The 144179-nt window shown below is 34.1% G+C and overlaps 1 protein-coding gene across 1 annotated transcript; it reads right to left on the minus strand.

The window, feature by feature from the left end:
• Window positions 1–812: 812 nt before the first annotated feature.
• Window positions 813–105384, minus strand: LIN28B (lin-28 RNA binding posttranscriptional regulator B). Its single transcript, XM_012753267.2, has 4 exons — window positions 105036–105384; window positions 104022–104209; window positions 44315–44499; window positions 813–1441 (listed from the first exon to the last, which is right to left on the minus strand). The coding sequence occupies exons 1-4, from the start codon at window positions 105043–105045 to the stop codon at window positions 1072–1074; spliced, it is 753 nt and encodes a 250-aa protein (XP_012608721.1). The 5' UTR covers window positions 105046–105384; the 3' UTR covers window positions 813–1071.
• Window positions 105385–144179: the final 38795 nt, after the last annotated feature.

Raw genomic sequence — 144179 nt, forward strand, 5'->3', positions numbered from 1 at the left:
TTCCCAGGGGGAATAAAAACAGCCACCAAAAATATATGCCAAACGATTGGAGTTTTCCCCTAAGGTCTTCAGTAGTAAATAAGGAGGGCTCCCTGCTCTAAGCGATGGTTACAGGATTGACTTAGTTGAGGGAAGCTGCCGTTGCCACAATCCCTCAAAAACCTCACAGCAAGAAAAAGATTACAATGAGCTGGTATCAAAATACCATGGAAAACAATCAAGTCACTACCTTTATACATTACCCCTCCCCTTCATTTCTCTTAATAGGCATCTAATTTACAATCAAAACATAGAATTAAAAACATTGAAATTTCGGCACAGATATTACACATTCATTGTCTTTTCTGGAGTTATGAATCCCAGAATCAAAAAAGCTTATGGCAGTCAGAGGCATATAGAGTTAAGGTACTGCCTTCAAACAGGAAGAAGAATAAGAAGAAGAATAAGAAGAAGAAGAAAATACCACTCCATAGATATCAAGAAAAAGAGGCAATCCCAAACTTGGGAGAACTAGATGTTTTAAAAACCTTTAGTACCATATGATTGGCAGCTCTGAGATCTGAAGTATCCTTTGGTTCACACAAAAAATAACAGTCATGTTTTTATTTTTATGTAATATAAAAGAAGTGGTATTTCAAGAAAACTGCAGGGGTTATATTTGAAAACACCTAAAATACTTCCCATGGGCTTTCAATTCTTGGAAATGTCCAATTATGTGAGGGAGGGTGTGTGCTCGTTATCTATATACACACATATATAAAGACAAACCCTCTTTATATATATGTCTACATTCCTATATAAAAATCCTCATATACACACACAGGGTTTCAGGCTCTCTCCCTCTCACATAAGCACATATTGATATACATAGTATCTCATTCTCTGAATAACATAAAACATGACACCCTGATCAAATGTAATTTGCTTAGTGATTTGTCTGTTTAAAAAATTCACAGTTCCTCAACAGTAGTTAAAATCCCAGGTCAGCTGCTGTTTATGAAATACTGTTCCCCTGTACTTGCATGAGGTAGACTTCCCAATCGGGTAAAGACAGCGATACATTAAGAAGGGTTATGTCTTTTTCCTTTTTTGGACTGAAGGCCCCTTTTTGCTTTGCTCTTCTGGTGCTGCAGAAGACTTCGAGGAGGAAGCTTCTTGAGGTGACCTGCCTGACCGTTCCGAGATCTCTACCCTAGCCTCCTGAGGAAACAGTGGTGATGTACAGCCGTGCCCGCCTCCCACCTCCCGAGGGAACGTCGAAGTGCATGGCTGGGACTCTGCTTCCTGTCTTCCCTGAGAAATGGTGGGCGGCTGTGCAACAGTTTTATGCGGGCAGTTTGCCACCATGTGCGTGATGCTCTGACAGTAATGGCACTTCTTTGGCTGAGGAGGTAGACTACATTCCTTAGCATGATGATCAAGGCCACCACAATTGTAGCATCTGCAAGAAAGAATGATGAAAACAACTTAGAATTAGGTAGTGTGTTTTATAAAATACATTATAAATTTTAAAAAATACTGAAACATACAACTGTCAATGAGATCAGCTTATTTTAATGTACTTTTTTTTTTTTTGGAGACAAGGTCTAGCTCTGTCGCTTGGGCTAGAGTGCAGTGGTGTCATCATAGCTCACTGCAACCTCAAACTCCCGGGATCAAGCGATCCTCTTGCCTCAGCCTTCCAAGTAGCTGGGACTATAGATGCATGCCATACTCCCAGCTAATTTTTCTATTTTTGGAGAGACAGGGTTCTCAGGGTCTCATTCTTGTTCAGGCTAGTCTCCAACTCTTGGCCTTAAAACAATCCTCCCGCCTCAGTCTCCCAAAGTGCTAGGATTATAGGCATGAACCACTTTGACCGGCCTAATATGCCTTCTTAAAAGTATTTATTGTTATTTATATTGCTTATATGAGTTGCTTCAAAGCCTATCATCCCAAAGTGCTCTAGAAAAGCTATAAAATTAGTTGTACTAATTTTACTAGTAGTTCACAGCCAGTGAAAAACAAGAGTACTAAGACATGAAAGAATATTTAACCACTTCCATATAAAAACAACTCATTTAAATTTGACATGGCTCGGTTATTTTACAAGAACAGTTTAGCCCACTAGAGGGCAGCGAATATTCAACAAAAACCGAGCTAGTTTTTTTAAAAGCGCTTAAAAATACAGCTGTTGACATGATGTGAAATAGCAGTTTACTCAGCAATTGGGAAAATTACAGACTAAATTAAATTTTATGAGGTTAAGATTTTTTTGAGCATTAATTATTTTGATTATGGAAACCAGCTGAACTGAAAGAATTTTTTCATTTGTACAAAATTGAGTAGTGTATTGAAATTTTATATATAAGAAACACATAGGCCGGGCGCTGTGGCTCACGCCTGTAATCCTAGCTCTTGGGAGGCCGAGGCGGGCGGATTGCTCAAGGTCAGGAGTTCAAAACCAGCCTGAGCAAGAGCGAGACCCCGTCTCTACTATAAACAGAAAGAAATTAATTGGCCAACTGATATATATATATAAAAAATTAGCCGGGCATAGTGGCACATGCCTGTAGTCCCAGCTACTCGGGAGGCTGAGGCAGAAGGATCACTCGAGCCCAGGAGTTTGAGGTTGCTGTGAGCTAGGCTGACGCCACGGCACTCACTCTAGCCTGGACAACAAAGTGAGACTCTGTCTCAAAAAAAAAAAAAAAAAAAAAACACAGATGTTTAGTCAGAATGATATCTGACAGATTACCAAGTAATTTTAGAGCAATACAGTAAGTATCTGACTCAGTGCTTCAGAAAAAACAAGCTTCTAAATATTTAGATCGGATTGATAAAGATCAGTAATAGAAAAAATTTACTTTTTTTTCTTTTGGTAAGAATTAGTTTTCCTTTAGGGTGACTTCTCCTAAATGAAAATAAATATAAATCCACCCTTAATTAATATTTGAATGCACTCTGGGAACATGGCTTTGTATTAGATGTCTGAAAATTCAACTTATCAAGGAAAAGGTGAGCAAGGAAATTATTTGGAAGATATATTTGCTCAATTTCAATCAAATATTCTTTCTTTTAAAATTTTATATTAAAAACAACAACTGGAAGTGGAAGAAACTAAAAAAATTTATATTTACAAAGGTTTTTTATCTGATTGTCAAATATAGAACTTATTGATTTGTCTCCAAATCAAATACTTTAAGAGCTTTCCATTTTAAATTTATTTTCCAAATACATTTATGACTCCACAATTCTCATTATGAAGCACAAATAACAATAGATCACATTGTTTTTAAAAAACAACAGCAAAACAGGTGGTAACTGTGAGAAAATTAAGACCGTAATGACAACAAAATTATAATGAATTATATTTGTGTGTATATGATAGAACACCAAGGTTAATAACTTATGCTACCTTATATTTCAAAGACAAAGTATTAATCTACTCCTTACCTGCTAAACAGTATATATGGGATACTTACTATTTTATCTTCTGGGATAATTTATAAAGGGCAAATTTTTTAATTGGCAAAAACTCAGTGTAATTATTGCCTGCTTGTCAATATTGCCTAATAGGTCTTATAATAATGAATTAATAAGATGGGCTTTTAATTCTTTACAATTAATAAGTATTTATCTTGGGATAGACCAGATTATATTTTCAAAATTTAAATGGAAAAACTAAGAAATCATGTGTTCTAATTGAATTATTTATTGTATAATTAAATATCTTAATATAACAAATAAAACATTACAATGCAGATTCAATATTGTTTCACTCATATGTTCTAAGAGATAGTGCAAAATTAAATAAGAGAAATTACTAACGCTTGAAATTCATGTCCTCAAAATAACACACTCTAAAATGGCATCTTTGAAAAATATGACCACATTACTTATATTTTCCTACATAGTTTTCCTCTATAATGGACAAATGAATTCTTAAATTAAATTTGCCCATCTATAAAACATCTTCTTTTGAATTAAATTCACTTCCTTGAGGATAACATCCACTCAGGAGCTCATTTTCAGAGGGAGAGAAAATAGGTTAAAGCCTTCAGTAATAGAGCCGGCTCTCTCTCCGACACATCAATTTCATCAGTCACTGTGGTCTGCACTGCGTTATCCAATTCAGGGAACCATTTTGCCCACTCATTGACCAAAGACCTAATGTCAGGATTCTACTTTCACAAAAGGGATCTTTGATCACATTCTATACGTGCATTTACCATCACATGTGGGTTTATAAAAGCCATTTTTAAGTATGCTATATAATTTTGGTTTGGTTTTCTTGCATTTTGATCTACATAATTTACCTCTCCCCTATGCTGCTTTTCCGAGATGTGTTATCACTAGGCCAGACTACCTTCCACACTGAAAAGATTTGCATTCAGTGTATATGTGCTTAGCCTTAAAAGGAGGAGGAGTGGTATTTATTCTCTTCTTCTATTTAATCATTCAATGTCAATCACTCTTACGAAGAGTGCGGATCACATCCCATTATGAATCCCCTTCATTCCCAAGGGACTGACAGCAAAATGGAAATGCTTAGCTACCTTTCAGCTCGCAAATGATACCACAACCACAAACTCCATACAAGCCACACATGGCTCTAGTGTCCTTTGTTCACCCTCCACACTTCTTTAAATCAGTTTGCTTTTGTTAATTTGGATGAATTTATGTTCACATTATGATGTGAGCATAAAAATGGCATGTGTGCCCATGTGTAGCAGCTACATGCTTAAGAAATACGACAGTCTCACAAGCAAGACTATATAAAGAAATTATAATCATACTTTGTTGAGTATTCCCATAGCCCAATATGAAAATAAAATCCTTCCCTTTAAGTATTTTATAAAATACTGAACTAATGGCACAAAGGATATTTTTTCACATATTAAACATAAAGATAAGATAAATAAAAATGTTCAGCTTAATCTTAGAATGTTATTGAGTTCTTCATAAAATTACTTTATACTTTAATTCTAATGAGCTAGCACATTCTACAAGTATCACTTCTTATTTAAGAAGTTTTTGAAGATGGAAGGTAGATAATCAAATTGGAGTCAATTTTTTAATACTATCTAAATAAGATTAAAATTTTTAAATGAAAGGAAATTATCAACAATAGATAGAAGAGAGGTACCCAAGACAGCCAAATAAATAAAAACAAATATTTTAGGCTTTTAGAACTATTTAACTCTATTCTGAAATAATTGTGTGAGTTTTCATAAATCAAAGCCAAACACCTATATTACTTAATAAGTTAATCAAAATATATCCAAATTTCTGAGAATTCCATAAAAAAATCTGATTCAGAAATCAGAATTTAGATCTGCTATGACCATTAGAAAATTTCTCATTTTTCAGTCCAAACAACTAAATAAGCAAATTTTCAAATATTTTCAAATGATACCAACAATAATGGTTAGAACTGAACTCAGCTGAGGATAACTAGGTTAAAAAATAGATGTTAATTTTAAAATAATACTCTAACAGCTTAAATTAAAAATTTATCAATTATATATGCCCCCTCGATCCCTAGAGTAATTTTAAAAAAATTAGGAAGAGGGGTGATACTATAGATACAGAGCCAGATTTGCCTGTCTGAAAGTGTAAAGGAAAAAAAATATAATTTAGAGTGTTTCTCAGTATTTAAAAGTTTTAACTTAATAAGAATTTATATGGAAACTTAAGTCCATATTCTGAAGGTCTGATGGGGGCATTAAGGATAATGATACAGTGATTCAGAAGTTTATCAAGAAGAAGAAAATGTTGTTAGACTAGCAAATAAAGCAGTATCAGAAAAAATAGAGCAGAAAAAGAAGGCAAGCTTTGGGCAGGAAGAAGGTACTCCTTTTCTATAGAAGGAGTATATAAAAGTCCCTAGAAAAGAAAGATGAGAAAAGGATTAATAAAGTTTCTAAATGAGGTCAGAGTAGCTAAAGAAAAGTCACAGATTGCAAAAAATTTCAGCAACTAAACTGGAGAAAAGGTAATTGACTCTCTGAAGAAATTATTTATCATTTTCTCCGTACAGTTTAACTAAAACCCAGAAATGATACTAATAACATTCCACAACTCTATCACTTTTGATTCTAATATGTCTGAACACTTGTTATCTAATTAGATTGTGTGTCAATCAACCAAATACATGGGGGTGTTGGATCCCAGCCAGGTGGTGGTGGGGAGATGGCAGGGCAGAGATATTATGAGAGAACCCAGAGAGCTGAAACCAAAGGATCCAGAGTGCTTTGGATGGGAGCAATCTGCCTACCTTATACCTCCTGAGGGTAAGAGAGACAGATTCTAAGACCAATCTTGCAGAAGAAGGCCCATTTTGTACTGATTTATTCTAAACAACCTAAATATACACCTGGATATAGTTTATTCACTCTACAGGATCTGCTTCAAAATAACAAGAGGAGAATTAGGAACTTTGAATAATCACAGAACTAGAAAGTCACATTAACAGTGCACATGTCTTCTGACCTCTATCAAAGCAACCTATATACTTCAATGAATCTCTCTTTCTGTATTTCATTCTCCTTATATCCAAATTCCTAAGACTGTAAGCCAATTAAACAATTAAAACATTTTAATAAAGTTAATGTTTATATATTCTAAGTACAGTGGTAAACATCTGAATTTTCAAAGATAATGGTTGATGGTAATTTATGTTCTTTTAAAATGTTTATCTGCATTGTATTGATGAAATTAAGACTCAGAGAGTTTACCTAGAAGGAAATTTTAATTGAAAACAGTAAGTTTCACTTCCATTTTTATTATATAAAAATGTTACACCCAATAAGATTGATGTAATTTTATTACATATAAGCCTAAAAAATATAAGGATCTTGAATTTAAAACATCAACACATGCACACAGATATTTCTTGAGATCTGGGTTACTGGGGAGGTCAGCTTCTTTATTTGAGCTATCCCCAGTCTAAAAAACTTAAAGTTGACACTAGTCCAGTCTAGATTTTTTTTTCACTGCCAAGTCCAGGTTTTCTTTCTATCCCTTCTGTACTTGGTATGTTGAAATTTTCAAAAATTTGTGAATAGTTTTTCTATTCTCTTTAATCAGATCTTTAAGACCATAATTGGAACTTTAGGTTGACATGCTATACAATCACAGTGCTATCAAACCCACTCAATAAAATTCTAGCCAAAAGAAAGAAGACTGACATTTGAGCCCATGAAATCAAACTGTGATATAAATGATTTATTTAGGTCTTGAAATATTACAATCAGATTCTATTGGTTAGAGTGAATAAAAATGGAAACTGCCTCTACTGGAGGACAATTGACAGCATATTTCAAAATATTAATATGTATATCCTCTGACCCAGCAACTCTAACTCTAGGAATCTGTCTGCCATATAGGAATATTACTGATAAGCATATGATTTGGGCACTGTATTGACTACAGCATTGTTCATATTGGGAAAAAGCTAGAAAAATTTCATAATAATAATAATAACAATCACAATAAATACTTATAACCAAACCCAGGTACTCTAGCTACAGAGTCCATGTTCCTTTATCACTAAGCTATAAATGTCAAAATGAAAAACAAAGCCCACATATACCAAGAAATACTTTGCAGATATTAAAAGGAATTAAGTAAAAGAATTTTTTAAAAGCTAAAGTAGATCTTGACTAGTCTAGCTGAGGTAGATCTCTATGTATTGACGTGGAAAGATCTCTAAGACAAATTGTTAAGTAAAAAAAGCAAACCACAGCATGATACATACATATAGTATGATCACATTTATGTTTCAAAGATGCTATCCATGACTGTAGGTAATTGCATGCGTTTTTAAATGCACAGAAAAACCAGTGGAAGGATAAACAGTAAATTAACAAATAAAGACTAGTTACATCTGGGGAGGAGAATAGAGTTAGTAAGGAGAACAGGCATTTCATTTTTACTCCATACATTTTTGTATAGCATTTTTACTCCATACATTTTAAATAGCAAGAAATAATTGATATATTAGTTGTGTAATTATAAAAGAAAAAGAGCAATTATAATGATAAAACTCCATTTTCATTTTGTAATTTGACCTTCGTTATTACTGTTTGTCATGTGACAGAGAGCCTATATATCAGTGGTTATGGAATCATTTTGGAAGTCTATTTTTCCCACAGATCTGTTTCAATAATTCTATGTTTCATTTGGAACCAGAAAAGAGCCTGAATAGCCAAAGCAATCTTAAGCAAAAGGAACAAATCTGGACGCACTACTTTACCAGACTTTAAGCTGCACTACAAGGCTATAGTAACCAAAACAGCATAGTACTGTACAAAAATAGAAACACAGACCAATGGAACAGAACAGAGAAATAAGATATAAAACCGTACACCTATTGCCATCTAATCTTTGACAAAGTAGACAGCAATATACACTTGAGAAAAGAATCCCTATTCAATAAAAGGTGCTGGGAAAATTAGACAATCACATGTAGATGATTGAAATAGAATCCATATCTCTCACCACTTATAAAAATTAATTCAAGATGGATAACAGACTTAAATTTAAGACATGAAACCATAAGAATTCTAGAAGAAAATAAAGGAAAAACTCTTCTAGGTGTTGGCCTAGGCAAAGAATTTATGAAGAAGACCCCAAGGGCAATCACAGCAACAACAAAAATAAATAAATAGGACTTGATTAAATTATTAATAAAAAGATATGCACAGCCAAGAAAACAATCAACAGAGCAAACAGACAACTCACAGAATGAGAGAAAATACTTCGCATGCTGTACATCTGAAAAAGGGCTAATAACCAGGATCTACAAAGAGCTCAAGGAAATCAACATGAAAAAAAAATCAAACAACCCCATTAAAAAGTGGGCAAAATACATGAATAGAAGCTTTTCAAAAACAAGATAGACTAATGGCCAATAAACATGAAAAAATGCTCAACATCACTAATCATTACAGAAATGCAAATCAAAAACCACAATGTGTATTGCCTAACTCCAGTGAGAAAGTCACTCCAGTGACTTTATCAAAAAGTTCCAAAATGACAGATGCTAGTATGGATGTGGAGAGAAAGGAACACTTATATGCTGTTGGTGGAACTGCAAACTAGTGCAACCTTTATGGAAAATAGTATGGAGATTCCTCAAAGAACTAAAAGTAGACCTACCATTTGACCCAGCAATCCCACTAATAGGTATTTACTCAAAAGAAAAATAAAATCATTTTATCAAAAAGACACTTGCACTAGAATGCTTACTGCAGCACAATTCACAATTGCAAAGAAGTGGAATCAACCCAAGTGCCCATCAATACATGAGTGGATTAATAAAATGTGGTATATGTCCACTATGGAGTACTACTCAGCCATAAAAAATGAATTAATACCTTTTATAACAATCGGGTGGAAGTGGGGACCTTCCTCCTAAGTGAAGCATCGCAAGAATGGAAAAACAAACACCACATGTACTCACTATTAAATTGGAACTAACTGATCAGCACTCGTGTGCACAGATGGAAGTAAAACTCAACGGAAATCATGCAGGATGGAGGGGGGTAAAGGGGGTGAATGAAATCATACCTAACAGGTACAATGTACAGTGGGTGATGGACACTCACAACTTTGACTCAAGCAGTACAAAAGCAATCCATGTAACCAAAGCATTTGTACCCCTGTAATAGTCTAAAATAAAAAAAAGAAAAAAGAAAAATAAAGAAGATTCAATTGGTTAAACTTGTGAATTAATTAATTAAATAAGTGAAAGTAATTATTCTTATTTTGTGAAAAATGACCAGATTTACAAGGAAAATAAATTTCATAAATTGACTTTTAGGATTTCATATTAACCAATTATTTACTAAAACACAAGTGAACGTGGGAATTTCTTTCTATACATAAAAATCTTCCTTAAGCATGAAAAACTCGGCTAATACAGCAGAAAGAAGGCAGCCAAGAATTCCTAGGTCTCTAGTGGGGGTGCAAAGGTACTGAGAAACATTACCAACTAACTGGAGGCCTCCTATGAGAATGAGGAAGCCACAGATGGGTCACTTGAGCCTGGAGGCTACAGTGTGGACACAAGGACTTGCAGTGTAGATACCAGCATGATGCTGGACAGGACCACCAAGAGCGGTCACACTTGTGCCTGCTGCCACCTAGGGCTCATAGGGATCAAACAGGACAAGGACATCTCCACAGAGACCAGAGAGAACACCCAGCACAGCACAGATACCGGAGGCACAATAGCACCCTTACCCTATGGCCAGGGTGAGCCTCTGGGGACATCAATCACCCCAGGGAGAAGGGTGAGTAAAGGTGTACTGGAGAATCCTTAGCTGTCAGGACTGAAACCCTGAAAGGGCTACCTGTGTACCTGAAGAGACTGTTTCCTTGAAATAGGCACATTTAAGGGGTTTGGTTGTTGTTAGTTTTTGTTTTGCTACAGTGTGCCTGGAAACAGGATGCAACAGGATGTGAAAAATAAAACTAGCTTTGATTAAAAAAAAACAAAAAACTAATGCCTGGGTCCTACTCCAGACTAATTAAATCAGAATCTTTGAGAGAAGTTCCAGGCACCAGTACTTTTCAAAGAAATTTTTAATTATTATGGGTACATAATAGTTGTATATATATATAGGGTACCTGTGATATTTTGATACACGCATACAACATGTAATAATCAAATATGAGTAACTGGAGTATCCATCTCCTCAAGCATTTAGCATTTCTCTGTTAGGAATGTTCGGAACATTCCAATTCTACTCTTTTAGTTATTGTAAAGTATACCATAAGTTACTGTTGACTATAGTCACTTTGTTTGTGCTATTAAATATTGTTCATTCATTTTTTAAAATTTTTATTTATTTATTTATTTTATTCCTTCATATTATGGGAGTACAAATATTGTTAGGGTTACATATCTTGCCCCTTTTGCCCCCCCCCACCCCACTATGCCAGAGCTTCTAGCGTGTCCAGACTCCAGGTGGTGCGCACTGCACGCCCCGTGTAAGTACATACCCTTCCCCTCCCTCCACCCTTCCACCTGCCCACTTCCCGATTACAGATTTTTTTTCCAGACATTTTGGTTAAAATGTATATCTTTATCTCTCCCTAAAAAGGGATAGAGGTAATCCCTTAATATTGTTCATTCTAACGATATTTTTACACGAATTAACCATCCCCACTTTCTTTTCCCCTCACTGCTACCCTTCCCAGCCTGTTGGAACCATCACTCTACTCTTCTGTCTCCATGAGATCAACTGTTTTAATATTTAGCTCCCACATATGAGTGAGAACATGTGAGATTTGTCTTTCTGTGCTTCGCTTATTTCACTTAACAAAATGTTTTCCATCCAGACATCAGTACTTTTCAAAAGCTTCCCAGGAGACAGTAGTGTGCAACTACTTGAGAACCACAGCAGTACATGAGCCCAAGTGTTACACCGACAATCTTACCAAAGGATCACTCTATAATCCCAACTATAAGGAATGTGGTTTGAAACAGAATAAATCTCTCAAAACACTGTTCTCATCAGGCCACTGAAACCTCAGAAACGAAAAGAGACAGGGATGGAAGGAGGAAAAAGAGGGAGGGAAGAATGAAAGGAAAAGGGAAGGTGAGAAGGAAGAAAAAAATAGTGTATGTATATCTCTTATTTCCTTACTGGGAACTAAAAATTGATCCTTGAAACAATGACCCCTGCTTATTTGTGAAGGTATACATTGTAAAAGCCTACTGAGTTTAACTTCAGAAGTGGTTTCTGTGTACAATTTTTAGTTCATCAATCAAGAACATGTGTAGGTACTCGTGTTGTCACATTGGACAATCATTTACAGCTCTTTACTCAATTGCTACTTTCTCTAAACTTCACCATCATTACCAATTAACATTTACTTATTTCCCATAAAACTCTTCTAATTCTCCATCTTCTGTTGTCTTCATCTAAAATAATTTTGAAAAGCATATAAATTTGTTTAGTGTGGATATGCTCTTGTAAACATTTCTCCTAATGGCCAAATTGTTGTCTTTCAAACAGAAAACTACCTTCTCATGGGTATAAATATAGTAAGATCTCTGCTTTTCACAAAAATGACTAGTCATGTAATTTTTATGTTGTTGACTGAATTACCTTTTTCTTTTTTTGGTATCATTTTTTCTTTATTCAAATAGATTTAAGGGGTACAAGTGTTCTTTTTGTTACAGGGCTAAATTGCATAGTGGAGAAGTCTAGGTTTTTAATATACTCATCACCTGAATAGCGTACACTGTAACCAATAGGTAATTTTTCATCCCACATCCTCCTCCCACCCTCCCCCTTCTGAGTCTCCAGTGTCCATTCAGTCACTCTGTTTGACCATGCATACTCATTGCTTAGCTCCCACTCATAACAGCCATGTAATTTTTTAAAAATCCTAACTAATATTTAAACTAATGTTGCCTAAAAGAGTACCATTGATAAGGTAACTAGTGTTTACTCAGTTTTCCACACTTAAAGAAAAAGAAGTCAATAACTGATAATTTTAAAGGCTGTTTAATTAGCCTACCCTATGGGTAGGTTCTCAATATTATTAAATAAAAAGCAAAATTTAGTCAGAACAATTGCTATTCAGTTCTTTCTGGTGCATAATAAATGGTAGATGTTTGAATGTTCTGTGTTGCCTGGTTCAAGTCAGTCATAAGCAAGGATGAGTCTGTGGTAGTATAGAATTCAAAACTCTAAAACTGCTGGCAGTGGAAATCAATACTCTATGGCTCCCCTAAATCTCAGCTTTCAAACCCACTAAATTGATTTGGAGTTTATATTGAGTTCAAAGGGTATTTTTAAATTACCAACTACTATTCTAATCTCTTTTATCATCTGATTATATATAATGAGAAATTATCTAGATACCGTGTCTGTTAGTGGATTCAACTGCTTGTAATACCCATGTAATCACTTTCATAAATGAAAAACAAACAGAAAAAACAGGCACTTAAGAATATTTACTGTATGCACAACTTTGTACTAGATGCCAATGAAAGGTATCTTAATAATTAGCTGGATGGTATGATTTATTTATTTTATCTCATTGATGTTTTCTTCCGACTGCTTTTTGGATTGTCTTAGGTTTATTAGCTTTTGGACACTTTCTCTGATTAATGCCAGGAACTATCTCATAACACCAGGTAAAATGTACCAAAGTATCTTGAAAGCCAGCTAAATTACAGTAATAGCTCTGTTCACAAACCTTTCATCATCTTATAAAAACAAGATAAGATGAAAAATGTAGGGGAACAGTATGTAATGAATGATGATGCAGGTCACTTGGAAGTGGGGATGGAATTTGTAGCAGTTTTAAAAGAGAAGAGGACACAGAATGGGAGATAAATCATTGGAGCCATGGGGACAAAGGGAATATATTTCATGCAAGGGCACTTTAATCAGGGATGCTTACAAATCAGACATTTTGTATTTTATTCCACTATGTTTAAAAGTACTTAAGATGTTCTGTAGCAAATCCATGGAAAAATAATCATTTGTTGAAAGTTTTCTACTTGTACTGTGACTTGAGAAGGAACAAAATGATCAATTCTAAATTATAAGTTAAAATTTGAATAGAAATGTTATCCCTCTTTTAGGTGACAAACATCCCAGACAGAAAATCTGTTCTGGCTAATGGAAAAGTTGGAAAAACAAAGAGAAATATGTACTCAAACAGAGATAACCTAATGCTTTCAATTTCTTGGGAGTTAAGAGCAGTTTGTTATGAAATAGGATCCAATCCCACATGCAGTGGGCACTCTGCCAGTGCAGCTTTCAGAACCCAAGACAACTAAGGAGGAGTGCCTGGGTCAGGAGCAACACACACACACACACACACACACACACACAAAACCACGTGCATTTTTTTCAGTAGCAGTGTTGTAACTATCCAAATCACAGATTTATATTCAGGCTGGGCACGGGGGCTTATGCCTATAATCCTAGCACTCTGGGAGTCTGAGGTGGGAGAACTGCTTGAGCTCAGGAGTTCAAGAGTAGCCTGGGCAAGAGCAAAACCTGTCTTTACTAAAAAAAATTAGAAAAAATTAGTGAGGCGTGGTGGTACATGCCTGTAATCCCAGCTATTTAGGAGACTGAAGCAAGAGGATTGCTTGAGCCTAGGAGTTTGAGGTTGCAGGGAGCTATGATGATGCCACTGCACCCTAGCCTAGATGACAGAGAGAGACCCTGTCTCAAAAAACAAAACAACAACAAAAAAATTCATCCTTGTTGAAAGCAAGGTCAGCTTATCTACCATATTTGGTCATACTGACCTTCAGGTATAAAGTATTTTAGATAGTACTATCATGAATTATGAAAGAAACAAAAGGTATTTAATATTTCACTTATCTTGAAATGGTTAAAATTAGATGTTCGTTTAGAAAGAAGAATCAGATCATAATACACAGTGTGAAAATGTTTGTTATTTAACTATTACAGCAGCCTTGCTGAAAATCCAAAATTACCAGGGCTGCTTGCTTTTTACAGACCATTTCAAAGTTACCAATGTCAGAGGTATGATAGCTGCTATAAGTTAAGCATTGGCTTGGCCTGAAGAAAGGCAATTTGTGTCAAAGGCTTTGTGTCAACTTTTATAAATGTTTTTGCCTTGCTCATCACATAACTTCTTTTAGGCTTTGGTTCTGCAAACGACCATCATTTTTATCTATAACATTATTTCACAAGTCATTCTAAAGTCACATATTTCTCTAATATATACATTGAAAAATTTTTTACTATTAAACATTTGACCAACATACAAGAAATTTTAAAAGAGGAATTTTATCATGATTACTTGATAAGTAAAGCAATAATTTATTATCTAGAGAAGTAGATACAAACATCCAAACAATGTATAAAAGAATTTAAATACCATATTAAAAGTACCTTGCAAAATACCTTAGGTATACAAAAACAAGAACTGCACAACAGTGACTAGCTCATATTTTATCACATACACTTCCCATTAAAACATAGAAAGAAGACAGAGCATGAGAAATTCCAAAGGAAAGAAAGATGCACAGAGGTCATGAATCAATTCTGGTGGCATGACTGATGAACTAGACAGAAGGTTAGAAAACAGTTCCAGATTTATACTGGTTGTCTGCAAGCCAGAGCCAAAAAGGGGGCTGGATTAAAAGATGTTATTCTAGTTTTAGCCAAGTGAATATCTGCTGGGTTATTCAAAGCTTTGAAGTTACCATGACTGAGTTACACCTTTGATATAAGTAATAATGTTGGTAGTATCTGAATTTTTATGAAGATAAACTGTTAAAACACTTCCCTATTGCTAGTATTACTAAATTACTAGCACTGAATTATTACTATATTACTCAGCTCATAAGAAATATTCATAAACTTTCCATTTTGACAACATTTATATGAATATTTAGAGGACCAGCTATCTTAGAGCATGTTACCTGGTGTAATCAGGACTAATTCATGTGCAAGGGACAAAAGAAGATTGTGTCAAACCATCTCCTGTCTTGATAGCTACAAAGGAATCAGAAGGAGTTAAAACTACTTTGCTGAAGTCACCAAGGAAAGGCTTATAATGATCAATAAGTTTGATCTCCCATTCCAGCACCAGCTACTGCTGAGGAAAATGATGAAGTATAAATGAGAAGTAAATGACCTCTGTCCATTTCTCCCTCTAGTCCAATCAGTCTTCTTGTGACTGACCCTTTGCCAAGAATCAGCAGTTCTTAAATTATTCACCATGTAGGTAGATAGGTGGATGAAAATTAAACAAGGAAAATTGCTACAATGTTCAGGTAGCCTCCATGTACTGTGATATTACCTCCTTTGTGTAGGTTTTATCTTGAAAATTAGAACTTAAGATAAAGTCATGTAAGGTATTCTTGGCTTCATGGCCAATTCCTTTCTTCCTTCTGACTGGGTGCCTTTCATATCATAAATCTTTTTATGTGATTAAAGTTTGATAGTCAAGCTGCTAAAACATCCTGCAGATCTTTTTCCTGATCACTGATTCCTTAAGGAATCTTGTCTCTCTATTTGAACATTTTAAGGCTGTGACCTTGTGAACATATGGCCACTGATATAAAAAAAAGACAGCTGTCAAGCTGAGATAGAGGTAGGGTTAGGGTTAGATTCTATATGTTAACAGATTTATTTGTACATATTCTATAAGCCAAAAAAATGGTTTTGTTATAAGGACAATTCCTTAAGTATCTGAATGATGAATTCTTATATTCTTCGATCACCTTCTGGGTTTGGCTAGAGGAGGTTTACATGAAGAACTGTACTTATTCTTTTGGTTGGAGAAAAGAAATAAAGCCACTGAATATTTTTTCTATTTTATTCTTTTAAAAAATCTTGAAAAATATCCTGAAAAGTGGGGTACAATGAGATAAACCTATTTGGATAATACTTGACCATTTTATTCAAAAATGAACAAAAATTTTATCAGTTTTCAGAAAACTAATAAAATCTAAAAACATGATAGCTGCAAATGCAAATGGCAAGGTACTATTTATCACACTGAATGTAAAGTTCTCTTTATATATTAGACTTTAAAAACCTGATTTAATACAGCATACATGCAGGGGGACAGTCGTGCTTCAGTGGAAAACCATGCTTTGTCTAGATCATTGGTCCCCAACCTTTTTGGCACCAGGAACCATGCATTACATTTGTGCAAACCAACCTCTCTGATAACAACAAACTGTATCTGCAGCCGCTCCTCAGCGCTAGCATCACTGTGTCAGCTCCACCTCAGACCATAAGGCATTAGATTCTCCTAAGGAGCAAAACCTAGATCCCTGGCATGCGCAGTTTACAGTAGGGCTTGCACTCCTATGATTCTCTCCTATGAGAATGTAATGCTGCGGCTGATCTCACAGGAGGTGGAGCTTATGCGGTGATGAGGAGCAATGCGGAGCAGCTGTAAATACATGCGGAGCTTCTCTGCCTGGCCCACTGCTCACCTCCTGTTGTGCAGCCCGGTTCCTAAGAGGCCACAGACAGGTACCCATTCGCAACCTGGGCTGGGAACCTCAGGTCTAGATCTAGAGAACAGTTTCCAGATTATCTATTTCTGATTCTAGGAGGGCTATTTTATAGCTCTCTTCATGGCTGATAACTGATAGCAGTGCAAAATTATTTTTCTCTGCAGAGAGGCAAATCCTATCCTGGCAGGTAGAGGTTCAACCGACTTTCCTTTCCCTCTGTGGAAGAAGCTAGTTTTGCCTCCATTTTCATTCACATTCATGTCAAAATTCCTAATCTATAACATGTCTGTTCTTTGGATTCTCCTTTGAACCAGTTATACCATCTGCCTGGCTCTCTCATGCAAATGAGTTAAATAAAATCTTTAACACTTGTTCAACTTTATATCTGCATAAGAATCATGATATTACCATCTCTGAAAATTATCCTTTAACAAATAGTAAATGTGCACCATAGAAACCACTGCACGAGCTGCAAAAATCATTACAGAGGTCTTACTCTTTTAAGCACACTGACTCTAGAAAGGAGTTAAGATAAATGAACAACTAACTTTAACCCTCAGGGTTATTGGGCTCAATTTTACTTTTTAAAATTTCTTTTCAGTGATTTTATTTTTCTTAAATACTGAAATATTTTGCTCTTTCATAATCCTGAGAATTATTTCCAACTACGCTAAAAGGAGATTAAAATAATAAGAATATAATTATCTTTATAATTATTATATTTAATATTAAAATATATTACAAACAAAATTCTTATATAATAGGAATATGACTAAAATAATAAGAAAATGATGTAATAATAAATAAGAAAAGGAGATTAGAATAATAAGAAAAATGATATAATCACCTAGAGAGAGGTAATCACTATTTCATCACCCTTCAGTCTTCTTACTGAATTGCTCAAAGAATTGCCCGATTTTCTAAGAACATACCAAAGATATTCAGAGATAGCAATTTTTATGGCCTTTTTTTCTTTTTAGCCTTTCATTGAATAGTTAAGAATTAAGAATTTTTCATTTCTGTTCATAATGGCAAGAAGAAAATTGACAGATGTTTTCTAATTGTTAGATAAATAAGAGCACAAATAAAAAAATACAGACAACAGCACTCTAGATTCTAATGAGAATAAAATTATATAAGCTAAATATCAAAGTATGAGTCTTTATATAAGACAATACCCTTGATAAATACTCTCAAACTCAAGAATCAATGAGTGAACAATCTATTTCTAAGAACAAAAAGGGGATTTGTTATCCAGTTATTCTACAGGGAGAATGTCACCATGCAATATTTTTGGACAAAAACTTTTTGCTTAAAGAACATATGACAGTATTTCACATTTTATGAGGTTTGTACTAGGAAATTTACATGATATTGTTCATAAGTAGACAAATTTTGAAGGCACTGACTGACTGAAAGGATAGCATATAAATGAAAAATACACTGAAATGATAATCTAATCAATGTCTAAAAATGAAAATGTTTTGTAACTATAGGCTAGAGAAAATGACCACCTCTCTTTGATGAAATCATAAGCCATGAATTAGGTGGCTGTCTTGGAAAAGACAATGGAAACCAAGATTTACTGAGCAGAATATTAAATATATTTCACAATTTAATATTTTTTAAACTTTCATCTTATAGAAAAAAAATTGGCAGAAGTTTCAACTCCTGGGCAAAACTATCCCACAGTTTAATTTCCCTTTACCTAGTCATCTTTTGTTAAGTCTTACTAAGCTTCAGTTAGCACTATAAAGATTTTTCAAGGAAATCATAATGAAAGAATTATAAGTTAACCCTATGTTGATGTGCATCTTTGGAGATGCTACTAGTCTGAAACTTGAAGAGATGCTAAGGTTAAAGTCACAGACTTGGGAGAGATCATGGTAAGAACAGATAGTAGTTAAAGCTCAGAGGTCACCCAGCAAAATGTGAAGAATGAGAGGATTGCAGACAAAGCTTTCAGAAATACTACTATTTAATAACTTTTGGGGTGGAGGAACCAGTAAGAGTCTAAGAAGGAAGAGTTAGAAGTAATAGGAAGGCAAGAAATTCCTTATTAAAACAGAAAATACAGGCCGGGCGGGTGGCTCACACCTGTAATCCTAGCTCTCTGGGAGGCCGAGGCGGGCAGATTGCTTGAGGTCAGGAGTTCGAAACCAGCCTGAGGAAGATCGAGACCTCATCTCTACTATAAATAGAAAGAAATTAATTGGCTAACTAATACATACAGAAAAAATTAGCCGGGCATGGTGGTGCATGCCTGTAGTCTCAGCTACTCGGGAGGCTGAGACAGTAGGATCGCTTGAGCCCAGGAGTTTGAGGTTGCTGTGGGCTAGGCTGACGCCATTGCACTCGCTCTAGCCTGGGCAACAAAGCGAGACTCTGTCTCAAAAACAAAAACAAAAACAAACAAACAGAAAATACAGTTTCATGTTCGGGAAAGTAGCTAATGGAGAGATCAAACAAGATAAGGCATTAAAATAGGTTGGTGGATTTAGCAATTAGGGGTAGTAAAAGGCTTAAGATAGAACAACATAAAATGAATACAAAACAATTAAGCAACTAAAATTGAATCACAGTACCAGTATCAAAGTCAGACAAGCATATCTTAGGAAACAGATCTTCCTAGGGCATTCATTTACTCAGAGAGCAGAGAAGCAGCCCTTTCCAAAGCTGTATACCATATATCCTATTGAAAATCACCAGAGTCCAATAGAAGAACAGACAATGGACATAAACAGGCAATTCACAAAAAGAAAAAGAAAAACAGCACAAGTATTTTCAAAATACTTGCCCACAGTAGCAGAAATACAAAGTTTTAAAAAGCAAAAATCATACCCCTCCCCCCAAAAAATCAACAAATTACATTTCCTCCAAAGTAGCATATAAAATATTCTGAATGAACATATCACTGAAAACAACTAAAAATGCTGGATAAAATATATTAAAACAATTTTTGAAATGTTCTTCTGATCAGGCAGGAAAGTTAGTAATGCATAGAGGCCAAAAATGAAGTGAAAGCAGGAAACTAGGAAGGTAAGTGGAGCATTGAAACAGACTCTTATTCTGGAGACATCTACAGAATACCAGCAACAGCCTTAAGCTTTCCCCTTATAAGGTGGGCAATGCAGCAGAGAGGTCAGGAAACAAAACCTAGGACCTGTCCAAAATTAGGAGTCTAATAGGAGTCCCTGCCCCACAAAGAGCTGGAACCCCTTCCCCAAATTATACCGACAATGTAAAGATAAATGAAAAGTAAAGTTGCTTCAAAGAAGGTGACAGAGAGACAACTTTTCTAATCCCAACTTGGTGCTGGGAGGAAGAGAAAATAAATCTCCCTCTTGAGAAGTGATAACCACAAGCCAGATGCCATATGGTGTTGCCTCACTTAGGGGCTAAAACTCAAGCTGAGAATTTATTTTAAAATGGTTCTCAGTTGGTACAAGTACCTCCAGGCACATGTTAGAGAGTAAACACAAATCCTACCAGAGAAAAAGCACTTTCTAGACAAGAGTCAAAAAATTTCTATAGATAAAAGTTTAAGAAATATGACTTTCTGGTTAAAAAAAAAAAAAGAAAATAGGGTACTGTGAAGCCAGTACAATCAGACTCAAATACTTCAGATATAGAGTTGGTCAGACTCAGACTATTAAAATTAATATATTTTGCTATATTTAACACATTGACTGCCACACTAGAAAAAAATTCCACCCCTCCCCATCACAATGTGTTATTAAAACAACAATCCTTTCATATTTGTTATTGTTTTTATTGTTTTCCATGCATGAGTTACATGCAATGCAATACATGGTTGTAGATTTAAATTTTCAATATTAATCGTAACAATAAGAACACCAACAAGTAAGATTTTCATGAATCAACTGGAGGGTTTTGTTTCATGCAGCCCTGGGCTCAAAACTAGCCCAAGTTAAATACAACTCACATAGTAGTCAATGTGTTAAAGCAATACTTCTTAACATTATCAGACCAATATTCTTATACTGAAAGAAATTTAAAATAATATAATCTACATATACATATAATCTAAACTATATCTCTATATTCCTTAACTGTGACATATACAAAATAGTAATTTATAGTAAGTTAATACACATTTTCAATTAAAAAACTACACAAGATGACACATATAAAATGTCAATGCTTTTACTTATTTATAATAAATACATGTAGATTTAAGAGAAGCCATTCCATACAAGTACAGGAAAAGGAAAGATAAGCAATACATGGAGATACTAAAATAAAAATTATTATGTGTATAAGGAAAGAAAAATCACCTTGATTAAAGTAGCATAACATGTCAAGACAAATTAAATAATCAACATAGCAACAATTAGAAATACAACACTCTTTAAATGAGCTAAATCTTGTATATAAGTATAGGAGCCAAATAATGTCCTATGTTGTCAGATGGCAGATGACAGTGATGAAGTATAGCAGACAACATACTACATGTATTTTAATTCTACCACATGGTGAGACATAAATTCAGTGGCAAGTATTTAAAAAAAACCTTGGAGACAAGATCCTTTAATAGGTGACACAGAATAGCTGATGGATTGGAAAACAAAAAATAATACAAGAGATTATAAGGAAATTGTTTCTGGAAATGGTATAGTGAGGCCCCAAAACAATTAGCAAACCCCAAATAAATTTCTACATGTAATATTTACAATTTAGGTATTTTATCTCTGTATTACAAAAAAATTATCAATACTATATAAAACATTACACAATATGTTTTCTAACCACACAGAATTAGAAATAAACAAGACATACAAAAATTCCAAATAACTTTGGAAATCATACAGGACACTTTTAAGTATCACTTAGATCAAAGAAGGAATCACAAGGTAAATAAAAATGAAAACAAAAGAAGTTAAAATTTGTGGGATGCAGCTAATGCAGTGCTCGGAGGGAAAGCTAAAACTTATTAGAGAAGAAAAAAGGTTTAAAAATCATTGGTCTAAATTTTCACCTCAAGAAGCTAGAAAAAGAGAAAATTAAACCAAAAGTAAACTGAATTAAATAAGAGTAGAAACTGATAAAATAGAACTATAACAAAGCTAAAAATTGGCTTGAAAAGATTAATAAAATTAATAAACTCATAGTAAGAATGATAAATAAATAAGAGAGAAGAAACAAACTACCACCATCAGGAATGAAAGAGGGAATATTGCTACATATTTTACAAAAGAATATTATGAACATTTTTTTTTTTTGCCAAAAACATTCTACAACTTATATAGAAAGTATCCATTCCTTGAAAAAACACAATGTATTATAAGAAAACTCACACAAGAATAAAGGGAAAATCTAAATTGTCTTCTATGACAGTTAATTTTATGTGTCAACTTGGCTAGATCACGGGTAATCAATTTTTGGTCAAACACCAGTCTAGATGCTTCTGTGAAGGTAATTTTTAGATGTGACTAACATTTGAATCAACAAACTTTGAGTAAAGCAGACTACCCTGCATAATGTGGGTTTCTTCAATTAGTTGAAAGCCTTAAGAGAAAAAGACTAATGTTCCTGGAAGAAAAAGGAATCCTGTCTCCAGACTGCTGACTGCTGTTGTCTTTGAGCTGCAACATCAACTCTCCCCTAGGTCACCATCCTGCATACCTGTCTTGTAGATTTTGGACTTGCCAGCCCCCAGGTATTCTGTCTCCAGATTGTCTTAAAGGAATTAAATTTGTAATAAAATTATTTTTTCCCAAAGAAAGCTCTAAGCCCAGATAGTTTTACTGGTGAATTCTACCAAATATTGAAAGAATTCTTTATAATGATGTAATCTTACAAAACCTTTTAGTATGAGGGAGGAATGCACATATCAGACCCAAATAATCCTCATAATACCAAAACCTGACAATTACAATGAAATAAAATTATTCAGCAGTATTCTTCTTGAACACAAACAAATAATTAGCAAAAAGAATCCAGTGATATATAAAAAGGATTATATGTCATGACCAACCAGAGTTTATCCCAGAAATACACACACAGTTGGTTATATAAAAGGCCACTTAATTCACCATATTAATAGCATAAAGGAGATAAAAACATCCTCTTATTTTAGTACTAGAAAATGCAGAAAAAAGCATTTGACAAAATCCAACATTCACTCATGATTAAAAACTCTCAGATATCAGGAATAGAGAAAACTTCCTCAATTTGGCAAAGGATTATTAAATACTTTCCTCCAAAGAATGAGAAAGTGACAAGGATGTCCATTCTCATCACTTCTAAATAACATTTTATTGAAATACCTAGCCAGTTCAGTACGGCAATAACCAAAAAACACGAAAGAAATAAAAGGCATAAAAATGGAAAAGCAGAAGGGAGACTGTCTTCATTTGCAGAGAACATTAACATATAAAATCCAAAGAAATCTATAAAAACAGAATAGGTAAATTTAGTAAAGTAAAAGGTTACAAGGCAGATATACAAATATCAACTATTTTTGTACACTAGCAACAAACAAAACACAAAATATTAAAAGATTATTTACAATAGCATCAAAATACATAAAATAATAAATTTAACAGACTATTTGTAAGACTTTTATACTAAGAACTAAGAAACATTATGAAGAGACATAAAAGAAAACTCAAATAAATGAATATATATCAATATTAATGAATCAGAAAACTCAAAAACTGTTAAGATGTCAATTCTCACCAAATTATTCTACGGATTAAATGCAATGACAATCAAATCTCCTGTTGAGGCCAGGTAAGGTGGCTCATACCTGTAATCCGAGCACTCTGGGAGGCCGAGGAGGGTGGATTGCTCCAGGTCAGGAGTTCAAAACCAGCCTGAGCAAGAGCAAGACCCCCGTCTCTACTAAAAATAGAAAGAAATTAATTGGACAACTAAAAATATATAGAAAAACTTAGCTGGGCATGGTGGCACATGCCTGTAGTCTCAGCTACTCGGGAGGCTGAGGCAGGAGGATAGCTCATGCCCAGGACTTTGCGGTTGCTGTGAGTGAGGCTGATGCCACGGCACTCTAGCCCAGGCAACAGAGTGAGACTCTGTCTCAAAAAAAAAAAAAAAAAAAATCTCCTGTTGACAAGTTCATTTTAAATAAAAAGGTAAAAGACCTTGAAGATTCAAAGTGATTTTGAAAAAATTCACAAGGCCATAGGGCTTATACTATTTTTTATAAAGCTACATACAGCAGGGCTCCTCAACCTTTTAGGCCAGATAATTCTTGTTGTGGGAGGCTGTCCTGTACACTATATTAATAGGATCTTTAGCAGTATCCCTAGCCTCTACAAACTTGATGACAATCAAAACCCTCTCCCCAGTTGTAACAACTACAGATGTTTCCAGACATTGCCAAATGTTCCCTGCAAAGCAAAATCATGATCCACTGAGAATCAATGAGACAGTTAATAAGATAGTATGGTATTTGCATTAGGATGGACAAATTAAGTTAATATGAAAGAATAGAATCCACAAACATACCACCTTTACTCAGACAACTGATTTTCAACAAAGAGGTACTACAGTAAATTAATGAAAAAAAGTAAAGTCTTCATTAAAAAGGCACTGGAACAATTAGATAAACTTAGGGAAAAAAAAGAATCTCATCATACCACACATCGAAATGAAATTGAAATGCATTTATGAATCATAGATCTAAACATAAAAGGTAAAATAACAGAACTTCTAAAAGAAAATATAACAGAATATCTTCATAACCTTGGGATAGAGATACATATTTCTTATAACACATTAAGTGCCAATTATATTTTTAAATTGATATATTAGACATCACTAAAATTAAAAAGCTCCTACTCATGAAAAGTCACTGATATGAAAATGAAAAGACAAACCTCAGAATTGGAGAAACAATCTCAGTACATTATCTTTAAACTAAACTGTATCCAAAATATATTAAAAACTCTTCTAACTCAGTAATAAAGAGAGCATTCAATTTAAAAAACAATTAGAAAAAGATGAAATACAAATGGCTCAAAGTACATGAAAAGATGTTCATTTATCATAATGGGAATGAAAATTAAGACCAAAATGAGATGCCCCACACAATCAGTAGAAAGGCCAAAATTTTAAAAAACTAAAATATCAAATATTGACAAAAATGCTCAACAACCTAAATATTGCTGGTTTGGAAAACTGGCAGTTTCTTATAAAGTTTGGAAAACTACTCTATGATCCAGCAACTCCACTTTTATGTAATTTCTCAAGAACAAATGTACACAAAAAGACATTTACAGAAATGTCTACAGCAGCTTCCGTCATAACAGCAACACATTGTTAATGACCCAAATGTCTGGCAATATGTAAATGGATATACTTATTGCTTAATATTCACACAAAAACTGCATAAAATTAAAATAAAAATAACCTAGTCATATAGATAATGCTAATCAATCTTATAAACTCTATGTTGAGTGAAACAAACTAGACAACAAACCACATACTGCATAATTCATTGGAATGCCTTTTATGTTAAGCTTCCGCAAAACTTCCATGTGGAGAGAAATCAAGAACAGTAACGTGTATATGGCAGAGACTTGCTGGAAAGAGGCACAGAGGACTACATAGGATGATGAAAATATTCCATTTATTGATTGGGGTATTTGTTATATGGAAGTATATTTTATAAAAACTCATCAAATTGTACATTTAAGTTCTGTGCATTTTATGTATATTTTACCTCAATTAAAAATATGTACATTCAAAGAGTGACCAAGGTTCTACAAAAAAAAAAAATAAAAAAAAATAAAAAATAAAAAAAAATATGTACAATGTCAGTAATATAGCCCTTATCATGTACATATGCTAACTTGATAATATTTTAATTCAAATCTATGTAAAGGAGTCTCAAATTTCCTCTGGTTACACACTTACATGTAACAAGTACAAATGCTCTCTGATATTGGTGTGCTGTATTGTCAACTCAAATACTAACAGTGGCCCAGCTGTCAGTGACATGATTTTCAGAAAGGCCAACAATTTTTGGACAATGGTCAGTAAAACAAAATATTTTTAGAACAATATAAAGCATAACCTTCTCTCAATTTAGTATAGTTTCATTTCTAGAAAATTTGGCATACATTAGGATGCATGAAAAATTATCTGTATTTACATGTAAAACAGAATTAAGTTTGATGCTTGGATATTTATAACTAGTCTTTTCACTGATGTGAGTGCTGCCATAAATATTCAAAAGTAATGATGTAGATGCGATAATCTGTTGTGTAAGATTGTCTTCACATAGGGAAATTATCTAGCTTTCCTTAATGAGAGTACCCTTTCCCATCACATGTTTACCAAAATCTCCCCTACAAATTTACAAGTACTTTCTGTGGTGAGGAACCAATCTCATAGAGAATCACTGATCTGAAGAAATAACAAGAGATTGAAAATACAATCATAAAAAATAGATTATTTCCAACATTACCAAGGAGATTTGAAAAAAAAAACAAACAGAATTACCAGAATTTTTTTTTTCTCAAATTGAAACTAAAAGCTCAATGAGTAACTTAAAATCAAATCAGAAACAGCTGAAGAGAATACAAGAACTACTTCGAGCAGTATGGCCAACCAGATTCTCTAAAAAACACCTGGATAAAACACATTTTTCATACACTGCTGGGTTTGTAGAAAATTAGGAAAATATACTTCCACAAACTTAGAGATCAAGTCAGAGAAAGGAGCAGTGAGATATAACCAGACAGAAAAGGTAGAGCTCCCCTGAAGGCAACTGCTGATATTAATGTTGCAGTAGGCAGGTAGATGAAGTCAGGGGCTAGCAGCATCTGGAATTGCTTCCACACCAAGGAAGGGAACCTTAAAATTAGATACAATAATCAAGGCAGTGGCAACTGCAAGTCTGGACAGAAGCAATCACAACTCCCTCTAAAGAAATGCTTTACCAATTTAAGCCTGTACTTTTTTAACAGATTATAATCAAATATTTATGATCTCATAATCAAAGATCATAAAACATTGAGAAATAATCCACCAAGTGAGAGTCAGCATAAACAACAAACTTGGACTTAGAATTCCAAGGACATTATTGGAATTGTCAAAAACAGACTATAAAATAGAGATAAAAATTTTTTACAGGAATAAAACATGAAATCATAAAAATGAATAAGTAACAAGAGACTAGCAAAAATAACTAAGTACATTTGGTAATATAAAATTCAATACAACTATTAGATATGAAAAAGATATTTCTGACATTTAAAATTCAGTGGAATTGTTAAACAGCAACTTGGACAGAGTGAAAGGTAGATGTAGTAAACTGGAAAATAAATCTGAAGAAATCATGTGAAACAGAACAGATTAGAAAATTAAATATGGAGGAAAGACTTGAACTCACAGACAGATGGAGCATTAATTATAGCAAAGCAGAATAAATAAAAATAAATCTACACCTACATAAAATATAGTGAAACTGCAGAAACCTAAAACAAAAAACTGATCTTATAAAGCAGCTAGACAGCAAAGAAAATTCATCTGCAAAAGAAAAAAAACAGCAATTAGACTGATGGCAGATCTCTTTTTTTTTTTTTGTGACAGAGTCTCGCTTTGTTGCCCAGGCTACAGTGAGTGCCTTGGCATCAGCCTAGCTCACAGCAACCTCAAACTCCTGGACTCAAGCAATCCTGCTGCCTCAGTCTCCTGTGTAGCTGGGACTACAGGCATGCGCCACCATGCCCGGTTAATTTTTTCTATATATATTAGTTGGCCAATTAATTTCTTTGTATTTATAGTAGAGTCAGGGTCTCGCTCTTGCTGAGGCTGGTTTCGAACTCCTGACCTCGAGCAATCCACCCTCCTCGGCCTCCCAGAGTGCTTGGATTATAGGCGTGAGCCACCGCGCCCGGCCAGATGGCAGATATCTTAACTCAAAAATGGAAAAGAAGACTCAGCGTAGTATCTGTACAATACCCAGAGAAAGAGGAAACTTCTTAACTAAAAAGGTATACCCTGTGAGACTCACTTTTAAGAATAGGAATAAAAGAAATATATATTCAGATGAAAAAAACAAAATTTACCACAAACAGATGTACCCAGAAAAAATTCTAAAAGATATGTATCAAGAAAAAGGAAAATGATCCCAGAGGGAAGGTTAGAAATAGAAGAAGAGTAAATATATAGTTTGTTAGGAATGTAGGGTAACAGTGATTGATTATAATAATGATAATTTGTAAGGCTAAAAAACAAAATCCAAAACATAGCCTATAAATTGGGAGGAAACTCCTAGAATTTAAAGTATCCTAAGTATTATTTTTTTATGGAGAGAAATCAAGAAAAAAATTAATAATAAAAATATTTAACAACTGTTACATCACAAATGCCAACCACCCACAATGGTCAGTAAAATAAATATACTCTATCACTGAAAATCATTCTTAATTAGGTTACTTTCTAACTTTAGACTTTGTTAACCTAATTCTACCATGTAAGCATGTAAGCATGGTAGAATTTCAAGGGAACACTAAAATAATGGAAACAGATTATATAACCTCTGAACTACTGTAGGGGAAAGGTGAAATAAAAAGAAACAATTAAAACTTCAATCAACAAAAAGAGAGAAAATAAAAGAATAACAAAAAAAGGGAAAAAGTAAGATAAAGAGAACACAGAGTGAACAGACAGCACAAAACTTGTAATAAGACATCAATTATGGCAATAACTGTACATAGACTAAATGCTAAATATACCAGGGTAAATATAGATTATCAGATAGGATTTAAAAAATTTTTTAAATCAGCTGTATGTTGTTTTCATGAGGCCTATGAAACATGAAGATATGAAAAGATTGAAAAGAAAGAGATAGAAGAAATGATATCAGGTGTTACAAACCAAATTGTGTCCCTCCCCCAATTATACGTTGAAGCCCTAACCTTTTAATGTGTTGTAAAGTTACATGATGTCATAAGGGTGGGGCTCTAATCCAACATGACTGATGTTCTTATAAGAAAAGGAAGTGACACCAGGGATGCATACACACAGAGAAAAGGCCACAGCAAGAAGAGAACACAGCAAGAAGGTTCCCATCAGCAAGGCAAGGAGAAAGGCCTTAGGAGAAACCAAACCTGTTGACACCTTTATCTTGCACTTCAGCCTCTAGGACTGTGAGAAAATAAATGTCATTCAAGCCACCCAGTATGCAGTATTTGGTTTTAGCAGCCTAAGCAAACTAAGACATCAGGCAATTATTAACCAAAAGAAAGCTGGTGTTATTATTAAGAATAATATTAAATAACACCCTCATGGTTTCCGCCCTACTGTCCAATCCTGTGGCCCCATCCCCAAGGCTCCTGCACCACAGCTGGGCCTAGTGGCCCCAGCCCTGAGGCTTCCCCTCTGCTGCCAGAACCTGTGGCCCAGTACCTGCAGCTCCCACTGGTCACCTGGCGGGAACCTATCCCACAGTCCAACACTTGGGGGCCTTGAGCCACCATCCCACTTGGACCCAGTCAGAGATAACGCCTGCAGCCCTGACACCCAAGATCACTGCCTAGATAGGCTTGCTCAGTTGCCACTGTAACTGCCCGAGGGAGACATGGGCAGAGCAATCTCCCACAATGCCAGTCTCCATGGAGAGGGATCTGCCCAGGCCCAAGCCAAGCTTCCACAACCCATTACTCTACACAAAGATCATTCAGCACGAGTTTAAACTGTGACAATCACAGGGGAACAGGCAACACTGAACAGCTGTATTATAGGCTCTCAGTGCATCTGCCCCTCCCTTGCTAGGTGAATCTTCCAGAATAGGTCACAAAAGTACCATCTAGGGAACTCTTCTACTCATTAAATTTCCACCAAAGGAGAACAGTGGCTCAGGCCTGTAATCCTAGCACTCTGGGAGGCCCAGGCAGGAGGACTGCTTGAGCCCAGGAGTTTGAGACCAGCCTAAACAAGAGCAAGACCCCATCTCTACTAAAGATAGAAAAATTCCTGCCTGTAGTCCCAGCTACTCGGAAGGCTTAGGCAAGAGGATCATGTATGATGACACCACTGTACTCTACTCCCGGTGACAGAGCGAGACTCAGTCTCAAAAAATAAAAAAGAAAGAAATCACTTCCAGATTTTTAAGAGGCTTGTTTCCTGACTTCATTCAGGTCTCTGCTCAGATGCCACTTCCTTAGCCATTCCTGATCTCTTACCCTAAAACAGTCCAACTGTTATTTTCTGTCCCTTTAATCTGCTATAATTTTCTTTGCAGTATTGTATCATACATTTATACATATTTTTTGTTTATTTGCCTCACACTCTAAAATGCTCAGCCAGGCATTGTGACTCATGCCTATAATCCCAGCACTTTTGGAGGCTGAGGCAGAGGATCATTTGAGGCTAGGAGTTTAGAGACAGCCTGAGCAATATAGCAAGACCCCATCTCTACAAAAAATAAAAGTAATATATAGAAGAAATGATTATTAAGTAGCAAGAGAAGCTTCACAAATCAATAGAGTCCAACAAGAGATGCTGAGTCTAGGGTTCATCTTATATAAAATAAATTAAATTTTTGATGGATTTAAGAGATAACAGAAAGAAACCAGAAAAAATATAGATCAACATTTATTTGATCACTAAATAGGTAAAAAAAAAAAAAGCATAAACAAAATGAAAAAAAAAGCAATAAAATTGGATATACTAAAATATTACCCTAGAAGACATACTATTATTATTATTTATAGGTAAAAGTATTTCATACCTAGAAAAATATAAATGCACTGAAAAATTATTAAAATCAAAAGAAGTTAGTAAAGTGATTAGTTATAAAATTATTAATATATAAACTACACCCCATTTAGAAAACAATTTATAAAAATAAAAGAAGGAAAAGATACAATTTTCAATATTACACACACACACATACACACCCCCACACAGGTAGGATTTAGACATGTGTTTATTTTTACTCAAGTTTTCTTTTATGCTAACTCTGTAGTTTTAGTTTTCTTCCTTTAGGTCTCTTATTAAGCTTTATTCCTAAGTATTTTCATTTTTTTGTTCCTTTGATAAATGGTATATAGTCTTCCAGTGAGCAGAGGAAGTTACAGAGAGAGGTTCTTTCCTTGGCCATCCATCCTTCCATCCCCTTATCTCCCTTAGCAGAAGGGATGTGATTTGATAGTTTCCTTAATGCCAGCTCACAAGAACAGAAATCACACCTTCCACAGCTCAGAGGCTTGCTTCTGCGCAAGAGACACTATAACCCAGCTCTGTATTCATGTAAGGGAAGAGAAACCACAACTGGAGGGGAAAAAACCAAAAGTAACTCACAGGAACAAAGTAACCTGAGGAAGAAACCATCATTTTAGAAAACGTGGCTCTTACTAGCATCTGAAAAAAATTTTAACATAAACCAATCAATCAATTTACAACAGAAAAAGTGACTCTCTAGAACTAACAACATGATTTTAAATCTTAAAACTGAATAGGAAAAAAACAATGAAAGAAGGCAGTCACATATGAGAAGTCAATCAATGTTCTGGAAGAACTCAATTAATGTTCAAAAAGAATGGTCTTACAACAGAAAGCAAGACAGGAAACGGAAATGCTGAGAAAAGACATGAAACTTTAAGGATCAATTTAGGAGCACTAACAGTTGTTTACCCGGATGTCGAGAAGGAGAAAAGGAAAAGAGTAAAGAAGAAACATATAAGCAAATAAAAGAAGAAAGTTTCCAAACACACGAAGAAATGAGTATTTACTTCAGGTGGCACTGTTTCTGTAGCAAGACCTTTCAGTGAAGGAAGTAGTATGCTGACTTACATTATGGCACAAGCTGCTGTCTTCTTGAAAACAGTTTGCAAACTGGCTACTTGGAGTAGGGCTATTTTATGTAACATCAGTTATTTTTGCCTATCCATATTGAGTATCTCTTTTCATAATGGCACTTTGATTTTCTTTTGCAGATTCTTCTTTTCCCTACTTTTAATCCTTGTGGCTTAGATGGGGCTCACATGACTCCCCAGTGTAAGGTGGGCAAATGACTCATCTCTAGTAAATCAAAGTGCCACATTCTAGGCTAGATCAATAAATCAATCCTGAACCTTTGTTAGAATTACTGGGAATTCTGTCCCTCTTCACAGTGAGATTGAACACTCAAATTCAAATGTATGTGAAACTATTTTAATTCCTGGAATTATGAATAATGTGATTCAATAACTTTCTTCCCACCCCCATGCCAGTGGTTTCAAACTTCAGAGTATATCAAAAGTACGCAGAGGGTTTCTTGAAAAACAGGGGGAAAAATGAAGCTGAGATCTACACCCCAGGGTAAGCCTGGGGTGAGGTCTCAGAATGTGCATTTATTTCAACAAGGCCCCCTGTGATGCTAACACTGGTCCAGGTATGACACTTTGAGAACAATTACCTTAAGCCATTATGAGTTAGTTTGTGCACCTGAAGGATTAGTGACCAGTCATTTTTCATCAGATGACAATCCTTGAAGCAAACTGAAAATTAAGATTCAAATTTCACATTATCTAGAAAATAATAAAAATAACTAGAACTTCATATCAAACCGTGTATTGAAGTCCCTAGCAATTATGACTTTGCTGTTTATCTCTTCACTTAGGTCTAGTAGGACTTTATGAATCTGGGTGCTCCTGTGTTAGGTGCATAAATATTTAGAATTGTTATGTCTTCTTTTAGAATTGCTCCCTTTACCATTACATAATAACTATATTTGTCATTCTTTACTATTATTGATTGAAAGTAAATTTAAATCAATTTTATCTGATATGTGAATGGCTACACCTGCTTTCATTAGGTTTCCATTTGCATGAAGTATTTTTTTCCTCCCTTCACCTGGAGTCTGTATGAGTCTTTGTTGGTTAGATGCATTTCCTGCAGATAGCAAATATTTGCCTTGTATTAATATTTTTTCATCCATTCAGCCAGCCTATGTCTCTTGAGGTGGGCATTCAGACTGTTCACACTGACTGACAGAATTGATATGTGGGATGCTGTTCTGTTCATCCTGTTGGGTAGTTTTCTATACTCACTAATAGTCAACAAATAGCTCTCTCTCCCAAAAGCAAAGTAACACTTGATTTTGTTCCTTATTAACTCATATTTTAAACTCATATTGTTGTGATCATACAACAGGTAAGACAAAGAATTTTAGAGACCCAAATTCTCAAATTCTTGATTGACTTATCCTAGATCTTCTTGTAAGAAAGGATGATCATAACAATAGCTGGGTGATGGGCACACTTTTAACCCTGACTCAAGCATTATAAAAGTGATCCATGTAACAAAAATGTTTCTATACCCTGTAATATTTTGAAATAAAAAATAAAAGAAATACAAAGATGATTATGACAGCATTTTTCCCTTTCTAGATAATTTTCTAAATTTAATATTTGTTCTCTGCTTATATCCAAAGTACCTATACTTTTTAAAAAGCCCTTCATCATGTGAAAATGTACATATTAAAACAACTACTTCATACAGAATTTATTGATTATAATTCTGATTTTACCTAAAGGGAACCTACTTTTCCAAATTGCCACTTCTTACTGATACATACAGATTATAATTTATGTTATTAATTATAAATATAAATAAGGTAATCCTATTATACCAACCAAAATGAAATTGTTTTTATGAGACTTGTTCAAGTCATAGCTCTTAATGTGCTTTAATTTTAACCTAATTTCAAAAATTAAAATTTCAATGTAAATTTGGAAGACCCTTAACATAGGCTCTTCAAATTTATCAGAATAAAATTTGACTTGTATATCCTTACTAATGTAGAATTTAAAAAAGCTAGCTGGAGGCTGCTAACAACTTTGTGATTCTTCTGAATTGTTATTTTGGTTTAGGGCACAGGACTAGTATTTCAGTGGAAGGATTTAGTAGTGTAAATATGGAAATTTTCTGTTGACTAGTTTTCAGCTTGATCAGCTCTTATTCTGTTTACACAGGAACAAAATGGATATCACAGCTAACGAATAGAAATCATGAGAATATATGTTTAAATTTAAAGGAATTTAAACATAAATTCTTAAATCTAAAAGTGACACCAAAATTTAAAAGTGATAATCTGAATGTCATAACACTGATTTAAAAATATACATTATCTAATATTATAGGCCAAATTAATTTCCTTTGGAAGGAACTCAAACTTTTGAAATACTATTCAATTCTCTTTCAGTACAATACCCTTGTACTGAAACCATACAATAAATATTTGATCTCATTTTCACCAAGACCACAATCTAAGGGAGAAAACTAAGTAAAGTTACTTCTTCAATCCATAATTTCTACTTGAAATATTAGAGTTGCTTATGGAACTCTTTTTTTCTGTAGGCATTATTTTACTATTTATTATGCTTAGAATAAAACAGCAATCAGAAAAATCAAACTAAAATTCTGATTATTTGCCATTTGGCTTCTGACCGTTCCCATCCGGCATCTTGGGAGACCTATGCAGCGCCAAATGAAGCTCAGCCCCACACAATGTCTGGCAGAGGGTGATGAGAATGGCACATTGTCTGCCCAGTCTGAACAGAGGTCACAGCAGGGAGAGCATCTGCTAAGATAATGTGAATGAAGGAAACAACTATAATTGCCTCATTAAGAGATCTCTGGCCAAATAATCACAAGAAGAAAGGATTTGGATAACTACCCTAAAATTAGGCTATAATAAAGAAAATTTGGGATAGAATAAAAATGCAGAAGAATTAAGGAGATTTGGGTATTCTATTGGTTTTACTTATTTTCTTAGTCCCCATAGGGATGAATGAAAACTTGGGAGCAACAGTTCAGTTATTCAACTCTAGCCTTTGCCAGTCATTAGCAGGAAGCAGAAGATGCAAATTCACAGCTGTCCAGGATACAAACAAATGTAAAATAAAGGGTTGTGGGGAATTTCTTAAAGGAACCAAAATATAGAAACTAAGAATGGATATCTACTGATCTATATTTCAGAATTACAATGAAAAGCATACAATTAAAAGGCATAAGAGAGAAACATGTAAGATTTAAGTGTAAAGTCTCAAAAAAGCCAAAGGAGAAAAAAGGATAAATTGTCTCTGCCTAATCAATTTACCTTCTTCAACTTTCTACCTCCACTTTTTAAAACCATTTTTCCTTAAAAGTAAATTTTACATAATTATAAACTAAATCCTCAATCACTTCATGTTATGAGAATAGTTGTATATATTTTATTCAGCATTGTTGATAAATTAAAACTTTTCATAGTAAAAAGCTAAAGTAAATATTTTCTTAATTTAAATTTAAATTAAGTATCTAAACTGGATACAAGACTAAAATATATTGATATTATGACAAACTACTTTTGCATTTCCAGATATTTTGAGGGTAAGCTGTATGAATTTAATTTGTATTATATAGTTAAAATTATTATTATATAAATAGTATCTTGAAGCAAATATGGTTATTACATTTTTCTGATTCCAACAAACATAATAAAATTAGCTTGTTATATCCATAAGCCAGGTTTAAAATAAGCAAACTATTTGATGACTTTGATGTTTTGCACCCAAAATGTGCTGGCTAATTTTTCCATTCCATTTACCATTCTGGTCTTTAAACTGCCTTAATCTCCTGCCCTCAGATGTTGACCTTGTAAGAATAGGGGTCATAGGTCAGAATAGACAGACCTCAAAGGATCTGGACTATCAATTCATGCCTGAAAGATTTCTCTGCCACAATAGGAACCTACTAAACAGCAAATTCCTAAATCTAATCACACAAGTATCAGGGTGAAACAGTTATTTATTGGAATTTGTTGATCTACATTTTTCAAACATCTCTAGCACCTAAAAAGCATTTTTACTTTTTCTTCTGGGAACAGGATCTGGTATCTAATAAACATAAAATAATTGAAAGAATTTTGAAAGTAAAACAAATATTCCTTAATAAAATGGCATTAGAAACCTAAGGATAGGTTTATTATTTTCAGTAATGCTATGCAGATTTAAAAAAATATATAGCACTATATTTCCCAAGTATAAAGTACCTGGAAAACTTCAAATTATAACGCTGACATAATGAATGGAAGAGGTAATACTGCTGTAGAGGTGGGTGGGGGTGGGGTGGGATTACCACTAGTTTCCAGCTCACTTGCTCTAAAAGTGAATGAGGGCAATAAATAGTATTTTTCTTTTTAATAAACAAATGCAAATATACAGCCCCTCAATAAGGAAAAACTTAATGAATTTTTTAAACCAAAAACCAAAAACTTTATGGCTTCTAAAAACTGTCTTGCAAATTTAAAGAATTTGAACCCACAAAACTATGGCCCTCTAAAAGCAACTTTACTATCACACACCTCTACTTTCCTTAACAAAAAAGGGAAGTTAACTTTTGTGAACTGAGAATAAATCAAACATACAATTAATTTCTGTTTGTGTTCACTTTGGTCTTTCTGAACATAAATGATAAACACACCATAGTATACCATTTTAATATTGGACCACAAGGAATGTTAAATTTCATAATCAATCTTTAAGTCTAAATAAAAAGCATCTTAAAAATGATAAATCAAGTCTTTCTAATATGATCAAATGAATGAAACTGCCTAGATTTCCACACCAAAAGTATTATAGTAATACCAAACATCTTAACAATTAACCTTCTTTGTAAACAAAATATATTACCACTTCAACTCATGTAGAAAATCAAAATGCTTACTCATGTAGTTATAAAAGTTAAATATTGAACAAAAGGAAATGAAAACAGTAGAGTGTTGGTATTATTTCCTAAGTTGTTTTTAAAAACTCAAGTCAACACTGCATTATTATGAATAGTACTTCTTGGATTGTGTGATTGGGTTAAAAGATGTAGAAGGTTAAGGAGAAAAGATAAGATAGTCAATACCCCAAGGAAAAATATCAGAATTGAAAAAGGAGGTAAAAAGAGAAACCACAAATAAAAAAAAAAAAATACAAAGCTATCTGTATACATATACACATACTACATATGCATGTACTTTAAATGTTCTTAAAAATTACACATATTTTTATTCACTAATTATTAAAGAGTAAAATCATTTCACCTATACAGAAAGGTTTTTCAGACCAGTCATTTCAGTATAAATTATTTTTACTCATTTAACATATTTGCTAATGTAAACTAAAATCTTATTACATAAAATATTTAATTCTATATTATATGCTGACATGATGATTTCATATAAATACTAAAAATCAATAGTGGCAAACAAAAATAATTCTACCACCTTCCCAATAATTTTATTCTATTAGAAGTTACTTCTTTTTCCTCATAGTAAATTGTGTTTTTAAAGAGAACAAAAAGGTATCAAGTATAGGCTAGTTGTTTTTAGAAGAAACATAAGGTTTCTTAATCTTTTATTAAGTCTTCATTTCATTATAAAGAGTGTTCTACAGAGGCATTAAGTCTTTTTACTCTTTCGAAAATGAACATAAGAAAAGGTAAATAGAAAAAAGATATCTGAAATTATTTCAATGGAAATTTTAAGATAATTTTTCAAATGTGGAGTATTTAAAATAAAATAAAATAACATTTATTATTATTAACTTGACACTAGTAACTGGACATTAAATTCAGTAGAATTTTAAGACAATAAAAAAAACCCACTTTCTTTTGTAAATGTTTACTTATAATTAAGGTAGAATCTTCAAAATTACTTTATATTTTTTCCCACAAGGAGTATTTCTTCACAAGGTATGGTTCTACTTTATATTAGAATTGAACAAGTAAGTTCTCTTCAGTGATAGAACCAAATTTGGAATTTGTTAAACATGTTAATTCCATGTAATAAAAACCTTAAAATTTCAATATTTTAAGGTGAAATGACAGAAATTAGATTAAACTGTCTAATCTAAAAACATTTCAAGAGAAAGGATACTCTTTTCAACAAATGGTGTTTGAATAATTCATATTATTCATAGGCAAAAATGAACCTCTACCTAAACCTCATACCTTATAGAAAAACTAACTCTAAAAGGATTATTGAAGTAAATGAAAAATGTAAAACTATAAAACTACTAGAGAAAACATGACAGGTCATCTTTGTGACCTGGGGTTGAGTGAAGAATTCTTAATGAACATGACATCAAATAAAAGATTGATAAATTGTCTTCGTTGAAATTAAAAACTTCTGCTCTATAAGAGACATTTAAGAGATTAGAAAGACAAGAGAAAATACTTGCAAATCATATATCTGACAAAGGACTTATATCCACAATATATACAAAGACCTCTCAAGGTGCAACAATAAGCACAAAACTCATTTTAAAAAATGGGCAAAGACATGAAAAGATACTTCATCAAAGAGGGTATATAAGGATGACAGAAAAATATTTAAAAAGATGCTTAATATCAGTAGCCATCAGGGAAATGAAAATTAAAACCACAATGAGATTATCACCACATACCAAATAGAAGGGTTAAAATGAAAAAATATTGACAATACCAAATGCTGGCAAAAATGAGTAGCAGTTACAATGCTCACATACTGCTGGTGGGAATGCAAAATAGAACAATCACTTTAGAAAACAATTTGGTAGTTTCTCATAAACTTAAACATACACCTATACTCATATTATCCAGCAATCCCACTCCAAAAACGAAAACTAATAATGTTCACACAAATACCTTCACATAAATGTTTATAGCTGCTCTATTCATAATTGTCACAACTGGAACTATCCAGAAGCCATTCAACAGATGAATAGATAAATAGTATGATATTCATACAATGCAATACTACTCAGCAATAAAGGAATGAACTATTGATATACTCAACAGCTTGGATGAATTTCAAGGGCATTATGCTGAGTGAAAAAAATCCAATTTCAAAACATTATACACTGTATGATTACATTTATATGCCACTCACAAAAAGACAAGACTGTAGTGATAGAGAATAGGTCAATGGTTGCCAAAGGTTAGAGGTGGGGGAGGGGTAACTATAAAAAATAATAAGTGAATTTTTTGGGGTAATAAACTGTTTAGAATCTGGATTATGGTAGTGACCACAGGAATATATATGTGCATTAAAATTCATAGAACTGTACACCAAAAGAAAAGTCAATTTTACTATAAGAATTTAAAATAAAAAGTAAAATAGAAATAACACTCCAAGTAAACCAAATATACAGAAATATACCAATACTTACTTCCTCTTTTAAAATAAGTAAGCTGGACTTCTAGCTTCCTAGTCCTTCAGCAAATCAAATTAATTCTTTAATATAACTATTTTAAAGATTTTGTAGGCTATACGCCATTAAGAAAGTAGTCAAAAAACGAGGGGGACCCACCAAAATGACACACAAGCCAGCCTGAAGGGCTCCCACTAGCCAAATCTGGGAAATCTGAGCACTAAAATAAATAATGATGGTTACAGATTACAACTCATAGAATAAAATAGTAGCCCATGGTTCAGACTAGTATGATAAATAAATGAAAAATTAGAAGTTTAATGAGGAAGGGGATGTTTACATAGTCTTAAAGTATCTCACCACAAAAAAAGCTTATCAATTACAATAGGAAAAAGAGTAACTTTAAAGTGAAAAAGCCTGGCAGATACCACCTTGACCAAGTAGTCAAAAGATAGTCATTATCAATGAGAAAAATAAAAACAGGATGCCATCTGACAGGATACACTGAGAACACAGTATCACTTCTGTGATATTCTTGTTAAAGATAATAATCTAAATCTAATTGTAAGGATCTATTAGACAAACTCAAACCATGATCTGGATTCATCCTAGTGTTTTAAAACTTGTTCCTCTATCCTTTATACTGCCTATAAATTGAAAGTTAATCAAAAGGATTTTGTTAGAAACAAGTTAAAAATTTTTGACATAGGGATAGTACTTCCAGTTTATAGGCAATATAGGAGTCAGAGAAACAAGTTTAAAGACACTAGAATGAATCCAGATTATGATACACTGTATAAGATAATTGGCTTAGTTTCTCCAACAAATTATTGTTCTTGACACACAATAAACAAAAGCAGATGAAGTTAATCACTCTAACCACCACCATCATCTACCTTGTCAGACCATTTCTTTTAGTACCTCAACTACAATAATTCTTTGACCCCAACTGTAACCTACACACCATGAGCCTACCACCTTCTCAATGTCTTCACTCCTTACCCAGTTCATAATCTATCACGCATAATTACAATTGCTCCCTTGCATACATCTTCAGTGCCCTTTGTCATTCTCAACTAGGAAACCCCAACTCTAGTTAAATGCACTATAATGCCTATTTCACATCTATAGCCACAAAGTTAACAATGGATAGAGAAAAAACACAATCATATTAACTAACTTTACTTTAAATTCATGTCCACTAACCTTAAGTGGGTCTTTGTCAGAGCCTAGAATTCTACCTTTTATCCATAATGTGTTTTTATTCTTTTCTATTTCTGCCCTTCTCCTTTCTAGTTAAATCTCCAAACCTACTCTTCCACCATCACTCTCAGTTGATGACCTTATTTCAAATTTCACTAAGGAAATAGTATTAAAAAAATGAGAAAAATCACACCTTTTCCACCTTCATATCTGCCTACCACCTGTATCCTTGCCTGCATGCTGTGCCTTGCCTCCAGTTTTGTAGAATGAGCCTTCTGTGCTCAAGTAACCAGCTCCCTTGTGTTTTAAATCCCAATCGTCTCACCCATTCAAAGAAATCACTCCTGCAATTGTCCTCTTCTCTCCTACATGTTCAATCTTTTCTTCCTACTAGACCATTCCCATCAGCACATAAACATGCTATAATTTCTCTCCCTTAGCTGCTGCTTCATTTTCCTGCTCCCAATTGCTGTCTCTGCCTCCTTTCCTTTTATTCTCTGTTGAATCCAACCCACATAGTTTTCCACCCTGACTAGGTCCATTGAACCTGTTCTTGCCAACTTCACCATGACTTCTATGTTGCTATGTAGTCAAGTTTCAGTGGTCTTCTTACTTGATCATTTCACCATCACACCATTTAACACACCTAATATCTTCCCTTTCTTGAAATTCTTTCTTTCCTTGACTTCTGAGACAAAATTCTCTCTTGACTTTCCTACTTCCTGCCTTCTTACTTAGTGTTCTTTGCTGTTCCTCCTATTCTTCTTGATCCCTAAATGCTGGCTTACCCCACAGCTCAGTCCTCTTCTCTGCTATAGGGATACTCACTTTAATGGTGATTTCATTCAGTCTTATGGCTATAATTTTCAGCATTTTGATGAAGATTGCCCAATTTTTATCTCCAGCCCTGGAACTCCATGTTATGCCATCCATCTGACTAACCTACATTGCCACTTGGATGTTGATTATGTATCTCTAAATATGTCTGAAACCATGCTTTTGATTTCCTGCTCCTTCTATAGTTTTCTACATCTTGGTATATGGTCCCTCCACCTTTTCTGCTGCTCAGCCCAAAAAAGTTTGGAGTCGTCCTGGACTCTTCTTCTCTCACAGACCCCATCTGATCCATCAGTAAATTCTGCTCTCTCTTCCTTCCAAACATATCAGGAGTTTTGCTCACCACATCTACTGCTACTATCCCAGTCCAAACCACTACCATCCCTTTTCTGTATTATTTGAACTGCCTCCTTAGTGGTCTCTCAGTTTCCATCCTTGCCTCTCCACACTGTGCTGTCATCACAGCTGCCAGAATAATACTTTAAGAAGATAAATCAGATCATGTTACTTTTACCTAAAATTTCCCAATGACATCCCATTTTCTCTGGAATCAAAGTCCTTACAATGGTTGACAAGTTTCTATATGAAGGAGTATTCTGCTATCTTACACTTGAAATCTTATCCACCACTATTCTCCCTCTCTCACTGATTCTAATCCAGCACACATGTAAAACATTCTATAATTACATTATTAAAAATTTTTATCTAAAAGACATGAAAAAATAAAGGACTGCTTTCTTTTATATTACTCTGCTTTATTCATATGTCTGTATGCATTATCTCTCTGGGAACAAAAAATCACTTTACTAGCTAAGTGCATCATTAAACTTTCACACATATTCATGGACTTTCTTTCGCACAAAATGAGCACCTAAAATGTGGATAAAAATGGAATTTATTCTCATACTGGATGACTTTCAAACCAGTGAAAAAATATGCACTGGACAATGCTGTCAAGATATAATAACTAGCTAGCAGTTTGGAGAAAAAAGAAAAGCTAGATACTTATAGTCTACTCTTTGAAAACAAATTATATTATAAAGAGAAGAAAAAGCTAAATGAAAAAAATAAGTAAAAATAATATGAGAAAATAAAATATTTTTTTATGGGCATACTTTCTGGGCATACTGGCTCACGCCTGTAATCCTAGCACTCCGGAAAACCAAGGTGTGAGGATCGCTTGATGTCAGGAGTTCAAGACCAGCCCTGAGGCCAGGTGCGGTGGCTCACACCTGTAATCCTAGCACTCTGGGAGGTGAGGCGGGAGGATCGCTCAAGGTCAGGAGTTCGAAACTAGCCTGAGCAAGAGTGAGATCCCATCTCTACTAAAAATAGAAAGAAATTAATTGGACAACTAAAAATATATAGAAAAAATTAGCTGGGCATGGTGGCACATGCCTGTAGTCCCAGCCACTTGGGAGGCTGAGGCAGTAGGATTGCTTGAGTCCAGGAATTTGAGGTTGCTGTGAGCTAGGCTGATGCCATGGCACTCTAACCCAGGCAACAGAGTGAGACTCTGTCTCAAAAAAATAAATTAATAAAATAAAGACCAGCCCTGAGCAAGAACGAGACTTTGTCTCTACTGAAAAAATATAAAAATTAGCCAGGCATGGTGGTACATGCATGTAGCTACTCAAGACTGAGGCAGTAGGATTACTTTAGGTCAGGATGAGGATGTAGTAAGCTATGATGATGCCATTGTGTTCTAGCCCCAGGCAACACTGACAGACCCTGTCTCAAAAAAAAAAAAAAAAAAAAGCAAAAAAAAAAAAAAGCTAAAATACATTTTACAAGCTGAAAAAAAATTTCTTATTGTTTATTTGGGACAAAAGATTCACATCCTTAATATAGAGAGAAAATTTAGAAATCAATAATAAATATCTCAACAGAAAAATGGTCAAAGGACGAGAAATGTATAATTTGCCATAGAAAAAAATAAAATGAAAACATACAAAAATATATTCAACCTCCAACGTAATTAAAGGATGCAAAGAAAAACAATGAACTACATCTCTCAATCTATGTAGTTGGAAAGATTTTAAAAAACAACATTCAATAAGCTGTCTCACTTTTGGAGAGGTTATATACTGGCCCTAAACGTTTCAGAAAAGCAGTTTAGAACGAAGCATCGAAGTTGTTTTAGAGACAGGGTCTTGCTGTGTTGTCCAGGCTGGAGTTCAGTGGAATGGCCACAGCTCATTGTAACCTCAAATTCCTGGGCTCAAGTGGTCCTCCTGTCTCAGACCCTTGAGTAGTTAGGACTACAAGCATGCACTACCACATCTGGCTAATTTTTAAATTTTTTATCTGTAGAAATGAGGTTTTGCTATGTTGCCCAGGCTGGCCATGAACTCCTGGCTGCAAGCAATCCTTTTGCCTTGGCTTCCCAAAGTGCTGAGATTATAGGCATGAGCCACCATGCCCCAACATAAATGTATATTTTTTGATCCATAATTTTCACTATTGAGTATTTATCCTAAGGATATAATCAGACAACTGTTCAAAAATGTACATATAAGAATTTCCACAGTATTATTGATAAATTCAAAATAATGGAAATAGCCTAAATATCCATCAACATAGGATTATTTAAATCAAATTTTAGTATATTCATATACTAGGAATTTATATAGGTACTAATGATTGAAATGAAAATATTCCATAATATATTAAAGTGAAAAAAATATAAGTTTCAAAACAGCATATATGATTCCCAAACCTCCAGTTAGGATTTCAAATTAATTTTCTCCTTCTTTGTAGTTTTTTAATATTATTTGGATTTTCTATATGTGAGCTATCTTTTAAAAACAGGCAAAATAGTAAGTGTATTTTTATTTTGAAAAACAGGTGAGTACTGGAAAATTTTGGATACACAGAGAGGAACTTCTGCCTGTTGGGAACTTAAACTCTTCTTTTGTGGTCTCAGAACAGTCTTGTGGGAATGGTCAAGAGACTATTTAGTGCTTACTGTTGAATGCTCAGTTCAGTATACTCTGCATATAATTCAAATTTCAAGATAGCCTATATTCCTGATATATTCTGTTAAAGTACACGATGGTGGCATTTTCTTTTGGCTAAATTCAACAGCATAAAATATAAAGACATTTTTAGAAAACTTTTTCAAATATAATAAACTCATAAATTAACAAAGTAAAAGGATTACCTATCTCCCTTTGGTTTTCTTTTTTGTAGTGTCTTCCCTTTGGGTCTTCTTTCGCTTCCTAAGCAGGGGCTCCCACCAGGTCCTGTTACCCGTATTGATTCAAGGCCTTTGGAAGATTTTTTAAATGTGAATTCCACTGGTTCTCCTTCTTTTAGGCTTCTAAATCCTTCCATGAATAGTTTGCTCTGTAAAGAACAAGAGAGGGAAAAAAGAGATCATGATTATCATTGCTTTATAAATTATCTCCACAATTTTAAGATTAACAAAGCAAGATATTCCATTACAAAAATATAAAGTCCTTTTTTTTTAAGCTCAGTGAAACACACCATTTTAAAGTTTTCTATCACAATGCTGGCAATGGTAGAATAAACTACCAGCATTTTTTAAAAAAGGTAATTTGGCAGTACTTAGAAAAATTAAAATGTGCATATTCTTTGATCCAGCAATTCCACTTCAGTGACTATACTACAGACATACTTACACAAAGTTTCAAAAAAAGATATCACAGCATTGCCTTTAAAAAGTTATAACTACCTTAATGTCCATCAATGGGACTGAATAGATAAATTATAATAGAGTCAAATAATATAACATTAAGCAATTAAGAGAAGTTATTTTTAGATCTATATGCACTGATATGGGAAGATAAGCATATAATATTGTTGAGTAAAAATATTAAGGTTAAAGAACAAAATATCTACTAAAATGCCATCTATGTAAAGTTTTTAAAAGATACATGTTTATTTATGTGTTAAATAGAAATGGGGTCTGGAACAAGACATTAAATCATAAAGTATTGTTTTTTCCAGTCCTGCTCTGAGAAAGTAGGAACGATTTCTGGTATACACATTACCGAACTGTTTTAGCTTTTTATAATATGAAAAGATACTAATTCTTACAATTTGAAAGATAATTAATTTTTTACAAAAAAGAAAAAAATGCTCCCAATTACAAAACTGTAACCTTAGTTTCAAATATGTATTGGCTCTTTCAATCCTTCTCTTTTCATTAAAGTCAATGTGCCAATTCAAAATATACTAAAATAATTAAATCATTAATTAATATTTATTTCTGCAAACTCCTTTTGTGTACATTTTATAGATTTAATTTGTAAAATCATGCAGCTTTAAAAGACTTTTCTGAATTTGAGGGGGGCAAGGAAGGAAACAGTTTACTGTAGAAAACCTTAGCTCAAGTTTAGTTGTTTAAATAAACTGCTATATAGCTTTGAATGAGCCATTTAAGCTCTTTTCTGTTTATTTGTAAATTCAAGGGATTTCAGTTCTGAGTAACAGTGGTTCTGAAAGACTCCATGAGAAAAAAGTTTTGTGGTCAAATAAGTTTGTAAAATGCTCTATGTTGTTTCTCCTTGGTTGAGGTACATTAGCAATATTAAAGTCTCAGAAATGTTATTCTTTCCTCCACCCCCACCAAAATAAAAGTCTCCTTTAACTGTGTTTAACCCAGCAATTTCCCAACCTAGTTGATCCCAGAGCCCCTTCTTTGTAAGTACAGATGACTAATATACTCAAGGAAATATTAGGCCAGAAAATCTATACCCCTCCCAATTCCATGATTCTAAAGGCAACTAAATAACTACATAACCAAATGATTACATGGGACAAATAACAAAATTTCAAAATCCATTGCAAAACGAGAATATTCATTGTGAAAGTAAGACAACCCATGAAACCAGGGGTATTAACCTGTTTCTAGTGCAGGTCACCTGACACAGTGAAATCCTTCATGCGGAAGTCTGCAATTTGGCAGCACCTTTTCTGCTGTCTGATGGGATGTAGAAAAAAAAATCACAACTGCCTGCACTCTTTAAAGTAACAAATTTTTATTTTTAAAGCTATTTTAACATTTCTACAGCATCTTCTCATTTTTTTCTCCAAACCCTTCTCCTCACCAATTCTAAACAATTCTTTTGCTTTAATTTCCATTCTCTTTCCCCACTCAAGAAAGAGCAGATTATTTCTTTTAAATCAGAGGAAGTGGAGTATAGTTCAATTATTGAAACCATGAGAGCAAAATGACAGCATTTTAATTAAAAATATCATGTGTTCATATGTTTTCTATCTGTAATAAAATTTCTATCACTTATTTATCTCTTCATAGTTCCTAGAGCACTTTCCTAAGAACTAGTGCATAGTTCCTAGTGCACCAAATCAAACTGGTACACTTTCACCAACTTAATTTGGTTTCATTTTCTATTATTACAATTTTTGATAGGTATAAAGTGAACTTCTTTTCCAAATCTAAAGTAGAATTCCGGCTCTTACAAACCACTAAATTCTGGCTATTCTTCATGATATTTGGAAAGAATACTTTAAAATATTCTATCATATATGCTCCCCACCACCAAATTAGTACATAAGGCAATTTAGATTCATAATACTTGACAAAAAAATTAATGAATATCCATAAGAAACTAAAATGGCTTTGCAAGAAAATGACAAGGAGTCACTGAAAATGTTCTCTCTTTGCTATTATACCAAAATAGCTGCTACATAGGTGGGAAAGATCTGTCAAAACGTGGGGAATTAGAACATTATATTTGTTCACAAAAATCAACTTCTCCCTTTGACTTGTCAATTTTTATTAAAGGTTCCTCCATTTTCCAGTCATACCAGTTCTAATCCTTAATTTTATCCAAACGATTTATTGAATCTTGTGCATTCTTACTTCATAATCTTTCTTTAATCTGTTCCATCCATTTCAATGAACTGCCATTATTCTATTTCAGAGCTTAACTATTTTCTGCCGGGACAAGTGTAATAGTTTCTTCACTGATATTACAGCATCAAATTGTTACTGCCCAAACCCGTTCATTACCTGTCTCAGCCAATACACTGAGACATCAGGGTTTACAACAGAAAAAGACTTTAATATTGCGGGTGCCATATGAGGAGATGGACATTCTCAAATCTGTCTCCCCAAGAATTTTTGGGCTAGGGGTTTTTTGTTTGTTTAAGACAGGGTCTCACTCTGCTGCCTAGGCTGGACTACAGTGGCATCATCATAGCTCACTGCAGTCTCCAACTCCTGGTCTCAGGGGATCCTCCTGCCTCAGCTTCTCAAGTAGCTGGGGCTACAAGCACATACTATTACACCCAGCTAATTTTTTAAGTTTTTTTTTTTGTAGAGATAGGGTCTTGCTACCACCAGGATAGTCTCGAATTCCTGGCCTCAAGAGATCCTCCCGTGTTGACCTTCCAAAGTGCTATGATTATAGGCATGAGCCACCACCCCAGCCCAAGCCAGGGTTTTTAAAGTCAGTTTGATGGACAAAGGGCTAGGGAATTAGGTCTGTTGATTGGCTGGGAATGAACTCATAGGGTTGGGAAGCAGAAATTTTCTACTTGAGCTGAGTCAGTTCCTAGGTCAGAAGACCAGTTGAGTTGGTTTCTTGGTATGGGCCACTAGTCTGACTGGGTCAGCTGGTCCACTGGAATGCAGGGTCTGGAAGATATCTCAAAGACCAGCCTTAGGTTTCATAATGGTGATGTTATCTATTGGAGCAATGAAGGAAGCTAAGAATCTTTATGATCATCAGCTGTGTGACTCCTGAGTAGTAAGCAACTATGGGAAAGCAAGCTAGGGAACAATGGCTGGAGATATATATGTTTGGTTTTTTTCTTCTCATTATGCCTATACCTTTGCAGATTTCAGACCCCTACCACAGATTCCACCTTACAGCCTTTTATTAATTTTGAAAGGGTAGTTTCAAACTTGCCTCCCTACTCTACAACATCTTCCATACTTGCATATTTTCTCTCAATAAGTCTTAGTCTGTTATTCTCCTATCTCAAAAAATCTACAATACCCCTCTTTGGTTATAGATAAGATCCTTCATAATCTTACCTTTACTTATATTTTCCACCTCCTTTCCCATTACTCTAAAACACAACCCCTCCATTAGTAAAACTGGCTGACTTGTACTTCTCTGAATATTTTCTGATCTCTGTATTTCAGATTACTCTGGTTGAGGATACATCCTCCTAGTCATGACTGTATATTAAAATCTTACTCAAACTTCAAAGTATAGTTCAAATGATCCTTTACTGAATCATCCTTAATTGCTCCAATTTGAAATTCTCTCCTCTTTTACTTTACTGATTCTTCTACATAGTTTTTACAATATAACTGTGTGATACAAATATTTGTGTATGCCTTACATCTACGTAAGGCCAGGGATTGTGATGTATATCCTAGTATTTTCAAAAGGGCTTAGCATAATGCCTGCAAATAACTATCATTCAATAAGTACTTAAAAGAATTACAGATTTAGTATCAATAAAATCCCTAAAAAATTATGAGACAATACCCATTTTAATAAACATGGACTAAGCTCTAAAGGGTTGAGTTGCTCATGCAAAGTTAAACATTCTGGCTCCCACTTCTACTACATAAAATAAGTTCTCTTATTTTTGATGTCCAAGCAACACTGTAAATGTTTTATCAGAAATAAAATGCTGAAAGGATCATAATGGTTCCAAGTAATAGCACTATTCTCTGGCTCCATTCAGAAACTAATATGAATCTATTTTCCTTGTTATTCCTTCTACTCACATTTTGTAAGGAAATATCATCTACTTTTGATACACCTCACAATTCATGAAGTTGTGCCTATCCAAACCAAGAATGCAGATTTATGTCTATTTTTGTTTAATTCACATGTAACATCTATATAAGCCTGAACTTTTGGCTTCTGGGCTTACATTTTCTTCTGTGCCATTTGTTTTGACAAAATAAAGACGTATTCTCTATAGGACAGAATCATAATTATTAAATAAATAAATAAAGGAATGACTAAATGAATGAAGAAGAATTTAGAAGAAACTGCTGACATGCCTCCTAAGATAGCATGTACTTACAATAAGACAAGCCAATATTGAATGTGCACATATTAAGTTAGATCATCTAACACCTCTAATTTGTGTTCCTCTTTCTCTAACCAAGTAAGGTTCCTTTTTCTCCCTCTTCCCTTTATTCCAATTTTTAAAATTCACCATGGCACAAATTTAAAAAATATGAAAATGTTGGCTTATAACTTCCCTGCTATACTCCTTTTCCTCCTCACAACCATTTAAAAATAACTTTTTAGATGGCATTTCTTTTTCTGTTAGTTTACTACCATTTTGATGGCTTTTACAGAGTAACATGAAGCATCTCTTGCTCAGCCTGCCATCTTGAATTGGAAGTCAGCTTATGCTTCCTTGAGAAGAAAATGTGTTCTTATTTCTAAGGAGAATCAACTATTAAACTGCAGCAACATTTCAGTGCCTTCCCAATCTAGTTGGGGGGGGGGTGGCAGGAAGCATGTGCCAAGAGACATAAGTATCACATTACTATGTGGAGCCCTGGGTAGAAATATTATACTTGGTAAATAAAGTATAACATTTGGACTGCTCTCACATGGCTCTATATCCCTGTTATTATTCCTTTTTTTTTCTTGAGACAGAGTCTCACTTTGTTGCCCAGGCTAGGGTGAGTGCCATGGCATCAGCCTAGCTCACAGCAACCTCAATCTTCTAGGCTCAAGCAATCCTCCTGCCTCAGCCTCCTGAGTAGCTGGGACTACAGGCATGCGCCACCATGCCCGGCTAATTTTTTTTTGTATATATAGTTTTAGTTGGTCAATTAGTTTTTTTCGATTTTTTTAGTAGAGACGGGGTCTCGCTCAGGCTGGTTTCAAACTCCTGACCACAAGCAATCTGCCCACCTTGGGCTCCCAGAGTGCTAGGATTACAGGCGTGAGCCACCACACCCAGCCATATATTCCTGCTAGATGTAAAGCATACACAAATATTTGTATCACACAGAGTTATATTGTAAAAACTATGTAGAAGAATCAATTAAGTGAAAGAGGAGAGAATTTCAAATTGGAGCAATTAAGGATGATTCAGTAAAGGATCATTTGAACTATACTTTGAAGTTTGAGTAAGATTTTAATATACAGTCATGACTAGGAGGATGTATCCTCAACCAGAGTAATCTGAAATACAGAGATCAGAAAATATTCAGAGAAGTACAAGTCAGCCAGTTTTACTAATGGAGGGGTTGTGTTTTAGAGTAATGGGAAAGGAGGTGGAAAATATAAGTAAAGGTAAGATTATGAAGGATCTCATCTATAACCAAAGAGGGGTATTGTAGATTTTTTGAGATAGGAGAATAACAGACTAAGACTTATTGAGAGAAAATATGCAAGTATGGAAGACGTTGTAGAATAGGGGGGCGAGTTTGAAACTGCCCTTTCAAAATTAATAAAATGGAAACGGGCATGTGAAATGCGTTCACAATAAGGAAGAGAGAATGAGAGGGGTGTCGTCAGCCAAAAACCAATGCAACAAATTTCTAGAAATTCAAGTGCTTTCTGAAAATTGAGTTGAAGGAGCCAATTCTAGAAAACTAACAGAAGGGCCTGTAGCAACAGCAGGAGGCAACATTCCTAACAGAACTCTGAGAGACTGTGCTCAGACACAACATATATGATGAAGGGTGAGAATGTGAGAATGAGAAGTGGGCTTGAAAACAGGGAGGTTAATGGAAGGTTTGTATAAGGACTACATACCCATTTCATCCTTCCATCCCTATTTCTACCTGCACAGGTAAAAAAAAAAAAAAAAAGGCAAATACTGCCTCAAGGCAAATAATATAAGGCCCTTCTCTAAAGAGACTGAAGGAAACATCTCATATTGGTAAAACATTAGATCTTATGCACAAACTCCTATTATTTCTTTTTTGACAATTAGGTGGCCACTGGTGTAAGGACTGGCTCCCTACCCTATTGACTTTCTATCATCCATATCCCTCATTCATATATCTGAAGGGTCAACCAAGAATCATAAAACATGTAGCATAGTTAAGAAAGGCCAAGATAAATGAGAGAACAAAATAAATTTTATACATGACTTAATTAGTATCTCCAGAGATATTTCAGATGCTATAACATCAATGAAACAAGATTAAAAACAACCAGAATTTTTTTTTTTTTTTTTTTTTTTTGAGACAGAGTCTCACTTTTGTTGTCCAGGCTAGAGTGAGTGCCGTGGCGTCAGCCTAGCTCACAGCAACCTCAAACTCCTGGGCTCAAGTGATCCTCCTGCCTCAGCCTCCCAAGTAGCTGGGACTATAGGCATGCACCACCATGCCCGGCTAATTTTTTGTATATATACTTTTAGTTGGTCAATTAATTTCTTTCTATTTTTAGTAGAGACGGGGTCTCGCTGAGGCTGGTTTCAAACTCCCGACCTCGAGCAATCCGCCTACCTCAGCCTCCCAGAGTGCTAGGATTACAGGCGTGAGCCACCGCGCCCAGCCACAACCAGAGAATTTAAAAAGTACTCTCAGAAAATTAAGAATGATTGTTGAAATTAAGGGAGTTTGGGCTCAGCGCAGTAGTTAATGCCTGAAATCCCAGCACTTTGGAAGGCTGAGGTGGGAAGATCACTTCAGGCCAGGAGTTCAAGACTAGCCTGAGCAACATAGCAAGACCCCAACTCTTAAAAAATAAAATAAAATAAAATTAGCTGTACATGGTGGCATACACCTGTAGTACTAGCTACTTAGGAGGCTAAGATGGGAGGATCACTTGAGCCCAGGAATTTAAGGTTACAGTGAGCTATGATTGAGCCACTGCACTCCAGCCTGGGCAACAGAGTGAGACCCTGTCTCCTAAAAAAATAAATAAAAGTGAGTTAGAAGTAAAAGTTTAGAAAATCCCTCAGGATATAGAATAAGTAGATAAGGAAGGAAGGGATAGAGGGAGAGAATAAATATATGAGAGAAAAAAACAGAAATACAGAGGATGAAACAAAAAAGACAAATATTCAACTTTAACTTGAGTTCCATAAGAGAGAATACAGAAAAAAAGAAAGAAAAATTATGAAATGAATAATATGAGAAAATTTCCCAGAACTAAAGGAATAATATCAAGGTAGGGTCTAGGCCAGGTGGAGGCATTATAGAAGCTTTTATACATAAAGCACATTTTCGAGTGCATGAAGAGAGAGTGAGATTTTAATGGAGATTTAAGATAGTAATCCAAACCAAGGTAATGATTTAACCATATGCTTGCACAGAAAGAATAAATAGTTAATGTTTAAGGATGGCAAGTAGAGTAGTTTAAGTGTATTACTGTGAAGGGGGTACCAAAAAACAAGTTAAAAAATGCAAGCTAGGACCAGATAATGGAAATTTTTGATTGACATCCTAAGAATTTTATTACATCTAACATAGATATATCTACTGACACTTTTTTGCTATTAGAAGTAGCAAGATCAAACCTGTGTTTTAAAAAATATAACTACTTTGGCAATGATGTGGATGTTTGGAGATAGGAGGAATGTATGTGGAGATATCTGTTACACAGTAACTATTATAGTCTTAGCAAGAAATTGTTACAACTGAACAAAAAAAGAAAGGAGGTATTAGTTTTGCAAAAAAGTCATGCATATCACCTGCTATACAATATTACTTGCCTCATATAACAATTTATTGTTAAAATGTCTAATAATGTTGTAACATTAACACACAAATCTTTGCAAGACTGCTTTAAATGCTTTATCATCACAGAGAGGATTCCCGAATACAGTCAGCTAGAAGACAACTCTAAAAATCAAATAGTGGCCCTCTTGACTACCACTCCTTGAACAAGTCAATTAATATCTTGGTGGCTGATATTCTCTAACTATAAAAACAATAAATTTAAGTGATTCTATCATTAGATAGCACAAGAAGAATGTAATTATAGAAGAATTTAAGTCCAACAGAGCTGAGTGGTATAGGTATGTTATGACAAAAAGCAGATTCCTGGATAATATTAGTAGGCTAAGGAAGTAAAAAAAATGTAGTGAAATTCAAATACATTCCATTTCTTTTTAATATTTTTATGAGGCAAAGACTATGTTATCTAAGGTACTGTAGAAAAATATACAATTAGCTAAGAACAATTAATTATTATACAATATACAGCATACAGTAGTAAAAATATTATACAATATACATGACTCTTATACAATGTGCATGCCAGGACTCTTAAGAATTATATGCTTTTGGAGTACAAAACAAGATACTTCAGGAATCGTTAAGCCCAAAGCACCCAGAACAGCAGGATCACATGACTAGGTGTCAGATGATCTGCAATATAGCATTAGTCAGCAACTAATGTGTGTATTATAATCTAACAAGTTCCTTACCAGTGGGCAAGTCACCCAATTTTCTTTTAATTGTATAACAAAAATCTCTATTCTCTGTTACAAGATTTATTTTTTAATTCTTGACTTTATCTATGGGAACAAACTGGAAGTTAATAGGTAACTATTTTTAGTCAATACTGAAATTTTCCTATATATATCCTTAATATTTCTCTATTCACTAAAGATAACCAAGATTTTAGTTCTTTCTTAACTCAAATCCTTAAAAAAAGTTAAAAGAAATATGGTGGTACTACAAAAGTCAATGTTGACTAAGAATTTTACCTAAACTGATAAAATCCAATTTAATCCCAGTCAAATTATTATATTTCACACAAACAGGAACAAAACTAATGAGATTTTTCTACTTGTTTTGAGTATTAAAGAAAGCCTTAGGTAAATCCTTCCATCTGGCCTGTACTTCAAACCAAAAAGAACACACTAAACCTAACCACACTGCTGTAATGGCATTTTAAAAAGTGGAAAGCATATGGGATTAATGTTGGATTTGAATAATTGGTTTGAATCTCCATCCTCCTACTTATAAACTCAAGGTGCATGACCACACACATAATAACTCTGTGCCCCAGTTTCCTTATTCATAATCTAGATATAATAATATCTTCTAGAAATAAAAAATATCTACTACAGTAACTGTTAGATCCATAATATAAGATGCCTAGAACAATCTTCAGCAATAAACTAATACTAATAATGCAATAAACAGTTTATATTATTTTTATATATATCAGGTCTGCTGCCCTATCTGCTACCACAGGTACAGGAGAGGTGGAGAAAGCAAACATGTATCGAGAATCTATCCAATAATAGGCACTGTACTGAATGCTTTCACCTGCTATCTCATTTGATCTACCTGCCCTTAACCCTCACCCCCATGTAGCAAATGTCTACACATCACTGAGTTTCAGTTTAAACAGTATCCCATCTTCCAAACTTTTTGTAACATTCTCAAGCAAATACAGGTACTCCTTTCCCAGTGCTCCAATTATTATATATATGGTGTAAGTCATCATTATAACATTTATCATACTACATTGTAATGTGTCTGTTCTCTTATGACTATAAATTTTTTGGATGAGAATATCATAATTTTTAATTTACATGCTAAAACCATCCCTGAAACATAGCAGGTGCTCGATATGTATTTGAGGCAGAGGGGGAGAATTGGATAGTGGGGAACAAAGGAAAGAGAAAGGAAGGTAGTAAAAAAGAGCTGTGACATTTTCTCATTTAGATGAGAACATTGAGAGTCCCCAGGTACTATCTGATAAGTGGCAGAACCAGGACTCGAAGCCAGATCTTTTGACATTAACAGCCTTGTATACCATGCTGCTTAGAGTAACATTCTCCAGAATATTTCAATCATCCTTTGGCAACATAATTACAATATTAAAGTTCAGAATTTTGAAACTATAGGCCTCCAGTAAGCCACCCTACTCAACCCATGCTCACCTTTTATTCCTTCATTTTCTTAACTACTTAAAACATACTATAAAACTTCTTAGTTGATCTACTTAATTATAAAACATTGATTATTTTATGGTGGGGTATTTTATTTTATTCTTCCTCTTTGAAAGTAGGAAGTGCTTAATAGATGATAGCTAAATAAACCTTAAAAATCTGTATCATATCTATGCTTCTATCATATTCATGTTTCATAAATGAAAGAATTCTCTACTTCAAGTAGATCTTATGAAAATACATGTATGATTTTACATTGAGTAGCTGAATATTAAGTCTATGTACACTATGTATAATTTAAGGATATGCACTATAAATCTAGAAAAGTATTTCTCAACCTGTTTTTCATTATATATCCCCAAAGGAGCCCTTTTCCTATTTGTCTAATGAGGATTGGGATTTGCAATATTATCTCATTTCTGCTAAAGGTAAGATGATTTTCTTGCTTTGTGATACTGCAATATTAACTAACATTAAAGAAATTCAATGCTCATAAGCATTATAAACTTCTAAGGGCTACAGATATTTTAAATTAGAGTGAGAGGCATAAAAGGCTGTATTGCAGAAATTAAAAGCAAAGACAATTCTTGCAAGTAGCAATAAGACCTAGAAATAATGCCACTAAAGAGACTATATAAAGTAGCTTATATGTTCGGGGAAAAGGGGAAGACATTCAGTGAAATTGTGAACAAATACATTGCTGGAGACGTAGGATGCTTAGATCCTGATGACGTTTCAAAGTACAAACAACTGTCCCTTTTTAAGGAGAACCATAAATGATCAGCAGCATGAACCAGCTTTCCACTTAACAGAACTTCATGCAGTACTTTAAAAGGAAAATATATATTATTCAATCACTTTGGATGCATCTGATACTGACTAGGCTCAGGTTTTATACTTCATTTGGGTAATAACAGAAGATTTTCTTTGCTATAAAGAGTTACTTGCTTTGGGCACTCTTGTGAACAGAACACAGGAACAGATATCTTCAGCAACTCTGAAGATGAATGTCGTGAAGTTGACTGAATTTGGTAAACTTAGTGTACACACAGACGGAACATCTCCCGTGACAAGAAAACATGAAGGGTTTATTGCAGATATAAAAAACAAAGTATTTACAGACCCAGATGCTCTTATTTCTTTTCATTGTATCTTGTATCATCGAAATCTCTGTGCTACTATTTTAAGTGTCACTCTACAATAAATATTATTAACTATATTCCTACAAATGCAACATGGGGTGGGAAACAGTTTCATAACATGCTAAAGGTGAACAATGAGGCATTCTGTATGGATTTGCCATATTATTCTAAAGTGTGTTGGTTATCACAGGGACAGATCAAATTTTGATCTGCAAGAACAGATCAAATTTTATGAAGAACAGTATCAGCAAGGTGAATTACTGAAAGAAGATTTCTATAGGAATGCAACATTTCTGTGTGATATGGTCAAATAGAAACAACATGAATATCTCTTTGCAAGGTAAAACTATGTCTATACTATATATGTGGCAAAAAGTCCAAGCATTTCGAAAAAAGCTATCTTTTTTCAAAACACTTTTTCAAAAGAAAATTTCGGAGGAACATTTTCCCCAGTTAGCAAAGGTCATCCATGAGTAGGATGATATATGCAAATCATCTGAAGAATAAGCAGCTGTTATAGACCTATTAATTGGAGAATACAATAAAAGTTTCACTGACTTTGAGAATCATGACATCACACTCAAAGTAGCATTTCAGCCCCACCTAGTTGATAACACCAAGGCACCTAAAGAACTACAGATGGAACTGATTGAACTTTCAGTAGATGACATTTTAGAGTCATGGTTTGATGCTAAGAAAGATACACATGAAATATGGAAAAATGCAGAATACTCATCCCTTCAGCAACATGCTCCAAAAATGCTTTCTTGTTTTTCAACCACTTATTGCTATGAATCTATGTTTTCCTATCCAACCCAAATCAAGACACTCTTAATGTCACAAATGTCTGATATCCACCTAGAGGACCAACTGAAACTGTGGACCATGCTGCAACGAAATATTCAAATGCTTTCCAACAAAAAGCAGACACAACAAAGTCATTAAGAGGTTACTGTTAAAATTAACAAATAGTTTTTATTTTTTAAAATTACTAAGTACATAGTAGTTAGATTTTTACAAGATAATGTACATTTTTAAGTATATCTAATTGAAGTTTCTTGAATGCAGCCTTATTACAGCTAAATTAATTTGGCCTTCCAACTTGAAAAGGTTTCCCACCCCTGTACTAGCAACAAACAATTGGAAAATAAAAATCAAAAATATTCGATTTATATCAAAAAACACAAAATAAACTGAGAATTTATTGAAAAAAAATTTATAAGATTTTTACAGTGAAAACAATACAACAGAGCTAAAAGAAATTTTAGAAGAGCTAAATCAGGTAATGGATTGGAAGATACAATATCATTAAGTTGTGAATTCTCTCCAGTTTGTTCTATAAATTCAACAAAATCCCAAACATAATTTTATCACATTTATTTTGTACAAAAATGATAAGATAATTCTAGAACTCATATAGAAATATAAAAGAACTGAGCTATAGGACTTATGCTACCTGCCTCGGAGACCTAGTATAAAGCTACAGTCATCAAGACAGTTTCTGGTCTATGGGTTGATAAATTACATCAATCTAACAGAATAGAGTCCAGAAATAAACCCACTCTCATACAGTAATTTGACTTTCAACAAAGGTGCCAAAGCAATCTAAAGAGGGAAAAACATCTTTGTAATAAATGCTGCTGAAATCATTTGACAACCATATGGAAAGAATTAACCTTAATCCCTACCCCATATCAAAAACATAAATTAATTGGACATGGCTGGCAGACCTAGTCACAAAGCTAAAACCATAAAGCTTTTATAGGAAAACATTAGAAAGTATTTTTGAGACACTGACATAGGCAAGGGTTTCTCAGGACACAGAAAATAATAACCATGAGAATTCATCAAAATCAAAAACTTCAGCACATCAAAAGACACTGTGAAGAAAAGAAAATGAGGAGACAAAATGGGGAGAAAATATTCACAAAACACATCTAACAGAGGACTCTTATCTGGTATATATAAAGAAGTCTTACAACCCAATAATAAAAAGACAAAGAACCCAATAAAAATGGGCCACACACACATACATAAATACATGTATAACTATTGAAATCTCAATAACCTCTGTGGATTTGCTATGGACTAAATGCATCCCCTTTCAAATTAATGTTAATATATCAAAGCCCTAATCTCCAGTGTGATGGTACTTGAAGGTGGGGCCTCTGGAAGGTTATTAGGTCATGAGTGTGGAGCCTTCATGAATGGAATTAGTGCCATTATAAGAAGAGACATGAGATTGATGATCTTTCTCTCTCTCTGCCATATATCAAGAGAGTGGGAGAGTGGCTACTTGCAAATCAGGAAGAGGGCCCTCACTGGACATAGAATCTGCTGGCACCTTGATCTTGAATTTCTCAGCCTCCAGAACTGTGAAAAATAAATGTCTGCTGTTTAAACCACCTAGTCTATAGTATTTGTTATAGCAGCCTGAAATGACTAAGAGAGGGTTGTACCAATGTCAATTTCATGGTTTTAATACTATACTGTATTGACACAAGATGCTAAACTTGGGGGAAGAAGAATGAAGGGTGCACTTTTTGCAACTTCCTGTGAATATGTAATTATTTCAAAATGTAAAATATAGAAATTGGGGGGTAGAGGCAGTGGGCTGGATTTGGCCATAGTTTTTTCACTCCTGCTCTGGAGGATCACATGTGACAAAGAATCAAAGCTGTGACAGATTTTTTTTCAACAGTTATTAATGTTTGTGAGGAGAGTTTAAAAGAGAAAAGGAATTATCTTAAAGAAAATATTTATTATAAATCACATTTAATTTAGTCATCCTTTCCCCTTTGAGAGCACCTTATTTGGTAGAAAATTCCTGCATATCCATATGGAAAAAATTAACCTTGGTCCCTAAGCCATATCAAAAACAAATTAACTTGCCATGGAAAATTCCTCAGTTTCTCCACATTTTCCTGTTATTACTTTCTCTATATTAACTTAAATTTAGTGAAAATAAGAATAAATCCAGTTTAACCTCCAAAAAAAAGTTCTTGACAGTTTTTCTATGGTTCTACCTTCACTGCCACCTGTCAAAGCAGGGCAGTAGGTCTTCCAAAGATTCTACCTGTGATCCCTACCCCTAGCCTTCTCCACTTTACTTCCATCCTGGTACCACGCCCCAAGCATGATGTTTAGCATACTCTCAGTCATATAGATAAAAGACACTATTTTATTTTATTTTATTTCATTTTTTTAAAGCTAATCAAGCGTGGTTGTGGGGGGAAAGACACTATTTTAATTACAGAATTTTTAGATCAACTCTAGGAGCAATAAATCTCTTAAAAACAAGACTGTCTGCAGTTGTATAAATTCTATGTTATTAAGGCTAACAAAGTGTAACTTAATTTTTTAAAGTAGGTGAAAGACTTGAATTGATATGCCTATAAAAAAGATAATAAATAAAACATAAGCACATGAAAGTGTTCAACATCAATAGTCTTCAAAAAATGAAAATTAAAACCACAATGCAATACACACCCACTGGAATGGCTTAAAAGTTGGTGAGGATGTGGAGCAACTAGAACTCTCTTAGGTTGTTGGTAGAAATATAAAATAGTAGATCTACTTTGGAAAAAGTTCACAATCTCTTATAAAATTAAACATATGCCTGGCCTATGACTCTGGATTTCACTGTTAGGTATTTATCCATACTAAATGAAAACACATGTTCACAAAAAAATTGTGTGAAAATAAGTATTTTTTAATAAATATGCAATTATATATCCATAATGGCCCAAACTGAAAACAGTGTAGATATTCTTCAATAATAGAACAATTTTTTTCTATGTACATATAATAGAACACTACTATGCAATAAAAAGGAATGAATTCCTAGTATACACATCATAATACTTTTCAAAAACTGTGAAGGGTATTTGATTTTACCTCAAGTACATGCTAACAATTAGCCTGCTAAATTTCAAAAATACTGGCAGAATGTATGATACTACAGGGTCAGAGACAAAGGACAGTTTATTATTCAGAGAAATAGCAGTAGCACCAATTCCCACAGGATGATGTGACAAAGGTCAGATGAAACCTTCATACCCAGTAGGTTGTGTTACAAGAAAGGAACACTGACATTAGTGAACCTGAATTTTTCTTTTTTTTTGAAACAGTGTCTCGCTTTGTTGTACAGGCTAGAGTGAGTGCCATGGCGTCAGCCTAGCTCACAGCAACCTCAAACTCCTGGGCTCAAGCAATCCTCCTGCCTCAGCCTCCCGAGTAGCTGGGACTACAGGCATGTGCCGCCATGCCCGGCTAATTTTTTTCTATATATATTAGTTAGCCAATTAATTTATTTCTATTTATAGTAGAGACAGGGTCTCGCTCTTGCTCAGGCTAGTTTCGAACTCCTGACCCCGAGCAATCCTCCCGCCTGGGCCTCCCAAAGTGCTAGGATTACAGGTGTGAGCCACCGCGCCCAGCCCCAAATTTTTTATAATGGCAGTAGGGATGCTTTCCCTTTACTCTGGAAGGCACCATAATCTCTGTGTTCCAAGGCTGTTTGCTATAAAAAACACCCTTGAAAAGATAGTTTGAAACAAAGTGGATTTAGTACCTCACTCAGAAGACATGCAGTAATCTGAATGAGATATCCTAGGAAAATTATCTCCTAACAATACCATATCAACAAGACCCAGGAAAAATTACCTCCTCAAAACACAGAGTGAAAACAGCTTTATAAAAATGAGTAGAGACTGTGTGATTCCATTTATTTGAAGTTCTAGAACAGACAAAACTATTCCATGGTAGAAAAAAAATTAGAATAGTTACTGCCTGTGGGTGGATGTGCAGACTGACTGAGAAGGGACATGAGGAATCTTTCTGGAGTGAGATAATGTTCCATGTTTTGAGATGGGTTCAGGATACAAAAGCATGGGCATTTCCCAAAGTTACTGAATGGTGCACTTACAATTTGTGTATTTCCTTGTATATCAATTTTGCCTCAAAATAGATACTGAACTGTATTTAAAGATATACATGCTGAAAAATTTAGGGCATAGAGTGTTGATGTCTCCAATTTCTTTTGAAATGCATCAAAAAGAAGACAGATGGATTCGTAGATGAATAATAGATGTAGAGTTATGTGAAAAAAACAAGTACAGGAAAATGTTAATTATACAATCTAGATATTATGGTGCTCTCTGTTAAAATTCTTTCAACATTGTTATATGCTCCAAAATTTTCATTTAAAAATACTGGAAAAATGCATCTTTAACAAAGAGATACTTTATGAGTGAGAGATATCTTGGTTTGCTTAAATTTAAAAAAGAGAAAGTAACAAGTTGATATTGAAGCTATCATTCTTATCTTTATAAAGTAATTAGTAAGACTGGAATGTACACGGCACTACATAGGACACTACCAACAAATTTTAGACAAATATTCGAGTGACTTACAATCTGACATTTTATATTACTCGTGTAATTGGAAAATGGGAGAAGGTAGATGGAGAGAAAGGTGAAGAAGAAAAAATAAACATCAATATGAATAAAACAATAAACGAACGTAAGAATCTTTAAGTGAATTTGCAGAATTGTTTCTAGACTCTACTCTTGGCTGAAATTGAAAGGCAGCAGTTGAGTAATTTAGAGATCAACAAATAAGAGCAAGAAGTGGGCCAAAAAAGGGGCGGGGGTGGGGTGGGGAGGAGAGCATAGATCATAAAACTAAAGAAAACAAATGATATAGAGAACCAACTCTCTTCTTTAGCATATTTTCTGAGAAAAGTTACACTTGATCCTCCCCCATGCAGTTTCAGTCCTCCACATGAAGCTAATTTGGTTGAGAATAGTGTGTTCTGTCACACCCTTTATTATGGCTAAGAGGGACAGGTAGTAGAGATGAATCAGCAGGAAGTGTGTCCATTTTCCTTATGGATTTGAGGAAAAATAGGAACTTTTCAAGCTGTGCAGGTAATTTAAAAAAATCCAAATCAATTTTTTTTGGCTTAATCCAATGCAGAAATAACATACTCCCCCACAAGAAAACAAAAAACTCAGCTTACCACACTCTCCCAACCCCTACCTAAAGCCCTTTGAAAGAGTAACTTTGAAACTGGTATATTTTTTTTTAATTCTACAGTTCAGAGAACTGCTTCAAAGGTTCTAAAATAAATTCTTTGAATTTCTATTTTCAAATGTATTTTTAAAGTATCTTAAAATCTGTAACATATAATATGTACTATTACACACTCAAAATTAAGTCAATGAAATCCCTATTACTTGGTACCATCAGGTTTATACATTTTTTAATGTGTGTAGATTTCAGAATAGTTCTACTGCTGCTATTTTTCAATACATGTACTAAGACTTGTGCTTTTGATTTAGAATACTCCAGCTCTATATTGCTCTTTCATTAAAATCCCCAGCTTGTGCATGACTGCTTACACAGACACAAATAAAAGCACAGTTGCTACTAGCGTACATGAGATATTCACAAATGTGGCCAATCCCACGCATAGCACATAATCCTCATTTGTTGATAAACAAGTATACATAACATGCCTTGTTATAATACTGGAGAGATCTTCTTAGCTGAATGTCACTGTGTGCTAAGTAAAAATAAGTACCTTTAAAGCTAGAAATGTTTTTTTATTATTATTATTATAATCAGGATACTTAAAAAGAAATGTCAAGTCATGAGGCTCAAGGTAAAACAAGTTCCCTTAAATTAGTGCATTGATCAACTGTTTCTACTATGTACACTAAACACAAAATGAAAACAGTATGCCCAAAACTTTCATATTAAATTGTTACTCAGGGCCAGGTATGGTGGCTCATGCCTGTAATCCTAGCATTTTGGGAGGCCAAAGCCAGAGGATCACTTGAGGCCAGGAGTTCAAAACTAGCCTAAGCAGCACAGTAAGATCCCCATCTCTACAAAAAATAGAAAAATTAGCTGGGAGTGGTAGCACACTCCTGTAGTCTCAGTTACTTGGATGGCTGAGGTAGGAGGATTGCTTCAACCCAAATGTTTAAGGTTGCAATGAGCTATGATGACACCCGAACGACAGAGACCCTGTCTCAAAAAAAAACCCTGTCTCAAAAAACAAAGTTGTTATTCAATTGCAAACAAATGGCAAATACTGTAAGTTATTTGATTTTGGGGTACTCCTTTATGAAAATAAAAATTGCCCAAACATACAGGTGTTTGAAATAACGAAACTTAGCAAAGCATTTGTATTGTCACTGTCAAGAAACAATGTTGTTTTCATACACAGAATGAAAATAATGCTGCTTATTTTTAGTATAAATTGAACAATTCAGTGGTTTGGAAAACAAAAGTATATCACTTAACCTACTACACTGAATGAGAGGGAAAAACATGCATGGACAGGGAAAAAGGTTACTGATTTAACAATGTGATAGTACAGTGTTACTGGGCTTACATATACAGATATGTTAGGAGTAAAACTAAAATTCAAAGTTTGAACATAAAGTACAAGATAAATGCAACTGAAATTTTATCTTACAGAGGGCACTAACATTTAGGGTGTTTTTTAGTGATAATATGTAATAATTTATAATAAAAAAGATATATTTAAAAGCATACATATTTATTTTCAACCAAGAAAGAATATTTAAGTTAGCTGAGAAAGCTGGTCATTTAAAATCTCCCAATTGGGTATTTATAATTCAAGGATGCAAGCAGTTGTTAAATATTACCAATGATTCAACATAGAAATAAAAATTTCCTACAATTCTTTGAAGTTTCTGACTCTGTTTCAATAAAGAGTACTTCTAAATCAATTTTCTTAAACTGCTATTGAGAAAAATAGCTCCCCATCTTTTATGGAATACTAATACTTTTATTAACACTACATTTATTGAACATAGTAATTCTTAACAAGTTGCCAACGTGATTGTCAATTCCTATGTCTTATAGCCATAGAATCTGAAGCTGAAAGAGACCTGTAGGCACTTCACTCTTGGAAGATACATATATTATAAAATCCATTAAAATAGAGAGCATAAATAAATTATAGAATATGCATAAATGGAATGCCATTGTGGTAGCCATGATAGTGTATGAATATTCTGGGCACCCTCTCCTTCATAATAAAAGGCAGGCTTGCATATCCCTACTGTCTTTTAAATTAGGCATGGCCAGATGACTTACTTTCGTTAATGAAAACTGAGTAGAAATGACTTAGGTACTTTTGGACAGAAGCCTTGACAGTTAGAACGCAATCTACCATATTCTCCCTTTCCTATTTCAAAAATTATGGAAGTTCCAACATGAAACCTCCAATAGTCTGGGTCCTGAGGTAAGGACCATGAGAAGAAGGTCCTGCAGACTGCATTGGACATGTAATGCGTGAGAAAGAAAACTTTCATTGTGTTGTATCACTGAAAATTTCAGGCTGTATGTTACCAAAGCACAACCTAGACTATCCTGAGTGGAACAAAAAGTTGAAGTGAGTTTTGGCCATACCAAAAACCTAAAATATTTTTTATCTTAGAGGCTAGCAAGTAAAAATTATACTAGATTGCAATCCATGCTATGTAGTGTCAAAGCACTTAGTAAATGTGTCACACACAAAATGGCTAGGTCACTCAAAAATGGACAGCCAAGGTTGGGTGTGGTGGCTCACACCTGTAATTCCTAGCACTTTGGGAGGCTTAGACAGGAAGATCGCTTAAGGCCAGGAGTTTGAGACTAATCTGAGCTGGTCTTGAATATAGCGAGACCACATCTCTACAAAATATAAAAGATTAGCCAGGTGTGGTGGTACACACCTATAGTCCCAGCTACTAGAGAGATGAGGCAAGAGATCACTTGAGCTCAGGAGTTTGATGTCGTAGTAAGCCATGATGACTTCACTGCACTCTACCCTGGGCAATAGAGTGAAGAATGAGACCTTATCTCAAAAAAACAAAAACAAAAAACAAAAAAAAGACAGCCAAGAATCACCAGACAGTTCAACATGAGAAAAAGGAACGCAAAAACAGAAAAAAGAACTCAAAGAAAACAGATATAAGGTCAGGAGAAGAAATCTTAAAAAATTACAATTAATATTCCTCAAGTAGGATAAAATATTATAATACATCTGTGAAACAAGTCAGAAGTCTCTTGAAAACAAGAAAGACTTGTTGGAAATTCAATTATGATTAGAGAAATTTTAAAAATAAACAATAGTGATAAAAAATTGATGAAATCCTCCAAAAGGAACTCAATGACAAAAATGAGGAACAGTAAGTGTGAAAAGATTAAAACAAAATACAACATCCATCAGTAGGAGTTACAGAAAAAGAGAACTATGAAAGGAAGAGAACAATTTATTGAGAATAGTTCCAAGGACATGGGTTTTTATAATGAAGGATCAAGTCATGGAAAAAAAATAACTAAAAAACCCCTGAAATCACTGTGAAGACTCAGAATAATGCAAGAAGGAGGAAAAAAACAACAAAACAAAACCCTAAAACCTTCTAGAAAGAAAGAAAAAAAATGAGGTTTTATAAAAAAAGAATAAGAATTAGAAGGGCATCTGACTTTTCAACAGCAACAAAAACACTAGACGATAACAAAAAAATACTTTCAAAATTCTTAGGGAAAAATATTTCCATATGAATTCTATACCTAGCCAAAGTAGCAGACAAATGGAGTATTGAAAACTTTGTCTCCTTATTACTCTTTCTTAGGAAGGAGTTTAAAGATGTGTTTCATCAAAAGCTTGGAGAAAACCAAAACAGATGAAGACTTGAGATCCAGAAATAGTAAAGAGGAAAGGAAATTCCCAAGATGAGAGTAAAGGAAGCATGGGGATAACAGGCTATCAAGCAGGCCTCTGTAGAATGGAATTTGGATTGGAGCAAGAGTATGGTAAGCCACAGGAAGGACTCTCCAAGGGGGAAAAAAAGAATTTGACAGATGATCCGATATGTTTGTAATTACTGAGTAGAATTCCAGTTCTGTTGAAGATTTTACAGACACATTAATGACATATATGTAGAAAACTAAGCAAAAGTGAAAAGTGTACCCCCTTGATATTTTGAAATAAAAAAAGAGAAAAGCAATAACTATAAAAGTTTTATTAAAAAAAACTACAAAAACAAGGAAGAGCAATCACAGTATATTGTGATTCTGCTGTGAACATTTATATAGCTATGATAAAATAAATAATAGAGACTTATCTAACCAAAAATTATGCTAAAATTTTTTGGTGGAAAACAGTGGAGGAAGTGGTATAAAAGAGCTAAATCTTCTTCATTTTCTGCAGTAAGACATCTACAGATAATATTGGGGGTGGGGGAGAATGTAGCAGTATGAAACATGGCAGTAAATACCAAAAGAAACAACTATACAATTTAAATTTGGTTGTCCGTATAAAAAATGAGGGTGGGAGGAAAGGGATATAGGATTATTTTCCCTTTTTTCCTTCTAAGTCTTGTAGAACTATTTGATTTTTTAGAATTATGACTTTGTAAACAAATTTTTTTTAAATCAAAGAGAGAAAGAGAGAGAGAGATTGATTTCAACTCACTATATCCATAACCTCTGCATCAATTTACTCCTCAGTCTTGGTAAAGTGACCTCTGTCCCAAACTCTCTACTAAACCAAAATTTTCTCACTAAGGTCATCCTGTGACCTCTGATGCACATCCAGTGGACTTTTTATTCTTTATCAAAATTATCAGCTTTACAGCATTTAAGATTATGAATCATTCCCACACTGCCCTTGGTTTCTGGGACTCTAAGGCCTAACTTTCTTCCTTATGCCTCTGGTCACCTCCCCTCAGTTATTGCCACAGATTGTCTTCCTTGACTTGGCCTTCTCACTATCCATGGTCCCTAGCATATTTTCTATATTCCCTTAGTTTCAATTACTACTTATATGATAACTCCCATGATAATATTTCCAGTTCAGACTTCTCTACTGAGCTCCAGACTCATGTATTTAACTGTCTGCCACATGTTTCCATATAACTCTGTAATTTAACTAACTCATATCCCCCACTAATAATAACAGCAAACACATTTAGTGTTTATTATGCCAGGAACTATTCTACACATTTTACATACATTAACAAATGTGGAAAAGAGGCACAAAAAGGCTAAGTAACATGCCCAGGACCTCAAAGCTAATAAATGGCAAAGCCAGGATTTTAAATCAGACAGCCTGGCTCCAATGTAGAGACTCCTTAGATACATACTATATTGCCTCATGAGACAATTCTTCTTAATATGTTCTTTACCCAATGAAAAGTCACCATGATCCATCCCACTGTTTGAGATGGAAACCTCCATCTCCCTCAAACTCACATCAGTCACCAAGTCCAAAAATATTGATTTTACTTCCTTAACACCTGTAGAATCTGTTCCCTTCCTTCCATTTTCCTAATACAAGCTTTTAACTTTACTCACCTAAACTGGAATAATAGCTTCCTACTAGTCTTCGCTTTATTCCATTGCTGCTAGAGTAAATATTCTAAAGCACAGATTTGCTACTTCTTCCCTCACACCTCCATGTTATCCTCACTCATGCAGACTGACAAAATTTTTCTGCATGCTCCCATAGTGTTCAGAATAAAATTTAAACTTCTTAGTCCTTTATTTTCTAGCTTCTGCTAGAAAATGTATTTCCAGACTTAACTCTTACCATACTCCTACTCTTTCTCTATGCTTTAGCTATATATGCCTCACATACCAATGTCTTTGCACACTCACTCTTCCTGGCCTGGAATGCTCTTCTACTACTCCTCCTCTCCACCTTGGCCAGTTCTCAGACAACATTCCTTTTTGTTTTCATAATACCTGGTACAGATCTATGACAGATCTCCCTACTTATTATTATAATCATATATTATAAACATACATTATATATGTCTTTTTATATATGTCTTTATATTATTATAATCATATATTATAAACATATATTATATATATGTCTTTTTTCTCTGATTTGACTGTAAGCTCCAGGAGATCATGATATCACTTCATTTCATCTGTCCAATGGCAAACTGAAGCAGATAGGTTATGTAACTTGCTCAAGTCACATAGCTAGTAATCAGAGGAAAGAATGTGATCTAAATCCAAATCTGCATGACTCTAAAGCTAACAAAAGTTTTTATGCAGATGAAGTGAACACAATGAAATAAAAAATTTATGAAAAGCTACAGTAACTCAAGACCAACAGTCTTTCTTGTAATCCTGGGCCATGATTTAAGGTTTCTATAGTTAACCCTTGGATAAGGGCATGGTTCTCTTAGCAGCTTTATCAATACCTTCTCTTTTTCTTTGTATTACCTTTTCCATTCAAAAACATAGATCTTTTATAAAAGTTGTATCTGAGGGAACGTAATATTCAGGATTAACTATTATTTAAACAAAGGGATTTTATAAACAAAGGGATTTTCAAAAAATATTTTATTCAAACCTATAATTTAGACATGAAGATATTAAAATCCAAATTAACCTGCCCAAAGTCTTATAACTACCGTAGTTAGTGGCAAAGCTGGGACAAGACTATGATTCCTATCTTCAAGGTTAGTATTCTTTCCACTACTTACAGAATGCTTTTGCCCACAAAATTTTACAGAATTTTACAGCCTAACACAGGAAATCTCTATTACTGATTAATTTGAATGAAACCATCTTCTACAATAGTAAAGTGAGCTAACTTGCAAATCTACTGTAATATACTGTCAAAGTTAAAAGAGCATCTGCTCAAATAGAAAAAACACATTTTATATACACTAGTTTCTCATGACAAGAAAGAATCTTACTAAAGTTTCTCTTCAATAAACTTAGACTTTAAAAGCCATGGATGAGGCAACATTGATGACCTCCTCAAAAGATATATGCTCTACAGGAGTTCCGACCAACCAAACTTTATGCAATGATAAATATGTTTTATATTTGCTCTATTCAAGATAGTAGCTACTAACTAGCCACATGGCTATTGAGTTCTTAAAAAATATTGTTAGTGTAACTGAGGAATCAAATATTTTATTTAATTTTTATAAATTTCAACTTTTTTTTTTTGACACAGAGTCTCACTCTGTTGTCCGGGCTACAGTGCCATGGCATCAGCCTAGTTTATAGCAACCTCAAACTCCTGGTTTAATATATATTTAATATATATATTTATGTACATAAATATATATGTACATAATACATATATTTATGTACATAAATATATATATTTTTTTAATTGTCCAGATAATTTCTATTTTTTTTAGTAGAAACGGGGTCTCGCTCTTGCTCAGGCTGGTTTCGAACTCCTGACCTTGAGTGATCCACCCGCCTTGGCTTTCCAGAGTGCTAGGATTACAGGAGTGAGCCATCATCCCCAGACAAATTTCAATTTAAATATCTATACAGGAGTAGGGAGTACTACCTTGGACGATGCAGTCCTAGAGTTATGTCATGATCTGAAGTAGTTTGCAAAGGAGGTTTGATAATAGATTCCATTTCTACCCTGTTCACCCCTTTCAATGTAAAAGAATTAACATAGGTGACTATGAGGTATCATATTATTTTGAAATGTTTTTATCTACCCAAACACCTTCACCTTCCAAACTATGTATCAGAGAGTAGGATATTATATGCATGGGAGAAAAACCTTTATGGCTAGTGCAAGGTTGGGCAAGAATGAGCAAACCCTCCTCCTCTAAAAAAAAAATCAGAGGATCTCTTCAAGTGCTCAGCGTGCACCAATGATCACAGAAGGGTTACAAAGCCCCAGGGGATCTTTCCAGGCATGAAACAAGTTCCACAACTCTGCTCTAATTCTTTCACTAAATAAGTCACTGGATACATGTAAGGCAATGTCCGAGCTTTGCCATTTAGAGTTCTCACATTACTACAAATTGTTCCGAATAGCCAGACAGAAAAGAAAAAGATGCATTTTTAGATAACAGTTTCATTAATTTATGATTGTACTATGTAATTTTTCTCTTCTCCCCCCTTATCTGACATTTCAATACTCATAAGTTATTTTCCTGCTAGAGGTATAGATTTTTTCAAGAACAAGAATAACCTGAAGAAGGGATCATTTTATTCTTAGGGAATATCATAATATCTCCTTAATTAGCTCATCATCTTTCAGTAATACTGTTTTCATTTCTATGATATTTTCATTAGCATACTTCTCCTATACTTATTTTTCCTTGTCTTCCCTATTCATTTGTTCATCACACTTCATTGACCTTGTTAATAATTCTTCCCTTCTCTTACAAATGTTCCTTTTCCCTTAAAATCCTGATAATATTTTTTCTGACACTCATTAAACCTAAACACAATTCTGGAAATGCACTGACTCTCTACTGTTGGAAAAAAGCCTACACATAAGAATTATTATTCTCTAAATACACTCACACTTCTCCCAGCTTTCTCACCTAGCTTTGAGAGAAGGCTCATAGCATCATGGATAAGAGAACATGTAGATGGTTCAATACAGTTAGTTACCACCATAAATAACTCAGGCATAAATACTGCTGACATTGGGATGTCTGGACTAGCATATACCCCAAAAATGCCATCTTCATGTATAAAAAACTGATTTGTATAAGTTCCAAGAGCAAATGATTTATATGTGTTCCACAGGCACAACATGCAGTTGCTGCTCATATCCATATAAGTGTGGCCGTCAGTTTGATTAAAAAAATATGAGGGCCATGGCTACCATAAACAGGCTTCTAAAACATTTTAATAAGAATGGAGATCTGATCAATCTATAAGATCTTGTTTACTATCTGCATATCATGGTGGCAATGAATGAAGCAACAACAGCAAGTCAAAGACTTCTAACAGGATGACATAAAAAACTGAAAATACAAATAATATATAAAATATATACATACATGTTAACATATTTATATATTTTTCATATCTACCAAATGTAAACTCTTTCAAAAATTTAAGGGAATTAGGATTAAGAATTGGAGTTTAATGGGGTGAAACTCTGAATGTAAAAGGTAACATATCAAGGTAGTTTGAAACAGCAGTGTGAACTTGGTCATATTACCTAGGCTCTATGTTTATAACAATAATACTTAACATAGAGTTTTTATAAGAATTAGATGAATTAATACATGTCAACTACTTAGAATAGTACCTGGCATGCAGTAAATTCTACATATACTTAGTCATTCTATTCTGAGTTAAGAAAGCATTTTCTATTCTTTTAAATTTAATGAATATTTTTAATCTAAGTCTGCTTATTCTCCTTTCTATTTTTTAACTTAAATGATTTTACCTACTAAATTCAAAATACTTGAAAGAGAAACTCAGTTACAACATAGCTCTTTATTATGTAAAGGTCTCTTGAACAGTTAGCCTATAAGGGCAAAACTAGTTCTAACCAAACAAGCAAAGGGGATTTTTCATATAAATGTCCTAACATTTGAAAAGTATGAGTGACTATTATTGCTCTTTTTTTTCTGTCATCACAAATAGTACCTGTTCATTTTAGAAAACACAGATAAGAAAAATAGCTGGTAAAAATCATCTGAAATCACACCACACAGCTGTTACCATTTTAGCCTTTTACCATTTTGTTACCACTATTACCATAAACTCCCATTTTTTTTTAAAACACTGGACTCCTACTATACCCAATGTTTTAGATATACCTTTTTCATTTAGGAAGGTAACATGACAATTTTTTCATTGCACTGCCATGATTTTAGCATCCAAATGTGCCCCCTCCCCCATGCTTTTTCCAGGCAAAGTCTTATTTGAAACTCCTGTATGAAAAAAATAAAGACAAAAGTTGTCCTGGGTGAAGTAGAATGGAGACGTGCTCAGCCTTCCCTTCTGCCAGTGGTCCTCAAAGTATTGCCAAGGAAATCAAGAAAACTTCTGAATATAGCTTAACAAACTAAGTTTTAAAACTTCATTTGCTTATTTATTTATTTATTTTAAAGACTTGGTTTTGTTTGTTTGTTTGTTTGTTTGTTTGTTTGTTTTTGAGACAGAGTCTTGTTCTGTTTCCCAGGCTAGAGTGCTGTGGCATCAGCCTAGCTCAAACTCCTGAGCTCAAGCAATCCTCCCTCCTCAGGCTCCCGAATAGCTAGGGCTATAGGTGAGTAGCGAGGGCTACAGGTATGTGCCACCAAGCCCAGCTAATTTTTTTCTATTTTTAGTTGCTCAGCTAATTTCTTTCTATTTTTAGTAGACAGAGGGTCTCATTGTTGCTCAGGATAGTCTTAAACTCCTGAGCTCCAGGGATCCTCCAGCCTCGGCCTCCCAGAGTGCTAGGATTATAGGCGTGAGCCACCACGCTCAGCCTAAAAACTTGTTTTAATGTTTTATTTTAATCTGGAGTCGACATTTTACAATCTGCAGACTCCTTAAATGCTTGTTTTCATTTGTTAAATTGGCTACACAGTATTCTATTACATTGATGTATATAATTTAATCACCTAATGATAAACACTTAGTTGTTGCCAATTCTTTGTTACTATATAAGTGCTGTAATAAATATCTTTGTGCATATTCATCCTTTATACATGCTTTTGTTCATCAATATAATTTGTTTCCAAATAAGTTTCCAGAATATAATTTGGAAACAAATTATATCAGTATATATTGCTTATATATACTAATATCAGTATATATTGCTGCCAGAGACTGTTCATTTCTCGGCAGCTTTGCCAATATCAGATATTATCATTCAAATAATGATAAAAACTTTGCCAAACGTTCATCTATTAACACATTAACTGCCATGTGAGTTGTATTTAACTCACTCTAGTTTTGAACCTAGGGCCTCATGAAGCATATGTAACTCAAACATTTCTTCACCTTGGGAGCCACGAGAACTATTTTTCAAATTGCATATAACTTACTCACAAAAAACAATAAAAAATAGCAAACTATTCATTAAATTAGAAAGTATCATTTTGCTTTCAAAGTTTTTATTCTATTTTCATAATAAAACACCATGGCCCCAAAGAAAATTTTTTTTCTAGTGTGGCAGTCAATGTGTTAAATACTGTTTTCAACATACATTTCTTTAATTTCTAAATTCATGCTTTTATGAATTTTCATATTCCTGTCCATTGCCCATTTTCTATCAAGATGATTGATTTTTCTTAGTAATTCACAAGAGTTCTTTATACCCTAAGGATTTTAACCCTTTGTGTGTCATAAATAATTTTCTTACTTTGTAATTTGCCTTTCAATTACCTAACAAGTTTCTACAGGCTACGTAAGTCTAATTAATAACAAAAATTCAGTTAAAATGACAAAGATTGCCGGACGCGGTGGCTCGTGCCTGTAGTCCCAGCTACTCGGGAGGCTGAGGCAGGAGGATCGCTTAAGCCCAGGAGTTCTGGGCTGTAGTGCTGCTATGCCGATCGGGTGTCCGCACTAAGTTCGGCATCAATATGGTGACCTCCCGGGAGCGGGGGGACCACCAGGTTGCCTAAGGAGGGGTGAACCGGCCCAGGTCGGAAATGGAGCAGGTCAAAACTCCCGTGCTGATCATAAAATGACAAAGATCCATGGTCATGCACAATATCTAAAAAATTATCTGGTCTACTGTATTCTTTAGATACATACATATGTAATTTATACATAATTGACTCACTTTACTTAAATATATAAGCCTCCAGTGTGTAAGTAAACTGTCCATGAAATTAAAATATATTTGAAATAAAAGATTTCACTTATTAGTCAGCCATCATTACTTTTATAAATAATATAGGTTATCTAAATATAAAATTGACTTTTTGTCAACATCAGTGAATGATTAATGATATTGGATTCTAAGAGGAAATGAACAGAAAAGAAGAAATTAATTTTTTATACATGCAGTTGTAACATGACACAGCTGGCAAGTTCAGAGAGAAAAAAGTTAAATATAAATAGTAAAGGTCAACAAAATTTAAAATCACAAATAAATTATTATTGTCTATATTTTAACAATGAACTTATACTAAGAGTAAAATTAGATAAAGCAAATCAGCTACTTCTAAATTATTTTGGGATACATTCATTGTTAAGTATGTTTCCCATGAAAGTTTAACACTGAAAAATCTAAATGAAACAATAATAAAATGTTAATAGATTCTACACCCCACTTTTAGTTGAACATTATGCTTTATGAATGAAATCTAGTCTCAAGACTTCAATTGCACGATAGGTTAAATTCTACTGAAATTAACATCATGAATTGGTTATGTTTATTTTAATATTCTGTTATAATGTGGTTTGATCTGTATTACATATTCTATTTAAAACTCTTCTATTTATTAATTAAAACAAATTAGGTAGATAACAAAAGGACTTAATTTTACAGCATAGAAAGGTTTAAAACAATCTTTCAATATTCAGGCTTTTCAATAATGGAACCTTTTTCTCCTCAGTTTATTGCTGTGTATAAAAAAGACAGTGTTCAAAAGCATCTAAAAGAAGACAACCTCATCAAATAGGCACAAGGGAATAAATTAAGGATGAAAGGCTACTGTTCCTTCCGATGAGTACCACCAGCACTAATGGGGATGACGCTGGGCATATTAAACTCGGAAGTGTCAGTCTTTGCTAATGTGCTAAGACTAATTTTTATGGGATATAAATCAAGCCACATGCAGATTATAAATTCTGACTTCAATATGAGTATGAACTTCTTACCATCAGAAATCTACCCTCATCAATATCCCCTACCATCATCACCAAATATCAAATGCTTCAACCTAAAACACTTTACCACTTTAGCGGTCAGGTCTGTGTTGCAACTTTCAGGCTATCTCTTAGAAATAAGGTTGGTGGATGTTACATACTTTTGTTAATACTGTAGTATATCACCCAACTGAGCAACTATGTATAGTTTCTGGATATAGTTCAATTTTGTCACTGTCAAGGGTTCAGAATTTTTTATTCTTCTCTTCCCTTTAATCCATCTTATCCGTATATATAAATCACAATGTTCTAATATTTTTATACTAGAAAATTAAAATTACAACTATGTAAAAATGTACATAGACAAATATTTAAAAAAAATAATTTGAAATAGACGTATAGGCGAAGTAAAATGTTCATTAAAAGCATTTTTAGATGTTTAATATTTTAAAAGGCAGTTTTGTCTAGAAACACTAATTTCATCATATCAGAACCTGGTTCAGGAATCTATCTGAACTACTAATATTTTCCAAGTTTATCAATTAAAACCATGCACCAACTGGTCTTTCCTTACCTGTCTTTAGTGTATTCCAACTACCGACTTAATAGAACAATTCCTAACAATACTCAATATTTGCCTCTGCCACCAAGCCTTTGCAAAATTTTCTTCCCTTATCACTGTTATGTACTGAGAAAGACAAAAGCAGCCCTTGACTGCTGGGAACTGTCCTGGCACCATCAGTCAGACCAGGGTATTCTGCTGAAAATAAACAATTTCCGTGAACACCCACATCAGACAAGGCCATTCTGTGATCTTATGTGAAAAGAGAAAAAAAAAAAAAAAAAAAAGACCATTGTCCAAACCAAAATATGACCATACACTTCCTTTGGCAAATAAAACTGCTTTTTGACCAATTCCAGTTTTAGGCCCTCTATATTATTCCTGTTTACTAGATAAGAATTATTAAGATACCCAATCACAGAATCACTTCTGCTTCCTGACAGCATCCCCAGAATAAATCCCTGCTTCCTTGACCCTCTCCCCAAATCACCTAACATAAACCCAAATCCTGTAAGTCCTTTCTAACACCCTCTTGCTAAGATACTCCAAGATTCCACATCATGTGCCATGTCCTTCATTGTTACAAGTTAATAAACTTAATTTTGTTTGACTCAGGTATGTTCCTAGTGGGGTGTATGTATATACATATGCATATATGAATATTATAATAATATATTTTATATATATAATACTTTTTATTTGTTTAACCTATTCAAAACACATATTATCTAAGAAGTCTCCTTTTATTATCAAAGTCCAAGCTATTTTTAGTTTGGTTTTAGCTATTTTTCATTTTTAGTCAAGTTTATACTTAGTTCATAATTTTTACAGTTCATATTAGATTTAATGCATTTTTTACTTATGTGTTGTTGAGTTAAAATTTTTCCATTACAAGCACACATATATGTGCTCTCTATTTCATAAAAGAAGATAAATTTCTTTTGGATATAAACATTTATATCTTCCTATCACTACAAAGAAGGCCTAGATATGTCATTAATCCCTCTTATTTACTGATACTTTCCAAAGCTCTGTTCCTGGATTATTTTCTCCCACTCTACATTTTCTGCTTTTATGATACTATCCACCTCAGTTTCACTACCACTTAAATCTGATGACTCTCATATCCATAATCAGAACCCAGACTTCTCTATTAAGACCCAAACAGATACAGCCAACTGGATGGTGACAGGGCCTTCATGATCACATTTCTAAAACAGAACTCAGTATCTGGCCCCCCAAAATCTGCTGCTCCTTCTCTTTTACCTATAATTTCCATACTGTTTCTCTCTTATCCACTTAGTCACCCAAGTTAGATATTTAATAGTCATTCATATACATTTCTTCTCCCTCATCTTCCACAACTAGTTTACCAAATCTTGAGTATATTCTTCTTACATCTCTTTATCTTTCTGTTTGTCTCCAGTGTTACTACCTTCGTTAAGGTCTTTTTCACCCTTTTCCTAGAATTAGAGTTAGTTCTCTTACTTCCCTCAAATCCATCCTCAATATACAGGTAGAGTATCCCTTATTCAAAATGCTTGGAACCAGAAGTATTTCGGGTTTGGGATGTTTTTCAGATTTTGTAATATTGCATTATACTTACCAGTTGAGCATCCCTACTCAGAAAATCCCAAATCCAAAATGCTCCAACAAGCATTTCCTTTGGGCATTATGTTGTTACTCAGATAGTTTTAGATTTTAGAGCAGTTTAGATTTTAGATTTTCATATTAGGGCTACTTAACATGTACTGTAGCAAGAACCACCTAAAGTAAAAATATGTCCAAATTAGTTTCCTGTTTAAAATCTTTCAAAGGCTCCCAGTGTCGATCAGATTAAGGTGTAACTGTCAGTAAGTTAAAGGCCAACCCTTCCATCTCTCCCACCTCTTCAACCATTCACACTGTCCTCTCATCCTTCACCCATATTCAACTATTTGAAATGTCCTAAAATGGCTGACTCTTGAAATAACGCCCCCTCTGCTAAGGATCACTGCCTGACAAAGATTCTCCTATCACAAGGCTTAACTTAATAATCATCTCTCATATAAAATATTTTTAACACTCTGACAAATTAAGATTGTTTTTCTTTGGGATATTAATGTGCACACTTTCCCAACAGCATCTACATGACTTTCACGTACTTCTGCGTTTATAGCTTTATCTCCTATTCTGAACTACAAGGTCCTTGAAGACAAAGCCCATGACTTAATTCATTTTTGTAGCCTAAATATGTAATACAATGTCTGGCACAAAATAGAAGTAAACACTAAACAATAGATCTGCTAATTCTTAGTAAAAAAAAAAAAAATTATTTTGCCATGAATCTCCACTTAACAGGAAAGTTAAAAGTTAAAAAATGTTTCTGCCAAACACTGGTATAGTTTAATGATATCTTTAGAAATAAAATAAACAGCTTCTTTGCACAGTGCTGCAAGAAAAGTAACTTTGCAAGATGATCAGTTTATTGCTTTTGGCATTGCTACTTGTGCTGATGGTCTTAAGAAATAAGATTTAGGCTTTTAACTTTAAAAGTGAACAAATTAAAGGCCATTTGTTAAAAGTAATCTTAATAATGCTAATATAAACACATAATTTCAGAGACTTTAAATATGAAATTAGATATTTTGTAGCTTTAAAAACAGAAAAACAGCTGTATAACCTCAGAACAGGTAAAAATTCTGAAACAAAATACAAAAGGCACATGTCATAAGTACAAAGACTGATAAATTCAATTACATTAAAAGAAACAACTTCTCAAAAAATGCCATGACATTCTTTGATGAATGAAAAAGTAATCATTCAAAGTGGTCTGATATAAATTGAGAATGTATGCTGTAACCTCCACTATAACCACTAGAAGAACAATTTCAAAAGAGAAACAAGAAAAAGGTAATAGAGAAGAAAAACAGAGTAATAAAAATACTTGATCAATTCAAAAGAAAGCAAGAAAGAATTAATATGGAACAAAGAACAGAGGAAACAACTGGAAAACAAATACCAAGGTAGTAGATCTAAATCAAGTCTACTTTAGGTCTAAATCAAATCTCCAAATCAAGTAATGTTAATAGTTATATAGAATACAAATGATTTAATTCCAATTAAAAGATTAAAATTTTCAAACTAAATAAGACTCAAATATATGATGGTTATAAGAGACACACTAAATATAAGGTCACAGAAAGGTTAAACATAAAAGGATAAAAAAGATATACCAGGTGAAACCCTAATCAAAAGAAAGCTAGTATGACTATATTAATATCAGATGAAATAAACCTTAAAGTACGAAGAGAATGCAGAATATTTCACAACGAAGTGTTAATTAAATAGGAAAATATAACAATCCTAATGTGTATGCACCTAATAACATAGCTTAAAACAGATAAGTAGAAGTTGATGGAACTCAAAAAAAAATCCCCACTGGATTTTTTGAAATCCATTGTTGAATTTTAACAAACTCATTGTTGAAAATTTTAACAAACTTCTCTTAGAAACAGATTTTAAAAAAACAAAGAAAAAATCAGGAAAGATATAGATTTGAACATGACTGACCAGCTTTACCTAATGAATATATATAAAACAACAACCCTCCAAACTGCAGAATATATATTCTTTTCAACTGTACATAAAATAGACCACATCCTGAACCACACAACAGGTCTCAACAAATCTGAAGAGACTGAAACCATACAGAATAAATATTCTTTGATCACTGTAGAATTAAATGTGAGTCAGTTACAGAAAAATAACTATCAAATCTCCAAATAGAAATTTAGCAACATACTTCCAAATAACCCATGGGTGAAAGAAGAAATCACAATGAAAATTAGAGTATATTTTAAACAAAATGGTAATGAAAATATAATATATCAAAATATGTGAAATGTAATTAGTTTCAGAGGGAAATGAATAGCTTTAAATGCATTTATGGAAAAGAAAGATTTAAAATCAATAATCTAAAATTTTATTTCGAGAAGCTAAAATAGAACAAATTAAATACCAGGAAATTGGAAGGAAGAAAATAATCAATATCAGAAATCAAGGAATAAAAAGCAGATATAAAATATAAAAAAAAAAAATTGACAGTCAAAGGTAAAATTAATAAATCCCTAGCAAGACTAATCAAGATAAAGGGAGAAAACACAAGTTTCCAAAATAAGGAATGAAAGCATGAACATCACTGTAAATCATACAGAAATTAAGAAAAAAATATGAGCAAATTTATGGTAATAAATTTGACATTTTATATTAAATACATAAATTTCCTGAAAAACACACCTTACAAAAATTGACATGGAAAGAAAAGAAAATCTAAATAATCCCATATATAGTATAAAAATCAAATCAGTAATTGAAAACCTTCTCACAAAGAAAACTACAAGCACTCTGGTTGTACTGGTAGACTCTTCCAAACATTTAAGGACAAAATAATATAAATCTTACAAAAACCTTCGAACAGAAAAAGATGAAAGCCTTTCCAACAAATCTTATAAATTAGACTTTATCTTAATACTAAAACTTGACAGATTATTGAAAAGAAGAAAAATAACAGGATATTTCATGAACACAGATGTAATATCCTAAACATAAAAGGAATAGCACATTATAACCAAATGGGATTTATTCCAAGAAGGTAAAATTGGTTTAACACTTAAAAGCAAATCAAAGCTATTTAACACATACACAGAATAAAAGAGAATACCATTAAGTCATCTGCATATATGCAGAAAAGACATTTAATCAAACAAACATCTGTTCATAATAAAAATTATCAGTAAACTGGGAATAAAAAGGAACTGCCATAATTTGATATATTTACAAAAACCTTAAAGCTAACATCATACTTAATGATAAATTATTAAACAATTCCTCCCTGAGTTGGGAGTAAGACAAAGATGCCCACTGTCACCACTTCTAGTCAATGACCTAATAAATGAAAAAAGAAAATTAAAAAAATAGATTGGCATTGAGATAAGAAAATAAAATTATTATTACTATTTGAAAATGACATGATCTTATGCACAGAAAAATTTTAAATCTATAAGCTATTAGAATCAATACGAAAATTTGGCAAGGTTGCAAGATACAAGGGCAATATTAAAAAATCATTTAGTATATCAGAGATTTGAAGTATGAGAAGGATGCAACATACCCTTCCTGGCTTGAAGATGAAGAAGGCCTTGTGGCAGAGAATGTGAACAGTTGCTAGTATCTAAGAGTAGCCCCTAGCTGACAGCAAAAAACAGGACCTCAGGCCTACAATGGCAAGAAACTAAATCACAAGGATGAAATCGAAAGTGGATTTCACCCCTAGAGCCTCTAGGTAAGAATTCAGTCTGGCCAATACTTTGATTTTAGCCTTATGATACTCTGAACAGATAACTTAACCATGCTGTGACTGGACTTATGACCTACAGAACTGTGGGCAAATGAACTGGTGGTTTAAAAAAAAAAATCAATTGGAAAATAAAATATAAAAAATACTTCTAACAAGAGCATCAAAAAAATGAAATACACAGAAATAATCCAGTGAAAAATTTTTGCAAGACCTCTGTGCTAAAACCTAAAAACATCCCTGAGAGAAATAATGAAGCTTTAAATAAACAGCAAGATAAACATATTCATGAATTGAACAACTCTGTATTGTTTAAGATGGTTCAAGACGTCATTTCTCCCCTAAACTGATCCTCAGATGTAAATAATTTACAATTAAAACTCCCACAGAATTTTTAGGTAGAAATTAACAAGGTAACTATCTAATCTACAAGGAAAAGAAAAGGACCTAAAATAATAAGACAATATGGGGAAAAAATGAGGTTGAAGAATTTAAACTATCAGCTACTCTTTTACTAAAAAGTTACAATAATTGGGAGCATAATGTTGGTGCAAGGTTAGACAAATAGACCAATTAATTAGCAGACCCACACATATACAGTCACCTAATTTATGACAAAGGTCCCAGTACAATTCATTTGAGAAAGGATAATCTTTTTAATATAGGGTGCTTAGTCAACTGGATATTCATAACACAAAACAAAATGCACTTTGACATTTATTTGACTAGCTACTCAAATATTAACTTGTATGGATCATAGACATAAATGTTAGACTAAATCTGTAAATTGTCTGGAAGAAAACAGGAGAAAGTCTTCATGACCTTGAAGTAGGCAAAGATGTCATAAAAACACTAACCATAAAAGAAAAATGTAACTAATTGGACTTAATCAAAATCTAAAACTTCTGTTCATCCAAAGACACCATTAAGAAAGTAAAAAAGGGAGCTGCAGACTGGGAGAAGATATTTGCTAAACAAGTAGTTTACAAAATAATTCATATCAACATATGTACTATCAAGAATACATAAAGAACTCCTACAAATCAATAAAAAAAACCAATTAAAATATATGCAAAAGAATTGAACAGGAATCTGAACAAAAAGGCCCTATTAAGTTCCCCCAGTTTACTATATTTAATTCATACCTTTTTGTCCCATGTTTGTCCATGACTTTCCACACTTCAGCAAACCTAGTATTAAAAACACTCAGGTTTGTGGGGTGCAATCGTTCATGCCTATAATCCTAGCACTCTGGGAGGCCAAGGCATATCGTTTGAGCTCAGGAGTTTGAGACCAGCCTGAGCAATACTGAGACCCTGACTCTACTAAAAAAAAAAATAGAAAAAAAATCAGCTGGACAATTAAAACTATATAGAAAAAAAATCAGACAGGCATGGTGGTGCATGCCTGTAGTCCCAGCTACTCTGCAGGCTGAGGAAGAAGGACAGCTTGAGCCCAAGAATTTGAGGTTGCTGTAAGCTAGGCTGATGCCACAGCACTCTAGCCTGGGCGACGGAGTGAGACTCTGTCTCAAAAAATAAATAAATAAATAAATACACTCAGGCTTACTGGTTTCTTTAGGTCTATATTTTCTTATGAATTCTTCTGCGTCACATAAAACTTGTATTAAATAAATTTGTATGCTTTTCTCTTGTTAATCTCTCTTTTATTAGTCTAATTTACAAGCCCAAGCCAGAGAACCTAGAAGGGTAGCGGAAAAAGATTTTTCTTCCTCCCCTACGAGAATTTGTCACTGTGCATTTTTTCCCAAATTCGCATTCAGTAACATTACATTGATGGGTAGAAATTGGCTATGGTAGAAATATTTACACCATGGAAATTAGCAAATACTATTCTACAAATCAGGGCTTGATTTATTCTTTTCTTGATTGTCTAGACACTTGGGAAAGTGATAGAGAAAACATTAATAATGGAAATTATATTTAACTATGTCATATCTATAAATGTTATATTGTAAATAGCACAAAAATTTAGGAAATATTCCTACAGTATTCAAAAACTGTTATCCAATTCAGCAAAAAAGTCACTCAAAACATTCTCAAATGAATAAAGTCCTGACATATATCGTCGTCTTTGCTGTTTTACTTTCATTTAATTCATTAGTATCAAAAACATGTAACATAAATATAAGAATTATACTCAATCATCAATTTGCATGCATCGTTTGCCTAGAGATACAAGAGTTCAGAAAAAAAATCAACAAAAACATTCTGTGAGAATCATTTGGTTATATATTGTGGAATTTATAATATAGAGTATTATATATACTTACTATTTGTAAACTCTGTGCTATATTTTTATATCAGTAAAATTTATAACACAATTTTTTCTCTGGAAAATCAATTATTATTTGATAAATATTTACCAAATCACCTATATTTCTAAAAATATATTTACTGGCCGGGTGTGGTGGCTCACGCCTGTAATCCTAGCACTCTGGGAGGCCGAGGCAGGCGGATTGATTGCTCGAGGTCAGGAGTTTGAAACCACCCTGAGCGAGACCCCGTCTCTACTAAAAATAGAAAGAAATTAATTGACCAACTAAAAATATATATACAAAAAATTAGCCGGGCATGGTGGTGCACGCCTGTAGTCCCAGCTACTTGGGAGGCTGAGGCAGGAGGATCAGCCTGTGAGCTAGGCTGATGCCACGGCACTCACTCTAGCCTGGGCAACAAAGCGAGACTCTGTCTCAAAAAAAAAAGAAAAAAAAAAAAAAAATATATATATATATATATTTGCTAGGCTACAAATTACCAAGATTACAATCACTGATTGAAAGAGGCACTTTATATTTTTAAATCACATTTTTTTTCTACTTGTAGAGTAAAAGATATAGTTCTCAGTAAGAAGAATTTTAGGTACTTGTTAGTGGTAGGACATTTTCAATTTGAACCTAGATAGCAAAGGTGATACTCTAGTACCATGGTAATATAGTATGAGAATTGGTGCCATGACAAGGTAAGCACATAAACTAAGAATAAGCAAATTTACATAACATATCTGGTCTACAGCAGATTAGATATTTTTTATAAAAGCTTGAGAATCACTGTTCTAGCACACCAAGATTTGCACTGACAGTAAACCTAAAGCTATTCTGTTAAGTGACTGGGGTATCTGCCTTCAAGCAAATATTGCTGCTACTCAAGAAAAAACTGGCCAGAAATTGCAGGTGAAAGAAGAATATGTATCACTCATTATTGTTTTTCTTTTTTTTTCCACCCAACACAGACCCACTCTGTCCAAATTTCAGCATCCCTATAGCACCACCCCACCAACATCTACCCATCTTGAGCCATCTTCACCTTCCTTTTAAGATGCCCAGATATATGGCTGATGTTTTCTAAATACCCACCTGATTTTAGCTCATCTGTTACACCATTTTTATATAATGAATCACCCCCTTCACAGCTTTTCTGTATGCCTTGAATATTATTTATGTCTCCAGTTTTGTAAAATAAAAATATATCATTGAAATGTTTAGATGTTTAAATTTTAAACATAATGAGTAATTATGAGCTTAATAGCAAAGACTTTAATATTGATTAAAATACAGTTTATTCTCAGCCAAGAATTTTCCCATACATGTCCCCATGGAACCATGTCCCATGAGATGATTCTTTCAAAAAAAAAAAAAAAAGGGAGGCGTGTCAATGTTTAACAAATGTGAAAAATACTACATTCTATATCCGTATCTTGGAGATTAAAAGCAAACTTTAGTATGATGAGGCATTGAGAAGTCATATATCAAATGAAGAAACAGGATGAATTTTGTATAGCCAAAAACTTCCGGAACTTATTAAGAACTTTTTTGTCCTTTCAGGGAACATTTAATATACCATAAAACTATTTATAAAACAGGCTTTAGGGCATTAGACATTATTCAATCTCACCCAGTTAAAGGCGATTCAAATTAATTCCTTCTTCTTACGATAACCCTGTCTATATCTGGTATCACTATGTATAAATGCCCTATGTCATGCCTAACGGATTTTCCAAGTACATCTGGCCATTTTGCAAATATTACCATCGATCTTATAACCTTATTTGCAGGCTAACCTGGCTGCTCACACTTGTCCAAGACCTAATGACAAATTCTTTTAACCTTATATCTAAGTCTAACATGCTTGATGTTTAAAGAACCTTCCCTATAAAAAGAGCAACAAGTAACTCTCTCATTTTTCTGGATCTCTTTGTATAAGTTTATGATAATGTGATAGCCTTTAAGCATGTTGGAATTGCTGTTCCTTTGTTTTTGCTGTTAGGTCAAGAAGAGTTGGGAAATAAATATACTCATTTTAATTTGCAGTCATTGTCTTTTGAATAGGAAGCAACTTTATAAATTGAATTATACAAGTATGTTAATTAGCTGGAATCACTGAGGCTATATGAATTACAAAAAATTAGCTCTCCACTCTCCAATACAAATGAGATAACTGAAAGCTAAGAATTAAAAGTTTATAATAAAAGGGTAAAGTGATAAGAACAGAAGAACAGATATAAACTAAGCAGCAATGGACAAATGACTGAAATTTCAGGTTAGTTTTCTTTTAAGAGCAGCTTCTCCAGTAAAGAAAAATTGATTAATCAGAGAAACTGACAAGGATCACAGGAACCTGGTCAATTTCTCTTAGCAGCCAGCTCCATGTGTTAAAGACTTTGAAGCTGAAAGGCATGGATTATCAATTTCCTACAGAAGCTCTTAACACCAGGAAGAGGGAGTGGGGGTGGAAGTTGAGAAAGAGAAGAGGAAAAAAAACCAAAGTGGTGAGAGAAGCAAAAATGAGTGGAATGATTTTAAAATAGCAATGTTTTAGAAAAGATGGGAAATAATAACACAAAGAAAACAAAGGTTACAGTGAATTTATAATATGGAAGGCTGCATCCTGTATCCTTTGTGATACCATGTTTTTACCAGCTAAAATAAAATGTTCTTACAACCTGTTATATCCAACCTCAATTCTGCTTGGCCTTATCTTAAGAATGGGCCAAACACCCGGGAGATAAAAGAGGAAATATATGGCATGATACATATAACAAAAAATGATAGCATATGGCATACATTTTAATGTACTGTAGGAATAAAATTAATAACAGTAGATTAGGGATGGGTCTTTTTAGTGGCTGTGCTTATAAAATGAGTAGGATGGCTAACAATTTAAGTGCACACGATATGAAAAGGTTAATTCAGTTTGTGTGCAGAGCCACTATCCCAGTATGTAGAGAAGATACATGAGTGACAACTAATAAATACGTGGATAAGCAGATAATCAATCAATCATTGTGGAAAAAGGAACGTTTACAGAAGGTATAAAGGCTGTTCTCTTTCATATTAAATTAAAATTGTTCCTTTAACATGGGTTTTTAATTTCTATAATTCAAGACAGAACCTGAAGTACATTTGCCAGTTAAATTTAAGTCAGCATATGACCTTCTGGTCATAAAAAGGAACATACACATTTATGCATCTCTGAAACAAAATTTGGGAAGATAAAGTTGAGAGAGGTTCCTTGGAACTCTCTATGTCACACAAATTTTCAATATCAAAGGACTGTTAACACCTACCTTTTAATGCCTGCATCATTTTCCCTACCCAAAATGCTTTTTCCTCCTTGCTCTTTTGTCAGACAAAACATCTTTTCTCAAAGAAATCAAATTCACCTCTCTCAACTATAAATCACACCAACAAGGTACTTAATATACCTTAGTTACACATAGAGATTCATCATAATTTGTGTAAGCCTATAAATTTTAATAACATAATCATTTCAGGCATTTTCTTAACTCTAAGACAACTATATTATAGAATTTTAAACATATTTTAAAAGTGAAAGTGATCTCTAAATATATTTAGCAGAATTCAATTCCAAATTAGCTAGGAAAAAAATGTTAACTTGCCTATAAAACTTAAAAACTAGCTGAAGATTTAAAGATGACATCAACTTGTATACAAAAGTACATCAATACTTTCTATATCTTTCAGGTCAAAATAAAGAGATATTAATATAATACTACTGTTTCTCTTTCTCTAGCCAAATGGCAAAATATCCCAAAGGATTTAAATTTTAAAAAGTAATCAATGGCTCACATATTCAGATTACTGAAATTATAAGTGGATTAAAGTAAATAATATAGAACATTAGGTTTACTCATTTAAAATATGCATACTTCAATGATTTAGAACCTGTCGCTCGAATGCAGTATATGTTTCTTTATATTTTCTCTTTTTCAACTTCCAAATTAATTTATATACTCTAAATAAAAAGGTGGAGGGTAGTGGATAATGAGAAAATACTTGATGGGTACGATGTGCAGTAGATACAGCGATGGAAATTTAGATCTAAGTTTCCGTATCTAAGTAACCCAATGTGGTGGAGAGGTTAAGATGGGAAGGATGAGAGGCATGTCCTCCAGACTGGGACTCAGCACACATAAAGGGAATGGATACCAGTCAAATTCTGCCTAAGGAAACAGAATAAAAGCAGACAAAAGATAAGAATCACAAAAGTAAAAGAATAATGATTCTGTTAAAAATAAAATGGAAAAAAACTGTTCCCTTCAGACTGAATATTCAAACTTAAGTCTCATTCCCACTCTTGGATTTATAACAGTTGCCAGGAGAATGCCATGTACTTAGATTAATGAGGAACTGTCCTTATGTTGGGGATGGAGTCACCTTTCCCAGGGGCATATAGGGATGGAAATGGACGTATACATAAAAGAACTGGGGGTTTTGATCAGAAGGAAGCAGGTAAGAAATAGATACTGAGTATGCAACTAATAGTGTCCACTACAACAATCTTAGATATTTTTCACACAAGCAGGTATCTACACAGACTAGCCTCACCCTATACTTGTGGAACTGACTTGCATCCATAATGCTCTTTTCCTTTATTATTAACTATGATGCCAATTTCTAAACTTTTCTCCATTAAATTTTACCTTGTACGGTTAATCCCATTTATCTGGTACAGAGATGAAGATTTGGCTCTGTCATCCCTTATACCAGATATCTCTCTCTACATTATATCAATTGTAGCATATCTACATTTTCTTAAAATTAAAAAGAAAAGGACAGTCAGGATACTTTATTCTTCCAGGTACTGGGCTAGACACTTAAAATACATAAACTCTAATCCACACCACCCTATAAAATTATTATTACTAACCGATTTCTACAGATAGGAAATCTGACGTAAGGTAATTTGGCTAAATTCGATGAGCCAATAAGCACTGGAGCTGCAATTCAAACATGGGTCTCTCTAACTGCAAGCTCTCCACTGTTTACATATAGGATCATCTCATCTCTCCAGTGATATTGCCACTTAAAAACCTTTATTGAACATCCAGTTCAATATTGTCTGGACTTAAAAACTGAGAATTAGACAGATAGATCCTTCCCCTCCAATGAACTGTAGATACTTTAGACATAGTAGTAAACTATAGTAATAAATAGAATACAGATGCCACCATCTTTTCTGCTAAAAAAAAAAAAATTAAAAAAGCATAAGTTGAAAAGTGTCTTGGAGCCCCAGAGTGTACTATATAATCACTGTATAATGAACATATAAGAGTGATATTAAAAGAGAAATGAATATAAGTTAAACACTAGTTTATTTTAAAAACAAAAAAAGCTCACATATGCTATCTTGTATAACATGAATCCAGCTAATTTCCTATAATCCATATTTTTTATCCCATGGAAGATATAAGAAAATGTTCCAAACATATTATGCTTTTTTCATTGTTCAAGAAATGTTTTGGAGTAGGAATTATAAGAAAAGCATACACCTATGTATTGTAAGAATACAAAATTTGGTAAAAGAATTTCCACTTAGAGTTTACAATTTAGAAGAAACAAGGAAACAAAATATAATAGCAGACAGTCCAACAAAGTGACCCATGATTTATAAAGAGTTTTGGAGTTTATAAGAAGGAAGTAAGCAATTCTAGTTATGAGGAATGACCCCAGAGAAAGACAGACCTGACTTTGGGTCTGGGTTCTGAAGGATGGCAATGATTTCCAAAAGTGAATGTAGGAAGGAATTTGAGGGAAAGACATGACTGTGTGCAAAGGGAATGAAGCAAAGAAGTATAGGGCATGTTTACAAAATGCCTACTTGGTCCTACTTGACAAAGCAAACAATTTAAACAAGAAATAGGAGAAGAAAAATTTGAGAATTAGATTCAATCAAGACATGAACAACTTGAATATCTGACTAAGAAGTCTAAATTTTATTCAGAAAACAAATAGCAAATAAAGTTTTAGGGGGAGTGAATACTTCTGAGAAATACACAATTAGCAATGCTTAGGGTGAGGACCAATAAAGAGGATAAGCCTGACTGTTCATAGCTGGCTCCCACCTTAGCTTGAGCTTCATCCTCCACCACACTTCCACAGCCCCTCGCCACTACCCACTAAGTCCTAGGCCCAAGCTATACGCTGGCTTTTCCAAGAGGCAGGTTGCCTTCTCATCTCTGCACATTTACAACATGAACTGCCTTCTTGGGCTGACAAATTCCTAGGTATTGCCAAGATCCATATCAAATGGTCTCTTTATTTGTTAAGTCTTCCCTGCTACTAAAAGCATGGGTGATTCCTACCATAAAGCCCTTATCCTAGCACTAATCACTCTGTGGGAACTGCTGGTGACACATGTACTTACATGGCTATAACCTCTTAAAGCCAGGGACTGGATATTACTTAACATTTTGTAACACTAACACTCAATAAAGTTTCATTTTCCCTCCTCTCACAAAACCTCTGCACACAACCCCTTCCTCTGTAATTAACAAAATGCTCTTTTCCTTTTTTTCCCCTGTTCTTTGCCTACTTATTCTACAACCCTCAACACAAATCTGCCTCAAAGAAGCTTTCCTCCCCCCAAGACTATGACAGGTTCCTCACCAAGAAAGACTCACAGCACCATGTACTTTTTCTTCATCACACTCACAACAATTTTAATTTTATTTTCATTTGTGCAATAAGATTGGCAATCTTTTCCAAACTGTTCTTTAAGCTCCATGAGGTCAGAATCCCTTTCTGCTTTTTACTCATAATAAACCCATAGCACCTAGCACAAAGTTAAGCACATTAGAAACTAAAACTACTAAATGTGGCTAGAACTCAAAGAGTTAAAGTGCACTGCTCTGGAGTCATACTGTTGGTTCAATAATGTGAAATTAGGCAATTAAGCATTCTATGATCATTTTCTTCATCAGTAAAAATGGGACAAGTACCGACCTTTCAGAGTTGTGAAATTTAACGGATATAAAATGCACAGGACTTGGAACATGCAAGCATTCTATAACAGTTAGATGATACTATTATTTTCTGCTGTCATTATTGATAGGTTATCATCATTGCTATGATACTGATTGACTGAAGCTTAAGGGTTCTCTTGTGTTTGCACTTGGTGTGTTGATGCCATGAAGTCTTGGTAGTGGTGAGTTACACCAGTGATCAGTTAGATGATCAGTTAGAAACAATTGCTGGCAACCTGGATCTGTGCCTAAGAATTGGTAGTAGTGGGAATTTCATGTTAGCAAGCAGCTAAAACAAAATAAACATAAATGTTAATCTGGACGGGGTTTTGGACCAATTGGGAGGAACACAGATTACAATCTAATGTATTTTTTAAATTATTCTATTAGAAGATTGCTTATATACTCTTACAATTTTTATATTACCTTAAATCTACTTAGCTATTATATTTTTGTATTTTTCTTTCAAATGAATAATATTCAAACTTTTCAAAGTGTCCTTGGTTTATTCCATAAAACTTATAAGTATTATGTAATCACTTTTTTATCTTTCAGATATAGATTATGAACTCTAAAATCCTATTTAGACTAATTATGAGATTCTATGATGATACTACTTAAGTTTTTCAAATGAGGGTCAACAAGTAGAAGAGATTTAACCAAATGTATGTAGAGCTAAGTAAAAAGATTACCCTTTAAAACAAAGAAATGCTAGCAGAAATATCTATGGCACAATGGAAGAAACTTGGACCCTTTGGTAATCTTACATTATGGTTTACAGTGTTTTTTCCATTGAATCTGCATTTCCTTACTCTTCTTGGAAAAAAAAATCAATTTCATGGACAGTCTCTCTAAGGAAGTAAACAACTAAAACATTTCTAGATCTATCAATATCAATTTATTTTCATTGTTAGCCTATTTTATGAGTCAGTGTGTGGTTTCAAAAGCCTTCTTCTAGATAAAATATGCTAGACACACACACATTATCTTTAGATGACAAATGATATAGAGTAAAACATTTCATACATAATTTCCTTGGAAATTTAGGTAATTATCAGTAAGTGTGTATAAATTTTAAAATTACCTAGCCATTCAATGTTCTCATTAAGAACTCATTCTCCTCTTCAATATTAGGAAAATCATTGGCAATAGCCTTTTAAAAATGGTATAAAAAATTAAACCTAAGAGAAAAAAGTGAAGAACTATTACCTAAACAAAGTAGATTTCTTTTTGCATAATGAAAGCAATACTCAGCTATATCAGAAATAAATTCTAAACTTATTTGGAATAAATTTAAAACTCTTATTATCTATTATTAATCTCTTCTCAACTATACTCTTCTCTGCTAAAGACAGACACTTTCTGCTGAGTGATTGCTTTTTCCTGGTATCTCTAAAGCCAGGGCCTCAGGCTTCCTTCCCGAAGGGGAGTAGGGGGAGGAGGAGAAAAGGGGGAAAGGATACTAAAGAGAGAGACCATATAGGGCTGTAATAATTCCTAGTGGCAGATCAAATTATAATGATAGGACAGGGAATAATTTAGGGACAGCATAATGCATTAATAATTTTGATAATTTCATTTTTCAATTTACAACTAAAAATTGAAAAATATAAATCAAAAAAATAATGAATTCTATTTTATTAAAATCTCACTCTGAAAACACTATTCCATGTCGTACGAGATTTTTGAATATGCACTGAACACTAAATCACACAGGAAATTCTGAATTACCTTTAGAAATATTAATGGTTTAACAGTGACCAGATACTTTTAAAACTAAAGGCAGAGAATAAAAGTGGTCATCACCTAACAAGACAATTTCTCAAGCACCACTTTTTAAGATTTTTTAATATTGGAGTATCTTTAAAAAATAAATACCCAACCCTAAAGAATACACATTAAAAGAAATGTTCATATTTATTTGGCCATTCATGTATTTCAACTATTTGAAAAATTATTTCCTATTTATTATTAGGTTTATTTTTGGAGAAAGAAAATCCAGAAACCAAATCAATCATCAACCTTATCTTTACAATAACCCACATGAAAACAAGCAGCAATAAATACATCAAATGGTTTTATCCTCCCCCCCCAAACGAGTCTGGTACTTTTAACAAAACATGAAGACAATTAAAACTAAATACATTTTACAAACTACTTTTCTCCACAGAACTTAAAGAAAAAATCTGCAGGAAGAGAAAAGATTTATAAAGATTATAAAGAAAAGAATTACAAAGATTATAAAAATCCTCAACTTTTTATCTTTTAATATCAAATTTTCTTATTAATACCAAATTTTGTTAGGTTATTTAAAAACACACACACACATATCACACGCATACACAAAAAAACCCAGATAGAATTTTTTTTAAAGTAGGCTTTTGTTTACCATTTTATTTTAAAACTCACAGTGACACTAGACTACCAAATGGATTATTTCAACAATAAATGTCAGTACTAGATTCAAATGTTTAATACTAGTTGTTAGCGTTTTATGACTACCTTGCTAATCCAAATGGAAAACCAAGGGGGTTCATGGATTTCAAAGATTTAGTATCCTGAACTTTCCCCCAAAGCAAAATTTAGTGACAACTTAAATATTAATTAAAATATTAATAAAAATGTAAGTTTAATTAAGTAAACAGAAGTTGAAAGTTTTAATTGGAAAGGACACAAAAAATAAATCACTTACTATAAATTTCAATGTCAATGAAAGCATGGACCAATACATTAATTATAAATTTCATGCCAGATCCTAGTTTTTGAAAAGTTGATAACCCACTGTTATTAACGGAAAGTTACGCAGCCTTTCTATGTAGCTCAATAAATCTTTCATTTAACTTTTAAAGTAAAAAGAGTTTATTATAAAACATACTAAATTAAAAGATGATTTTATTTTTCTCATATTTATTCTCATTGAGGACCAAAGGATATGTTTAAATCTAGTTAACCAAGTTGTCTCAGATTGACAATAAAATGGTATTACCAAAACCTTTAAGATCTATAAGACTATTAAAATATAAGGAATAATTTTTTATGTAACAATAAAGAAAATACTTATTGAAATAACATTTTAAATAAAAATGTATAGTAGATTTAAAAATAGCATTCTTCTTAGAAGTCTTTTAAAAGTACTTACTTGCATAAAAATATCATGTGCCAAATAATAATATATTTTAAAAATCAATGGGAGTGAGGGTATTACTTTTGAAACTACTGTTGTTTCAAATTTTATTTATGATTTGGAGACAGCTATCCTGTTTACCGAAAATAGAATTTAAACATTTGAAAAGTAGCTTAAGAGCAAATTAAAATAACTTTAAAAATCAAATATTTAATGGCTCAAAGTAAGTTATAACATCATGACTAAATCACCAAATTAGGACTACACATTCGACATTTATCCTCATTTAACTTCATAATGAAATATTAGTCCATTGATATAAATGTCTTAAGAGCTGGATACATTTTCTTCAAAACAGCTAACTATACTATGCTTATTATTAGGTGAGAAAGAAGAGAAGCAAGAAGAAATATATCTAATTAATTCTTTTTTATATTTACAGTAGTCCTATTAACACCTTTCTTTTTTTTCTACCAGCAATTTTTTCTTTCTAAAGTCATCCTAACTAACTACCACTCCAATTTTCTTTAGGCTGTGAGTTCTGAGAAATAAGCTACAGTTTAGAAACCTCAAATGATGCTAAAAGAGAACTGACAGATAAGTAAGTACACTAAGATATTACTGTGGTATAGACAAAAAGGTCAGTATTGTTCTTTAAATCTATTTAATAATAACTTTTTTCAGCTTCCTAACAACAACAACAACAAAACCAGCATGGACATAAAATAAGGTATAGCAATTCTAAACAAATATTTTAAAGCACAAAACGACTTAAATAAGAAGCATATTTCAATAAATATTTCCTTTAAAACTTTGACATCTTATTCATTCTTAGATGCACTTCAATCCTATTTGTGACTATAGGGAAGTCACAAGACTTAAGCAATGAAAGAGAAAGAAAAGTTTTCTTTCCTTTTCTTTCTACAGGAAGAAACAAAAGCTTGGTATTAGCTATCCAAAGCCAACGGGTGGGGCTGCAAGCCAAAAAACTGTAATGGATTGAGGTTATTAATAAGGGGCCATTTTAACCTTCTGAAAGCATCAAAAATGTGAAGTCTGCAACCAGCACTTATATAAAATAACAAACGTTTAATGTAAGAGAGGTTTTACAACTAGAAAATTCTGCAGGGACATAATTCAGTTTATAAACAATGTTGCTGGCTTTTGTTGGGGTAAAATCACCTAACTGTGATTCCCTACACAGATACACACACCATCCCCCACTGGCACACAGATACTCCACAGCCTCTTGAATAAATAGGAGTATCCAATGTCCAGGGTGATGGGTGGTCCTGAGGTCCTGAACCAGAGCTGTATACTTTTAAGGGATGCTAAGATAAGAACAAAGTGTTTTGTGTTTGTTTAAACCTGGGTCTAGATACAAAGTCTTTACACCATGACTAGTACAGCTCATAAATTCGTGTTATTATTGATTCAGGCAAATTTTAAGTATCAGCATAAAATGCTAGAAATTAAGCATATCAAAATAAAATACTTTTGGGATTTTTATAGATCTGATTCAAATTAACTAATTCAATTTACTTAAAAGTAATCACTACATTTCAAAAGTGTAAATTCTGAACCTAAGAGAGAACACCATATCACCACATTTTAACTACTAACAGGATACTTTTTTAAATACCATAGAAAAACATGTATTTAAATAAAATTATATACATCAAATAAGCTGTAATGCAATGAAAAACTTCTAAAGATAATGAAATTAACCCATGTGGAGTCACAATGAAGCATCAACTATTATGCCAAATTTTATACTCGTTTTACATTAAGTACAATATAAAGAGATCTTTTTCTTTTTCAGAGCAGAAAGCAGGATTTATAAGTGGCCTAAAGAAAAGATAAGCAATAAATAGTTCTGTCCCAGCCTTCTCTGGCTTGATCAAGTGGGCCTGCAACCTGAGCCAAAGGGCACAAATTCCTCACCACTCAAAATTCTTCAATGGTATGGGGGAGGAAACAGTGAAAGGGGCAAACATGCAAATCCAACCGTCCTTAGATTGAAGATTCAACTAAAAATTTTAATTAGAGAGCCAAAAAATGAGGCCAATAAATGAGGCCAATACTATGATTAAATTTCTAATGTACAATGTAACCAACCCTAAAAAAAAGTTTTCTTTCTTATTAAAATTGAAAATGATTCATTCTTTTTTTAAAATTTATGCCCTATACTGAATTACGTTAGGTATGTGTCTCGAATATTATTTAATGTATTTAAAGGAGTTCCTGAAAAGTACAATTAATTCTCGAGCACCAGTGTTTCTATATTGCAAGCAAAATCATGTATTATTAAAATCATACCCAGTAAAAAATGTTGATGTAATTCATTCCAAACTTAACAATATATCAATGATTTATTAAGTATTTCAAGGGATATATATAACCTGTGTTGTCAGACTTTTGTTACAGACTGAACTAAGGATAAAGACAATTAATTTCTATGAAAAAAATGTTAAGATAAAGGAATTTAAGCATTATAGGATCTGGGAACATAATCCGATAATGGCCTAGGAAATTGCTTATAAAGTTTAAGGAAAAAAATGGTCATGAACAAATCCTGGCCAAAGTAAAAGTAATTTGAAATTTATATGGAGTCTTTATATCACGTAGCATAATAAAACTAAATAAAATTCTTAGAGTGATTACCAAATTAAACTTACGAGATTTTTAAACGCAGTCCAACTTTAAGAATAACAAAAGAAATAAATTTAAGTGGGTTTTGATTTTAAAAAGTGGACTGCTATCACAAGCTTAAAACAGCTGGTAAAAATTAAGCATGTTATTAACAGCACAATAAATTAATGATTCTGAGGATTGGCAAAGATAGCTTCTCTGCATGAAATCTGAAAACCATATATTTTATAACTATTGAGAAATCATTATATTTAGCTCAAAATTTTAAAACATTTGTTTTTTATCAAAGTATCTCCAAATTAAATTTGTAAAGGCTATATAAATTTGGCTCTGTAAAAACAAGTGAATAGGATATGGAAGAAATGATCCTTTGCTTTTATGCCTTATATGAAAAGAATGAGAACTAGAAAAATCTAATTAGAGTTTGCTAAAATGAAAACACAAAAATTACATAGGGAACTGGAGAGCAGAACCCTTAAATCTATCCAACAGAACTTTAACTTAGTAAATGATCAATAAAAATTAGTTTAATAGACAATTTATTGAATCACAATTTTTCTAAAAGTAACCAGTTTCTTAAAAGTTAATACTTTTCTATAAAAATAAGCCATCCTGTTGATTTATACCTCTAAAAATGTTTATATAAAAACCCAGTTGAGCAGAAATTCAATAAATTTCTGAGAAGAACTATGAATATCAACAAGCCTAATTATGTCCTTTAGGTAAAAAGTAAGTTTATACTGTAAGAAAAAGTATCATAAAAGTAAGTGAAATTAAGATTGGAGATTAGTAAAATACCTACAAATTAACCTCTCTTTCACAAGCACAGAAACTACTTGTCTAAAAGTATTTTCTTTTCTAACTAAAGAAAAATAAACTGAGAAAAAACATGGAAATAAACATGGACCTTATTTGATAGGACCCTGAATGTAATCAGGTCAGTTAACTAACCAGTTAATATGACATGTCAATAATCAAATAGGATAACTGAGCCTCTTCTCTTCAAGGGTGACTACAAATGGGTAAAAAAACTTTTTGAGGTAATAAAAATGGTCTATATCATGATGGTGGTGGAGGCTATACAATTTGTCAAAACTCATCTAATTATATACTTATTTGGCAAATTTTATTGTCACTAAAGCTGACAAGGTAAAAAATCATGTAAGTTTAATATCTTTTTAATAATTCTGACTATTTATATGGACAAAGTATTAATAAAAATACAGCTCTCAAAATAGATAAAAATGAAAACCTGGGATTGCTATAATTTTACAATGATTTTCATATATATTATTTCAATCGAACCTTACCATAACCCTCTAGAACAGGTAGCAAAGATATTATTGGCTACATTTTAACCATGAGAACACTGAAGCTCAAAGGAAGTGAACATCCACAACTCAGACACCCACCCAAGTAGCAGAGCCAAACCCATTTTCAGTGTTTTTTCCCCTCACTATGCCTCACTATTTCTCTTTGTAATAATAACTATGTACAACAAATATTGAGTCCTTACTATCTGCCAAGTTTGTATAAGGCCTTAAATGTGTAATAACATATTTTTAGAAACGTTTTTGGTGTCATAACTCGGATTCAAACCATGTACTTTAATCTTCATAGTGGGCCTATACAAAGTGGGTACTATTTTTGTCCTCCCATTTATGGAAACTGAGACACACTGACAGAGTAACTTACTTTCCCCACAGATATCTAATAAACTGAGATTTGAAAACTGGTTTATATGATCAGAGTCTATACTATTCTATATTATTTCATAAGGATTAGATAATTATTAATAGGGCAATGGTATTAAATTATCACTGCAGGTCTGTTTAAAACAACATTTTTTCCTTGTAACAAATAATACACAATCTAGATATGTAACACCTGAGTACACAGGTAAAATTTCATTATACAATAAATTATTACAATAAAATATATGCATAAAAAAGTTATCTTCAAGCCTCAGTTTACATCCTGATATTTTACACAATATTCAACAATATTCTTTACCATAAAACTAAAATAAAAAGCCTGAGAGTTAACTATAATAGAAATTAAGCTCTCAACATTATACAACAAATTTGTCCCATTTTAAAGGCAGCACATAAAAGAAGAGATCAATTTAATTTTCTACCATAAGTATATGCCATGGAAAATAACCATAATTTTATTTTGGCAAAGACCAGTTTACATTTTAGTTTATTTACTCAAAAGATACTTACTAGGCAATTTATATAACATTATCTCTAGTCATCACAACATAGGTGCTACAGCAAATTACAAAAAGAAATGTAAGACTAAATCTATCCATTATCTGTAAATCTTATTTTAGAAGACATTTCCAAGTTGTCAAATATTTAGATATTGAGAGGGAAGCAATCATCAGACTATCTTTGAATTTGTTAAAAAGATGAGATAAATCCTGAGGTATCAAAATGCAACAACACTTCTGTTACTCATTTGACAGAATACTAATTAAAAGACCATTTCTACATGTACCTCACTGACCTGCAATGTACTTTCTTGAACATATTACTGTTGCCAACTCTCATATTAGAAGATGTTATAATCAAGTTATTTCAGGGAAGAATATAAATCATTTACTAGTAAGTTTTTTATGGACTGTATATGGTACAATGATATAATATATAGTAACTATATATTGAACAAAGTGAACTCCCTGTTACTTAAAATTCAGGGGAAAATATCTCAAGGTATAAAGAATTGATCATCGTTAATAATGATAAAATATTTACTTCATATTTAGTTCTAAATCATATCTATAGGATATCACATTTAAGATAACTTTCCAGTTTAACGGATCAGAAATATCCTCACTTTGTTTAAGTTATACTTGGTTTAGAGACAAAAATACAGACATCATATTTTTAACTAGCAACTTTTTTTGTTTGTTTGTTTTCTAATTCATAATGTTGGTATATCTGTGATATGTCTATGGTGTCTTTTTTTTTCCTTTTTTTGTCTTTTTTTTTTTTATTTTGGCATATTATGGGGGTACAGATTTTAAGGTTTCAATAAATGCCCATTTCCCCCCCTCCCTAACTAGCAACTTTTAAGTTAATCACAATACCAAAAGAATTACTGGGTTAAGATATACAAAACTATCTGCAATATTTATATAATCTCTGAGCAGGAAGAATTAAACCAAATCCAAATAAGGTTTCAGTGTTGTCTGAAAGCAGCAAAAATTATAATGAAACGCTCACTTTTTAACCTATCATGTTGAATGCAGGTAACAAATTTTTAATTTCTCATGAAATCCAAGAAGACTGAGATAATTTAAAGATAGGTTAAAATGTTACACTGAATGCTTTTAAGTGGTATGCCACTCACATATTTATTTTAAAAGCAATTCTTTGATTTATCGCCTTTATATGTTGTGAACGGGTATTTTAAAAAAAAGAAGAAGAATCAAAAACAAGCAAGAGTATGCCATGCTAAGAGCTAACCCTAATGTAAATTACAGACTTTGAGTTACTATGACTTTCCATGTGTGTTCATCAATTGTAACAAATGTACCACTCTGGTGCAGGGATGTTGATAATGGAGGAGGCTATCCATTTGTGGGGTCAGAGGTTTATGTGATATCTCTGTACCTTCCTCTTCATTTTTCTGTGAACCTAAAACTGCTCTTTAAAAAGGCTTTTAAAAAGTAAGAAAAAGCAATAATCTTAAAAAAAAAAAAGATTATTGCTATACTTCTTAAAGTATAGCAATAATCTTTTAAACGAGAGGGAGGACTATGACTTGAAATGTACCTAGTTCACATTTCAAGTTTAAATTCAATGAGAATTAACAATATCTTTTCAGAAGTTAAATACACACACACAAAAAAAGAGTCTGAAAAATGTAACACCATTTGAAAATCAAAGGGAAAGTATCCAATGTCTTTAGAGCTCAAGTAAAGTCTTATAAAATTGTGATATAAATGCCTTCAAATGTGATTGTATGCTTAAACAGCTTTAAAGCACTTCATGTGGGATTCTTCCAAATTGGCCAACTGGACAAAACATCTTAAAAATTTGGTAGGTTAGATATCATTTTTAAAATATTAAAATACATAATTCATTATAGAAATGAGCTGTAATAGTTTAAGATCACATTTTTATGTTTCTAAGATGTTTTTCTGTCTAAATTTTAATTGGCATTTTAAATAGCCCCAAGAATAATAATTGCATATATTCTGAATGTAAAAAATGTTTACTATGACAAAAGCAAACATGGCTAATTAATTAGCAATAAAACATTATGAAAAACTCTTAAACATGAACATACTGGAATAAATTTATTTTCATAAATTATATAATTAATTTTGAACACAGAGAAAGGAACTCTATACTAGATCAATTGATTAAACTGAATATAATACTTAAAATTTTTATACATTAAAATATTAATCACCTCCAAATATTTTCATATCCCATACTGTTAATAATGCTTTAAATTTATCTGTTATAATAGTTCTTATTTCTTCCCTTTCCATTACTCCTTGAAATGTTTTTGAAGCAAAGGAACATAAAATATAGAAAATTTTTGTAATATGGTCATCTGTATTATCCATTAAGATCAAAATAATAATCAGTAATAGAGGCATAAAAATAAAACACCAATACCTGAGAGGCAAATGAAGTTGTCAAAATGAAATTATTAGCAAATATTCAAGTCTACTGAGTAATGGCAGCTCAACTGCAGTCATTTTAAAATTACTTTCTCTTTGAAAAAAAATTATGAAATAAATGAAATACATTTATGTTAAAAATTCTTTGTAATATACAGCAAACAATTCTGAATATATATAAAACCAGTATGCAAAGAAAGTATTATGCAAATAAGGTGAGAAGAAGACAATAGGAGAATGGATTCTATACCTCTCAGAACAAAATAAAATTCAAATGATCATTTTATCTTATTAGGTGAGATAATGACTTTGGAAACAGATACCAAAAGCTATGTAAAGAAAAACTTACATGCTAACAAACATCAACAGGTAGTTATTCAGTAACATTGCCCTTCTTCACAAAGATCTAATAATTACCATGTAATTCCTCTAAAGTTCCATCAAATATTTAAGTCTTATTAAAAACTTACAACATTTCAAAATACTTCCAGTGACCTTTTCGAGGCAATTTAAACATATTACCCTATAATCTCTGGATACAAATGTTTTAAACTTATTAATAATAAGAAACTGATAGGAGTACTACTTATTAGCACTTACAAAATAATTGTGTTCTCATTGGTGAAATCACCTTAGTGAAAACCTAGACTTAAAAATTTGCATTAATCATTTATTCTTACTTAGATTGAGACAAATCTCTGTTTTGTATTGGATTTTTAAGCAAGAAATTCCCAAAGTTCTGTTACATATTTTAAGGAAGACCTCAAAAACAATGAAATGTGACAAAACTCACAGATATAACACTTACATATCTTTGTTAATTTTTTAAAAATAAAATATTTATCACTCAACTCTATCAATGTTTCACAATCAACATGGGTCAGAACGCATATATTCACTTTCATAACATAAAAATATGATTATTTAACTCACAAGTTAACATTAGAAAATCAAATGAAGACTGTCTTTTAAACCTCCAAGGGTCACACACTATCCTCAAAAAGAAGAATCTCACTGCATTTATCAATATGTCTAAAGATACTGAACCAAGACATTGTGGTTCTTTATGTCTAAAGAACCACACCAAGGCCTGTATTTCTTTGTGAGGAGTTGGTGACAAGAAAGTCTGTTTGTATTACTGCCAACAAATTTTAAATAGAACTACAAATTTTAAATAGAACTATAGCTCTATGTAGACACACACACATGTATGTTCTATATTTCACAGCAATTGAATTGTTCTGATATGCAGTTCTTTGCAGTCAATATTTTTAAGAGAAAAAAATGCCAGGTGCCTTGGCATGAATTTTTAAGTATTATTTTAAAGAAACTAAAATCATTTATCTCCCCAAAGGTATACTATTAAAAACATGTTTCAAAACACTTAAAAAAAAAATCCAATGACACATGTACTTCTGAAAACTCCAAAAAACAAATAAAACTATGACATATATTTAAAAAATTTGATTAGATACTGGTCCAGTTGAACATATAAAAGTCCTAATTATCTGTGACTCATATCCTTTCATAACAAGAAAGTATATAGATATAATAGAAAGATCTATCTTAAAATTATAAAGACTGATATATTTTTTTAAATGCTCATACAATTAAAAATGGCATCTAAAATAACAAAAATTTTATAAAATGGTCCTGAATTGCAGCCTGATTCCATAAGGGATGCTCACATAATACCTATACATATCATTTACAATCATCTAATTGTTACTTGTAGTTGTTGAGCTAAAACCAGTAGGATTCCTGCCTTCTTCAAAACAATTATGTATACAATTTATGTAAATCCCAATATAAGATAGAAATCTTTTTAACTAGGCATCATTTAATACTGTCCTTTTGTATATACCTGATATATAACAGAAGACTAATGCAAATCAAATATTAAAAATCAATGCTTATAATCTAGAAATGTTAGCTACATGTAAAAAAACTTTAGCAATAATATGTCTTAATTCAGTGGATAGAATGTTTATCAACATATAGCAATTAAATAGCTTAAATTTGGATGTCTCATGGTTCTAAACATTAACATTGCTTAATCAAATATCTAATATTTGAATATTTTAAAAGGTAAACAAACAAAGTGTGTTCAAATAAAGAAAAAAAGGTTATTTTTTCATTCATCTATAAAACAAATTTATGAGATCGTAAAGAACAATTTAACAACTAACAGAAGGTTCAAAGGGGGAAGCAAGAGCCAGAGAAAAAATGGATTTGTCAATGATTTTAGCCATTGAATCTTAGAGGGTGGACAAGAAAATGTAGCTTCACTATGCAATATAAAATAGGAGGCATGAAATTCAGTAGCTTGTATGTGGACTCCTATTTATGTATTTAAACCTGTTTGGATTCACAGATTATGCTGATCCTTCCACATATAAACAGCCAATAATGATAGCCAGGCCTTTAGGAAAGGAAAACACAAGCCACACAGCAAGGTCAGGAAGCTACCAAGCACCACAGAACAGATCAAAACAAAATGGTTTCATATGTTTCTATTGTTTATATACTTAATTTGAAGATGATATTCCTTAGGGAGGGAGAGGGGGGTATAAACATTACTAGGAACATGCAACACAGTATCAACAAAATATATGCTTTTCAAGCAAATATTTTATTTTCAAGCATGTATCTATGTCCGTCAAACTGTAATATTAATAGCCATTCATTTAATTCTTTTTATCTTAGTTGTCAAGTCAAAATAAACCTCTTTAATCCTAAACTTCTTTATTTCTAACTGTGAATTTGAGAATTTATATTTAACTTATTTTGATGAAACAAACAGGCTTGCAAAAAAGATGAATCTTTTTACTATAAAGAGATTCATAGAGAGCAGTAAAGGGGGAAGAGGTATTAATTTATTATTTCCCGGGTAAAATTTTGAAAATGGAAAGCAGTGGCATTCTGTTTTATATTTAAGAATCTTAAAACATTACAACATAATATAAGCAAAGGTAGAAATTTACCTCAAGTAGCAGACTAGCACATTTTAAACACACAAGCTAGAGCCGCCTCTGGCCACATGTTTTTCAGAGTTCAGTCCCTTAAAGAGACAGTATCATTGGATCAATGCCTACACGGAGCACACTTTTAAAATGTTTGATTGCTAAGCATAGTCTTGCATTGCTTCATTCACATCCACACTAGGTCAACAGTGTTCTATTTTATTTTACAGTTAAGTCAAATTATTTTTATCAGAATCTGCAAATAACTAAGGGGCAGGCAGTGATAAAATAATAGAGGGGCTACTGTGCATAGAGGTGTCTAAAATATAGGAACCTATACATGTCTTATAATAAACAAGCAGATTGTTTTGCTTTGTTTTTTCAACCTTAAAATGATCATTATTTCTTCATTCATTTTTCCACCCATTCACCAGGCATAGGTGACAGAATATATTTCCCTACAACACCGGAAGCTGCACGAACGCCAATTTCGCTGTCGAAGAAGGGAAAATTCTAATAAAGAAAACCAGAATCCAAATAGTGAAATTTCAACTTTTTCATTTTGTTTAGAAGGATACTCAGGAAGAGTCCCACACACATACCATAAAAACTAGGTTACCTCGTGATTTTTAAGATTTTTGTCTTCCAATATACCTGAGGGCACATTACTGACATTGCTACTGATCAGCTCCTCCACGTGGAAAAAGATGAAGAGGGAAAAAAAGTTTTGCTTACTTGGTGTACAAATACATCCACTGGAATATCCAAGGGGCTTCCTTCTCGGTTTATCATGGAGATGAATCCAAATCCCATGCGCACATTGAACCATTTGCAGTGGCCAGTTCCATGCAAAACCTGGGATTCCTCCTCTGCCGGTTCCGGCAGCTTCCCGGGCTCTTCTCCACCACCTTTGCTTGCCCCGCCTGAGACGGAACAGGACAAAAAAAGTCAGTTAGTCTGTATTCCCATGCAGTGTTCACTGAAAGAGTAAAAAAAATTGCTTGGGGGGAGAGAGAGAATCGAGAGAAAAAAAACATTAATAAATGTTTTGATTCCTCCTTCTACAGAAAACATTTAAAATGAAGAGTTAAAAGGAAAGCGGGGGAGGGGAAACTACACTGTCCTACCGATCACACCAACTTCCACGTTTCTGTACATACGTGTACTTTTTCATTTAACTCCATTTTTCAGCCACATATTACAGTACAGCATGCGATACTTTACTTGCATATTGCTGATTTACCACTGATCCCATTTACAAAGAGAAATTTTCAGCAAAAGTATTCTCTCCAGCGGGCACCAGGAGGAAAGAGAAATCGTGAACATGGGTAGATCTACTAGTTAATGCACATGCGGCAGCAGTGAATCCAGGGTTATTTGCAATGCGCATTCCCCTCCCCCCATAACTTTCAATTAAAGTTGGGGTGGAATGGGGGAGGGGGCAGGTGTAGAAAAGTTTTCTAGGGCTCACTAACTGAAACTGCGCTTAATCACACACTCACAATTCAAACAATAGCCCCCTGAAAGCTTTTCAAGTTGTGAATCAGTGTGGGCGGTACAAAACATTTTTGGAGATCCATAACAATAGCTTTGCAGAAAGCCCCGTAGCGCAATGGGGGTGGGGAGGCAATGCCCAGTTTTGGGGTAAAAGGGGAAAGGGGTGGACAAGCAAAGAAGAGTGGGAGAGGGGGAGGGGGGAGAGAAAAGAAGAAAGAAAATCACAGTAAAACAATAGAAAAGAAAATTAACCTTCGGCCATGTTGCCCCACCGGCCCTCAGCTCCAAACTCGTGAGATGAAAACTTTCCCTTTGGAACGGAGTGATCTTCTGCATCAATCTAACATCTTGATTTTGCGCGATCACAAATTTAGCTCGCATGGTCTAATGTGCTTTCCTTCTTTTGATTTTTTTCTCTTCTCCAGTTTCTGGCCCCCTGCGCACACGTGACTTTGTCAATTACATGCTTTCTTGCTACTAATTTCACCTCGGATCCTTAAGGGGCTGGCAAGAGGAAGAGATAACCAATCGCCATTTCATCTATGCTGACATCAAAATAATTTATGAATGAACACGAAAAACTCAAACATGTTATCTTAAAGACAATTTGGAATGCTTCTTTACAATAAATCAGATAAATGCTGATTTCGTGCTTCTACTTAAACACAATGGAGGGTCCTTGTGAATCGCTGATTTAGAAAAACGGCATATTCATGTATGTGCACACGCGTGCCTTACACACAGCCTGTCTAAATAATCTCACGGGGCGGGGGAGTCATTTAAATAAAACAACCGATGTTACGCTATTTTTCCCCTAAGAATTCAGGTACTCTCCATATAAGTAAACCTGCTTGGGATACTAATTTCATATTTAATTCAATCTTAGAGGAAAATAATTTATAAAATATCTAAATACTAATTACATCACCATGAAACTTTAGATGATGATTACATCTACAAAAAGGCAAAAGCACACAATTATCTAATTGCGCCCTGAAAATTTTTCAAGTTTAAAATAAAACCCTAACAGAAAAATCGCATGGGGTCTACAAGGTTTATCACTTCGGAACATTTTAGAGGGAGTTGGTAAGGAATTGTACTTCACAGGTTTCTCCGCCATCTCTTTCCGGGGGAGGAGATGTGATTAATGACTTCCTAAATAACAGCCCAGTTTTCCAGCCTAACATAGAGTGAACCTCAATCAGAGGCGATTGTTCCCCTTGAGCAAGACGACGTAGGGCAGGAGGGGGAGGGGAACGCAGGCTGGGGAGGTGAAGAGGAGCCGACAGGAGAGGCGGCAGCAAAGCCAGAGAAAGAGGTGGGGGAAAATCGGGTGTGGGCATGTGTGTGTGTGTGTGTGTGTGTGTAATAAAGAGGGGCAAGTGGGAGAAAAAAGGTAAATTCATATCATATTGACTTGAACTCTGACATTTTAAAAGTCCCCTATCACTGGGTAGGAAAGTCGAATAAATGAAAATTTAATCATGGATTAGTCTCCTATCATCCCTTCCCTAGCTGGCCCCCAGTTTCAAAATGCTTACCCTTTACCTTTCAAATAGGTTCAAACGACCGACTGGGAGACGCTGACAACAATATTACCACCCGTGTGGACTACTACAATAAATATTACAGATCAACTAAAAACGCTCTATTTCCTTTAAAATATAAAATACCATCCACTTTTTAAACATTAAAATGCACCATCAGCCTTTCCCCACCCCGCCCCCCATTTTCTTAAACAAGCAGTTTAGGGAGAAACTGTTCAGATACCACTTCCCTTCGGCTACGCTACCCTACCGAACTGACCCTCCCCCACCAAGCCCGCAATCCCCCCTCCTCATCTCTCCAAACGTGCCCACTCTCTAACACAGCTTCACACAAACTAAAATGCAGAGATTGTGAATCGAAAAGCTACTGAAAAACCCACATGCACCTAAAAACACCCTCTACCCATATTAAACAACTAAATAGAGTTAAACTTGTTGGTTCAGATCTGAATGAAATGGATGTATATAAAAACAAGTTATTTTCAGCTGTTTGTGATAAAAAGCGTCAATCAAAACTGATCAATTTGGAAAGATTTTTTGTCTGTATATTTCCTTTGTTATTTCTCAGGAAAGAGAGCAAGCTTTCTCATTTTATTTATTTGGGGGGATGCTAGGGAGAAAAGAAAAGGTGTAAAACTCAACTGATTTTCCAAGTACAACAAAAGCTGGAAGCTCTGAAAAAATTAGTAACAAAATATTTAGAAGGCATTATTTTTGTAGCAGAAATTGATTACTACTATTACACTTATTACATTAACTTACAAGGAAGTAACTTGAATGATGGCATTACAGGTTAAACATTTCACATGACATGAGATAGAAAAATTTAAAATAAGTTTTTTATATTTTAAAAATTGCCTTAAAAACCAACATTTGGTATCAGAGAAAAATAATCTAAAAAAGTATTTATGTAAAGTGAGCTGAAATACCATTGTTTACATAAAAGTAATTAGCATAAAATTTACAGGCCAGTATAGTTTTGTTAAACATTTATGGTAAACAACATTTTGTCTGTTAGGTTTGTTTTTAATTAGAAAACAGTTTAATCATTCTAAAAATCAGAAACATGTAAGTAGATTCTGAATCCTTGTTTACTGTTAAATTTGATGAAATTCAAACCCATTAATACGTAGATGAAAAATGTGAAATACCATAACTGAACCACATTGGATGGTATAGTTATGAGAGTTCACAGTCTTGCCTGATTGGGGCCTCCAGTATTAGTGGACTTAAGGTAAGGTTCACTGGACTGGTCACTGGTGTCAGAGGTTATCACTTGTTCATTTCCTGAGAGGGACATCAGCCTTTCAAGTTGTGTAGAAGACTTTTTTCCAACTGGGAACCCTAAGAAATCCTCTAAAATTCATTCACCAAGAATTTAAGGCAAATGCATTTACATACCCCGGGGTGGAGGATTTAAAAAGGGGGGGCGGAGAGAAGGGGCAAGGAAAGGGTAGAGGGAGAAGGACAAGAAGGGAAGGAAGTTGGAAAGGGAGAGAAGTAAAGGAAGGAGATACACAGAAAATAACCACTCACCAATTCAAGAACATGGCACTGTCTTTTAAACAGATTCATCTTGTCTGCGCTTTCCCCCAAATTTTTTGAGCCTACGATCCTTTTATAAACTGACCATAAGCTCTTAAAGCTCATAGAGTGTTTTTTTCATATAAAACCGTCCTGTGAGTCTCCTAGAATGCTTTCCAATTTGTCACTTTCCTGGTCTTCTGGTTTCAATTTTTTTCTCATTTCCTACTTGTTTTTAGTGCCAGAAAGACCTGTTTGACTCAAAACGCATGTTTTATTCCTACGAAAGCCAAATGTTTTATAGCTTGATTTATCATAGTTCTTTCAAAATGAGTTCAAGTAGCTACAAAAGAATCGTCAACACACTAGGGGGAAGAATCAAGGAAATAACCTAGCCTGCTGGCTATCACAATCTTAGGTTTCCCCATTTAAAAAACGAGATATATATTTTCTATTCCTTTTTTGCCCAGTAGTACAAGGGGCCAAAAGAGGTGCCAGAACCCACCGTTGTTGTTTTCAACTATAAGCAATGAATGACTTCTATTAAAGCAGAAACAATGCTGCGGTTCTTCTTAAAACTAGGAGGAGGAGCTGTGGCAAAGCTGCGAGCCGACTCCACCCGTCCTCTCCTCCCGGCAAATAAGGCGGGGTCTGCCGCCCAGCGCCACCTTGTAGCAGCCCTGCGCCTTCCCACGCAGCTCGCCCCCAGGGTCGCCAGGACCCCGGGTCAGCAGATCTGCCCTCCACCTCCTGCCTCCGCAACTTCCCCTAGCCTTTCCCTCTGCAGTCACCTTTACCTTTATTCATCCCATCTACACCTCCTCTCTAGAAGTGGAGCCATTCTAAAGACAGTTGGCGATTTCTCACTAATTAAGGGACTTTTCACATTTGTCATCTTGTTCCGAAAAACACCAAACAAAAGAAACCCTTGCCTCCATCACTATGGCAAAAACACCACGCACTATTTTTACTGAATTTCCTCGCATATATTATTTATAATTTTATCCCTTTATCTATGAGATGCTAGAATCTCCTAAATCTAAAATAAGTGAGGTCAAGGGAATCAAAACCCAAGAAAATGACCACAACCACCCCACCCCCACCAGGCCATACCTAAAACGGAGCTGCCTTCAAATAAACCCTGTCGCAGTCCTTTCGGGAAGCCACGATGGCAAACATCGCTGTGCGCCTTTGGAGGATCAAGACTAGACGTCAGCGGGAAGGGGCTGAACGCACGCCCGGGGGGCGATTTTCGGGAACCCTCCCTATCCTCAGCGTGATCTTTCCAGCCTGAAAGCTAGCTACTGACCTGCACGTCGGGCAAATTGCTCCCGATTCCTCCCACTGCGTTTCAACAAACTACTCGGCTATAACTTTCTTGACATTCTTGCAACATGAAGTCAAATGAAAGCAGTACCCGACTGGGTACGTTGGCCTTATAGTAGAGGCACTTCAGAACAGGGGGGCATTTTGTTTTTGTTTCCAAAAAGCAAAATTCCGTTTTAATGTCATTTAATTTCCTTGTCTGAAGGCAAAATGCTCTGGCTTAACACAATAGTTCCTTCAGAATTTTTACAAAACTGTAAAAATCTCCTAAAATTTTCCTTAAGTGTCTTAACACATTTCCCCAAGAACAAGTAAGTAAAATTATGGACATACAGAAACGGATTAGCATAAATTTTAAGTTTTCCAAACTGCCTTTATATTTCAAAAAACACACATTTTCAAATGTGTCCTCCTTTTTGGTTTGTTATCTTTCAGCAAAATATATAGAGCAACAAAATTAATTCAGAAAAGAGGCATTATTTTAAGAGCACAATTTTGTAGAAAGCATCCCTTTTTTAGCTCTTATTGTTTGTCACATAATAGCTGTAGAATCTTTTTTAAAAATTAGAATAACAAAAAATCATATTATATTAACATACTTCTCCCCCAATGAGAGGGAAAAATAAAGATATTATTACCCTCCTAAATATTTTCCAAACTGTGCTCAACAAATACTTTCTTAAATGATTTTAATTAGAATAGTAATAGGTTAGAAAAATTATTAGTAGTACATTTCACATAACTTTGTCCAGAATAGCACAAAAGGAAGCTTCATGTTTTATTTGTAAACTGAAAGTCAGTATTTTTCAACATGTATGTTTCATAATTTAAAGATCTTTTGGTAGTAAATATTCTGAGCCTATGAAAAAAAACTCTAAATAATATAAACATGTAATTCTTGCTCCCTCCCCCAATGCAGTGAATAAAAGTTTATTCTTTAAAACTTAATTTCATCAAAAGAAATTATCAATGTGGACTGTTTCCAGGTATCTATTTCAATATTTATACTTTGGGTTTATTTGGGGGGACAGGGCAGGTGTATGAGAAATGGAAAGAAAAGAACAGTGGCAGACTAAAAGATGAGACAAGTGAGAAGAATTCTTCATACTCTTAAGATGTCTGTGTGGGAACTAAATTTGTGGAGAAAAAAAGCAACCAGCCAGAAACTGGTGGCCAGAGTTCTGGTCCCATTTACTAATCTTGTGGTCTTGGGCTAATCAATCAATCACTAAGCTTCTCCGGGCCTCTGTTTCCTCATCTGCAAAGTGAGGAGACTGGACCAGTTAACATTCAAAGTCTTTCAGCTTAAAATGTAATCTCTAGAAAAAAAAAACCTTATTTTGGTGAAAGCAGTACCTCTCCCCTCCCACCCCCCTTTTAATCACAAGGAAACACAGACATGAAACTTTATTGCAGTCACTTAACACATTGGTGTTAATATTATTTCCCAACAGAAAAGAAAAAGGTCTCCAGACTGCCCCCAATTTGCACCCAGAGAAAAACCACAATCAATAATAAGGGGGGAAAATAAAATAAATAAATAAAAAGAAAAAATACTATGGGGAAAGTTGGCATATTAAAATATTGCAGCAACTTTTGAGAATCTTCTTTATCATGATATTCATTAGAGCATCATCTCCATGTCAAAGAATTTACTCTGAAAAGAGTGAAGTATTTCTCAAATGGCAATACCTATTATAGTTTCCTCATTAAACCTTTTGGTTCTTATTGTTTTCCTCATGATAGTCACAATCCAATATTTGATAAATTTAATAAAAAAAATCATTAAATTTGTACTTATTATTAATGCTCATAAATTTAACTATATCACAGCTCTTAATGTGTATCTTTGAAGTAGTACTAGTTTAGCCAGAATAATATATTGTCATCAAATAAAATTGTTACTGGAAAAAATAGTAATATGTTTTAAGTTAATTTCAGTAATATAAGAAAGTATTTATATGTCAAAAGTCTAGTTTTAAATGTTAAAAGTTAAAATGACTCATTTTGCAGTATGATAATATTAATACATAAATTCTGATACATATTCATGAAAAGCAACATAAATAGATTTTTATGGATTAGAGAAATTCCCTCAAAATGTCAAATATATTGCTATTTATATTAAGGTAAAAAACTTGTAAATAGCACCATGTTTCTCTTTTTAATTTAATTCAACATATATTTATTAGTGCCTATTTTACTTTGGGAGTCACAAAAATGAACTAGCTGTGAATACTTTTTATTTACCTCCATAAGCATTTAAATATTTATTAATCTAACTTGCTTGAGTTACAGAAAAGGGAATAATAAAATCCAATACTGCTAAAATGGGGGCAGGGGAAATGAGTTAATTAGACGACGTCATCCATATAATTCTTGTGGGAATACCAGTTTTATAGATGGAGTGATCAAGATGGAGTACGTAGGGCATGGTAGCCATCTTGCCAAGTAAAAAGGACAGAGAGTTCCTGAGGGCTGTCAAGTTCTTATATGCCTCTATGTGATCTTTTTAAACATCAGTTAAGCAAAATACTTAATTAAAAAAAAAAAAGACTGACCTGGGGCTGATGAAACCTGGTTGAAAGACCTCATCTTCTTCTGAAGAACCTAAAATCAGAGAGCTCATGTCAGTACTACATTAATTGCCTATTTAATTGCCTCTTCTTCATCTTAATGGCTCATTAGAAAACAATAAAATGCCCAGGTTTGTCTCTGTGAAGAGACCTGTAAACTTTTTTTTTAACAGTTTAAGACTCACCTAGCAAAATTAGATAACCAATTGTCATAAACTTGCCTTTTATTTCTACTAAATGACATTGGTTTAATGAACATTTAAAACATTTAAGACCATTAAAATGTAGTCAAAAGATTCTGATTTCATTAACAATAGTTTTAAATTTTTTTATTTAATTTTATAGTATAATTTAAAAATTGTAATTTTTTTCAATCACAGTTAAAAATCTACCTAATCTAGAATACTGTGTTTCTTAATTAACTTATTTGACTATGTATGCTCTTCAGACATATTTAAGATTATAAATCATGAGAATCTAGTTATGGTACCAAACCATTGATACTGGGTCTGCTACATTCAAATGAATGAAAAATTACTATAATGGTAATACATTTAATCACTAAGCATATTTAAAGATATCTAATTGCATTAACCCAGATTTTAAAAAGCAAAAACAGTTCTCATTTTTAAAATACGAGTAAGTATTGATGTTTCTAATATATCCACTGGCAGATGCCACAACACAATAAAACTTGCAATAAAGAGGCCACCCAGTAATGAAGTATAGCAATTAGAAGAGAAACTCCTGATGTCCACTGAATTATTATTTTTATCCTTGGGTCAGAGTTATATTAAGGTTTGGAAAACAGATTGGTGTGAACATGCATCCACACCTCTGCTACCACTCAGGGTTGTCTTTCTCGCCTTAACTAAGTTTTACATGCTATACCTACTATATCAATGCATGAAAAATAAACCATTATGTGTAAATTCTTTAAGTTGCAAAAAGGAAATGGAGAGTTTTGCAAATGCAGAGTTCTACTGAATGTTGACCCAAGAGTCTTCTTACAAAGGATGACAATCCCACTGAGTAAGACTTGAAAAGAACAGATGAAGAATGGTGAACAAAAGACATGTGAACCTCTGTACATTAAATCCTTCAGCTATCCTATGTTTACAACCAAAAGACAAGATAATAACAGACCCTAACTAACAAAATCCATTATTAAAACTTACTGAATTAGAGCTTTCCTTTACATTGAGCCTGCATCATTTTATTTTGCACATTTGCTTTATGTGTGGGTGCATTTAATTATTATACATGAATATCTCAGCATAACCCTAGCTTATGCCTTTCTATTCTAATAGTCCCCAGTCTATGCTTAATCCTCTCTGTCTGCTGATATTTACAGAAAAGTTCAAACCAACATATTTTAAAAATGTGTAAACACAATGGGGTTTGTAAAAAAAACTTTACAAATAATTTGGGTAAATTATAAATGGTAGGTTTAATAAAGTCAGAATCAAATAAGTTAGTTAAATAATGGTATTTAATTCAAGAGCTCTAACTATAAACTTCTGGGGTTTTTAAAAAAAGCCAGTCAATTTGAATGATAAAAATGTTCAGATTTTTTACAATTCAAATTTACTTATGGATTTTGTTATTGTTTTAATATGAATGTCCCTCTCAAAGTAAATGGAATTATTTCACAAATATATTTCACTGATATTAAGTAATGACATAAAATTTTTCAAAAACAAAACAGTTGGTAAGTTTAAGTTTAAATATGGATATTACGATCTATTCATCCAATATTTACTGAACAATTATATAGGAATGAGATAGATGGTATATAAAATATTTACAATTTTAAATGTTCATATTCTTACTCTAGATGACTACTTTTTGAGAGGAAATAATAATTAAAATAATTCTTTAAATGCATGAATACTACAAAAATATCTATTTAGATTTTATACCTGAGTATTTAATAATTTTTGATAAAATGTTTTACACAATAGTTCATTTTCTTTGAAAACAAAAATCTAATTAAAACTGTGACATCCTGACAATCCTTTTCTGCCCCTTCAGTAAAATAATCTCTATTCATCATTTAGATCTCCACTTAGAGCTTTTTTTTCTTACTGTTACATACTGAATACAATGTCTCTACCATGTCGTATTGCATTGTAATTTACTATAATAATCCATGGAAGATGTTCTCTCTCCCAATTTGATTCTATGATCTGTGGTGACAGAGATTGTGGACATTTATTGTAATTCTGGCCTTATTTAGTGTTTATTATATTTTTTAAATGAATCAATAACTTGCAGCTGGGTTGACTAGGATGGCTTTTATTTTAAAAAGTGAAATTATATATAAAAATTTTCTAAAACTATCTTTTCATAAAAAAGAATGTGATAGGAAATTAATTTTTTGATTATTACAAATATAAAATAATGAAAATTATTTTATTTTATTTTAAATATATGGATTTACTGCTTTAGGGCTGCCAAACTTAGAAACATTATCCATCACAAACATTCTTAGATTTCATATTTCCTACTAGCATGTGTAACAATATTCTTCTCAAGTACATTACATGTTATTCATTGTTAAAATCCACTATTGTAACTAAATGTAAAGGAAAATGACTGCTACTGTGAATTATATACTGTCATTCACTCAAAAATTTCCAAGCTGTTAAGCCCAGAGAATTGAGTAATGAATAAAAATAAAATACTACTATATAACAGATTACTCAGAACTTTATTTCAATTCAATTCACATCATGTTAACTTTTACTTCTAATATTAATAAAATGCAAGTTACTTTAAGCCAGCAAAAAATGATTTAACAATCAAGAATATTCACCATAATAAAAGAAAAATTATTTCATTGCTTATTCTGATAGCCACAATTTTTAAGCACTTAAAAAATATTTAAGATAATTTTTGTTTCTATTATAATCAGTATTTTCTAAAATAAGTGTGAAATACATTATAACTTACTAAATATTCACTTTATAGTTTATAACAAAAATCAATCTATTTACAGTATGTCACAACTATCATTGAACTAAATTCTTCTTTGGGAAGCAAAGTAGACAACAATGTGCTTTTCTTTCTTAGAAGAATAGCTGGGGGACAAGTTTTTAAATACTACTACTTAAAATCATATAGCAAGCATACTACACAAACAGTAAAACCTAAAGCACAATACTTATTTATACTAATTATAACTTAAAATATAACATATACACATATCAAATAAAATATTAAATGTGGATGGAAGTTCAACACTGAAGTGAATGTGGGTGCTTTATATAAAAGTATTTTCTTACACTGTCCTCTAAAGAAACATTTCATATATTATTAAAACCCTTTTACTCTAATTATTTTTTGCAAATTAGTCAATACACAAATACTACCTATGCAAGATCAGGATAAATTATTTTGCAATTTAACTGAACATCCTACTATAATTTTAGATATAACTGGAAAAGTTGCTGATGTATCCTCAATCATATATAGGTACAGACAATTTAAAGAAAATAATCCACTTAAAATGAAAGTAAAACAAATATTTACATGTGACTTTATACAATTCACAAATCTTAGGTTATTGGAGTTTTAAAACAGGAAGGTTCACAGTTAGTGAAATATTTTAAAAATTATTTTGAAAGAATAGAAAATTTTATATTAGGAAAAATTTCACAGTTGCATTCTTTTTAACATGTACAAACTATATGATTTAATTTATAATACATGATATAAAACACTTAACCTTAGAGGATAATATTTGTAATACTGCTGAATTGCAGAGATGAATTTAACTTTCTTGACCATTTTACAAATTGGAATGTTACTGGTTTCACATAAGGTATGGGCAGCTCTATCATTCTCTTCAAATACTGTAAGAAAAAAAGAATTTACTCTAGAAAATCAAAAACTTCAATGAATAATAATTTAAGTCAACTGGTATACTGTCAAGATTGTTGAATAGCAATGATTATGGCACAAATGTTAATTGGTAAACAAAATTCTTTGACTTAAATGTAAATGTTGTAACACAGTTGAGCCACAGAACAGTTGGTTTTGCTAATGCAAATATTTTTCATTTTCCAACATATGAAACAATAGTTTTATATAATACAGCTCAGTCATTGCTTAGGTGACATTAAATAGAAGAAAAATTTTAAAAAGCAATAATGGTTTTAGATTTTTTAAAAAGAGTCAAAACAGTGGCAAAATTCTTGCCTTAAAAAGACTGGCCACATATATTTTGAAGGCCCACCATAACTTTAAGATAAAAACTTTAAAGCAGCTTCTTGATATAGTGAACAAAAATGATTCTAAGTAAAACTAAACATTTCTATTTAATAATATTAACAAGAAAATTTTATTTGACATACATTTCAAGTTTTAATACACAACATTCTTAATGGTTAAAACTTTATAATATCACCATGGATTAACTAAATGAGAACTTCAGTGCATTCTAAACACTTTAATGAGAATAAAGAGATGCTTTAGAGGTTGCTCATCTTTACGTCACTGAAAGTGACTAATGAGGTAATAAATGTAATATTAAATAAAATAGGATTTTAACTAACAGAGGAGAAGATACCAACAAATTAATGCAAGAAAGATAAAACATAATTTACAGTTTTTTAAAATTTTACATCTATTAAAAAAGAAAGTATTTTCAACCAATACAGTTTAGAATATTTTACTTGAAATGTTTTGAATCTAAACAAATGTCACATCAAAAATATTGTTTGAAAAACAAAAAAGTAGCATTTTAGCTCTTGCATTCACAAATAAGTCTGTAAAAGAAATACTGATTTGAAAATATCTAGAAAATTTTAAACATGTTTTTCTACCATTAGAATTGACCATTCAACACTAAGTCCTTTTTCCCATATAATTAAGCTTTTGTTCAGCTATGAAAAAACTAGAAACTGATTGCTTGAAAATGAGCTGCATGCCCTTTGTCCTGGTTTGTCACCTTTGACCCTTAATTTGATGATCCTGCATATCAACCCATTCTATTTTTAGAAAAATAATGTCAAAGTCCTGAGCTTAAAATAGTACTTTTTACTGAAATATTAAATGGATTACAACATTCCTTTTCAGGTAATTTCTGTAATGGCTTCATACCAGTTTCATTTCACACAATGTAGAGCACAATAATACTGTACACAGTGAAAGCCTGGTGTTTGTCCTGCTTCAAACAATAGAAAATTTCCCAAAAGTGCTAGGTCAAGATCATTATAATTTCAAAATTTATATTATTCTTATTTAGAAAATTGGTTATATTATATTTTTCTAACTGGAATTTATTTCATGAGTGGTTTTTAAGTTTGATAATCACATATTTTGATGTTGGTTTTGATAGTGCCAGAATATGAACCTGAATCAAAAATTCCAAATATCAAGTTCATACTCTACCTACAGCAGTGTCTACTAAAATTGTACCATTTTTGAGTTAACTTGCTAGTAGCTTAAACTGATTTTAAGATCTTATCATCTGCCAGTGGCAGCTAGCAAAGCAAGAGAAAAACCTCTAGCATCGATCCTATTGATTTTACTGACATTATTCAAAAATCAATGTTATACAGTAAATTAATATACTTCAGGGATAAAATGTCTCTATCACAATTTCTGGATGATTCCAATTCTACTAGGTAAAAAGCAAAAAAATTAAAATATATATGAAATATGTATATGTATATATTTCCTACAGTCATGTTGCTACTTGAAGCCCTACACAATTTCTGTGTACTATACAGTTTTCAGACAGATTTAGCAATGACCAATATGGCTGTCTTGATTCAGCACTATGGCCAGCGACTTTATCCAGCATCATTGTGTCAGAGAAATCTAACACAATACATGAATATACATGTTCATGGTGGGCAATTTTTTCAAAACAATGTGATTCTAGATGTCATATATTATAAGACATGTTCATATAAATCAATCTTAAGTACTTGAATGTAAAGAAATGTCATTGTTCTGCTGGGCAAGCTAGAAATTCTTTACCTTGTAGTCTATCAAAATCAGTACTTATTTGTAAAGAAAATATAGGCCCTTTAAAAGGCAAGAAAATCAGGTACAGGTTTTAAAGTATTTAAACAAGAAAAATTTGAGCATTTGATAATTTTTAAAGAAAATTAAATTCTATTTAAAATATCAAATAACAAAATCCTTTTAACAGACCAAAAATTTGTAATGCCTCTTTCACAATCAATAATTGAATTACTTCTAAATTGATTCATCTCTGTATCCCCATGTTTCTTTCTTTTAATCAACTCAACTATGGATTAAGATAAATGCTTATAAATCATTTCCTGAGTTTGCTAATATTGTCCCCAAATTTGGTAGCTGTGCCTAATACTTCAATTATTTTAAAGAAACATCAGTCTCCTACCTGAAGACTGTCATGTGTATATGTTTCACTTAGTAACTTATTTTCTTCTTTAATCATGATTTGTAAATTATGACAGCAGTGTGTCACAAGTACCAAAAAAAGTGAGCAGATCAGATAGATACCAAGCACTGTCAAACTTTCAGGCAGGTAAGATCTGTTTAATCTTCTCTTTCCTCAGAGTAAACAGGGAAAAAGAAAACTACCTTAAATCCCCTTCACTCTGGGACTTTACATGTGGAACATACTTTAAAATAAGTTATTGTGAAGACTAACTTTAAGCACTATTTTAAATCTCAATCAGCTTCACTTAGAAAGACTGACTGTATCTCCCCAACATAGCCCAGATTTTTTATTTAAATCCAGATTAATTTCACAAGAAACTTTTTTCATTGTTTCTGAAAGAAGCATGATGTAGAACATATCTAATAAGACAGTCTGCATTCTGACAAAGATTAATGAGAATATAACCTTTGAATCATTTGGTTCCAGATATACTAATTGAGAAGCACCTATAAACAGTTCCAATAAGCAATACATACTTACAAACTGATTCAATTCCTTGAATTTTTATAACCTTATTTTATTAAGTGATGATTAGCTGATCCTATTTGTAAAATGGAAAAGTCAAATACAACTTTTTATTCATTGGTAGTATCATTCGCCTCCACACTAAACAACAGAAAGAGGCCTTGTGTCAGTTTAATTCCTAAAGCTCTTTAGGAAATTAGGCATACCGGATTGTTGTATTTCATACACGCAAAGATACATAACTTGGGAAGAACTGCCCCCCAAATGGGCATGGGTCTAATTAGTATTCTAAATGGAATACTATTATATGCTCTTTTCTTAATTCATACTCTGACTCCTCTATTGAATCTGTGCAAATCAACAGCAGAGGAAAAAAAGCATAAATTTCGTAACAAATTTTTATTTTTTAAATCACACAAATTGCCATTTAGTTCCAAGAATTTAATTTTAGTTTTCAAAATTTCCCTGAAAGCATTTATAAAATTAAGTAAAATTGTGATGTTTTATAACTTATTGCTGGACTTAAAATTTGCTTTTCTAAAAAGCGTTTTTGCATCATCACCTAGCTAAATATGGTTATAATCTGCACAAAAAATTAAGATTTTCTTCATCAGATTAAAAATCACTTTAAGTCATCCTTTTCCAGCAATGTTGTAAAATGTTTTAAGTTTATTCAAATACTAGTTGTCATGTGTAATTTTCACTTCCACAATATTTGTGATCAAGAACTAAAAATTACAATAAAACACCAGCATAATTTATTTCTCCCTTGCATTAACAATTATAGATGTAAAAATCCTCAGTAGAGAATTTAGGTCTATGAACAGTAATAATAATACTTGATAATCTTAAAAGTCTATGTATAAAAACAAATCCACAGAAAGAACCGAAGGGAACTCAAGGAAACACAGGCACCTAAGATTTCATTCTGTGTTACATGAAACAATTCAAAATGGCGGACTTACTATTACTTACATTTAAGAAATTTCCGCAATGAGGACACTAAATACATACTGTAAGATGTTACTCGAAAACACTCAATATTTACCAACTGGCTAGTAAAAAAAAAAGTTTTTGGAGTACAAATCCTCGTAAAGCTCCGCATCCAGTGATCCAGTCAGTAGTCAGTTAGTGCTCCTGCAAATGTATCATTTCTTCTTTGGCTTTTCCTCTTCAAAAACAACCTAAATCCAAGTGAGTTTTTCTCCGTTCTCTCCAAATCCTTAATTTTAATTCATGAATTTATATCACCGATACCGAAGCAAAAAGGATCCCCGACGCCTGCCCGGTACAAAGCAGCTCGTTTTGCGGAGAGCGCGAAGGGCGGGCGCGGGCGCCCCCTAGCGGCGCGGCCCAGGGCGTCCGAGGCGCCCGCAGGGGCCGCGCGGACCCGCCGCCGGGACCCCAGCCGGCGCCGCACCATTGCGCCCGGGGTCGCCCGCGCTTCTCCCTGCCCCGCCCCGCCCCGCCCTCCCGCTCCGAGCCCGCTCCGGCCGCTGGGCGGCAACCGCAGTGGCGGGCCTGGGCGGCTGCTCTGGCGACGCAGTGCCCACACCGGGTGCCGACCCAGCCGCGCGGAGCAGGGAGAGAAAGGTGTGAACCCGGAAGTACATCGACCGCCCGCGTCTCACGGGCAACACCGGGGCAATAAATCAGGGCCGGCGAAGGAAGGGCGCGGCGCTCCGGCTCCCTAACGGCAACTTGCTGCGGGAACTGTCACTTCCCTACGGTGCCCAGTCCTCGCCCCTCCCCGGCGCTCGCACCTCCTCTTTTCTTCCTGCTCCTCGGCACGGAGCTCCCCTCGACGTTGCTCACGTGCCAGACCCGGGACCGCGAGCGGCGTCCGCACCCGCACGCACACCCGGCCACGCTCGCACTCGTGCGGCCGCGGGGCCGGCTGCTTACCTCCCGGGCCTCATGGTCGCGTCGTTAGCCTGGGTGTTAGTGGGCGAGGGTGTGAGTATGTGTGTGGCGTTCAGTACCGGAGGACTGGGGGGAGGAAGCGACCTGGAGGTTGTCACTTCCTGAGGGAGCGCGGCGGCCGGGAGCCCCGGGCTGCGCGCGGCGGGTCTGGGAGGGTCAGCACATTGTGAGCGGGCGAGGGGACGCGGCGCGGAGGGGCCAGGCGGCGCGCGGCAGCCGAACGCAGAATCCGCTGTCGCCGCCGCTCGGCCGCCGCAGCCGGGCGGGTGGCGGGGCGCGGGGAGGAGGGGGCTCGGAGTGGGGTGGGGGGGCGGTGGCGGCTGCACCAGGAGCTTCCACTCGAGCCCTGCGTCAGGCGGCGGCACGCGCTCACCTGCCCGCCGCCGCTGCCGCCCGCGTCATTGGCTGCCCGCGCCGAGCGCGCGAGATTGAACCTTCCATTCATTCCTGGGCCGGCGGGCGCGCACGGCTGCCGCGGAGCTTCCCCCGGGGGGTGCGCGCCGCCTCTCCCGACTCCGGAGGCGCGTCCCCGCGCGGCCTGTGGCCGCGCACGACCGCCTCAGGCTGTTCTGGTGGAGCCTACGAGAGGCAGGGCCTGTCACTCCAGCGCGTGCTGCCTCGGGTCCTGTGGGGGGGGGTCTCAGATGGTTCTTGGGGCGCACCTGGAGGGAGCGGGACGACGGTACTTGTCGCTCCCCAACCTGACACCTTGGCACAGTGAAACTATGAGAAGGTACCAAAGTCATATCCAAAACCCAGGTCTTTTCCTTTACTACAAACGCTCTGGAGGTATCATGAGGTAATTCCTAACAGCAAAATTCATGGTAGTAATTAGTAATGTCTCTCAGAATCCAGGGAGCATTATAGACAGTGTCAGAAGTTTGGGAAACCTAGTATGAGCTCTTCCTTTCCTAAACAATAAAATACCTCAAACTGAATAACAGACTTATTGATTCTCACACAAAGAGCCAAGAGATCTGTAGCCAAAAATACTGTGATAAGCATATACCTAGCTTGGGTATTTTGATATAAATTCCCAAAATATCACTGCTTTTTCTCCTATTATATCTGATAATTTCATAGTTCTTTTTTGTACTTCGGGTGAAGTTTCAGATTATACTCTCAGAACTAAACACTACTGGTCAACCATTATCTGACCAGCTACAAAAATCAAATATGGCCTGTGATTTGGACTATTTGATGGAACAAGTAAAGGGATTAAATATTTCAGTGAGCTAAAAATCATATGTGTTCAAAAATAAAAAATGTAGGATAAAAAAATAGTGGAAAACTTTTCAAGTAAAAACATTTTCATTTGAAAATGTCTAAAGGCCAGTTATCTGGATAATATTCTATGACAAAAAAGCGAATCTCCACACCATTGCTGTGTAACAATGGCTATAATTCTCCCTTCCAGTTTCTGGATTAGGATTAAGAGACCAGTCCATCTATCAAGGATAACCACGGTCTAGAAAAAAGTATCTCTGGCTTGCAGGTGAGATAAATGCAGACAAACTGATCAAAAGCTAAATCCCATTCCCCAGAATCTTCCAGATGGCTACCTTCTGCAAATTTCCTAGATGGCTGCCCAGCTTTCCATGGAAAATGTGACTGACTTTAAAGATGCCTTTTCATTGGCAAGTACATAAAGTATTTCTTACTTACTAAGTAGTACAGAGGATTCTTTTTAGCTACAATTGTTAGTTATAATCATTGTATCAATTTGCATTATGATTCCAAATATAATTTAGAGGAAAAGGATGCAGACATTGATTACTAGAAATGAAAAACAGAGAAACTATCTCAAATGTGATATGCCTTGACTTAAAGGAATTATAATATTTATGAATGGAGCTTATAAATGATGAACTTATAGAATGAACTTTGGTGTTTTTTTCCTTAATAATTATGTTTTAGGTATTTTATAAGACTTTCAATATTTAGGTGTGATATGTATTTACATAATACCTGCTTAAGTCCTGAGAAGAATTGTAAACAGAAAATAAAAATTAATAAAACGTAACCTAGAGTTGGTATCCCACGCAATCAAGATGTCATCCTTGTTTGGATTTCAAACTAATTATCATCATGGCATCATGCTACTATCACAAAAATGAAAAATGGGGCATTATAATATTTAATGTATTATTTTATATTGGATATGTGGAAGGGCAGATGATGGACATTGATGGACTAAGCACTTACTAAGGAATATCTTTTGCATGATTAGAAGTGGATGAAAAGCCACAAGACAAAGTTAAAGACAAAGGAATTTTGTGTATGGTTCTTGGCAGTTTCATTCAAATCCTTCTACCTAGGGCTGTGGTGATAATTTGCTTTACTCTTAAAACTGGATCTAATAATTATTCCCAAAGAGAACAGACTCTGTCTTAGTCTTAATACCTCCAATGCCTACAACAATTTCTGACACATAGTGGTGTGTAAGAAATGTTTTTTAATTAGTGCGTGCGAGTGTACCTGATTATATTTTGAAGCAAATAATTAGCAAAACTTTTAGAAGACATAAAATGCATTGTGTTATACTTCTCTTGCCCTTTAGTTTTTATGACTGGAGTATAGAAAAGCAAATTCCAGACATCATGTCATTTTTTTATGGACTACAAGTATTGAGTGTTATAATGTGGAAAAACCTGGCTCTTTACATATTTATTCTCCTACTCTAAAACAATTTGAAAAATAGAGTTAAGAACAAAGTAAAAATAGTATTATATTTGTTTGCCAGGGCTGCTGCAATAAAGTATCATAAACTGGGTGGCTAAAACAACAGAAATGCATTGTCTCACAGTTCTGGAGGCTAGAAGTCTGAAATAAAGGTGTATTAGTTTTGAGTCTCTTCCCAGTCCTTTTCCTAAAAGAAAATCTGTTCCATGCCTCTCTCCTAGCCTCGGCCATTCTTTGGCTTGTGGATGACTTCTTCCTGTGTCAATATGTCATCTTTCCTCTCTTCATGTCTGTCCCTGTGTCCAAATTTCCCCTGCTCGTAAGGACAGTAGTCAGATTAGGACCCACTCTAATAACCTCAACTTGATCATCTACAAAGACCCTGTTTCTAAATAAATTCACATTAACAGGTGCTGGGGATTCAACAACCTTTGGGGGTATACAATTCAACTCATAATAAGAATCATTGTTAGAACTGGATGATTTTGTTTCTTCACTAAATAATTGATATCTTTCTGCAGAGCTGACTAGATCCACATAGGTTTTTCCCACTTATCATAGTAAAAAAATAACTGCAGTCACAAAAGCTTATTTTAGACTGCTGTATATCTATCACAAATATAAATTATCTTACTTACAAAATTAAAAGTTAATAAAGCAAGCACTATCACCCCAGGTATCTATTGAGCACTCTCTTGTATATAGAAGAGGAAAATGAAAAATGGGCAGGAAGTTTAACATTCATAAAAATAATGACAAACTTTTGTTCTATTGAACTGGCAAAAATTTTAAAGTTTGACTGCACATTCTGTTGCAAGGTTGTGGGTAAACCAGTATTTTGATACATTACTGGTAGGAGTGTAAAAGAGACATGTTTCAAGAGGGAAATTTTGGTGAAATATCTCAAAATTATAAATATACTTTATGACCTAGCAATCCTTCTTCTGGAGCATTATCCTATAGATATAAGTGCATACATGGCAAATGATGTGTGTATAAGGATTGAACATTTTTATAATAACAAAATAATGGAAATAACCTAAGTGTCCATCCATATCAGCTGAATAAACAATGGTACATTGATAAAGTGGATGTAAAATCTCTCCCTGTATGGAAAGCATCCAGAATACTTTGTTAAGCTCAGGAAACTATAGGCCAAAGATCACATATACTGCCTTTTGTGTGAGTGAGAAAGGGAAGGGATCATGAGAATATATGTTTATATTTGTATATATTTGCATACAGAAACACTCAGATACATAAGAAATGAAATAGTTGCCTATTGGCGGCAGATAGGGAGATCAGAGTGGCTGGAAATAGGGTTGGGAGCAAGATTTAATGTATGCTTCTTATATAATTTTGATTTTTGAGCCATGAAATTATTACTTATTAAAAATTTAATAAAAACAAAGTATGATAAACTTAATGCTACTTCTATGGAAAACACTTTTAAAAACCAATATTTTGTTTTGTTAAAATAGATTTTATAAGTTTTTTTTATTTTTAATTATTATAAGTACATAATGGTTATATATATTTATAGGGTACATGTAATGTTTTGATACCAGCATATAATGTATATGAATCAAATTAGGGTAATTTGGGTATCTATCACCTCAAACATTTATCAGTTATTTGTGTTAGGAACCTTTCAATTCCATTCTTTTAGTTAGTTAAAGTATACCCTAACTTATTGTTGATTATTGTCACTCTGTTGTGCTGTTCATTCTAACTAACTATATTTTTGTACCCATTAACCATCCCTACTTTATCTCCCTCTCCCTGCTACCCTTCCCAGCCTCTGATTCCCATCATTCTGTTCTCTGTCTCCATGAGATCAATTGTTTTAATATTTAGCTCCCACATATGACTGAGAACATGTGAGATTTGTCTATCTGTGCTTGGCTTATTTCACTTAACATAATGTTCTCCAGTTCCATCCATGTTATTGCAAATGGCAAGATTTCATTTTTAAAAGTCTGTATTTTGAAAACCAATTGTTTAAAAAGATGACCTTGAAACAGTGAAAGAAAATGGATAGGTGAAGCAAACGTGGCAAAATCTTGGTAACTGTTGAATCTGGGTAATGGGTATATATGTCCCATTCATTTTACTAGTATCTCTAGTTTTCTCTATGTTTGAACATTTTCACATTTTTAATGTTCTTAAAAATTAAAATTTATGAAATCTCATAAGAATTACCTAAAAATGTTATTTAAAAATTGTTAGTGGCCCAAAATGCTAGGCTTTAGAGGGACTCTACTTAAATCAAGGTTTTAAGGCAGTTGACTAGAAATAACAAGTAAAGTCTCCTTTGAAATCTGGCCAAGTAAGCAGACCAGGAAAAAAAGAATGCTTGGCAGAAAGGCTGATTATTATTACAGTTCATAGTTTTACATAGATTACAGATCCTAGCTTTTTAAAATCAAACTTCTTACCTAGCTCCAACTTCTGAAAGAATCATTTTTGTTCATCTTTAAATTTTTATTTTAATTGCATTTTTAATTATTAGAGCCATGGTGTAAAGATTTTTATCTTGCACCATTGTCAGTAAAAAAAGTGTTGAAGCACACACCTCTGTAGGGGAGGGGAAAAATATTATCCTTCTACCCATCTTAGGTTCATTGGTTTGGGGCCCTATAGATTAGGCTAACAAATGACAGATTAACAAGAGAAAAGCATTTAAATTTTACTTAACATGGGAGTCTTTATAAGGTAATGAAGACCTGAAGAAATGGTTAAGCCTAAGCATTTTTTTTAATATTAGCTTTGATGAAGGGTGCAGAGTCATGAAAAAAATGAGACAAGAAAAAAATGGTCTAAATTAATAGTGGTAAACTGGGAGACATTTAGCAAGGCCTGTTTGTTTGGATTCCTCTAGTACCTCTGTCTTCAGAGATAAGGATGCTCCTTTTCTCTGGGTATAGGACGGTCATCTCTCAGGTGAGGGTCATATGACCTGCTTCAGGGTCAGAGAGTCCTTCTATCATCTGCATTTCTCAAATTCCTTCAGCTTAAAATATTCAGTTGCAAAGGCACCATATTATAGTGTGTTCTGAACTCATCTCAACATATATATATATTTATTTATAGATTGTATGTATATACTTGTGTACTAATACATTATGTACATTGTAAAACATACACATAGACATTTAAAAGAATGAGATAAAAAATCAAATTGAAATTATATATTAAATATTTCCCATTCCTCATTGGATTTTCTTTTGTACTCATCCTACTTGGAGACCACTGGCTTTGAGCATCCTGTCATTGTGGCCATAGACACAGGCTGGATGCCCAGGACAGCAACCAACCCTAATGCTGCCCTGCTATTGCTTAAGGACATATTGAAAACAGAAAGAGTGCAATGTAATAACTTAGCCCCTTGAGAACAGGAATTTTTGCTTTTGTTCTCTGGAGTAAGTATATAATAAATAGTTGTCGAATAAATTGAATAAATGAATATTTGCACTGCTTTTATCTAATTCTCCCAAGATTTTGAATCAGAAAAGGATTTATTAGCCCTCTTTGATAGACATGAAAACTGACATTTTAAGTGAGATAAATAAAAGAACTAGTGTTCAAATTCGTATCACCTGAAGCTAAATGCAGCCTTTTCTCTCTATGCTTTAGGGCCTCTTCATTCTTAGACATTTGTGTTTTAGATTTTGAATTCATAAGTAAGAAAACATTTCAACAATCATTTTTAAATTTATACATGTGAAAAATTTACATATTCCTCCATTCCACAGATCTCTTAAATCTTTAAATTTTAATCTTACCATTGCTTGTAATATGCCTCCCTCTTTTCTATATTTAGCTAGATTTTGCATTTAAATTTATATTGTTATTCAACATTTTCATTCAATTTCATAATTAAATAATTCTAACATTTATTAAATGATTTATTTTAAATTTGTGCTTTCATGGCTCTTCTGTTTTAATGGTCCTTCCCCTCATTCCCACGATCTTTTAAAAACAACTCACCTGGTCATGGATCATTGATAATGCAACAGAGAAGGCATTAAATTATGGTATATAATACATTCTGCTGCCATAAAGAATAATTCAATATAAATATGTTTAAAATAATACCATTAATAATAACATCTAACATTTGTCAAATGCTTATTGTTTGAAGCCTGAATACAAATGCTTTACATGCATTCTTTCATTTAATTATCACAACGGTACAATTACTATTCTGTTTTACAGGTGAGGCTTTCCCAAAATTATACAGCTGTTAAGAGGCAGAGAAGAAGCAAGGCGTGATCATGATCTCAGGTTATACTTCTTGATTTATTGCTTCTTCCCAGTGCTGAAATTCTTGCAGCTTGATTCCCACACAGCTGTTACAAATTTAAGAAGGCAGAAAATGCTGGGTTTTGGTGTTGTAGGGAAGTTGAAACTTTTCCTTTGAAGGTTCCAGTCTAAGTCTGCTGAAATGAATTGACAATAGACAGATAACAGGAGAAAAACCAAACAAGCTCCTTGGCACAGGAGCCACACAAAGTATGACACTCAAAGAAGAGCCAGATGACTGAAGCTTTTACACCATACAGAAAGGCACAAAGGCTTGGAGTGTGGAAACAAACAGCTTATGGGAGGGATAGGGGAGGAAAGGCATGGCAAGTAAAGGTTGTCTTTTTGTGCAGATGAAGCCTCACAGGTGTGTGGAGTGGGCTCTGTAGCTAGTGAGTGCACCGGAGCAGGAGCAGGCTTCCGGGAGTTGAAAGAAGAAGCGGGCAGATGAGACATGTTCTTTATCATTAGGAGGATTCAATGGCAGTGAGAGCATGGCCTAGAATATGGCAAGCACTTATATCTGGCTTGAAACAATAGTGGCAACATGCCGTGGGGAAATGTGATCACATGGGTTCACCTAGGTTACTTAAGTGTGCTGACTCATGCCTCCCCAGAAGGCCAGCTGAAGACATGCCAGCCATCATATTAGTTTGGCCTAAGAAACCTATTGCCTATACAAATGAATTTTCCTTACAACAGGTAGCAGCCTTTAGAAAGAATAGATGGTATCGTGTAGTAAAAGTTTCTCTGTCAGACCTTTACAAGTTTTAACACTTTTAGGCCAGGTGCAATGGCTCACGCCTATAATCCCAGCATTTTGAGAGGCCAAGGTGGGAGGATCCCTTGAGGCCAGGAGTTCGAAACCAGCCTGGGCAACATAATGAGACCCCCATCTCTACAAAAATTTTAAAATTAGCTGGATATGGTGGTGTGCATCTATAGTCCCAGCTACTTGTGAGGCAGGAGGATCACTTGAGCTTAGGAGTTCAAGGATCCAGTGACCTATGATCATGCCATTGCACCATACTCCAGCATGCTTCAGCCTGGGTGACAGTGAGACCCTATCTTTTAAAAAAAAAAAGTGTAAGACTTTTAGTCTCCTTTTCCTGTGAGTTAATCTTTCCTAGATCCGGATAAGTGGACCCCTGACAAAGCCTCTGCATCTGCTGTTTACTTCACTAAAGTAGATTTCTTCCATGTAGATTTCTTCCACAGATGCAAATCTTTCCCACAAAAGGACAGCTTTTCAGAGCTATTCCTGTGGTCTGTATCCCCTCTACATATGCCAAGAAGTATATTTTGGGTGGCATATTTTGGTTTCCTTCAGTCTCTGAATATATCCTCTCTCTAATCTTCTTGTCTTTTAGATCCCATGAAAGAAAGATGACATGCACAGAAGTTTTTAACTGGATCCAAGGATCCCAAGTTTATAAATGATCCTCAAGTGTCTCCTTATGGGAAATGTTATGTGTGTTCCAGTATACAATTTTGCTGAGATAAAAGCTCAAAATTTTCATCACACTCTCAAAGAAATCCATAACCCACAGAAGATTAAGAATCACTGACTTAGAGGATATGTGAAGATAAGGTAACAATTCCCTTCTAGGAGCCACTGCTCATATCACATCTTTCTTTTTAAAAAGCGTCAGAGAGGGAATTGTGATTATGAATGGCTTGGCCTCCCTAGCCTTCCTACTTGAGATCAACTGTTTGCTTCAGAAATTAGAGATAGAGTTATCTAGAAAGAACAATGGCCTTGAAAAGATATTGAGAACTTTCTTTAAAGCAGCAACGCAACAATCAATGGAAGTTATTCCATTGATCTAGAAGATTTTAGTAGATCTGTTTAAAGACACTTTGTAGGGACCCTTCACACTATTCTAAAGTTATTCTGGAACTAACTCAAGGGCTGTGTTTGGCCACTCTACATTTTAATGTAAATGTTCCTTTGCTAAACATAAGGTTATAAATCAGATGGGTGGTATCCCTAAAACCAGCAAGTTTCTCCCCTTTCTCAAGTTGTCATCTCATCAGCATAACAGATTTTTGGGGGATCATAATAGTGCATTAACTAATTGTTATTCACACTGATTTGGATATGTGAATATCCAAATCATATTGTTGTTAACCATATTATTGCCTCATTATGACAAGAAGCATTAGAGATTTTGAAAGGCTATAGGATGTAGTATAAAGATCCCTGATTCTAGAGACAGAAGACTTAGGTTTGAGTCTTGGCTTGGTTATTTAATGAGTTCAGTGACCTTTAGCAAATCATTGTACCTCTTAAAATCCTAACTTTCACATGTGTAAAATGAGCAGATGCTTGGCATCAATAAATCTGGGTAAACGATCAATAACTGTTGGTTGCTATTTTTACTTCAAGGTGAACAAACACAGTGTACATAGTGCTCAGACAGATCTTTAATCCAAAAGTCAAACGTAAGTTCTGTCTCACCATTTTGGCTGCATTAAGCATTATGCTAGTGTTCCTTTTACCAGTCACCTTAACAATTTTAGCATTTTATTATCAATATAAAGTGCTAGCACAAGATAATGACATAGTTTTTTGCACAAAAATGCTTGAATTTGTCCATCAAAATGAATATTGTATACTTCTTAATACATTTATTGCAGCATTTCTACTTTGAATGTCTTTGACATTCCTCTTTTGTAATGGCTTTCAGAAGTGCCTTTCCATCCTGGGAAACCCATCATATTGCTTTGTAGTCACAGGACATTCCCTGTTATCTGACATTTCATTTCTCTGTCCCTCCTAGGCTCAATTTCTTTTTCTATGTCCATGGTTTTCCTCATCTGCTATCAGTTCTCTGGAGTTATTGCCTAAGAATTTCCATAGTAGTGCTGGGATAACTGATTCGTTATAGGGAGGGGATGATCTCATTATCACCACAACATAACCTAATTTATTGTGACTGACAGTGTTTAGTCTGGTAATTGATAGTGTCAATATATTCATTAATGACTTCTACCTAAAATATTTGCAGTCTATCTTAATAGCACTTAGATTTAAATGGTAAGATGTACTCTTCCTGAAATTAACAGGAATATAAAAAATTGAAATATTTATTTCCAAGAGAAAAGACCAATTTTTCAATAATCTCAGAACTTTAATAGAAGTTGGAGGTTGAAGGAATAGAGTACAAAAATTGACAAATGTGAAAACTAGTACCAATGCAAGATAAAAGTGTGAAGTAGGTGAATTTATCTCCCAACTCTGGAGTAGATTCTATGCAAAATTGATTGCAATAATTCCCCTGCCCATTTCCATGCTCTTTCCACACTGACTCTGAGTGTGTCTATGGCTTATTTTGGACAATATAACATTAGCAAATGAAATACCACTACAGGCTATGGAAGTATGTGGGCACTGGGCTTCCTCTCTTGCTATTCTTTGGAACTTTGAGACCACCATGTGAAGTTCAGATGATTGGAGGAGGAGAGAATACATGAAGCAAAGATTACACGTTCCAGCTGGGGTCCACATAGACCAACCTGCTTGCCAACTACCACACAAGTAAGACCGTCCAAGACCATCTAGCCCCAAGCCAAGCCAGTCCAGACCAGAAGAACTACCCAGCCAACTCAGAGATATATGTGAAAGAATAAACATTTGAGGTTTTAAGCTGCTACATTTTGGGGTGGTTTGTTACTCAGAAAAAGTTAATTAATGTGAATTCTGTCCCTCAGATAGATCCTTTGCCAGCTTCTATCATGTCATGTCTCCAGGTTGTGGGAACCCATTCAGTCACATCTTCTATGCATTTTTCCATGGGCTGTTTGTTACTCTTCTGTTTTCACCTAGACCCACTTGTTTCTCTGATGAGAACAAATCTGGTAAATAAACTCTTTGCTTTTGTAATTATTAGCTGGTATCTTTTATGTGTCTTCTTATACAATGTTTCCTATATTTGCTTTCTCACTAGGATTCTTGGGGAAGAATTTCCAAGATAGGCAAATTTGTTCTGAGTCACTCACGGTTGGGTAAGAGGAAGGTGGTATTTGGGGTTCATAGATTGAGAACACTTTGCTAATCTTCAAATCACGTCCCATCTTCTTTATCTAAAATTATTGCTGATTCACTGGCCACTGAATATAAAGGGCAAAGAATGACACACAAAAGTAAATTCTGGAACTTCCATCTGTCTATAGTTTTAATGTTACTCAGAATTTTTTCTAAATATAAATTATAGGAGGTACAGAGGCAATATAGTCCAAGGTTCTGTTGTATGATCATTATTTAATCTGGAAAAGATTACCTAGAGTCATTTGCTCTTAGCTTTTGTCAGAAACAACATATGAGACAATTATTTCAAATAATTTTTCAAAAATTTTTTTAACTATAGAAACCCTCCTCAGGTTTGTAGGTGATGATGGGTATGAAGAAGATGTCTCTACTAACTTTTAGAGTCCATTTTCAAGTTTTAGATACTAAATTCTCCCCCAACAAAAAGTCACAGAAGTTGCAAGGATTGACCATAAGAATATCTTTCTCGAGATGCTTTATTTCATCACACCATATTTTGAAATGTCAAGGAAAAAGAAGATACTTCAAAACATTGCCAAATTCACACACAGCTTTTCTTGTTTTTTAGCTTTAACATAAATTATATTAAACTCTTGATTTTTTTAAATCATTATGGAGTTGATCAGTGAGAATTCCTAAGTGATGATCTATTCAAGGTCATTTCCTCCATTAACCCTCCCTCAGTTCTTAACTGAAATTGCTCTGCTTCCAGACCTACAGATTAAGCCATGGAAGGATAGTGTTAAAGTGCAAATGGTATTTGCACTTAAGATACATGGCATATAAGATATGAACAAGTTAGCTCAAATTATGGAACAGACCTAAGATATTGTAATAGTTATCTTAATTTCCATGTATTAGAACACAGTATGATAGATGTTAACCTGGGATAGGTGGCAGACCAGTTTTAAGCAGTCAGCTTAAAGTAAATCTATTGAGAAGTAAATCTAGTTGAACATCAGAATGTATTTATTGTGATCTGATTGAGTGGGGGGGGAATTATATTGTAATTCAGCACCTTTCGTTTTGTATAGTGAAAAATAACTCCTAAAATAGAAAGGAAGGGGTATGGGGTGAAGGATTAACATATGTTGAATCCTTCCTAGGTGCCAGACTATGTTCTTAGCTTTTATGTACATTATTTCATTTATATCTCATAAGATACCTATGAATTGAGCATAGTCATTTCCATCTAAGAATAGAATCTAAGAGGAATTTAAGTTTATGCACTTTGTTTCTAAAAGTGTGTTCCACAGGTTACTCACACCAAATCACCCAGAGAGCTTAATAGAAGTTTAAATTCCTTGTACTCAGTTCAGATTTCCCTGAATCATAATTTCTGGGGCACTTTCAAGAAAACCAACATATTAAATTATACAAAAGTTATAGAACACACAAAAGTTCTCTCCTTTGGTGGTAGGGTATTAAAGTCATTAGTTAATCTACCTCTGTTCATGATGGAATTCCTTAATGATCATTAGCAATATCTTTAATTACATATCTATGTTATAAAGGGTCAATTACTAGTTTTTTATCTGCAAATAAAAGCTGCAGCATAATAATATGGAATGAGATCAGCATTCTAGACTTTAGTGTCTACTAAGTCTCCCTGACAATAGACTGTCAGGTATGGCATCAAAAAAATTGTTAGGGGCATTCTTATCACATGTGGCTATTTTAAAAAATATATTCTTTTCTATTTATATTCTACACCAACTTCTTCCTTTACTAACTATGCCTTGGGTTTGTCACTAGTTTCTGGTGCTACTTGATGAGGCGTTAAATAATACTCCCTTTCCTTTTCTCAGTTCTGAACCAATTAAGATCTTATACACAGAGAATTGAGACAGATGGAGATTAAAACAAAAAAGCTAGATTGAAAACTAGGGCTTAGGTCAACAACCAGTCAAGCTTCCTAATACTTCTCATTAAGTGTAGGCCTTGGGATGACCCACTTACCTGCTGCTTCAAACCTGTCAAGCCCAGAGAGTTGTAACAGAAACAAGTGCCTCTGGCCATGTTTCTAGAAGACAGTTTTAAGTTGGATATGGGTATTAATACATGTGTATTAGGACATGTTTAGAATGTGTGTGTATGTGTGTGTGTGTGTGTTTGTGTGTATGTGTATGTATATGTATATGTATATGAAAAGGCAATTATTTCTACAAAATGTGAACCTAAGTAAAATTCAGTCAACTTCAGTTCCAGGGGCAGGGTGCTAGGTCTGGCAGAATACATAAATGTGGGAGAAGTATGTACCTCTAACTACTGCGTTAAATTCATGTCCTCTCTCCCAATAATAACATAGGAACAGAGACAAAATGATGCCATAACATATTCCCTACCATGTCCACCGTGCTTGAATTTACCTTGCTTGAAGAGATTCAATAAATCATGTAGAATAATGATTAATTATATGAATTAATTATGTTAAATCATCCAGTGAGAATTAATATATGTTTCAAGAAGTTACCTAGCTTTTAAAAATTCAGATGTCCAGGCCTCAATGTCAATTCTCTGTGACTTCTTGAATTGGAGTTTTGAAAAAAATAAGATCCAGGGATACATCTGCTGCCTCATATTTTACTTGATGACATCATAACAAAGCAGCTATGAGATTTCCCCCACGTTAGAAGGCTGTTGTGATTGATTTTCTTTTATATAGACCATGTAGCAGGGAGGCCTAATGGAAAGAGTGTAAGAGTCTACAGTAATGGTGACAATAGTGGTGGCAATAGCAGCCATGACACAGGGTCAATCAGCTTCAGGTAGAGCCTCCTGAAATGATATACAGAGATGAATAAGACTGCCCTGTCCTTGCAGAATTTATATTTTAGGTTTTAAAGAACATGGGAACAAACTTATTTCAATAATAGAAATAAGAAGAGTGACAGCAGCTAACATTTATTGAGTCCTTATATTCTAGGCACTGTTTTGCCCAGTTGATCCTTACCACAGAATCATGTAGTAGATGTTAATATAATTTTTATTTTACAAATGGAGAAACTGAGATTTTGGCAGTGGTCAGGTGTTAAGTTGTTTGCTCATAGACACACAGTAAGTCCTTAAGCTAGAATTTCTTTTTTTTTTTTTTTTGAGACTGTCACCCAGGCTACAGTGCAGTGGTGGCATCATCATAGCTCACTGCAACCTCAAACTCCTGGGTACAAGCAATCCTCCTGCCTTAGCTTCCCAAGTAGCTGGGACAACAGGTGCACACCACCATGCCTGCCTAATTTTTCTATTTTTTATAGAGATGGAGTCTTACTTTAGCCCAGGCTACTCTTGAACTCCTGGGCTCAAGTGTTCCTCCTGCCTCCATCTCTTAAAGTGCTAGGAAAACAGGTGTGAATCACCACACCTGGCCCTTAAGCTAGAATTTAAACTCAGGGAAAGAATATGTAAAATATTATAAACACAAAACCCAATAGGTTAGGTGAGGGGAGAGAGAGACTTAGTTGGGGAGGTGCTTAAGTGCAGTTGCTGCTAACTCCCTTTTCTCAATAGACTAGCGCCTTGCCTATAACATCATAAGCACTTCTGAATTTTTTTTTCTGTGAATAGTCATAATAAGCTTATGAGTTTAGGGGAAGGAAGTGGCAAAAATCATACTTTATGTTGGAGTTCATTTTTTCCTCTTTTATTCTCATGGTCTTAGGAGAGAGACAGGAGGAAGAGGGTTTAGCAGTCAAGATTAAGAACAGAGGGACGCCAAATCTGCCAAGTGAAAGAAGTGCCAAGAATTCAAGTCATAGAGATTATGGTGGATTCAGGCACAGATAGCCAGGGCAATTAGAATATGCAAATAATCAGCCAGAGCTAATCAGTGAACAACAGACTTCTAGTCTAAGCTCTGAAAACCTAACGTTACCAAACAGCTGTAACAGCTAAAGTAAGCTTTTAGATGTCAAAACTATTCCCAGAGTAGAATATAAAAATTGAAGCAGCAAACATAATTATGAACAGGTCCAAAATACCATAAGTGGAAGATTTCTAGCTTCCTTAAAGGTAGCAGAGAAAACCAAAGATTAAAGAGTTATTGATAAATGTCAAGATTTACTCTGACAGGAATGTGACTTGTACCTAAAAAGATGTTTCTTTTGTAATATTTTTTGTATATTTTTCACTTTGTATATTGAATAGCTAACTAACTAATTTAGAGTATTATTTTAATAAAGGGCTACATATTTAGATTTGAACATTTACTTTTCCACTCAACAGAACTAACTTGTGAAGCTCAAAGGATTGTTATAAACAGATTCTAGCTAGGAGGCTATGCTTTTGAGTCGATAGGGCAGCCTAACACTGTCTTACCTGAGGAACCATAAGACATATCCGATGGATGGGAGATGAAAGGATGGAAAGAATGGCATTGGTTTTTTATTTATTTATTTGTTTTTAGAGAAGGGGTCTCACTCTGTCACCCAGGCTAGAGTACAGTAGCTTGATCATAGCTCACTGCAGCCTCCAAATCCTTGGCTTAAGTAATCCTCCCACCTCAGCTTCCTGAGTAGCTGGGACTACAGCCACACTCTACCATGCCTGGCTAATGTTTTATTATTATTATTATTGTAGAAATGAGGTCTTGCTATGTTGCTCAGGCTGGTCTTGAACCCCTGGCCTCAACTGATCTTCCCACCTTGACCTCCCAAAGTGCTAGGGTTACAGGTGTGAACCACCATACCTGGCCTGGTTATTAACATACCCAAGACAAAGCTCAAAACAGGTTAATAAGGTTCTTTTTTGTTTAGAGTCCTAGAATCCCTTATAGAAAGCTTCGAGACTGACAGCTAGGTCCTTGTGATACTGAAATTAAGACAAAGAGGTGATACAAAATCCACCCAACCTCTATGGAGGATGGGGGTGGGGAAAATAATTACTATATAGTAAAAGAGAGGTTCTTGGTGGTCAATAGGGAAAGGATTTTTTTTCAGCTTTTTTTTTTTAATTGTTTAGATGGGGTTAACTATATTTATTTGTCTTCAACTTCACTGCTTCTATCCTATCATCTCCATTCTATGGTTGAGCCCATCCAGTGAGTTTTTTATTTTGGTTATTATATTCTTCAATTTCCTAGTTTCCATGTGATTAGTTTTTAACTTCTATTTCTTTGCTGAGATTTTCTGAATTTTCATTCATTTCAAGTGAATTCATAATTGCTTTTGAAGCACTTTTATAATGGCTGCTTTAAAATCCATATCAGATAATTCCAACACCAGATTCATCTCAGTGTTGGTGTAATAACATTGTCTTGTCTTGTCTAAGTTGTGATCTTCCTGACTCTTAGTATGACAGGTGATTTTCTATTGTATTCTAGACATTTGTACTATTGTGTCAGGAAATCGTGGGTCCTATTTAAATCTTCTCTTTTACCAGGCAGTCATTCTACTTAGGTTCAGCATGCAAATCCTGATCTACTTATAGACTGTGGTTCTAATAACAATTTAGTTTTCAAGTCTTTGCTGTCCTATTTTGGCCCGCTTGGTTCCTCTGGTATCACTGGGGTTCCCACTGATCCCTCCAGTTGCCTCGTGTAGGGATGAAATGTAATGTACTTCTCCAGCCTAGGCTACCTGTGCCTTTGTGGGGAAGAAGGGAGTCTCTAGCCCTTAGGGATGAAAAGTAGTTCCCCAGGGCCATCTTTCAAGGGAGCTTCTAATTTATCCCATCTGCCAGTGCCACTTGGCCTGTTCAGTGATGTTGTTGGAAATCCCTAATAAATACAGAGAAGGAATAAGCCTACCTAGGCCATCTTGTGCTATTAGATTGGGGTTCAGGAGATATGGGGTCTGGGCTGCCTTCTGTTGCAGGTTGAGGAGGATAATAAGATACCTGACCACTGTGCTGTTCCTCCCTTCTGGTATTCCTAGCCAGTCTGACTTCCCCTTATTTTTACCTTCAGAGTACTCCTGTGGTTGCCTCTTGCATTATTTCCAGGGTTTATAATTGTATTTGGTAGGAACAAGGAGAGAAAAGACTATGCCGTCAATGCCATCTTGTCTGGAAAGATGCCCACTAGAAAAAAATATGTGTAAAGGCATTATAATGCTGTTATTAAATACTCTCTAGCCAATGCTTGAGAGACTTGGAACATTAATTGAATAAATATTATTGTATACTTACTTTGTGGCAGAAAGTATCCCAGAGATATGGAAATGAACAAGATAGAAATGGTACCTTCCCTCATTGTGAGGCAGAGGGGGCTTTTCAGTAGAGTGAATAGAGTGAAGAATTATTTAGTAGAAAGAGTTATATTTGAAGGCTAAAACAGTATCACAGAAAAGAACACTTTATCATTTCTCAGTCTTCACTGTGGCAGCAATACAATAGCAATCAGGAGCACACAGTGGCTGGAGGTGTAAAGAAGTATGCCAACATCAGGATGACAGTGAAAGCAGTAGTCCAGAAAGCACTATTAAGGAACAGAATTCTGCGATGTTTATCAATGAAGAACATGAGCCACATGGACCAGTCAAGGGAACTGATACTAGATAGAGGCTCAGGACAATTCTCATTGCCTCCCAGAACCAAAATGAGCAGAGATGTAAGAGACGGTATGACCATCTCATAAATTACAGAACAATATCTCTAACAAACATAGATGCAAAAGTCCTTTGAAAATATTAGCAAATGGAATCCAACAATGTATAAAAATAATTATACACATGACCAACTTGGATTTATCCCAACTATTAAGGCTGGATCAGTATTTGAAAAGCCTTTACTGTAATCCATCACATTAAAAGGCTAAAGAAGAAAAATCACATGAATATATGAATAGATGCAGGAAAAGTATTTGACAAAATTCAACACCTGTTCATGATAAAAACTCTCAGCAAACTAGGAATAGAAGGGAATTTCCTCAGCTTAGTAAAGAATGTCTGCAAAAAACCTATAGCTAATATCATACTTAATGCTAAGAAACTCAAAGCTTTCCCAGTAATATCAGAAATAAGACAAAGATGCACCCTCTCACCACTCCTTTTCAACACTGTACTAGAAGTACTATCTAATGCAATAAGATAAGAACATGAAATAAAAGGTATACAGATTGGGAAGAAATAAAGCTGTCTTTGTTCACAGATGATATGATCATTTATATAGAAAATTCAAAAGAATAGACAAAAAAACTCCTGAAACTAATAAGCAATTATGGCAAGGTTGTAGGATCCAAGGTTAATATACAAATCCATCACTTTCTTATATACCAGTCATGAACAAATAAAATTTGAAATTAAAAACAAATACCATTTACATTAGCACCCAAAAATGAGATAACTCAGGTATAAAGCTAACAAAATATGTACTAAATCTATATATGGAAAACTATAAAACTCTGATGAATTAAATTAAAAAAACAAAAACAAAGGGAGAGACATCTCATGGTTATGGATAGGAAAACTCAGTATTTTCAAGATAGTTCTTCCTAACTTGATATATACTTTCAATGTAATCCCAATCAAAATCTTAGCAAGTTATTTTGTGAATATTGACAAAGTGATTTTAAAGTTTATATGGAAAGGCAAAATACCCTAAATAACCAACATTATATTAAAGGAGAGCAACCAAGTTGGAGAACTGAAACTACCCAACTTTAAGACTCTCTATAAAGCTACAGTAATCCAAACAGTGTGTTACTGGCAAAAGAATAGAGAAAAAGATGAATGGATCATAATAAAGAAAGAGACCCACATAAATATAGTCAACTAATATTTGACAAAAGGGCAAAGGCAAGACAATGGAGCAAAGACAGTCTTTTCACCCAATGATGCTAGAACTGGACATTCATGTACAAAAGCATGAATCTAGATACAGAACTTTCACCCTTCACAAAATAACTAAATATGGATCATAGTCATAAATACAAGATGAAAAGCTATAAAACTCCTGGAAGATAACAGAAAAGAAACTCTAGATGACCGTGGGTATGGCAATAAATTTTTATGTACAACACTGAAGGCATGATTCATGAAAGAAATAATTGATAAGCTAGACAATTAAAATTCAAAACTTCTGGCTGGGCGCGGTAACTCACATCTGTAATCCTAGCATTCAGGGAGGCAGAGGCACTTTTCAAGGTCAGGAATTCAAAACCAGCCTGAGCAAGAGCAAGACCCAGTCTCTACTAAAAATAGAAAGAAATTAATTGGACAACTAAAAATATATAGAAAAAATTAGCCAGGCACGGTGGCACATGCCATTAGTCACAGCTACTCGGGAGACTGAGGCAGAAGGATTGCTTGAGCCCAGGAGTTTGAGGTTGCTGTGAGCTAGGCTGACACCATGGCACTCTAGCCTGGGCAACAGAGGGAGGCTTTGTCAAAAAAAAAAAAAATTCAAAACTTCTCCTCTGAAAAGACAATGTCAAGAGAATGAGAAAATAAGCCATAGACTGAGAGAAAAAATTTGCAATAGAAACATTTGATAAAGGACTGTTATCCAAAATATACAAAGAACTTTTAAAATGTAACAATAAGAAAACAACACAATTTTAAAAATTAACCAAAGACCTTAACAGACATCTTACCAAAGAAAATATACAGATGGCAAATAAGCATATGAAACATACTCCAGGCCAGGCACGGTGGCTCATGCCTGTAATCCTAGCACTCTGGGAGGCCAAGGCAAGCGGATTGCTCAAGGTCAGGAGTTTGAAACCAGCCTGAGCATGAGTGAGACCCCGTCTCTACCAAAAAATAGAAAGAAATTAATTGGCCAACTAAAAATATATATAGAAAAAATTAGCTGGGCATGGTGGCGTATGCCTGTAGTCCCAGCTACTTGGGAGGCTGAAGCAGAAGGATTGCTGAGCCCAGGAGTCTGAGGTTGCTGTGAGCTAGGCTGATGCCAGGGCACTCTAGACTGGGCAACACAGTGAGACTGTCTCAAAAAAAAAAAAAACCCACAACAAAAAAAAAACATGCTCTACATCACATATCATCAGGGAAATCCAAATTAAAACGATAATAAGATACTGCCATATGCCTATTATAATAGCCAAAATCTGAAACACTGACAACACGAAATGCTGATGAGGATGTGAAACAACAAGAACTCCTATTCATTGCTGGTGGGAATGCAAAATGCTACAGCCACTTTGGAAAATAGTTTGGCTGTTTGCTACAAATCTAAACATACTTATACCATGTGATCTAGCAACCATGCTCCTTGGTATTTACCCAAGCAAGTTGAAACTTATGTCCACATAAAAACCTACACAGAGATATTTATTGCATCTTTATTCATAATTGCCCAAACTTGAAAGCAACCAAGATGTTTTTTAGTAGGTGAATGGATAAATAAACTGTAGCACATCCAGACAATGGAATATTACTTAACAAAAAGAAATGAACCATCAAGCCATGAAAAGACATGGAGGAAACTTAAATGCATATTACTTAGTGAAAGAAACCTATCTGAAAAGGCTACATACTATATGATTCCAACTATAGGCTATTCTGGAAAAGGCAAAACTCTGGAAACAGTAAAAAGACCAGTGTTTCAAAGGGGTTGAATGGGGAAAATGTTGAATAGGTGGAGCACAGAAAAGTTTTAGGGCAGTGAAAATACTCTACATGATATTGTAATGATGGATACATGTCATTATACATTTGTCCAAACCCATAGAATGTACAACACCAAGAGTGAACCCTAATGTAAACTATGGACTTTAGATGAATGTGATGCATAAACGTAGATTTGTCACTTTTAACAAATATGCCACTCTGGTGGAAGATGTTGATAATAGGGGAGGCTATGGGTTCATGAGGGAAAAGAGTAACTACTCTAAAAATAAAGTTTTTAAAAAAAGATGGCAAGAAATTTTTAAAAACTATTATCTATGTTATTGGTTCATAGAATAGTATTTTTAATCTAACAACCCGCTCTGCTATAGTGATAGCCTATCTTCAAGGCAAACCAGTGGGGCAGTTAGCCATAAAATAAACAGTTGATTCAGAGTGGTGTAGAGATACTCAAATTTCCTGAACTCTTGGATTTCTGCACATTCCCCAAGGGCTTGAAACATAGCCACCCTTATTTAGTTGAACAGGCAACTTGGGAAGGGTTTAGATAATAATTAGTGCCTTATGAGGAATTTGTCTAGTTCAAATTATAATATCTGTGTGTGAGCATCTACACTGTAATCATCGTCTCATAGAAATAACTAGACTGTTGTTTCAAGTGCTTATGGTTGATGCCTGTAGTCTACCGAACTTGAATGGTTTTCATTGCTAATTGGGAAAATCAGAGCACTTCTATAAATGCAAAAATACCTCCAGCATCCTCAAATATTTGATTATTTCTGAAGCAAATTAATTAATTAAATAATAAACTCCATCCCCCTTTTTCCTTCAGTATGCTTCAATTTGATATTTATATTGAATACAATTGCCATTTCAATACAATTAGTTCTTGTCCTCAGTTTATGTACTTGCTGTAGTGCATTTATTTTCATTTGGGAAAATTTTCATTACTTTTACATCTTCAACCATAATTTTATCCATTTTTAAAAAGTATTTTCTTATTTATATATAGCCATATCATATTTAAATTTCCTAGTGTACTAAATTTTAATTTGCTGCAATATTAAACCTGATTTTTTATTTTTTGAGACAGAGTTTTGCTCTTTTGCCCGGGATAGGGTGCAGTGGCATCATCATAGCTTCCTGCAACCTCAAATTCCTGGGCTCAAGCTATCTTCTTGCCTTAGCTTCCTGAGCAGCTGAGACTACAGGTATGTGCCACCAAGCCCAGCTAATTTTTCTATTTTTTGTAGAGACAGAGTCCTGCTGTATTTCCCAGGCTGGTCTCAAACTCCTGGACTCAAGTGATCCTCCTGCCTCAGTCTCCCAAAGTGCTAGGATCATAGGCGTGAGCCATGATGCCTGGCCAATTTTTAAAAATTTTAATCTTAAACTGGGTGTGCACCTATAGTCCCCACTACTCAGGAGGCTGAGGCAGGAGGATCATTTGAACCCAGGAGTTCGAGGCCAACCTGGGCAACATGTCAAGACTCCATCTCTTAAAATTATTGAAATGGTGTAAGCTTATTGAAAAAACATTAGAACATGATAGAATACATAAAGTAGAAAGTAGAATTATCAGAATTAAGAATTTGGTATATGGCTGGACACAGTGGCTCACACCTGTAATCTTAGCACTCTGGGAGGCCGAGGCGGGTAGATCACTCAAGGTCAGGAGTTCGAAACCAGCCTAAGCAAGAGGGAGACCCTGTCTCTACTAAAAATAGAAAGAAATTAATTGGCCAACTAAAAATATATATAGAAAAAATTAGCTGGGCATGGTGCCACATGCCTGTAGTCCCAGCTACTTGGGAGGCTGAGGCAGAAGGATTGCTTAGGCTCAGGAGTTTGAGGTTGCTGTGAGCTGGGCTGATGCCACAGCACTCTAGCCCAGGTAACAGAGTGAGACTCTGTTTCAAAAAAAAATTTGGTATGTGTTTTTCCAATGTGTCACCAAAGCATTCCCCTACTGGAAGTGATTTGATAGTGTTGTAGGAAGTAAGTCAAGGTAACAAGGTACCTACTATAATCCCTCATTTTGAAGATGAAGAGATGAAACCATGGGGAGGCAACAGGAAAGGCAAAGACAAAACCACTTGAAGCCCATTTCCCCAATGCAGATGGTCAGTTGTAATGGACATTGTGGCTGCTAGCTACCATATAAAAAAATTCTACAATCTGGCTCCTAAATCACATTGAGAGAGCTCTGCCAGATAAGAGAGAAGGGATTCTACATTAGGAACTAAATTTGCAGCAGAGGAACAAAGATGATTAGATAGACAAAAAGATAAGTTGGTCCATTCAAAAAAAAAAAATAGAAAGAAAAGGGAAAGGGAAAAAAAGAAAAGAAAATGGTTAAACCACAGAGTGTCACATTAACCTGACTTTTCACAAAACCATGTGGCCCATCCTGAAGCTTAAGAATAAAACACACCCAAGGACATCCCACTAACTAAGAAAGATGTGATACTTTTCATAATTTGGCATAATTGGACAGTGGTAGTTAAGATGGTTTTTAACATAAAGTCCTAATACTATGACCCACCTACAACCCCAGATTTTTTCCCCACTCTTCTTAGCCAGCCAGAGGACTGACTAAAGAATAAAAAGCATAAAAATGAAAGTTCCATCTCATATTCTAAGGAAAGGATTCAGATAGTCCTCAAATAAATAAGGAAAAGCACCAAGATGATTTAATCAACACTATTTTTTGACAAATAGCAAGAAACACCCACATGGGACCTATACAGAAATGCTGGAACAAAACCAGAATGGAATAAAGAATGTAAATTATAGCTGAAGAGCACACTTTAGAAGAACAAAATTTTGCATAATTGCTTAGATTTTCATGGATATTAAAGAAAATATGAGTTCTACAAAACAATAATGACAATGTCAACTGTAACTCCATCTAATTATTTGCATAATCTTTATTAACATAAATGAATAAATAAAAACACTTCAAGAAGTTTTTTCTTCATCTTTAACAGATAAATGAAAATAAATGGACCAGTTAGATAAGAAAGGAATA

This window comes from Microcebus murinus, chromosome 5 (genome assembly GCF_040939455.1).
Source record: "Microcebus murinus isolate Inina chromosome 5, M.murinus_Inina_mat1.0, whole genome shotgun sequence".
NCBI lineage: Eukaryota > Metazoa > Chordata > Mammalia > Primates > Cheirogaleidae > Microcebus > Microcebus murinus.

What these genes read in the sequence shown, in the direction of transcription:
- LIN28B (XM_012753267.2), bottom strand. An exon ending in TGGATGTATTTGTACACCAA is followed by an intron (nt 44,500 to 104,021) that starts GTAAGCAAAACT and finishes TGTTCTTTACAG; the next exon opens with AGCAAACTATTCATGGAAGG. An exon ending in AGAAAACCAAAGGGAGATAG is followed by an intron (nt 1,442 to 44,314) that starts GTAATCCTTTTA and finishes TCTTTCTTGCAG; the next exon opens with ATGCTACAATTGTGGTGGCC.